At 45.2% G+C, this 106,756-nt stretch overlaps 2 protein-coding genes and 1 non-coding gene across 11 annotated transcripts; all 3 read right to left on the bottom strand.

Annotated features, from left to right (window-relative positions):
* Window positions 1-474: 474 nt before the first annotated feature.
* TUFT1 (tuftelin 1) lies at window positions 475-48,762 on the bottom strand. Of its 7 annotated transcripts, none has more exons than XM_044239234.1 (13): window positions 48,630-48,762; window positions 21,490-21,564; window positions 20,999-21,100; window positions 16,364-16,450; window positions 15,737-15,826; window positions 14,134-14,199; window positions 10,396-10,509; window positions 6,703-6,831; window positions 5,991-6,085; window positions 3,683-3,788; window positions 2,190-2,273; window positions 1,512-1,612; window positions 475-899 (listed from the first exon to the last, which is right to left on the bottom strand). In XM_044239234.1, exons 1-13 carry the CDS (start codon window positions 48,687-48,689, stop codon window positions 833-835), a joined length of 1,176 nt encoding a protein of 391 aa, XP_044095169.1. In that variant the 5' UTR covers window positions 48,690-48,762; the 3' UTR covers window positions 475-832. The 7 variants fall into 7 exon arrangements, with proteins under 7 accessions (XP_044095169.1, XP_044095170.1, XP_044095171.1 ...); XM_044239235.1 differs by lacking the exon at window positions 48,630-48,762 and adding an exon at window positions 47,642-47,695; XM_044239236.1 differs by lacking the exon at window positions 48,630-48,762 and adding an exon at window positions 40,910-40,942.
* On the bottom strand, window positions 45,493-45,597 carry LOC122901556. The gene has a single exon (XR_006383564.1). It is a non-coding gene; the product is annotated as a U6 spliceosomal RNA (small nuclear RNA).
* Window positions 48,763-49,990: 1,228 nt separating the features above from the next.
* CGN (cingulin) lies at window positions 49,991-74,531 on the bottom strand. Of its 3 annotated transcripts, none has more exons than XM_044239230.1 (21): window positions 74,499-74,531; window positions 67,476-68,357; window positions 66,424-66,524; window positions 66,201-66,270; window positions 66,007-66,102; window positions 63,902-64,029; window positions 62,852-62,984; window positions 62,339-62,551; window positions 61,741-61,889; window positions 61,402-61,534; window positions 58,129-58,329; window positions 57,606-57,812; window positions 56,867-57,124; window positions 55,705-55,875; window positions 54,586-54,747; window positions 53,443-53,532; window positions 52,928-53,011; window positions 52,699-52,817; window positions 52,299-52,407; window positions 51,769-51,932; window positions 49,991-51,474 (listed from the first exon to the last, which is right to left on the bottom strand). In XM_044239230.1, the coding sequence occupies exons 2-21, from the start codon at window positions 68,340-68,342 to the stop codon at window positions 51,336-51,338; spliced, it is 3,594 nt and encodes a 1,197-aa protein (XP_044095165.1). In that variant the 5' UTR covers window positions 68,343-68,357; window positions 74,499-74,531; the 3' UTR covers window positions 49,991-51,335. The 3 variants fall into 3 exon arrangements, with proteins under 3 accessions (XP_044095165.1, XP_044095167.1, XP_044095166.1); XM_044239232.1 differs by lacking the exon at window positions 74,499-74,531 and adding an exon at window positions 74,354-74,459; XM_044239231.1 differs by lacking the exon at window positions 74,499-74,531 and adding an exon at window positions 74,354-74,407 and having other exon boundaries at window positions 66,013-66,102.
* Between the last annotated feature and the right edge of the window lie 32,225 nt (window positions 74,532-106,756).

The following is a 106,756-nucleotide window of genomic DNA, read 5'->3' as shown; positions in this document are numbered from 1 at the left end:
CAATAACTTAGCAAAATAAATACAATGAGAGTTTCACTGAGATCAATGTAACCCAGTGAAAACAGTTTTTAGCTCTTGAGTCAAAAAGACTGAGGTGTACCTTGCACTGCATCTTAGGGGAAAACCCTAAGAGATGCTGGGAGTCTCCCCAGCAGAGAGAAGTCACACATTACTCCCGGTGGCCCCACAGAACCTTTCCACTAAAAGCTACTCCCGGAATGTACATTTCCTTCTCCCAGGAAGACAAGGCTGGCCAGTCAAAGCTGCAGCTCACTGACTCTGCCCCAGGCCATGACAGGTCGCTCTGGGTCTATCTGTAGGAGGCCCGGGTAGGCAGGGGCTGAGGGCAGAGTGAGTGGAAAAACAAACAACGAGTTGCCAAGAACAGAGCTGTGTTTGTGGAGGGAACTTCATTCCCCTTCCCCGGATACCCTCCCCTCGCTGTAGACCTTGGTACCTCCAGCTTCTCTGGGTGAGGGAAATCTTGCCACCTCTCCCGACCCAGTGAGGGCCTGGATCCTGGGGCAGCTGAACTCCAGCCTACAAGAGAAGGGCGGCTCTACTACAGAGAAAACTAGTAACTATAGGAATAAAGATACTGCCCTGGCTCTTGCTGGTGGGTGAACGTCCTCCAAGGGCTGCAGTGTCCAGAAGGGGTGTGCATCCTCTGTCTGCCCAGCACACAGGGGGCAGGAGCTTGGAAACAGTGGGACACATGGACCCCCAGCCCAGGAATCAGTCATGAAGTCAAAGTCGGGGCGAGCAGCCTACAGGGGCGGCGGCTTCTCCACAGGTGAGGAGCAGCGGCAACAGCAGCATCCAGCTCTTCTGCTCATGTTTCCACCACTCGAATAAGAGGCATGGGCTTATTAGGGCTGGGGGGCTTGGATATCCTCACGCTGAAAGAAAGTGGCAAACACTGAGTGCTGCTTGTCGCCTGCCCCACACGCAGCCACCTCCCGTGTCTGACCCCCCCACCCGGCCCCAGGTTCCACACGTCAGTGCCAGCTGAGTTCTTGGTTCTCAGACTTCGGAACTGTAACTGTCAGCAGTGTCTAAGAGAAGAGAAGGCGGGGGGGGGTGGTGCTGCTATCTGAGGAATAGGGGTGGCGGAAAAACAGGGAGCAGTTCAACAGCTGAGAAGTGGGTCTAGCTGTGATTCTTGATGTTTTTCAAAATCTGGGACCTTTCTGTGAGTCTCTTGGGAAAAAAAGGGCCTCTCTCTAGAAATACACACTTTGCTACACCTTGATTGTTGCAAACAATTTCAGGGGGTCCATCTGCATCCAGAGGCTGTCTTGTGAGCCTCCCTGGGGCTGTGCTACCAGGCTCTACTCCAACCTGGTTAGAAAATGGTTCAGGTGGAAAACAGGTCGGATTAGACACTGAGAGCAGAAACAGGATTTAAAAGAGCCTTGTCCTTGGCCTCAACACTAAAGCTTTCCTTCCCACAGCTCTGTCCCTCCTCCCATACTCCTCACCCGGGCCCCACCATGGGCACTCCCACTCACTTGCCCAGGTTTTCGGTCTTGGTCCAGGTCTGGGTGCTAAAATGGCCATGACTGATCTGCTTTTCTATCAGGTGTTCCATCCGGTCATGCATCTCTAAATTCTGTAATACAGGTTGTGGGGTCAGAGTCAGCCAGCGGTGACATTGTCTCTGCACCTCTGTCTGTGCTGCGGTCCCCACTACCCCTGCCATGCATGCCACCACCAGGGTACCCTCTCCCCTCTTCCCTCATCTTCACCACGCCTGACCACCCTCTTCCTCTAGCGTTCACTCCTGCTTCCTCCCTTCGAGAATTCTGTGCAACACTGATGGTTCCCTGCTGTCCTCCCCAGCTCTCAGGAAAGGGGGGAATTAGACTAAGAACTCATGAGCTGATTGAGGCCACCACCTTAGCCGTGGAGAACACAAGACCCCCTCCTAAGGAATGCCTCCCCCTTCACAGCCCAGCTCGTGGTCTCCTCTTTTGCTAAACTCATGACATGGGATGATGGGCCCCCTTAGAGTGGGGACAGGTTTCACCACCGTAACTCCCTGAAGGGTTCCAGAAAGCACTGACTCCACAACAATGATCCCAGATGCTCATTTCAGAGCAGCAGCCAGGCAGAATCTCTCTCCCTCCCTATGTACGGTCCTGTCTTCAAGAGCCTGCTCCCTTCCCAGGGCTGCCCAGTACACACACCTCTGCTTCTAGGTAGGCGATTTTCTCCTTAAGCTCCTGGATAGTGCTGTCCTTTGACTGGACCACAGTTTTTGAATTCTGGAGCTGCAAAGATGTGGGAGACAACAGGGTTCATTTTAAAATGACTCAGTATATGTTTGTCAAACCTCCCCCTGCTGTTGGGGAGCCAGCAGAAGCAAAAGGCAGACTTTTGTACCTCTTACATGACTTCCTTAGCTTTTGAGAAAAGCCTCCTTTCAGTCCATATTGAGCTCTTGATTATCCCAGGTGTGAGGGGAGGGGTGGTGAGAACACCACCCTGACGATCCAAAATCAGGGATGGCTTAAAACCCATTCCGTTTAATGTTGAGAAATACACATTGTTCATTCATTCATTCAGGAAGTAACTGTCGGGGGTTGCCTGGGTGGCTCAGTGGGTTAAAGCCTCTGCCTTCAGATCAGGTCATGATCCCAGGGTCCTGGGATCGAGCCCCTCATTGGGCTATCTGCTCAACAGGGAGCCTGCTTCCCTTCTTCTCCCTCTGCCTGTCTCTCTTTCAAATAAATAAATAAAATCTTAAAAAAAAAAAAAGGAAGTAACCCTTGGGGCACCTGGGTGGCTCAGTTGGTTAGGCATCTGCCTTTGGGTCCTGGGATACAGCCCCACATAGAACTCCCTTCTCAGCAGGGACCCTGTTTCTCCCTCTCCCTCTATCCATCCCCTCCACTTGTGCTCCCTCTCTCTAAAATAAATAAAAATCTAAAAAAAAAAAAAAAAATTTCTTGAGTGCTTACTATGAGATAGGCTCTGTTCTAGACACCAGGAAACAGCAGGGAACAAAACAGAAAAATCCTAGTCCTTGTGGAGCTGACAGGCAGCAAATATGCCCTTCCAGTTAGTGTGTTCTAAATTCTGAAGACTATTCTGCAACACACCATATCCTGAGTTTGGTAGAGGAAGGCAGAAAATCTGCTGTGAGGGTCAAAGGTTGATAATCTGCACCCAGATAAGTGACTTTATTGTGACTTCATTATTCATTTACCAGTGTTCTTCAACATTTAAGAGAGACTAACCTTTTCCTTCCTTCCCAGCGGAAGGCAAATGACTAAAGTCAAAGGGGAAAGACGGGAGAAAAGCAAATACAAATCACTCGAATCTAGTAACTGGTAGCCATAAATGTTTTTCTTGTTTTTTTTTTCCTTTGTTCTTTATTTTAATTTTTATTTATTTGAGAGAGAGCAAGAGAAATTCAGAGAATGAGTCAGGGGGAACAGGGAGCCTAACTTGTGACTCCATTCCCGGACCCTGGAATCAAGACCTGTGCTGAAGGCAGACGCATAACCAACTGAGCCACCCAGGTGCCGCATAAATGTGTTAATATAAGGACTATAAAGCCAAGCTCCCCAGGAGCATGAACAGCAAAGGCACAGACTTGACAGGAAAACAGGGCCGGGCCCCACGTGGCGACTTCCTGAGGGGGTGGGTGGCATGGAGTGACGTGGGCACAGCTTACCTGCTCTATCATTTGCCGCACTTTCCGCTGCTGGCTCTTCAGCATGTCATCCAAGTGGTGGATCTTCTCCCGCAGCCCGGCCACTTCCTTTTCCAAGTTGGCAGCCCTGGGGAGGAAGAACAGAAAGCTGAGGCGAGCGGGGGAAAGATGCACTTCTCTACCCAGTCACAGAAAGAACCTGGGGCTTGGGGGGTATCCATGACCATGATCCCCTCTGCCTGATGCCCCAGTGGTCTGCCACAAGGAGGAGCTGCTTGGGACACCTTGGAACAGTGTGGTGGAAGCCTCGCTAGAGGTCAGCTAGGCCGAACAAGGGAACTGCCGCTCAGAGAGGTAAGAATGGATGTCATTCTGGAAAGTTCTAGAAGGTACAACTAGATCCGACAGGTTGATGTCCAGGGAAGCAGTCCTCATGCTAACACAGGACAGCATTCAAACTGTCAGAACATGCCCTGCCTCAGGTGTGATGAGCTCCTCATTCCTGGAAAGATTTGAGTGGGAGCTGGGAGTATGATACCCAATGCCATCAAGCTGTTGGAGAGGACTCTGTGTCAAGAGGGAGATAAGATTCAAGTGTGTTCCTAAATCTCCTGATTTCCAGAGACTGCTATATTCTCTGCATCTTCTCAACTGGGCCAAGATCCCCAGAGGTCCAGTGACCAGGCAGGATGTCCAGGAGTTCAGACTGCTAGTACCCATCTCTCTCCGCTCCTGCCTGAGGCAGCAGGAGGGCAGGGCTCCTGGTGAGGTTGGGGATGGAGTATAATGCACTCTGAACCCTGACATCCTCCCTAAGCCTCACAGTCTGAGTGTCCACCATCAACTCTCCAGTGCCCTACTGACCAGTCTCCTTTTACTAAGAAGACTAACATTTTTGGTGCATAGCCATTTGGTGCCATTCCCAAGCCTCAGTTTTGGATTATCTGGGTCTTTTCTGTTTCTCCTGATGCTTCCTCTCAGTCACCTGCCCATAAGCACCACTGCTGGGAAAGAAGGAGTGCTGAGTAATTTAAAACAATTCTGTGATGACGTTGAGCCCAAAAGGAGGCTACGATACAATGTCTGCATTTCCCATGCCAAGACTGAGGTTATCCCGAAGGAGGGAAGATACTCCCCACTGACTGTGGGGTCCAAGCGGGCAAGGATCATGTCTGTAGGGGCGCCTGGGTGGCTCAGTTCATTAAGCATCTATCTGCCTTTGGCTCAGGTCATGATCCTAGGACCATAGGATGGAGCCCCACATCGGGCTCCCTGCTGTTTAGGAGGCTGCCATCTTGGGGGAATTCATTTTCCATGGAGTAGGAGGTTTCTGTGTGCTCTTTGGCAGCACACAGAAACTTCCCAGCCTCACCCAGCTACCTGGACAGAGAGCTTGGCCCTGCATTATCCAGGCCCACCTGGCGGCTATGGCTGCTGTTCATGCTCCTGGGGAGTCAGCTTCTCCCACTCCCCGTTTGTGCTGCTCTCTCATGCGATATCTCTGTCAAATACATAAATAAAATCTTTAAAACAAAAAAGAAAAAATATCATGTCTGTTCATCTTGAAATGCCTTAGAAGGCCCTCCAGGTGATGTCTGTTGAATTTAAAAAGATCCAACTCACACTATTGAGAGCAGGCCCAAGATGCTGATGTTAACTTTGATTTACCATTTGAGGTCTTACTTATTAATTGCCAGCAGCATAAAAAATTTCCAAATCCTTAAAGGTCCAAAATGGCCCATTCTTTGCTCCATAGGTTTCACTGGTAGGGCCTGGGATCTCTGATCAGAGGGAATCTGTGAACATCTTGGAGCAGAAAGGATCCCAGCGACCCCTGGTTCTCAGCTGGAGTAGCTTCAAGGGACAGGAAGTTCTGAATCTCTTCATGAAGATGCTTATTGTATTTTTTGAAGCATGACTTGTGAGGAAGTTTTTGATTTACCCTCAAATAATTTCCAGTCGGCCTTTGTTTTGAGGGGCGGAAACTGTGGTGCAATACTACCACACGCGCATCCCGTATGACAGCCTGTAGAATGATGTGCCAGAACAGCAGGAACTTCACCAGCTCCCACTTGACCTTGGCGCCATGGAAGCCCTTTTCTTTAGGCTCCTACTCCGTGGAACATGAACTCCCCCAAGATGGCAGCCTCCCAAACAGTATCTCCCTGGGCAGGGCCCCACCCAGAGGAGCCACATTGTGAGTCAGAGCTGGAAGATCTGACATCAGCTCCAGCTTCCTCCCCAGGCTGGGCTGCCACAGAGCTGCAGGCTGCATGGCGCGCCCTCCCCTCCCTGCACCCCAGCTTCCCCGGGGAACACGGGCCCTTACTTTTCTCGCTCTGTTTGACAGTCAGTGTTCTTGCTCCGAAGTTCCTCCAGGGCTGTTTCTCCCTCCCTGACCTTCACCAATAAGGCCTGATGCTCCTGGATGGGCCAAAGGGAAGAAAACCTAGGATAAGGAGGTAGCAATGGTTTCTGTGTTTGGGGTTATAGGGGCCTGAGGGCTGGGGCTCAGCCCCTATTGGGTCTGGGATAGCTGCCAAAGAGCAGCAGGCCAAGCTGGTTTGCTGAGGCACCCTCCCCTGTCAGGGATAACTCTTCCCACTCTCAGCACACAGAAACTTCCCAGCCTCACCCAGCTACCTGGACAGAGAGCTTGGCCCTGTGTTATCCAGGCCCACCTGGTGGCTATGGCTGCCGGTCCCTGGGAAACCAAGCCCTGTGGCTCCTTAAGAGCAGTCCCGTCTTTTCTTTTTTTCTTTTCTTTTCACAAGCCCATAAAGGGCAGCTCTATAAGAACCCAACTGAAATGGAAATGGGTTCAACTCTAGTTAGCAAGGGCTGAGCTTAGCAGAGAGAAAGACCTCTTGTTCCTTAAAGGCTAAAAGGTTCTCGAAAGTATTTGCTGAGGAAGCAGTGAAGTGTGTTTTACTGGTACTGTTCATAAAAGCAGACTACAGTGGTCTCAGTTATTCCCAGGACCACCCCCTCCTTCCCCCAGCGCAGGAGTTAGGCCCTGAAGGCAGGACTCCAACTATTACCGCCTGCATGCCTAGCAGGCGCTTCTGGAGCTCGCCGACATCAGCCTCCTTCTGCTCCACTAGGTCCTCTGCTCTCTGAAGGGCCACTTGACTCTGTTCTGCTTCTCTCTGGTACCGGCTGAGTGTGACCTAAGACAGGATGCAGATGGGTGAAGGGAATGGAGGGGAAAGAGCAAACGTGGATAAAAACCTTAGGAGAGAACCCAGGATCCAGGGCCCAGGGCGCAGCGATGGGGGAAGGGAGGCACCCCCCTCTTTCCCATTCATGGTTCTAGGATGACTTGGGAAACCAGCAGGTATCTCCACTTCCAGGGTTCACTGGCACATACTTGATCAAGCTGTTATTTTTAAAAAAATTTTTAAAGATTTATTTATCTATTTGAGAGAGAACATGCAAGGGGTGGGGGTGTGGGGAGGGGCAGAAGGAGAGGGAGAGAGAGTCTTAAGCAGACTTTACACTGAGTATAGTGCTGGACACCAGGCTCGATCTCATGACCCTGAGATCACAACCTGAGCTGAAACCAAGTCAGACACTTAACTGACTGCCCCACCCAGGCCCCCTGATCCAGCTCTACTTTAGAGTGACATTTGGAACCCATTAGCACTTTCCAGATGGTGGACTTTGTCAATATCTCCTCTGCCCCAGTCCCCAGTTGGCCAGTGCCACCCAAGATTAACCCAGGGCTGTGACTTTCCTATAAATGCAAACACAAAGAATCCAGGGGAGCATATCTCCACGTCCTTCCTTCTGTGTTCCCACTCTTCCTCACCCTCACATCAAGCAATACCGCAGCCTGCATAACAAGGTCAAAATAGCACCTAGAAGGGCCCCAGGAAGAACTGTTCCATTTCCAAGATGACAGCCAATTTGGGAGAGAAAGAAGCAGAATTTTAGAATGAAAAATTAAGGAAGAACTTGCCTCCCTTCCTCCCGCATGCCAACTTCAGGTCTCAGCTTAGATATCCTTTCTTCCAGAAGCCTCCATGCCCAGTGAGTAGTCCCTCCATTGTGTGGCCTTCCTTCTTAGAGCACTGAGGGGATTTTGCCCAGTCACTTGTGTGCACGCCCCAGTGGGCCATCGGCAAGAACCATTATATTTCCAGAGCTCAGCCCAGTACCTAGCACACAGTTACTGCTCACTAATGTCATGAGAAGAATTGGTACTCATCTAGTCTAATCCTCTCCTTTTGCAACTAAAGGTCAACTGATTTACCCAAGGTACAAAGCTAGGGAATAACAGAGCCAATGCTAGAACACAATGACTTCATTATTCATCTCAGTTCTTCCCAGATACCCAACACTGACTCCCCAGTCAGTTGCTACAGAAGAATCCATACAACCACTCAAAAGTCCATGCAGCCCTGGGAAAACAGAACACCAAAGTCACCAGTTTGTCTGACCCCTCCCAAAGTCAGACTCAGGGAAGAGAAAGCAAAGCCCAGGAGGACGTGTGATGAGACACATCCATGCTGCACACTAGCCCTGTGCAGAGCCAACTCTCTGCGAACCCCTCCTGACAGCAGGCTGCTGCTGGTGGAACAGAAAACCCATGCCCACTGCCAGGTTGTTTTCACGGTAACTGACAATCTTGCCCTTGCTACCGCCTTTATAGAAACGTAGATCAGAGAGTTTCGTTCACTAGAAAGACGGAGAAAAGCCTCTAAAGGTCCCTTTTTAGCCTGAAACAGGCTAGCCCCATGGACAGGAACATAAAAACAAAAGCTCTCACTTCTGTACCTAACACTGCACGCAGGTTGGTGTGTCCTCAGAGCACAGCGTTAATGGGTCATGGGCTGATCCTCACACTCTGCTGCGGGATCACAAAGGAAAAAAACATACTCCTCTACCACATTTATCCCTGTTGCTCCAGTCAGCAATGCCCCGAAGGAGCCTCTTAATCCTGAGAGGGTGTGCCAACCTACCCCAACAGCGGAAACAGCACCTCTGACTGCAGACAGTGGCTGCTTATTAAGGCCAGCCCCTTCTGGGAAACTGGGGGCAGGTGGCTACAGCGGTCTGGGACCTTCTGGCCTTAGGGTTTCACTCTGGACCCTTTTGGTCAAGCACTGAAACCCAGAGCTAGCAGACCCCCTGCCCCCACAGATGGCCCAAACCAACAAGTGCTTCATAACACCCCTCAATGTAGAAATTTCTTCCCAGGGCACCTGGGTGGCTCAGTGGTGTAAGCATCTGCCTTCAGCTCAGGTCATGATCCCAGGGGTCTGGAATCGAGCACTGCATTGGGCTCCTTGCTTGGCAAAAAGCCTGCTTCTCCCTCTCCCACTCCCCTTGCTTGTGTCCCCTCTCTTATTGTGTGTCTCTCTGTCATTAAATAAATAAAATCTTTACAAAAAAAAAAAATTCTTTCCAAAATTCAGAGTCTGGTCAGTGCTACAGCCTCAGCATCCCTTCCTCCTGGTGTGTACCAAGAAGGTAGGGAACAGCTGATCACCAAAATGATCCATTGTCAACCCACTTATCCAAATTGTGGGTTCTGAAACAGATGTGGTGAACTCCTTTACTGCACAACTACTTTGTTCCAAGAACAAACTCGTCACAGTATCATGTGAAGTCCAAACTATTTAGGATAGCAAAACCCGCTTAACTAAATTGATCACTAAGAAAAATACAGGGTTATCTTATGTTTCTAAAATCCTTCGGAGCAATATATATATGTACGTGTCTTACCTCTCAATTTACAGACCATATACTTAAAATGACCCCTTTTTACATTATTTGGAACTGATACTTAGGTTAAATTACTTGCTCAAATAACAGATCATCTCTAAAGGCAATTGATTAGCCCTGTGCCTTCTTCTGCCCCCTCAATATCCCTCTTAAAAATTCTCTCTCTTAGTCTCACAGAAGAGAAGCATTCAGTCTTCTTCCTACCACCAGCTCCTGGCATGCCTGGGCAGGGCACAGCCTATCATTACACATTTATGACACAGAAATTCTTTACATGTGGATGAACAATAGCAGATAACAGATGGTTAATCTCATGCAAAAGCCTAGTATCTTTCCAGTGTACCTCATTTTATACTCAAAGAATTTTCTGGAAAGTATGGCAGACCTCACACACTTTTAAATTGTGGGGGGCTTTCACTCTCAACAGACTTTTGTACTTTTTTAATCTTCCATAATAATTTAGTATTACTTTTGTAACAATAATTGAAATACTCATTCCAAATCACAAAGCTCTGCATATAAAATCAAGACTTGACTTCAAGAAGTCCTCTGACTCCATGGGCACAGATTTTTCTATAGCCATACTGTTCCACCCACTTATCCAGTCCACATTTAAGAGGTACCCACCTTACGTCAGATGTTATGCCAGACACGGGTGACCTTGACAGCAACAGTCCCTGCCTGTGAGCTGCCTAGAGCCCAGTAATTCTTACTGTGGTAAGAGTAATGGCCCCTGAGTTACCCGCTATCCCAGACCAGCACTACCACTCAACTTCAGCAGAGAAACAAGTGCCAACCTTTAAACCATGGACTCGACTTGAACAGCAAAAACTGTAAATGCCCAGGAATGCGAAAAGCAGACAGGAAAGTCCCCAGGCCTCAAAGCCTGGCCTCTCTAGGGGCTGGCACATGGCCAGAAAGACATGAAGTCCATGCTAAGTTATGGCCCCTATATTCAGCAACCCAACCCTTGGGGCACTTTCTCCTTGAACCCCGAATCTCACCTCAAAAGCCACTCGGTCTGACTGGTGCTGCCGCTCAGCCTCCTGCAGCTTGACAAGCAGGTCCCGCACGGTCTTTCTCAAGCTCTCGGCATCTTCGCTTATGTAGGCATCTACCTACAGTCAGAGCAGAGAAAAGAAGGTGAAGGCCCCGTGTTTGTGTAAGAGGAGGTCCCCTGCAACACACAGGTGGGCCCTCTTGTCCAGACCACTGAGTTATTCACACGAAAACACTCTTCATACGCTGGGGAACTCAACTAGCAAACTCACCTGATGATTTTAGGACACACCCAGATTAACAGGTAGGCTGATGCCATCCTCACCTGTAGGTCCTGCTTCCATTAGACAGTTCTCCGAGAGGGGAGACCGTGTTCCCCTTTAGACTACAGCGCCCCAAGGGCAGGGACTGGGCCACACCCACCAGGAGGGATGCACCCCAAAGGCACACGTTTTGGTCTTCTCTGCAGCTAGCACAGAGACCAGCACACAGAGGGTTACTGATGGACGGGCAGGTTTAGAGCAAAAACACCCAACCAGCTATAAGGAATCTGATTTGATACTTCATCAAGGTTACCACAAGTCTCTCCCCAGACACACCCAGTCGTGGGTTGGTGGTTAGCACTGTGCTGGCATGTGGGGTCTTGCCCCCAGTTACCAGCTCCCAGCAAGTCTGACAGAAAAATCTTTACCTGTCTTGCACTTTAGGAAGCACGGAGCTCTCAGCTGGGAGGCGGGCCACAGGGCCCTAGTCGCTGCACCATCATGAGTCCAGTGGGCCTTTGTGAAGCAGCAAGAAGATGCCTTACCATGGCCTGCCTCACAGGCTGACTCAAATATAAGATAATATCTGGCAGGGCTTAGAGCTCGTCAGGAGAAAAAGCTGAACAAATAGTACCAGGTATTATTATAACCTGTTACCAACTATGGTGATTCAGGGGAAGGGAAAAAATTCAAACTGCACATCTAGAGTGAGCAGCTAGAATCACAACATGCCAAACTCTAGCCATCAAGATGTTATCCAGTTCATGGCCCTCGATCCATACCTAAGTTGCTGAGCAGGTGAAAACAATTTAAAAGCTCCTGGAGAAAACCACTATGTGCTTATTTCAGACGGTGTTCTAATAAGGCTATTTAATGACATGGAAAATGTTCATACTATAATATGAAGAGAAAAAAGTTAGCTACAATCTGCATGTAGGAGTTAGAAACACACCATATAAGTACAGTAGTGAGGATAGATCCTAAGAACATGGTGTTGGGTAAAAAGGAAAACAAAATTCATTATGAAAATTGAAAACACAGACATATCTAAGCCATACATTGAATATATTAGAATGTATACTTTTTGGCAGGGTAGGCAGAATCAAAAACAAAAAAGGAAAAGGTCATTATGAGACCAGAGATGATAATATACCCTAATGGATGGGTAGATCTGATTCAGAACTGCACTCCAGAGCCATAAAAAAACAATCCAACAACAAAACAAAACAAAAAAGCCCACCCAGACAAAAGAAACGAACAGAAAGAAATGCTATATACAGTATAATCTCGATATTATAACACACATTTGCATTTAAAACCGTCGTTTTTCAGATGAATGGATAAAGAAGATGTGCTATATATACATATAGAGTGGAATATTATGCAGCCACCAAAAAATGAAATCTTGCCATTTGCAACGACATGGATGAAACTAGAGGGTATCATGCTAAGTGAAATAAGTCAATCAGAGAAAGAAAATTATCATATAACCTCTCTGATATGAGGAATTTGAGAAACAAGGCAGAGGATCATAGGGGAAGGGAGGGAAAAATGAAACAAGATGAAACCAGAGAGGGAGACAAACCATAAAAGACCCTTAATCTCAGGAAACTGAGGAATTGCTGGTAGGGAAGAGGGTAGGAGGGATGGGATGGCTGGATGATGGACATTGGGGAGGGCATGTGTTGTGGTGAGTGCTGTGAATTATGTAAGACTGATGAATCACAGATTTATGCCCCTGAAACAAATAATACATTATATGTTAATAAAAAAAACAAAAACTGGCTTTTCTCTGGGTACATTCAAATGACATTTTTTCTTCTTCCACGTTTGTTTCTGAATTTCCTAAATTTTCTATGATAAGCATATCTTATTACATAATCACAAAAGGTAATAACAAAGGCCCCGCCCCCTTTTTTTCCTAACAATGATAGCCATGTTTATTTCTTAATTAAACCTCAATAAAGGGGCGCCTGGGTGGCTCAGTGGGTTAAGCCGCTGCCTTCGGCTCAGGTCATGATCTCAGGGTCCTGGGATCGAGTCCCGCATCGGGCTCTCTGCTCAGCAGGGAGCCTGCTTCCTCCTCTCTCTCTGCCTGCCTCTCTGCCTACTTGTGATCTCTCTCTGTCAAATAAAAAAAAAAAAAAAAAAAAAAAAACCTCAATAAAGCTGGGGGATAATTTTTTTCAAAAAGGACAGCCAGGATGAGCATTGAGCAATACATAGGATTGTTGAGTCACTGTATTATACACATGAAATTAATGTGACACTGTATATTAACTATACTGGAATTTTAATAAATAAATAAACAAGGGCAGCCATGGAAAGAAATACCACCACTATGTCATTATTCAAAAGGAGGAGGTAGATCTACATGTACTAAAATAGAGAGAAGGCTATAAATTTAATAAACTTTAAGTTGATGGAAGCTACAGTTTTAAAAAAATTGAAAAGAAAGCAAGGAATAATGTATTTATCATGACCCTGAATCTGTGCAAAGTATGTGTATATTATACACACGTATTTATACATGTGTCAATGGTATGTATGTATATATTAATATGTATACAAACAAATAGGCATATGTTATTTAGATAAGGTGGTCTATGTATAGAAAAATACACTAGAGGGGTGCCTGGCTGGCTCAGTCAGAAGAGCATGAGACTCTTGATCTTGGAGTTGCAAATTTGAGCCCTACATTGGATGTAGAGATTACCAAAAGAAAGAAAGAAAGAAAGAAAGAAAAGAAAAACATACTCAGCTTTAGCTAAACATTAGAATCCCCTAAAGAAATATATTCTCTTTTTTTCTAAGATTTTATTCTTAAGTAATCTCCATACCCCACATGGGGCTCAAACTCACAACCCCAAGATCAAAAGTTGCATGCTCAGAGTGCCTCAGGGGCTCAATCGGTTAAGCCTCCAACTCTTGATTTCTGATCAGGTCATGATCTCAGGGTTGTGAGATCGAGCCCCAAGTCAGGCTCCACGTTGACTGTGGTGCCTACTTAAGATTCTCTCTCCCACTCCCTCTCTCCACAGCCCCCCTCAATAGATAGATAGATAAACAAAGAAAATTAAATAAAATTAAAGTTGCATGCTCTACCCTCTGAGCCAGCAAGGCTCCCCCTGAAGAGCTTTTTCAAGTCCCAATGCCCAGTCCATGTCTCAGACCAATTAAATTACAATCTCTGGGGCTGACACCAGGCTTGTCTCCTGAAAGCTCCCAGGGCCATTTTAATCAGCAGCAAAGGCCAAGAGCACTCAAGGATCCACCCACTTCAATCAGTTAACAGTGGATCCTTCAAAGGAGTGGAACTGGGCAAGGAGAATTTCCAGTTTGTATTGTTTCTCTGTTTGAATTTTCATAGAAACTTTACTCTTACCTTTAGTGAGAGAGGAAGAGTGATAACAAGGGGATCAGAGAGGAAGCTATCCTGCCTCTTGGCAGTGAAGTTTTCCATTTTCCCTGTTAACGTACCTCAGGTGGACTGCTATACTGGGTTGTGGAGCTTGGATTTAATCCATTTGGCTTTTCTAACACCACCTATTCAAAGGAAAATAAAATAAGTAAATAAAACAGCCCAAACAACCAACTTTGAAACATTTAATATCTGAAGAATTCAAATCTCAGAATAAAAGAAAGAGGTGGAGAAGAGAAAGAAGAGGAAGGGGAATTGAAGGAGGAAGAGAAAGAAGAAAAGGAAGGAAGGCGAGTAGGAGGGCAGGCAAGAAGAGAAAAAAGATATTGAGCACTCTGTGGAAAATGGAGAGGACAGGCAGTGGAGAAACATGTGTGGCCTTGGAAGGGAATACTCTATCTAGCCTTGTGGGGAGGATAAGGGGAACCCCAGGCTAAAACCTTTCAGCACACAGAACAACATGCAGGCTAACTCCTGGAAGCCCAGGGAATACATGCAGCTGCCTGCCACCAACAAAGAGCTTCCATTGCCCCTCAGGGATCCTGACAAGGTTTGATGAAGCATAAAGCGGAAGGCGAAGCGGCCTTTGCTGTAATTCCTTCCAGCCCAAAGCCTGATTATTCATCATATGACTCCTGGTCTGTGCAAGCAAGGGCCCAGGACTTTCGGGCCTGTCTCTGGGCACATCAGGCTCTTCAGTCACCTCACAAAGCACCCCCCAGCCGCCAGATGTGAGCTTGGGCAGTGGAAGTCCTACCTTCCATCACAGCAAAATGAATTAGAGGGAAACACCACACAAGCCTCGTCCACGCTTACGCCAGAGAGGAACCTTGCTGCCATTAGCTTCCAGGTCACTGTTTCCCTCAGGAGAATGAGGGCAGGGGCTGCTGGAGAAAGACTAGCCCCCACTACTCCCCAAACAAAACACAGATGAAGGAGATACAACTCAACATCTAAAGGAGGGTGAGAGTGAAATGGAAGAGACAGGTCTGTTCTCCTGAGCACCCTTCTAGCCTCCAATTTTAGAAAAGCCAAAAAGCAAGATCCCAGGGTTACTCATTCATCTCAAGAAGACCTCTCCGATAGGTTCAGTATGACATTTACTGATGACCTTCTGCATCGTTGACCCTGTGCTGAGTGTGGGGCTACAGAGACATGGGGTGGGATGAACCCTAACCTCAGGGAGCTTCTGGTGCCTGGGTAGAGACAGCTACACACACAAATAACACACAAGGGCCAAGACCTCCAATTCACATCATGGTGCCATCCCAGTTAAGCAAGATTGACTTATGAGAAGTTTACATTTATAGGCAAGTGTCTGCTTCATGAGACTCCATGCCGCAAAAAGACCGATCACAGAATCCTTGCAGGGAAGAGGTTTTCACCAATAACTTAATGGTAATTTTATTTACCTAGGTTCTGTTTTTACACACTGCTTTGGGAACATGTATACTTCTTATAGGCTGATAGGTGTAAACACCAGTGCCCGCCAGCTGGAGAGCACTACGAAGGTTGTGAGTGCTCGGAGAAAGCCAACATTGCCTGTATTTGCGCCTTTCCTGGCAGTGGTGGGAGACTCCACACCCATGATTCGACTGGCAAAAGGGACTGCCCGGAACAACGTCTTCCATGAGGATCCGACCATCAACCATTTCCTATTACCTGTATCTCCTGTCCACGGAGAGAATCTCCCGGATCTCTGTCAAGCTTGCTACTTATGTCCTCCCGGAGCTTCTGCAGGCAGTTCCGGGCCTGGGAGGGGAGGGCAAGAAGCCTGAGCTTTGGGAGAAGGAAAGAGAACGTACCACCTCACCCAGCTTTGTGTCCATCCCCACCCCTTCCTCCTGTGAGCCAGGTCCTGCCTTCAGCACTGGCTGGGGGCAAGTCCTTCCTACACAAACAGGAAGCCCTGCCTGCCAGAGCGAACATTTTTGTTGCAGAAACACACAAAGCGAAAGGCAAACACATGAAACATGTAATATGTTATTACATGATGACAAGGGCCAAGGAGCCAACAAGAGCTATAGGGCAGGGTCAGGAAAAGCGGGGGAAAAAAGACCGGCAGTCTTAGAGATGATGTCTGGGGTAGTACAGTGCTGTGCACACGGTAGTGGGTAACTACTGTTGGTGAATGGATTGGTTGACTGATGGAAGGGCAGGAAATGATACCTGACACCAGGGGCCCTGGTGGCACTTTGGGGATGAAGGGAGCAGATGGGAGAGAACCAAACCCTACAAAAGAAGGGAGTCAAAAACATAGGAGGTTCCCACAGAGGGATGGGGGCCCACCTCCTGGATGTATTGCACCTCACTCTTCAGCTGTTTGATATTCTTCTCATGGATCATCTTATCCCCAGACCGCCCCTTCAGGTACACCTGCAATAAGGAAAACAGCACCACTCAGTTACAGAACACCCTGGTGAGTTCATGGCACACGGGCAGGCTCGTACACTGCTGCTGGGAAGGTAAACTGACTGCCTTTCTGCATGCCAATTCGACCACTGAAATCAGAAGGCTGAGAACAATACTGACTCTTTGACCTACCCAATCTACTTCCGGAAATTTATCCTAAGGAAATAAACTTAGCCAAACTGGCATAAACACTCAAATATAAATATAAATATATATATATGTAAATTTATGCAAAGGAAGTTGTAAAAAGAGATTTACACATTTTTCTCTATACATGCTTGACTCTTTCACAATAAAGAAAATATTTATTTCCTTTATTATAAAAGACATCCACAGTGTAGTAACATGTTCAGCAAAATATTGTTTATGACTACAAAAATGGAAACAGGCATAATGTCCCACAATGGGGGATTACTTAAATTGTGGTATGTCTATAATAGCATACTATGCAGCCATTAGACTACCAGACATTTACATTTATGGACACAGAAGATGTTACAAACCGACATTTAAAGCATTACATTGTTGGGGGATAAGCAAATTGTAGGACAGAATATATACGATACAATTTAACTTCTGAAAAAATACACACACGCGTGCGCACAAAGGAAAATGTCCACGCGCGAAGTCCACGCGCGAAGGAAAATGTCTACAAGGATACACCACACAGTAATAACAACAATGACTACATTGATAGAATTATGGGGTGGTTTGGCTTTCTCTAAGGGCCATACAATGACTTTGAATAAGAAAGAGAAATTAGGGGCACCTAGGTGGCTCAGTGGGTTAAGCCGCTGCCTTCGGCTCAGGTCATGATCCCAGGGTCCTGGGATCGAGTCCCACATCGGGCTCTCCGCTGAGCGGAGAGCCTGCTTTCCTCTCTCTCTCTCTCTCTCTGCCTGCCTCTCTGCCTACTTGTGATCTCTCTCTGTCAAATAAATAAATAAAATCTTAAAAAAAAAAAAGAAAGAAAGAAAGAGAAATTAATTAAAGGCATTCAGATTGAAAAGAAAGAGGAAAAACTATCTCCATCTGCAGATGAAGTGTTCATTTATATAGAATACACCAAGGAGGGGTGCCTGGGTGACTCAGTGGGTTAAAGCCTCTGCCTTTGGCTCAGGTTATGATCCCAGGGTCCTGGGATCGAGCCTGTCATCAGGCTCTCTGCTCAGGGGGGAGCCTGCTTCCTCCTCTCTCTGCGCCTGCCTTTCTGCCTGCTTGTGATCTCTCTCTGTCAAATTTAAAAAAAAAAAAAAAATTGAAAAACAAAAATGTTAAAAAAAAAAAAAAAAAAAGAGAGAGAGAGAGAGAATACACCAAGGAATCCACTCCAAAACTATTAGAGGTTGTAGCAAGGTTGTAGGATATAAGACCAACATACAAAAAAAAAAAGAAAAAAAAATTTCTAGACACTAGCAAGGGACAATCTGAAATGAAATTTAAAAACAATTCTATTTACAATCGCAACAAAAAGAAAAAATACTACGTGGATGGAACTAGAGGGTATTATGCTAAGTGAGATAAGTCAACTGGAGAAAGACAAATAGCATACAATTTTATTTATATGTGGAATTAAAAAAAAAAAACAGATGAATACTCCCCAAATTGATCTATATTTTCAACATAATTCTTATCAAAATCCAAGCTGGCTTCTTTGCAGAAACTGACAAACTGATCCTAAAATTCATATGGAAATACAAAGGACTCTGAATAGCTAAAATAATCCTGAAAAATAGCAAAATTACAAATACTAATAAATATTAACAATTTTTTTAAAAGATTATATTTATTTGTCAGAGAGAGAAAGAGAGAGTGAGCACAAGCAGGGGGAGCATCAGGCAGAGGGAGAAGCAGACTCTCTGCTAAGCAGGGAGCCCAATGCGGAGTTCGATCCCAGTACCCTGAGATTAAGACCTGAGCTGAAGGCAGACGCTTAATGGACTGAGCCACCCAGGTGCCCCAGTATTAACAAAATGTTAACAAAAATAACAAAGGTACAGTAATCAAGTCAGTGTGGAATTGGCATTAGGAGACCCATAAAATCAATGGAATACAACTGAGAGTCCAGAAACAATAATAACACAATAAAAATACCCTAAACTGATTTTTGACAGGATGCCAAGATAATTCAATGGGGAAAGAACAGTCTTTCCAACAAATGATGTTTGTATAAATGGAGATTCACTTGGAAAAGAATGAAATTGGACCTCTTCCTTACGCCATACACAAAAATTAACCCAAAATGGATTATAGGCCTATTCAAAGGGCTAAAACTATAATTCTTTGAGGAAAATATAGGAATAAATCCTTGTGACTTTGGGTTGGGTTGTGACCTTCTTAGATATGTCAGCAAAAACCCAACACAAGAAAAAAAATACATAAATTGGATTTCATCAAATTAAAAACTTTTGTTTCAAAGGACATCATTATGAAAGTAAAAAAACAACGGGCGCCTGGGTGGCTCAGAGGGTTAAGCCTCTGCCTTCAGTTCAGGTCATGATCTCAGGGTCCTGGGATCGAGCTCTGCTCAGCAGGAAGCCTGCTTCCCCCTCTCTCTGCCTTCCTGTTTGTCTACTTGTGATCTCTCTCTCTGTCAAATAAATAAAATCTTAAAAAAAAAAAAAAAAGAAAGAAAGAAAGTAAAAAACAAAACAAAGAATGGGAAAATTTTTTTAGATATTTCCAAGTCATATATATCATAAGGGTCTAGTTAGTATCCAGAATATATAAGGAACCCTTATATCTAGAAAATTAAAACACAATTGACTTCTTTTAACAAATATGACAAGGTTTTATTTATAATATTCATATATCCAAACCCTTTTTGGCCAATTTAATTACTCATCATTACAAGTCTTTTGGACTATGCACTGCTATTTAAAAATTCAAATATAGCAAAGATAAGACCATGGAGAAAGTGTGGCCACATCATCACTTGTACCTACATATAAACTCTTTAAACACAACTGAATTTGTATTTATTTAATTTTTAAAAATATTTTATTTATTTATTTGACAGAGAGAGACACACAGCGAGATAGACAACACAAGCCGGTGAGTAGGAGAGGGAGAAGCAGGCCTCCCATTAGCAGGGAACCTGATGCGGGGCTCCATCCCAGGAGCCTGGGACCATGACCAGACCCAAAAGTGGACCCTTAATGACTGAGCCAACCAAGCATCCCTACAATTAATTTTTTTTAAGATTATTTATTTATTTGACAGAGACAGTGAGAGAAAGAGAACACAAGCAGGGGGAGTAGCAGGCTTCCCGCTGAACGCGGAGCCTGAAGTGGGGCTTGATCCCAGGATCCCAGAATCACAACCTAAGCCAAAGGCAGACACTTAACAACTGAGCCACCCAGGTGCCTCCTAGTTGAATTTTTAAATGGGCAAACGATTTGGATAAATATTTCTCTGGAGAAGATACACAAATAGGAAATCAGCATATGGAAGCATGCCATCAGAGAAATGCAAATGAAAACCACAAGACGTGGCTTCACGTGCAATAGGATGGCTATAATCAAAAAGACAGATAATAACAAGTATCAGTAAGGATACAAAGAAACTGGAACCCTCCTACCTTGCTGGTGGGAGTACAAAATGGAATAAATGTTTTGAGAAAAAGTCTGGTAGGTCCTCAAAAGATTAAATACAGAGTTACCAAATGACCTAGCAATTCCACTCCTAGGTGTGTACCAAGAAAACTGAAAATATCCACAAAAAACCTGCTCTTGAATATTCACAGCAGCATTATTCATAACAGCCAGACAGTGGAAACAACCCAAATGTTCATCAACTGATGAGTGGGTAACAAAATGTGATATATCCATTCAGGGGAATGTTATTGAACCATGAGAAGGATTAAGTACTGATATATGTTACAACATGACTGGATCTTGAAACTATTATGCTAAGTGAAAGAAGGCAGACACAAAGGCCCCATGTTCTAGGATTCCATTTACGTGAGCTGCCTGGAAGAGGCAAATCCACAGAGACAGAGAAAATAGATTGGTGACAGCAAGAAGCAGAAAGGAGTGACCGAAAATGTTCTGGAATTAAGAGTGGTGATGATCGCACAATTCTGTGAACATACTAAAAACCTGAATTGTACACTTTAACTGAATTGATTGTATGGTATATGAATTATACCTCAAAGAGCTGCTTTTTAAAAAGAAAAAACAAAAATTGCTTTATTTAAAAAAAAAATAGTAAGTTCCCTAAACACACCTCCCACCTATCTTCACAACCTCCAGAAGCTAAATATGGATAGTGAGATAGGCACCTGGAAAGGTCCTCTCATCCATTCTCTTGCCTGGGGCTGGGTTGCACCAAAGTTACCACACACTGACTGTGGTCTCCTGGTGTTAATTAAGATCTTTACAGGGAAATGCCCAGGAACTAGCATTCCTGGTTCCTCCTAGTCAAACCCTGTGGCAAAGTCAGCTACTCCCTCTTGCAGGCCTATAAGGAGAGAGAGGAGAGAGAGAAAGAGTACAGGTGAACTAAGCTTACCTTAATAATCTCCTCATGTCCATCATTGGACTCCACCAGTTCTGAGGCCAAGGAATGACTGATCGAGCGGCCAGACACCATGGCATAGGTCTTCCTGCCCGCCTGCCAGAAAGAGAGAGAGAAAAATGGCTCAGAAATCATGACAAGCCCGGAACATGTGCCCCTTGCCCAATGCAGAATACCTGCTCCTTAGAAGATGTAAAGGGTTAGTCTGATTTCCCCTATAAAATTCACTTCAGAACCCCTACCAGAAGCCACACAGCAGCAACACCAGACGGGGAAAATTAGCAGAAATTGCAGGTTAGTTTCACTTTCAGTGGCGTCTCCCCTTGTCTCAAAGCCGTGCGCAATGCCGCGATCAGGTGGTGTGTCTGAAAGGTGATCCTGAGCAGCAGCGGAGTTGGCTCCCGGCAGCACTGGCATGGGAAGTCAGCAGCAAGGAAGGAGAACTGGCTGAGGGAGAGGCCTCACCCCACCAGAAACCTCCCTACCTTCTGGGCTAAGTGTTCAAGTTCATCTCCTGTCAGTTCTCTCTGTAGAGTCAGCCTGAGAATGTCCACGCTGCCCTAATAATGACAATGACAGCAACAAGAACCCCTTACCTTCACCATCCGGAACTGGCCCAGGGACGCTTTTGCCAGCCCTGTGGAGTGGGCCTTCTCAGCACCACTGGATAGAAAAGCTGAGGTCTGGAAAGGGGACATTAGCTTGCCTAAGAGCAGTCACTCCTGGGTGGCAGGATGTCCCTGGGGCCTCTGACCATGCTCTTGATGCCACGCCAGAGACTGTCCAGCATGCTGCTCCACGGAGCCCCAGAGGGGCTAGCCACCCTGATCCTCAGATTATAGCACATTGCACGCATGGCCGTTTTCCCAGCCTCGAAGACACACCCAATCCAAGGTTCCCGCACCTGAAACCAACCAGGAAGCCACTGTGCACTTTACAAGCCTAGGATACCCTTCCTGAACCAAACTATGGGACAGAAGCTGAATTCAAACCCTCCCCCTCCTTTTTTTTTTTAAGATTTACTTATTTATTTGAGAGAAAGTTGGAGGGCAGAGGGTAAGGGAGAAAGGAACCTAAACAAACTCAGCACTAAGCGCGGAGCCCAATGTGGGGCTCAATCTCACCACCTGATCACAACGTGAGCCAAAACCAAGAGTGGCTTAACTGACGTGCCACCCAGGCGCCCCCAAGCCCCTGCTTTTTTTTTCTTTTTTTGAAAGATTTTATTTGTTTTTTTGACAGGGAGAGAGAAATCACAAGTAGGCAGGGAGGCAAGCAGAGAGGGAGGGGGAAGCAGGCTCCCTGCTGAGCAGAGAGTCCAATGTGGGGCTTGATCCCAGGACCCTGAGATCATGACCCGAGCGGAAGGCAGAGGCTTAACCCTCCGAGCCACCTAGGCACCCTAAGCCCCTGCTTTTACAAGGCATCCAGAAATTATCCAAATGAAAGAAGGCACGACAATAGATATCTATTTATAGATGAGTCTCATTTCAAAAGAAGAAGCAGGTTTTCTTGCCTAAATCAAAGAAGGTTTAAAACATAAACTGTTGTGGCTCAGTGGGTTAAGCCGCTGCCTTTGGCTCAGGTCATGATCTCAGGATCCTGAGAACGAGTCCCGTGCCTGCTTCCTCCTCTCTCTCTCTGCCTGCCTCTCTGCCTACTTGTAATCTCTCTCTGTCAAATAAATAAATAAAATCTTTAAAAAAAATAAAATAAAATAAAACACAAACTGTGGGTCAAATAGAACACATGGAGAGGGAAACACATGTAATAGGAAAAAGCAGGTGGTGGAGATCTGTGGAAATAACATTAAAGAGAGGGTCAGCAAGGCAGAGAGGACCCAACCCTGCCAGTCTTCTGCATTCTGTGTAGAGCTGGATGGAAGATGTAGCCTTGCTGGGCCTCTGGCTTGCACCAGAAAAATCAGGAGTTGGACTATGTATCTCTAAGTTTCCTCCCAGCTTTGATACCATGAGAGCATGAAAAGAGAGTATATGCTTCCCCCAGGCAATGATGGGAAGATGGATGCTGAGCTACCCAAGGACAACAGTGACCTTGAGGTCCAGGAGTATGAATGCCATCTTGCCCTTAACATGGTTTTAAGGGGGGCGCCTGGGTGGCTCAGTGGGTTAAGCCGCTGCCTTCGGCTCAGGTCATGATCTCAGGGTCCTGGGATCGAGTCCCGCATCAGGGGCTCTGCTCCCTGCTTCCCTCTCTCTCTCTGCCTGCCTCTCCATCTACTTATGATTTCTCTCTGTCAAATAAATACATAAAATCTTTTAAAAAAAAAAAAACAAACATGGTTTTAAGGAACCTGCCTAACATTCCAAATGACTGGTGGAAGGAAAGGAGGAAGAAAGAATGTGCTCCATGGAGGGAGCTGGGAGAGGCTTCTCTGGGCAGGGAACAGTCCTTCCTGTGCAAGGAAAAGAACTTGGGAGAGAAGAAATCACTCTCTGTAGTCAGATACTTAATTCTCAGTGTTCTCGTTATAAAATGACAACACTACCCTCCAATACTACTAGGGGGGTTTTGCTGAAATTTAACTGAAAGTGTATGGAGGTTGTTCTTTGCCACATAAGAGAGAGGTACTCAAATATTAGCCTCCTCCTACTTCTGGAAATGAACCCAAATTTGGGACAGATGGAAGACACTCCCACATGACTCTTAGGGCTTCCCAATCCTAGCAATGTAGCTGCTTTTACAAAAACAATTCCTACCAAATACAAGTTAGATCCTTAGTGGGGACATTTCAGGCCCTCCAGAGCCTGGGTCAACTCACTTCTTCTGTTACTGCTCCTCATTCTCCCAGTCCAATACATCCCGGGCTTTTCCACCTTGGTGACTTTGCTTCCACCATTCGCCTTAAATGTCCTTTCTTCCCATCTTCACAGGAGACATCCGCAAGGCTCTCAAGAGTTCACACCGAAATGCCACATCTTCCATGACACTTCCCTACCTCCCGTGGGAAACATACCTTCCCCTCCCCGAGCTCCCTCAGCATCGCAGGGCCTCTCATGGCGCCTGCCTCTCAGTTAGTCATGTTTCAGGAGGAATTGCCCCTTCTGCTAACTCCTTGTGGGCTGCTGTCTGCCACAGTCCTTTACACAGGGAAGTATTTTCTGAATGCATACGAGTACTCCATGACATCTAGGTCAAGAGAACATTACACAAGAAAGAAGAGGAAATGATTTCAAAATAGCCAGAGTGGCTGCCAACTCTTTTTCCCCAGGACACAGACAGGCACTTTGGCTATAACATCCTCTCCATACCTGGAGGTATTTGGGGAAACCTGGGGCATCCCTCAGCCAAAATAAAGAGATCATTATTAGCTAGTGAAGATCATCAAGTCTGGTTTATTGTATGAACCCAGGCATTCTAACTGAAAGAGCACAAACAACTAGGCTAGATGGGAGCCTATGAAAAGTTACCTCACCCACACATGTTATCAGAATTCCAGGTGGACAGGAGGAAATAGGCAACTTGCAAAAGTACTCGAAGAAATAATGGCTGAAAATTTACCGAATTTTACATAAGATATAAACCCACAGATTCAGGGAGCTGAGCAAATTCCAAACAGGATGGACCCGCAAATCATGCCAAGACATATCATAATTAAACTTCTGATAACTAAAGGCAAAGAAAAAATCTTTTCAAGTCAGAGAAAAAAAAAAGATACCTTACTTATAAGGGGAAAACACCCTGAATAAAAAGCAGATTTTTCATCAGAAACCAGGAAGGCCAGGAGAAAATGGCACACTAGCTTCAAGGACTGAAAAAAATCTCTTAATCAACAATCCTATGACCAAAAAATCTTCAGGAATGAGGGGGGAAATCAAGATGTTCTCAGGTAGGGACGCCTGGGTGGCTCAGTGGGTTAAGCCCCTGCCTTCAGCTCAGGTCATGATCTCAGGGTCCTGGGATCGAGTCCCGCGTCGGGCTCTCTGCTCAGCAGGGAGCCTGCTTCCCTCTGTCTCTCTCTGCCTGCCTCTCCATCTACTTGTGATTTCTCTCTGTCAAATAAATAAATAAAATCTTTAAAAAAAAAAAAAAAGATGTTCTCAGGTAAAGGAAAACAGAGAGAACTTCTTACCAATATTTTAGCTACACTAAAAGAATGGCTGTAGAAAAGTCTGGTGGCTCAGTCAGTTAAGTGTCTGACTCATGATTTTGGCTCAGGTCATGATCTCGGCATCATGAAATCAAGTCCCACATTGGGCTCTGTGCTCTCAGCATGAAGTCTGCTTGTCCCTCTCCTTCTGTTCCCCTCCCCACCACCACTCTCATGCTCTCTCTCTGGAATGAATAAATAAATAAACAAATAGATAAAATCTTAAAAAAAAAAAAGTGGGACATCTGGGTGGCTCAGTCCGTTAAGCAGCTGACTCTTCATTTTGGCTCAGGCCATGATCTGGGGTTCTGGGATCCAGCCCTATGTGGGTTCAGCATCCTATGACAGACTCTGCACTCAGCACAGAGTCTGCTTAGGATTCTGTCCCTCTCCCCTCTGCCCTTCCCTGCCTCCAGAGCTCTCCCTCCCTTTCTCTCTCTCCAAACAAACAAACAAAAAAGAACAGTTGTAGAAGGTCTTCAAACATACAGCAAACAGTACAAAAGGAAGTTTGGAACATCAGGAAGATAAAAACAACAATGATAGCAAAAACATTGTTAAATACAATAGGTTTTCCCTCTTCTCTTGGGCTTTCTAAAATACTCATGGTTGAAGATAAAATTATGACACTGTCTGATTCAGTTCTAAATGTACTCAGAGGAGGGGCCACCTCAGTGACTCAGCTGGCTGAGCTTCCAACTCTTGATGTCAGCTTAGGTCACCGTCTCAGGGTTGGGAGAGCAAGCCCCACTCAAGCTCCACACTCAGTGGAGAATCTACTTGAGATCCTCCATCTCCCTCTCCCTCTGTCCCTTCTACACTCTCTCTCTCTCTAAATAAATAAAATCTTTTTAAAAAAAGAAAAAAGAAAAAACAGAAGTTTTTTCTTTTTTAGAAAGAAATAGAGATAATATTTAAATTAATTATATTATGACTGGGAGAAGGTAAAGGAAGGTAAGGTTTCTATACTTCACTCAACTGGTAAAACAGCACACTGGTATACTGTGAAAAGTTTTATTATATAAATTATTATATAAGAGTAATACCTTGAACCATCATTAAAAAGTCTATACAAACAGATAATATCAAAAACAACAAATGAGGGGCGCCTGGGTGGCTCAGTGGGTTAAGCCACTGCCTTCGGCTCAGGTCATGATCTCAGAGTCCTGGGATCGAGCCCCGCATCGGGCTCTCTGCTCAGCAGGGAGCCTGCTTCCCTCTCTCTCTCTGCCTGCCTCTCTGCCTACTTGTGATTTCTCTCTGTCAAATAAATAAATAAATAAAATCTTTAAAAAAAAAAAACAACAACAACAACAACAAATGAATCAAAATGGAATCCTAAAAAGCTGTCAAGTAATCCACAGGAAGGCAGGGAAAATAAAACAGATAAATGAAAAATAGAGAACGAAAAACAAAAATAAAATGGCAGACTTACCATGGCAATAATTACATTAACTGTAAGTGGTCTACATACACCAATTAAAAAAGATTGGCAGAGTTGATTAAAAAACATGAATCAATACATGCTGTCTAAAAAAAAGCATTTAAACATAAACATAGGGGCGCCTGGGTGGCTCAGTGGGTTAAAGCCTCTGCCTTCGGCTCAGGTCATGATCTCAGGGTCCTGGGATCAAGCCCCGCATCGGGCTCTCTGCTCAGCGGGGAGCCTGCTTCCTCCTCTCTCTCTGCCTGCTTTTCTGCCTACTTGTGATCTCTGTCTGTTAAATAAATAAATAAAATCTTTAAAAAAAAATAAACATAAACATATAGGCAAGTTAAAAGCAAAAGGATGGGAATAGATATATCATGCAAACACTAATCAAAGGAAAGCAAGAGTGGCTATATCAATATCAGATATAGTAAATGTCAGAGCAAAGAGAATTATCAGAGACAGAGAGGGTCATATAATATAAAAGAGTCAATACACAAAGAAAACATAGCAATCCCAAATGGATAAGCACCAAACAACAAAGCTGAAAAATATGTGAAGAAAAAAACTAAAGAACTAAAAGGAGAAACACACAAACCCACAATTATAGTTGGAGACTTCAAAATGCATCTCTGAGCAATTAATAGAACTAGGCCAAAATGAGCAAAGACACATAAGAGTTCAACATCACCAACCAACACCATTTGATCAACAGTTATGGAACACTCCCCTCAGTAGCAGAGTAACACATTCTTTGTATGTACCTATAGAACATACAGTAAGATATACAATAATTTGGCCATAAAACAAACCAACAAACTTGAAAGAACTGAAATAATATAGAGCATGTTATCTGACCACAGTGAAATCAAACTAGAAGTAACAGAAAGAGACAATGAAAATTTTAAATACTGGGAAACTAAACAACATACTCCTAAATAATTCTTTGGTCAAAAAGGAAGTCTCAAGGGCACGTGAGTGGAGACCACTCATTTAAGAGTGGTTGAGTGTCTGACTGCAGCTCAGGTTATTATATTGGGGTCCTGGGATTGACCCCTATATCCAGGGACACAATCAATAGGCAGTCTGCTTCTTCTTTCTCTCCCTCTTCCTTTGTTCCTCCCCCCACTTGTGTTCACTCACTCTCTCACTCTCAAATAAATAAAATAAAAATAGGGCACCTGGGTGCTCAGTGGATTAAGCCTCTGCTTTCAGCTCAGGTCGTGATCTCAGGGTCCTGGAACTGAGTCCCACATCGGCCTCTCTGCTCGGCGGAGAGCCTGCTTCCCCCTCTCTCTCTCTGCCTGCCTCTCTGCCTACTTGGGATCTCTCTCTGTGTCAAATAAATAAATAAAATCTTTTAAAAAAAAAAAAATAAATATTTTAAAAAAACAGTACATACTTACTAATGTAAAAAAAAGGGTACATACTTACTAATGTAAAAAAAAAAGGAAATCTCAAGAGAAATTTTAAAAATCACTGAACTTAAGAAAAATGAAAACACAAAATGTCAAACTTTGTGGGACATATCTATTTTTTTTAATTTTATTTATTTATTTGACAGAGAAGATCACAAGTAGGCAGAGAGGCAGGCAGAGAGAGAGGAGGAAGCAGGCTCCCCGCCGAGCAGAGAGCCCGATGCGGGACTCGATCCCAAGACCCTGAGATCATGACCTGAGCCGAAGGCAGCGGCTCAACCCACTGAGCCACCCATGCGCCCCTGTGGGAACATATCTAAAGCAGTTCTGTTGCTCGTTCAGTTAAGCATCTGCCTTTGGCTTGGGTCATAATCCCAGGGGCCTGGGATTGAGCCCCGCATTGGGCTCCCTACTCAGTGGGGAGTCTACTTCTCCCTCTCTCTCGGCCCCTCACACTCACGCTGCTCTCGCTTTCATAAATAAATAAATAATCTTTAAAAAAATAAGTAAAGCAGTCTGAGAGGGAAATTCCTAACACTAAATGCATACATAAAAGGGGCACCTAGCTGGATCAATCAGTAGAGCATGAAACTTTCTCTCTCCTTTTTTTTTAAGATTTATTTATTTATTTTAGAGAGAGAGAGAGAAAGAGAAGAGAGCACAGGAGTAGGGGGAGGGACAGAGGGAAATAATCTCAAACAGACTCCCTGCTGAGCAGGAGTCCCATGATGGACTTGATCTCACTACCAAGAGATCATGACTCAGGTGGAAATCAAGAGTTGAATGCTCAATTGACTGAGGCACCTAGGTGCACTGAGCACGCAACTCTTGATCGGTCAAGGTCATAAGTCTGAGCCCTACACTGGCCATATAGATTACTCTAAAAAATAAATAAATGCATATTATATTAGAAAAGAAAAAAATCTCAAATCAACAATGTAGGCTTCTCACTTTTATTTTTTTTTAATTTTATTTATTTTACAGAGAGAGATCACAAATAGAGAGGCAGACAGAGAGAGAGAGGGAAGCAGGCTCCCTGCTGAGCAGAGAGCCCAATGCGGGACTCGATCCCAGGACCCTGAGATCATGACCTGAGCCGAAGGCAGCGGCTTAACCCACTGAGCCACCCAGGCATCCTAGGCTTCTCACTTTTAGATAAAGAGCAACAAATTAAACCCAAAACAGGCAGGAGGAAGGAAATAATACAGATAAGAGAAGAAACGAATAAATTTAACACAGAAAAGATCAAAGACAATTTTTTAAAAAGAAAGGAAAGTAGGGGCGCCTGGGTGGCTCAGCTGGTTAGGCAATTGCCTTCGGCTCAGGTCATAATCCTGTCCCAGGATCGGGTCTCGCATCCAGCTTCCTGCTCAGCATGGAGTCTGCTTCTCCCTCTGGCCCTCTCCCTTCTCATGCTCTCTCTCTCTCAAATAAATAAATAAAATCTTTAAAAAAAAATAATAGAGAAAAAATAAAAAAGAAAGAAAAACATTACGGACCAGTATCTCTCATGAACATAAAGTTCTGTTTCTTATTATTTTGTTAGAATATGGCTAAAAGACACAAAAATACATTTCACTTTAGAAGATATATAGATGTGAATAAGCATATAAAAAGATGTTCACTGTCACTGAGGTGATACAAATCAAAACCACAGTGAGATACCATTATACACCTATCAGAATGGCCAAAACAAAAAACAGTGACACCACCGAATACTGTGGAGAATAATGTGGAGAAATTGGATCCCTCACACACTGCAGGTGGGAATGTAAAGTGACAGACACTTTGGGGCAGAACAAAAAGGCTGGCAGTCTCTTTAAAAACCATACAAATACCGGGGCGCCTGGTGGCTCAGTGGGTTAAAGTCTCTGCCTTCGGCTCAGGCCATGATCCCAGGGTTCTGGGATGGAGCCCCACATCGGGCTCTCTGCTCCATGGGGAGCCTGCTTCCTCCTCTCTCTCTGCCTGCCTCTCTGCCTACTTGCAATCTCCATCTGTCAAATAAGTAAATAAAATCTTAAAAAAAAAATTTTTTTAAACCATACAAATACCATATGACCTAGCAGTTGTACTCCTGGACATCTATCCAGGAGAAATGAAGACTTACATTAACACTAAAACATGTACGCTAGTGTTTATAGCAGTTTTGTCTGTAATACTACAAAACTAGAAACAAACCAGGTACCCTTCAATGCAGACAACAAACTGTGGTGTATCTATATCATGGACTACTTACTACTCAACAAGAAAAGGGAACAAATTACTGCTTGTTTCCTATTGTTGTACATCCCTATTGATGCATACATAAATTCCCAGAGAATTATGCAAGGGAAAGAAGCCAATCCCAAAAGGTTACATAGTGTATGATTCCATTCATTTAAGGTTACTGAAATGAAAAAATTATAGAAATGAAGAACTGACTAGTAGTTGCCAGGAGATAAAGAGAAGATGGGTGAAAAGGAAGTATGTGTGAGTTTCAACGTGAAGTGTCTTTGTGGTGATGGACATATGCTGTATCTTGACTGTATGAAGTACATTCTGGTTGTAATAGCATGCTGCAGTTTTGCAAGATGGGATGGGGAATCTCTATTATTGCTTATAGCTGCATGTGAATCTACAATTATCTAATAAAAATTTAATTAATACTTTCAGGGACAAAAATTGAAGACTATAATGAAGAAAATAAGTACTTATAATCCTACTACCTCAAAATAATCACTATTAAAATGTTAGCATATTCCTTATAATTTTTCTACACAATTTTTTAAAAACATAATACTGTACAAAGTCATATACTTGCTTTTTCCCTTTCGTATTTCATCGTTAATGTCCATCATACTCAACATTCTTCAAAATTGGCTTTTAGTGGCCACGAGTATGCCACTGAAGAGAGTAAACCAAATAAACTTAGGTATTCAAACTAAACTCCTTCCCTTGCCCCCACTTTTGTAGATTACTGTCAAGTTCTTTTTATTTCTTACATATTTATTTTTTTATTTCAGAAAATATGTTTTCTTTTGACAGTTAGAACGAGATGATACACAACAGTACCTAGATCACCACCAAATTTATTGCCTGGTCCATTACTCCTCAAGCCCAGTTGGCTTTCTCTCTTCTTTGCAGAAAAAGAATCACTTTTGGAACAGTTGGACTTGTGCTCAAACACTGACACTGGCTTTCATTTGTTGTGTGTATTGATTTATTCTCCCCCTTATTAGTTGGTAAGATGGACAGTATGATGCTTAAGTGAAAACACAGTGATTAAAACACGCAGATCAGCAAAAGTTTCAGTTCCTCAAAATTTGATGTAATGCTCCTCTTCAAAATAACTGCCGCAGGGTATGTTTATCAGCTAAAGTAAAAGTGTCTCATTGGAAAAAGATGTATATTAACTTCTACTTCACACCATATCACAAATATCAATTTCAAGTGGATTGCTTATTTATTTATTTATTTTAAAGACTGTATTTATTTATTTGTCAGAGAAAGAGATGGCAAGCACAAGCAGGGGAAATGGCATGCAGAGGGAGAAGGAGGCTCCCTGCTGGGCAGGAAGCCTGATGCGGGACTCAATCCCAGGACCCCAGGATCATGACCTGAGCTGAAGACAGCCATTTACTCAACTGAGCCACCCAGGTGTCCCTGGATTGTAGAGTTAAATGTAAAAAGAAAAAAAAAAAAAATCTTCCCTATAAAAAAATTTGATAAGTTGGACTGTATTAAAGTTTTGAACTTTTGTTAATCAAAAGAGAGTACATGATAATCCACAGAGAAGGTAATCACTCTGTATTTATCTGGCAAAGAATATTCAGAATATATTAAGAATTCCTATAAAACAAAAAGACTAAGGGGCGCCTGGGGGGCTCAGAGGGTTAAAGCCTCTGCCTTCAGCTCAGGTCATGATCCCAGGGTCCTGGGATGGAGCCCCACATCAGGCTCTCTGCTCAGCAGGAAGCCTGCTTCCTCCTCTCTCTCTCTCTTCCTGCCTCTCTGCCTACTTGTGATCTCTGTCTGTCAAATAAATAAATAAAATCTTTAAAAAAAAAAAAAAGACTAAATACAACATGGCATCCTGGACTGGATCTAGATCAGAAAAAGTATATTAGTAGAAAAACCAGAAAAGTCCAAATAAAGCCTGTACTTTGTTGTATCAACATTACAGTGTTATGTGTGTATACATATATAACATTATGTTATATATGTTACATATATAACATTTCATGTTACAATGTATACATATAATGATACAACAATGTTGTATCAACATTAATTTTCTTTTTTTGTTTTTTGTTTTTTGTTTTGTTTTTGTTTCAACATTAATTTTCTTAATTATGACAAAGGGCACCATGGTTATGTAAGGTGTTAACACTGGAGGAAACTGAGCAAAGACTGTATGAGAATCTCTGTAATATCTTTGCAACTTTCCTAAAAACAATATTCCAGAATAAGAAGTATATTTAAAGAAAAAGAGAAAGGGCAAGGAGGGAAAGAAAGGGAGAGAAAACAGGTGCACAACAGAAAAATGGGCAAAAGACTTCAAAAGACACATCACGTAAGAGTTTATCCAAATGGTCAATAAACATCTAAAAAGGGTTCAGTTTCATTAGTCATCATCATCAAAGAGCTAGACACTAACCGAAAGACAATACTACAAAATACCCATCAGAATGACTACAAATGAAAACAAAAAAACAAGCGTTGGGGGCTATGGAACAATCAGAACTCTCCTATACTGATGGTGAGACTGCTCATTACCATAATCTCCTTGGAAACATCTACCAAAGATGAACATTTGCAAACCCTGTAACATAGTAATTCTACTCCCATTTATCTCCTCAACAGAAATGTATACCTATGTTCCGCCTAAAAACACAAAAATTCTACCCATAAAAAATGATACTAGATTGTTCACAGTAGCATTTCTCCTAATAGCCAAAAATTAGAATTTATCCAAATGTTCCAGAATATAAAGGATAGGGGCACCTGGCTGGCTAAATTGGAAGAGCATGTGACTCTTAATCTCAGGGTCAAAAGTTTGATGTATAGATTATTTAAATACATACATACATACATACATACATAAAACCAAAAAAAAAAAAATTTAAGACTTTATTTATTTGAGAGAGAGAGAGAGAAGCAGACTCCCTGCTAAGCAGGAAACTCAATGCAGGACTCAATCCCAGGACCCAGAGATCATGACCTGAGCTGAAAGTAGACGATTAACTGACTGAGCTACCCAGATGCCTCTTTATTTTTATTTATTTTTCTTCTTTTTTTAAAGATTTTTTCCAGACTTATGTATTTTTAGAAAGAACAAGCACGTGGGGGAGGGACAGAGAGAGTATTAAGCAGACTCTGTGTTGAGCACAGAATCCAACATGGGGCTCCTTCTCACAACCCCGAGATCACAACCTGAGTCAAAAACCAAGAGTCAGCCCCTTAACCGACTGCATCCCCCAGGCACCACCTAAAGATTTTATTTTACTTTTTAAAGATTTTATTTATTTGAGAGAGAGCGAGAGAGCAGGGAGAGAAGAGAATCTCAAGCAGACCCCATGCTGAGCAGAGAGCTTGACACGGGGATCAATCATGACCTGAGCTGAAACCAAGAGTCAGACACTTAACCAACTCTACTACCCAGGAGCTGCTTAACATTTTATTTTATTTTATTTTATTTTATTTTTAAAGATTATTTATTTATTTATTTGACAGAGAGAGATCACAAGTAGGCAGAGAGGCAGGCAGAGAGAGAGAGAGAGGAGGAAGCAGGCTCCCTGCTGAGCAGAGAGCCCGATGCGGGACTCGATCCTAGGACCCTGAGATCATGACCTGAGCCGAAGGCAGCGGCTTAACCCACTGAGCCACCCAGGTGCCCAACATTTTATTTTTAAGTAATCTCTACACCCCCAACCCTGGGATCAAGAGTCACATGCTCTTCCGACTAAGCCAGGTGCCCCTAAAACCCCATTTTTAAAAATTTTATTTATTCATTTGTCGGAGACAAAGACAGTGTGAGCACAACCAGGGGGAGCAGCAGACAAAGGGAGAAGCAGGCTACCTGCTGAGCAGGGAGCCCGATGTGGGATGATCCCAGGAACCTGAGACCACGACTTAAGCTGAAGGCAGACGCTTAACGACGGAGTCACCCAGGCTCCCCAAGTAAAAGAATTCTGACACAGAAGTATACTATACAATTCCACTTACATAAAAAGTATAAAAACAAGCAAAACTAATATATACTTTAAAAGTCACGATAGTGGTTACTTGTGGAAGATGGGGGAAGGTACTGACTAGAAGAGGATAATGACTAGAAGCAGGGGTTTCTGTGGTGCTAATGATTTGTTTCTTCCTCTAGATGCTGGGTCGGAAAATATGTCCAGTTTGTGAAATTAACTGACTGTACATTTATGGTACATGCACTTTTCTGTATGTAGGTCATTGTTAAATAAAATCCCCTAAAAAAATTAAAATCCCCCATGGCATTAAAGTCCCCTCAGAATTAGGCTTATCACTGTCTATACCACATAATAATGTCTTGACTCCTCCCACTACCCTATCAGGAAGCCTGATGCGGGACTCAATCCCACGACCCTACACTCTATTCCAGGACCCTACACTCTATCCCAAACTTTCCCGATCTAATAGTAGGAAGGCAACCAAACTCTTACAGTTGATGAGTCCTGCAATGCAATATGTGTCTCACCTCCCCATGAATGCACATGTTGCTTTCTCTTTCTGGGTCCCTTCCCCTCCCTTTCCTCTTTGGAGAATTCTCAGCTCAGGCATCCCTGCTCCATGGATCTCGCCCCAGCACTCCTCAGTCAGAGCCTGCTCTCTGCAATCAATGCATACATATTGTACACTGTAACAATGATCCCCCTTATAAATACTTATTTATGCATCTCCCCCAGTAAAGTCATAAGCTTATTTAGCACAGTGTCTGACCTAAGTAGGTTCTCAAAAAGTACACATTGCATCAATTCCAGATGATGAGATGGAGGATCTCCCCAATTCCCTCTCTTTTGAGAAACAAACTTCTCAGTGTAGTGAAGCAATAGGAAACACTGGAAAAAGCAAACACCAAAAGAGGGGAAACAAAAATAATGAGCAAAGTCTAAGAAAGGTAACTCTACAAAGAAATATAAGTAGTGGGACGCCTGGTTGGACGACTGCCTTCGGCTCAGGTCATGAACCCGGAGTCCCGGGATCGAGTCCCGCATTGGGCTCCCAGCTCCATGGGGAGTCTGCTTCTCCCTCTGACCTTCTCCTCGCTCATGCTCTCTCACTGTCTCTCTCTCAAATAAATAAATAAAATCTTAAAAAAAAAAAGAAAAGAAATATAAGTAGCTAATAGACTAATGAAAAGATACTCTGCATGGAGAAAGAAGGTAGCTACACTTGTGAGCACAGCATAACATATAGACTTGTTGAATTACTCTGTTGTACACTTAAAACTAATGTCACATTGTGCATCAATTATAATTCAATTAAAAATAATGATATAGGGCGCCTGGGTGGCTCAGTGGGTTAAGCCGCTGCCTTCGGCTCAGGTCATGATCTCAGGGTCCTGGGATCGAGTCCCGCATCGGGCTCTCTGCTCAGTAGGGAGCCTGCTTCCTCCTATGTCTCTCTGCCTGCCTCTCTGCCTACTTGTAATCTCTCTCTGTCAAATAAATAAATAAAATCTTTAAAAAAAAATGATATAATAAAATTTAAAGTTTAATGTAAAAATAAATCAGTTGGTAGACAGAAGGGTCATATGGATTGATAGATAAAGGATAGGTTTGGTCTGAATATAGGGAGTTGGGTCGGTTAAGTCAAGTCATTCACTATCAAAAACTATGTTGTCCAATGTGATAGCCATTAGCCACATGTGGCTATCGACCACTTGGAATGTGGCCAGTCCAAATAGAGATGCTCTGTACAAAGACATAGTACAAAAAAATTGAACAATTTCTTTTTATACTGATCACTTGGAATGATAATATTTGCATATATTGGGTTAAATAAAATCTATTATTGGAAAAAATTTTCATGTAAAAGTTAAAAATATATGAAAGATGCTCAATCTCACCAGTAATTAGGGAAATGCTATAAAAAAATAAGGAGTTATCATCTTGGGAAGAATTTCATTAAATTGTAAATTTAATAAGTGTAGGGGTGCCTGGGTGGTGCGGTCAGGTAAGCCTCTAATGCTGGGTTTCTCGGGTGATCTCAGGGTTCTGAGATGAAGCCTCTTGCCAGGCTCCGCACTCAGCCCTTGGAGTCTGCTTGGGAATCTCTCTCCCTCTCCTTCTGCCCCTCCCACTCAAGCTCTCTCTCTCCCACTCTCAAATAAATAAATAAATATTTTTTTAAAAAAAAAAAAAGAACAACAACAACAAATAGTAATAGTAGTAGTAGTAGTAGCAGCAGTGTAAAGAGGAGAGGTGCCTAGGTGGTACAGTCAGTTAAGTGTCTGTCTCTTGGTTTCCGCTCAGGTCATGATCTAGGGACTATGAGATTAAGCCCTGCATCAGGCCCTGTGCTCAGCACAGAGTCTGCTTGAGATTATCTTTCCCTCTTCCTCTGCCCTTCCTGCTCATGCTCTCTCTCCTCTCTCTCCCTCTCTCTAAAATAAATAAATAAATATTTAAATTTTTAAAAAGAAGAGGGGGTGCCTGGGTGGCTCAGTTGTTAAGTGTCTGCCTTCAGCTCAGGGCATGATCCCAGGGTCCTGGGATCAAGCCCCACATTGGGTTCCCAGCTCAGTGGGAAAGGCTGCTTCTCCCTCCCCCACTCCTCCTGCTTGTGATCCCTCTCTCACTCTGTCTCCCTCTGTGTCAAATAAATAAATAAAGTATTTTTAAAATAAATAAAAAATTAAAATTAAAAAAAAGAAGTGTAAAAAGGAAACAAGTAGATGTATGCTCACAGCAGCATCTGGGCAATAGCCCAACCTACAGCCCAGATGATCGGCTGACAACAAAATGGATGAATAAAGTCTGGCCTATTAGTACGGTGAACTAGTATTCATCTGTGAACATAACCGGATTACAGCTTCATGTATCAACATGAATGAATCTCCAAATTAGTAGTAGTAAGTTTAAAAGCAGGCTATAGAAGGGGCACCTGGCTAGCTCAATTGGGAAGACCAAGCAAGTCTCGATCTCAGGGTCATGACTTTAAGCCCCACATTTGGTGTAGACATTATTTAAATTAATTAACTAATTTTAAAAAAAACAAGTTAGAGAATATTGAGAATATCATGAATATAAAGTTCAAAACGTGCCAAACCAAGCACTATATCACTTGTCTATGTAGGATAAGTATAATAAAGAACAAAGAAATAAACACAAAATTCGAGACAGTGATCACTTCTGTGGAGGAAGCAGAGCATTATGAACTAGGAAGGAGGACCCCAGGGGCTTCAGGAAGATTGGTAATGTTCTATTTCTTAAGCTGGGTGTTCAGTGCACAGCTGTCCATTTTATTGCTTTGCTTTAAAACTTCCCATATACTCAAGCCTTCTTTCTGGCTCTCAGTAAAGCAATGGACTTTTCCTCATGTAAATCCTGCAGAAATAGCATTTGTAGACCAATAAATTGGCAAATATTAAAGATACTGGGGCACCTGGCTGGCTCAGTTGGTTAAATGCCTCCCTTCAGCTCAGGTCATGATCCTGGGGTCCTTGGATTTAGCTCCTCATCGAGCTCCCTGCTCAGCAGGGAGCCTGCTTCTCCCTCTCCCTCTCTCCCTCCTCTCTGCTTGTGCTCTCTCTCACAAAATAAATAAATAAGATCTTTTAAAAAAAATAATAAAGATACCAATAAAGTCCAGGATTGGTCTCATGTATTGTTAGAGTTTAAGTTCATACAAGGATCTTGGGAGGTTAATTTGGCAATATTAATAAAAATTATTTGCATATTTCATAAACTTTTTGACCCAGTAATTCTACTTTTAGGAAGATGCGCTATGAAAATCCCAAAGATACATGTATAAAACTGTTGACAGCAGTACTGTTTACAATAGTTACAAACTGGGAACAGCAGAACTACCTTCCAGTAGGTGCGGGTATGGTATCATCCACACTGTGGCATATTACACTGCTGGTAAATAAACTTTTATTTATTTAACAGAAAATGATCTCCAAGATAAAGCAGGAAAAAAGCAAGGCACTAAGGCATAAAAAAAATGACTTCCTATTTATTTAAGTACATATATATATATACACACACATATATGTTCATAGTAATTGCCAATTCCTATATATAACAAATACTATGTGCTGAGCCCTACTGGGCTCTGTGCTAAGTGCTTTAAATATATTAACTCATTTAATACTCATAATAATATTATATGACAAATGTTATTATCAACATGCTTATTTTATAGAGGAGAAAACCAAAGCCCAGACATTAAGTATCTTGCCCCAGGCCATATAACTAGCAAAGGTCAGAGCCAGGATTCAAACCCAGGTCCTATAGCTCTAGAGTCTGTGTTCCCAGCCACCATGCCAGAGGGCATTTCTAGAATGTAAGCAAATGAGAAAGGCACTGAATGTATACACATTAAACAAGAGGAGGACAAATGAGTAAAGGGACTTTCAGTCCGTGCTTCTACAGTGTTTTAAACTTGAGGAACAGAAAATGTGTGCGGCACTGGTCTAGTGAAACACATAAATTAAGAGAAGGCAAGAAAAAGTGCCGGAGCTGGAGGTGGGGTCTGAGTCAAACTGACACCTATTAACACTTGAGCAATCACTTTATCTCTCAGGGCCTGTTTTCTATCTGCAAAATGGTAGTGATAATAGTACCTTGCCTACATTTAAGGCAGGACAGGTAGAGATGGTAGGATAGTGTGAAAGTACTTGGCAAACCATAAATCACTTCACAAAGGCGAGACAGCATTACTTTCCCAAGGAGCTCTAGGAAGACACAGGGAGGAGGGTGGGTGAGCCAAATTGTCTAAACGAAGCCGTGAACAAATCTAGGGTTTTCTGCCACCTCAGCCTCCAGAACCAGAGAATCCAGTCTGCAAGGCCATGAACCTCAACCTACACTCCAGCCCAGAGCTAAGGAGGGAAACCCAGGCCCATCTCTGCTTGGTGCCATTAGCTATTTTCTGGAGCTGGACTCATCTCAGGGCTAGGAGAAGGTTCCAGGGACCTTTAGGAATACCCCAAAATGTCTAGCAGGGAAATCCCACTGGAGACTCCCTGAAAGGCAAGATAAGAAGTAGAACCTTCTCTAGGGAAAAAGTAGCAGCTAATCACAAGGTAAGCAGCCTCTAACCTCATAAACATTCTTGGGGAGAAGCCCAGCCACCTCCAAATTACAGCAGCCTCTCGCTTCTGTTCAAACAAATCTCCAGCTGTGAATCACTCCTGAGAGTGGGGAGGGAATAAACACATAGCTGAGGGGTTAGAGATCAAGACGCTGTGGACAAACGATAGGGAGATAAAGAGGGAGGCCCCAGAGGTTCTCACACCCTGGGCTCACGTGATAGGGGACAGATCTATGGGAAATTATGTTTCCCTGGCTCGCACTCCCCAGGCTGCTAAGGGGACCGTGAGCATGGGCGGCAGGTAAGCGTCGCGGCTCTTTCTAGGAGGTAAGGGCAATAGAGACAGTCCCTGAGCTGGAAACCAGCATCCTTAATTCTTCACTCTGTAACTCATTCCTCTAATCACTCTGTCCCTCAGTCCTATCCCCTCTCCTGCCCAAAACGTACGTGGTCTCTCAAACAGCTGCGACAGCCACCTCAAGTTTCCCCTTCTGAGAAATGGGAATAGCCAGCCCCTTGAAACACTGGCTCCCAAGAGGCCAGCACAAGGCCAGATGAGGTGGTTGGGGCTTACCCTCTCTTGGCTGCCACCCCACTCTCAGGTTTTGGACAGCCTTCGTTCTGGCCTCTCTAGGCCAGAGATGGCCCTTTGTTAAGTATGACACAAAGAATTATTCCTCTCCTCCCCACAGATTAGCCAACAAAACAGGTGTCTGCTTTTTGTCTGGCTACCTGCCCAGAGGCATGGGCTGGACAAGTACTATGCAGAGGGCTGACCGGGGTGATTGGGAGGTGAAATGAGAAAAAGGATTTGGGGTGGCACTCTAAATGGGGCAGCCTTTCTCATCACCTGGAGACCTGGCACAGGCATCCGCCAGGGTAGAAGAGGCCTAATAGTGAATGTGCACAAGGAAGAGGGGGGCTCCTGAATGCCCTCGAATGTGAAGGAGACACCCTTTTGCTGAGCTAGCCACTCTCCAGGAAACCTGCCCTGTACCCAGCCAGCCTGGGATGGAGGGGCAGTGCCCCCTCCTCCCTCTTGTCATTTTGTCATTTTTTGCTTTTGTGGCCCCAGACCCTAGAAGATCCTTTTCTTTTTCTTCCTTCATCTACCCATCTCCATCAGACCCTGTATTTTTTTCTCCTCTTCCTGCCCCTGCTGGCCAGGCTTAAATCTAGGCCACCAACTTCCCTGGTTCATACCTATTCCCCTAACTAAACCTCCCCACCCCTAAGAAACAAAAAAGGATTTCACAAGACTGCATTGTGACCCAAAGAGGCATGTACCATAATTACAGGCAGGCAGGGAAGCTCGCCTCACCTGCTCTGAGCACATGTGTCTGGAACCGAAACCATCTAAGTGAACACTCCATTCCCCACCCCAGAAAAATATGGCCAATGCTGGCGCCAAATGCCAGGTGATTGGGTAAGCCTCCTAATCCCAGATCCTCTGGCAGAGCTCAGGATTTCCCAAATCCCTGGCAGGCTTGGAGACATCAGCTGTAGTGCACTAGAAAGTAAGAATCTGGCAATGAATGGGGGAGCTGGAATGGTATGAGAAGGAATTTACGGGCTGAGCTTTGAGTGGAAGGAACAGGCAGGCAGTCACCAAACTTGAAAAGTTCCTCTGCCCAGGAGTTTCTTCCCTACTCCAGGTGTCACAGAGGCAGGGCTCTCACCATTCTGAATTCATTCATTCCTTTGGAGTAAGTATCAATGAATCCTCTTTCAAAATCCACTCCTAGGTGTGTCTCTCCAAAAGAAATTAAAGAAATTATAATATAAGTCGATGTTCACAGCAGCATTATTCATAATAGATGAAAAACAGAAACTACCCAAAGGTCCATGAACACTTATCCCTGACGAGCATATGTGATAATATATCCACACAATAAAATATCATTGAGCTTTAAAAAGAATGATGTACAGGGGCATCTGGGTGGTTCAGTCGATTAAGCATCTGCCTTCAGCTCAGGTCATGATAACCAGAGTCTTGGGAACAAGCCCCATGTCAGTCAGTCCTACTCCCTGCTCAGCAGATAGCCTGCTTATACCTCTCCCTCTGCCCCTGCCCCTCCCCCTCCACTTGTGCTCTCTCGTTCTCTTTCAAATAAAATCTTTTTTTTTTTTAAAGATTTTATTTATTTATTTGACAGAGATTACAAGTAGGCAGAGAGGCAGGCAGAGAGAGAGAGGAGGAAGCAGGCTCCCTGCTGAGCAGAGAGCCCAATGCGGGACTCGATCCCAGGACCCTGAGATCATGACCTGAGCCAAAGGCAGCGGCTTAACCCACTGAGCCACCCAGGCGCCCTCAAATAAAATCTTTAAAAAAAAAAAAAAAATAGAATAGAATAGAATGAAATCCCAATTCATGTTACAACATGGATCAACCTTAAGGACATCATGCTAATTGAAAGAAGCCAGTCACAAAGGATCACATATTATATGATTACATTTACATAAAATACCTAGAACAGGAAATCTCAGAGAAAGAAATCAGTAGTTGCCTAGGGCTGGGGATGGGGGGAGCAGTTAAGAGAAAATGGGGAGTGACTGCTAATGGATCAGCATAAATTTCTTTATAGCTAGACAAAATGTTCTACAATTGATTGTGTTGATGACTACACAACTCAGTGACGACACTAAAAGCCACTGAATTATACATTTTAAATGGGTTATTTGTGCAGTCTATGAATTATAGCTCATTAAAGTAGTTACAGAAAAATTAGGCCCAGAGTAAACCTTCAATAAATCATAGCTTTAGTTAAGAAAAATTTGGGGGGTACCTGGGTGGCTCAGCTGCCTTCAGCTCAGTGTCCTGGGATGCAGCCCTACAATGGGCTCCCTGCTGGGCAGGGGGAGGGGACCTGCTTTCCCTCTCCCACTCCCCCTGCTCATGTTCCTGCATTCGCTGTCTCTCTCTCACTGTCAAATAAATAAATAAAATCTTTAAAAAAAATTTTTTTTTAATTTTTTTAAAAGATTTTATTTATTTGCGAAAGAGAGCATGAGTGAGGGACAGGCGGGGAAAGGGAGAAGCAGGCTCCCTACCAGGGAGTCCAATGTGGGGCTCAATCCCAGGACCTAGGGATGATGGCCTGGGCGGAAGGCAGGCACTTAAATGACTGAGCCACCCAGGCACCACCTCCCCCCCATCACCAAAATTTTAAGGGAATGGAACTCAGGAAAGACTTAATATTAAACTAATTCAGCTTCTGAGATCCTAAAGGAATAACACCTATTCCAGGGTAAAGACAAAGGTTCAGGCTGTAGCTGATAAAAAAATTCCAAATCCACCCAGGTGTTGTTTAGAGAAACTCTCTGGCCAAGACTGATCAAGACAAAAAAAATTAGAGAGGCACCTGAGTGGCCCAGTTGGTTAAGCAACTGCCTTCAGCTCAGGTCATGATCTTGGAGTCCCAGGATGGAGTCCTGCGGACTACCTGCTCACTAGGGAGTCTGCTTTTCCCTCTGACCTCTCCCCTCTCATGTTCTCTCTTTCATTCTCTCTTTTTCTCTCTCAAATAAATAAATAAAATCTTCCTTTAAAATTAGAGATGAATAAAGTGTAAATATTCTGAGAAAGGGTAATGTTAATAGATTACTTAAAGGCAATCAGCTTACCAAAGAGTCCAGAGCATCATGGGACATTAGCTACTTCGGCCATGAGTCAGAAAAAGGAGGAAGAGAAAAGGGGCCTAGAGCAGGATACCAAAATATGATTCCTGACCATCACTCCTCCAAGACCCATCCTGGCTGAGCTGGTGATGGCAAAGGTTACTCTAGGCTGACTACGGACCCCTTCCCCTCCTCGAGACCCTCCACTGGCAGAGGTAAGGGGAAAGGAACAGAGAAGCATAAATGTGAACATATGAAAAGAAGCACACCTCGACCAGACCAGAGAGTTCCCAGACTCTTAATCAACCCTTTGGGCAGGTGTCTCACGAGAGGCTGAAACAGTCTCATCTAAGCCAGTAGGCAGAGCAAACAGAAAATAACAGCTAGCACCTGAGCATTTACCATGGTCCAGGCCTGGGGCTTAATGTTTCACATACTTTTTTTTTCTTTTTTTTTTAAGATTTTATTTATTTATTTTTTAAGAGATTATATAATTTTTTTTTAAGATTTTATTTATTTATTTGACAGACAGAGATCACAAGTAGGTAGAGAGGCAGGCAGAGAGAGAGGGTGAAGCAGGTTTCCTGCAGAGCAGAGAGCCCGATGCGGGGCTCGATCCCAGGACCCTGGGATCATGACCTGAGCTGAAGGCAGAGGCTTTAACCCACTGAGCCACCCAGGCGCCCCAAGATTTTATGTATTTATTGACAGAGATCACAAGTAGGCAGAGAGGCAGGCAGGGGTTGGGGGTGGTGGGGGAAACAGGCTCCCTGCTGAGCAGAGAACCGGATCCAGGACTCTATCCCAGGACCCTGGGATCACGACCTGAGCCGAAGGCTGAGGCTTTAACCCACTGAGCCACCCAGGCGCCCCTTCACATACATTATTTATTTAATACTCACAACAACCTTAGAAGGGTGCAATTATTATCCCTGTTTTACAGATGAGGAAACTGAGATGGAAAAGATTAAGTAATTTACTGAAATGATCTTGGGCAAAGCCAACTTCAAAGCCCTGACTACAACCCCACTGTAGAGTCAGAGGCTCAGGACCAGGCTCTTAACCACAATGTTATTAACAGAAATCAGAGTTTAGCCCAAAATTGTGATGTAAATACACTGGGAGGATGGGAGAAGGGAAATAGAGTATGTAAGGGGTGGGAGTATAAACTTTCCTGTAATTCCTACAGCAGGAAGTCAATAGTTGTCTGAAACTGATTAAGTCAAGAAGTATCACTCTAAGCATATTATTTAGAAACATGGGGGTAACACCTGACAAAAGTGCCAAAAGTTGAAAGTGGTCTCTCCCATGGGGCAGGGATTGGGGTAGTAAACTTCTTGCTACTTTCTCTTAAAAAGTCTTTTGATAATATTAGTCTTTTAAAAATCATGCACATAGGGGGCGCCTGGGTGGCTCAGTGGTTTAAGCCTCTGCCTTCAGCTCAGGTCATGATCTCAGGGTCCTGGGATCGAGCCCCACATCGGGCTCTCTGCTCAGCAGGGAGCCTGCTTCCCCCTCTCTCTCTGCCTGCCTCTCTGCCTACTTGTGATCTCTGTCTATCAATTAAATAAATAAAAATCTTTAAAAAAAATCATGCACATATATTTGATTAAAAAATGATTTATAATTAAAAAAGAGGGGCACCTGGGTGGCTGAGTTGGTTAAGTGTCTGACTTCGGCTCAGGTCATGATCTCAGGCTCTTGGGATCGAGCTCCACATTGGGCTCCAAGCTCACCACGGAGCCAGCTTCTCCCTCTGGCCCCCCAGCTTGCTCAGCCTCAAGTGCTCTCTCTCTCTCATATAAATAAAATCTTTAAGAAAGAAAGAGAGAAAGGAAGGTAGGAAGGAAGGGAAAAAGAGAGAGGGGCACCTGGGTGGCTCAGTCAATTAAGCATCTGACTTCGGCTCAGGTTATGCTCTCAGGGTCCTGGGATTGAGCCCCATGTTGGGCTCTGCACTAAGCATGGAGTCTGCTTGAGATTCTCTCTCCCTTTACCTCTGCCTCCACTCACTCATGCTCTCTCTCTCTCAAAATAAATAAATAAAATCTAAGGAAGGAAGGAAAGGAGGAGTACCTGTGCCTGGCTGGCTCAGCAGGTGGAACATGCAACTCTTGATCTCAGGGTCAACGAGTTCAAGCCCACGTTGTAGCCAACGTGGAGCCTACTTAATTAAAAAAAAATTTTTTTTTTTTTTAAAGAAAAAGAAACAGATCATTCAAACTTAAGTCTAACATAGTAAACTTCTGCTGCTTTTCCTACACAGCTTCCATCTTCCTCTACTAGTAATAGCACTTGGGTTTTGCTTTGCACACTCTCCCTCCTTTACAGGAGAATCTGGTGAGCCTGTCCATCAGGGAACACCATATTGCCCTGGCCAAGGGGGGCGAGGGGCCCATGAAACCCTCTCCTTAGAATCTTGGACAGAATGGCAAAAACACTGGGAACCAATTCACCCAGATGTAGAAACCCTCCATTAGTCCCTTCCACTTAGCCAGATCCAAGACCCTCCAAGTACAGCTGACACAATGTTCCATTAGTCTCAGGAATACCACTTAATGCCTTGACAACTCTGTGGTTATGCTATGCTCACCAAAAGTGTAACTACCATCTGTCACCACACACTGCTATTATAGCAGCACTGAAAAACAGGGAAGGCTTCACAACTTTGAATGTCACCCTGGCACAGGGGCCAAGCCAATCTTCTCCGTCTCCATTCAGTTTTAGTACATGTGTTGCCAATGCAAACAGCCTTGGTCCACACTTTTTAAGCTTTCCCTTAAATTCTGATTGCCCATTTCGTTCGAATAAATTCCTCTTCTGCTTAAGTTAGCTGGAGTCCCTCTATGCTGCTTATAACCAAAGGAACTTAATGGAATGTCTAATAAAAATGTTTGAGGTTACTTTGTGCGTCCATCTGTCAGTATAACTTACTACAGTAGCTTGCAGACTCCTCTGACCTAAAAGATTTACCTCAAGATCTAATAAGCACACACACGCACGCGCGCACACATACACACACACACACACACACACATATATATATACTATGTATATATATATTTAACTGAAACCACATCTTTGCTAAAAATGTCCACCCTAACACTCTGATAGTGCTAATTCTATTTCTTTTGTTTTGAAGACTTTATTTTGTTTAGAGCAGTTTTATATTTACAACAAAATCTATAGGAAGGTACAGAGATTCCTCTTATACTCCCTACCCCCACACAGGCATAGCTTCCTCCATTACCTACCTCACTCACCAGAATGGCACATTTGTTACCAAGAATGTACCTACACTGACACATCTTAATCACCCAAAGCCCCTGGATCCCCTTAGAGTTCACTCAAGTAAAGTAAATAATGTACATTTTGTGGGTTAGGGGGAAAAAAATCCTCTGCGCTCTATTTCTTTCCCCTCTACCCTCAAAACTCCTGGCAGCCACTGATCTCTTCGTTGTCCCCCCAGTTTTGCCTAGTCCAGAATGCCATGTAATCGGAATCCATTTCTTTTCTAATACTAGGGCTCGAACCCACTAAGCTGACTTCAGACCCACTGTAGTCATGATCTGCTGTATGAAAAACATTGGCTCACCCTACCTGCTGCATCTGCCTCTAACAATAAAAATAAACCAGAGAGGTATTAGCTATATTTCCACATCCAAGTGTGATGCACCAAGGCACTCAGCCTGCCTGGTAGGGAAACACCAACAGAGTTCCAGAATCCTCACTCCCACTAGGATGCAGGAGCGGGTTAAATTGTCTATACTCCTGACACCAAGGAGGAACATCTGTTCATCTACATATCCATTCACTCGCTTTGAGCATGCACTGAGCATTCATTCAATGGTGTGAATATTCTACAGCTTCCTGGGGACTGTCTAGAGCCATAAAGTCTATCTTCAGGCTGGCTCAGAGGAGAGAGGAATCCAGGGACAAATCCTATCTCCTGACTGATTGATTGTTTTTCATTTTCTCCCCGCTCCTGAACTGCTCAGGATTGTGTCCAAGAACAGATTCCAGCAATGCTTATTTCATTCACAGCTTTGAAGTAAAATACCTCTAAAGTCTAGCCTATGAAGAAGGAATAAAAGGAATTTCTATTTCCCCTTGTTCTAGAGATCTCTGATTAGGTTTAAACTAATCCATGGCTGTATACTGACTGAATTCCTTGCTCACTATTCTACGGACTCTTTCTCCCTCATGAGGCAAGCAACAAAATATCAAGAGACAGAAGAGTGTGTCAAATCATTCTCAACAGTACCAATACACTGGTCTTAAGATCTTTCCGGATCTCTTTTTTACAGCAAACAAAAAGAAGCCCAACACTCCTCTCCTTTATTTTCCTCATACCCTTTTCCCTGCCTCAACCATTCCAAGACAGTGAGTAAGAGCACATAGTAGGTCTTAGGGCTGACATAATGGAGGATGGATTTCTTTATTATCTTCAGAGTTGCATTGCTGGGGGAGTGGAGGGTTGGGCAGTAACAAGACCTGTAATGTGGGCAGAAAGACTCACAGGACAGAAATGGAGAAGGGACTGTGAACAAATTAAGTGATTATCTGTACCCTAAACTTGAAATGAGAAACTATTCTACGAGTTATTTTGAAGAGCCATAATCCAGGTGCAGCTGGCTTAGCTCCCCCAGGGAACATGCTGAGACTGGAACCCAGAAAGGGAATCAGATACAGAGTGGAGGGAGGGGAAATGGAGGGATACAAACTCCCCATCATCCTGACTCCCATTTCACTCTCATCCACAACAGCTTGAAAATCCATAAAACAGTACACACCCTTTCTGGGTCAAGTTCCCCAGCAAAGCCTAGAAACATTCAGTCACAAGTTACCTTCCTCCGCCTCTGGAGAGAAAAAATCATATGGTCGGTCACCTGCGGTGGGGAGAACAAGGACAGGGAGCCGGGGAGTGAGGGAAGCAGCAGATGTATTAGCGCTGGAGAACGCCCCTACCTCCCCCAACCTCACTTCGTCCGGAAGCTCTCGCGTGGGTCACTTCCTTCCCTTTCCAGCCTAGGTTCTGGCATCTCCTTCATCCACTGGCCCAGGGCTTGGTAGCTGGACCCGGAAACGAAGTGAAGAAACCGTCCCAAGAAACTACCGGCTGGCCGATGGGGGAAGGGGAGGCAGGAGGACTGCAAGGGGAAGGAGAAATCCGAGCAGAGAGGTGTCCCCCAAGCAGACAGCCTTGTCCCTCCCAGCGAAAGGCGGATTTCCTGGCCAGTGTCGGCGTACCTAGAGTCCGACGGCCCCACCCTTTGGTCCAAGCCCTGGGATTTGACTCTCTACCCAGTCTTCTTACCGATCACCCAGGGCACCATTAAATTACCTGAAGGGCCTCTGAGAACACCAGGACCCACAGAAAAGGCTAATCTCCCCCCGTCGGGGACTCAAAGTACAAAGAGCGCGAAGACCCCGTTCCAGGAGCTCGTTTATCCCACGACGCAATCTACTGCCCACAGGACGCCTGAGTAGCGCGCACCGGATATTCGCGGGGGTCCCGGGCAGGAGACGCAATGTCCTTCCAGAGGGCAGGGACGCCCCGAGTCCCGGAACAGCCTTCCTGCCGCGACTCCTCAAGACCCCCACTGCCAGCCACGCGGCGGTAGAAAAAGAGAAAGAGAAGTGCGGCGAGGAGCCCGCGGCACCGAGCCGGCCCCAAGCCGCCGCCAGGTGATGTCAGCGAACTCGGCGCGGGGCATGGGAGGGACCGAACGGGAAACCGAGAATACCGGGCGGGGGAGGCGGTGGGCCACTCTCTCTTACCGCGGCCTGCCCCTCCGGGTGCACGTCCACCAAGGTACACCAGTTCTGTGTCCCGTTCATCTTATTTCCGCGGGGGGTCGCAGCGCGGAGGACTAACCTCCGCCCTGCCGGCCTGCGCCTACTAAGCAGGCGCGCGGGGAACCGCCCCCTTGTTATAGGCGCGTCTTGGGGCGGTGACTGCCGATTAAACACGCCCCAAAGATTCCGTTCGCCAATGTGAGCGAAAGAGCAGGATGGGCGTGACCGAGAACCAGCAGGACACGTCCATCTGCGCTAGCTCAGATTTACCTAAAGGTGGGGCTCGGAGGCTATCTGAGGCTGCTTAACCCAAATTTTGTCCGGTGTGTGTTGTTGCAGCTCAAACATTCTTCGTTAATCTTGCTGTTGTTCCCTTTTCAACTCCAAGGTCAGTATGGGTGGAAGAGAATCACCCTACCTTCCCCTTAGAGGATGAGTTGGAAAAAAGCTTCCATACGTTCTCCTCTCCCTATGTAGGCCACCTTTGTGAACTGAGCATGGTAGAAATGCAGGCACCAGAAGCCAACTCACTCAGACTGGCCTAAGCCAGTCTGGCAGGTGCCCTGCCCTGGCAGGAAGCCCAGGCCAAAGTCAAAGCCAGCTTGGATCTGGGTGGGGTTTGTTTTGTAGAAACTATTATACCAAAGCTACCCTTATATGGTTGGGAGAGGCGGGACACGTTGCCTTAAATGGATTTTGTATTCTTGAGGAAGGATGAACCTCAACTTCTCCAATGGCATCTGCTCCCCAAACCCAGATTACCATTTTAAGGGCACTCAGGAGAGGATCACCCAAGGATGGAGTCTAACAGCCTGGCTTTTCGCTGCAAGTTGGGGACTCCATGGGGCTGTGGTCCACCTGGAAAGCAGGCAGGAAGTCTGGTCCACTCTTGAGTGGGCAGTGTCCCTGAATCTGACAATGGTTCTGATGAACAGCGAGCTCCCTCAAGGCAAAACAAGAGCAGGAATGCCAGAAATTTTTCTACTTCCCCAGGTAGGGACTGGGTCCCATACCAGTTGGGAATGAAATGTCTTTGTACATGGGAGGTGAATGCTGGGGACATCCCTGTGCCCCAAAGGAATAAAACCCAGTTCTGGTTTGTCTCCTTTAACCCTCAGATACAGCATTTACTGGCTTTTCTATTCCCAGAAGGTTGTCTAGGAGAGAATGCAAGTGCTATAAACACACGTCATTCCCCAGGGTCTATCTAATCTGCTGTAAAGAGCCTCTAAAAAGTGAGATAAAGAAAACCCCAGTTTCAGCCTCTAAGTGTTCTAGTTAAAATGGTTTCTGCATAAAACAGACCTCCAAATAAGCCAGGAAAAAGAATGAGAAGTCAAGGATTTCAGTATAGATATATAATTTTAATATTTAATTTAAAATAAAATCAAGGCTGGGTTGGCTTGGGAGAAAATCTCTAACTTGCAGAATAGAAGATTTAAAAAAAATATCATGAAATTATAAGTCATTGGTGAAAACAGCTTTCTTCCTCCCCTACACTCCTTACAGAACCTGCTCAGGAAATAAGCAGGTTTACCTCCTCCCTACCAGGGCTTGGCTCTTCCCAAAACCCAAGAGGGGAATAAATCTTCCATTGCCTCTACCCATTTTTACAAAGAGTCCATCTTTAGCCCTAGGCAGGAAGCCCTGTGTCAGGTCCAAGCTCCTGAGATAATGAGGATCCCCTGATTCCCTACTGAGGTTGGGCACATCTGGGTCAGAGAAGCCACAAGAAAGACCTCTGCTTTTCAAACTCATGCAGACAGTTATCAGGGTTCCTAGATGCAACTCCCTTATAAACACATCCATAGTCACAGAAAGACAGGAGGAAACATCGAAACCCTGAGCAGAACCAAGCCCCACAACCTTATCACAGTCCTACCAAAGTCCCTCCCGCAAGGGCTCATCAGTAAATGAGCCAAAAGCTCTCTAGACTGGGGCAGCTGGGGAAGCTGAGGGCCCTGGTGGGGGAAAGGCTGGTCCTTGGAGAGGTATGAATGTGCAGGTATAGAAGGCAAGAAGAACATCCTTATCTCCTCACCCTGTCTAAGGCACCAAAAAGAAAGGAAGGTAGTAATGATGAAGACAGAAGAGGAGAACAGATCCCTTGGATCCACTGGCTTGAGGAAGACAAACTATAAAGGAGTGGAGAGGGGTGGGGACTACCATATGGGTCCCATGACTGTGCAAAGAGGAGCATCCAAGAGCTGGATAGAGCCACCCCAGTGTGTCTATTATTCATAATGTTCCTTTCACCCTGCTCCAGAGTGGGAGGAAAACATACTACAGGAGTCAAGGGAGCAAAAATCACAAAAGTATTTCCCTGAGCCTGAGGGTTAAGGGCTAAAGAAATAAAGCTTTATATACGTAGCAATGTCTGTCCCTTCCTAACATGCTCAATCCCCCTCAGCCTCTATGGTGACCATCCTATTGCTGTGAGGGAAGAAAAAGACTTAAGGGAAGGGCTCAGTTGGCCTAAAATACTCACTCCTCCAGAGGAAAGGGAAAGCCTGTTCACCAGCTTAGTGCCAATGCCTTTTTTATCACCATCACACATACCCTTCCCATTCTTAGGACTTAATAATTGGGATCCCCCTCCAGGAATGAGGAATTCGAGGCTTGGCAGGGCAGTGCAGGCCTGGCCAGGGCAGGCTGCAAGTGTGGTCTTTGGTCCCTCGTGGACCCAAGCTAACAAGAGCTGGTCTGCAGGTTGCTTTCCGTAAGCAGTGATGCAATGGAAGAAGGGTCATAGACGCTGTCATATTCCTCATCTGAGCTCAGCCCTTCATGCTGGGTTGACTCAGCAGCTGAGCGGGAAGCTTTGCGCCTAAGAGAGAGGAATACTTGTGAGGGAAGGAGACAGACTGAGACAACCATGCTTTTCATGCTAAGGAAACTCCCAGCTTTTCTAAGGCCTTAAGGTACAAGCTCCCCCACCTATGTGAGATCTGGGGAGATGGGGTATATATAGACAGTGGGCTGAGCTAAAGAGTAACCATAAAGGCTTTCAGCCAGAAAGGAGTGACTGCAGAGGTCCCATCTTAGAGATCCTCCTCCCTATTCAGTTCAGGAGAACCCATTCCCGGGGTTCAGAAGAGGGGGAAAGAAAAGCAGCCTATACCAGGAGTCCTTCTCTAGGGTTTTGATCCGGGCCTGGAGCTGTTCATTGACCTCATGCTGCTCTTCCAGCTCACGCTGGGCCTTCTTCCTCAGGCCATCAAGTCGTTCAATCTCCTCTTCTGCTTCGTCCACCTGCCGCTTCAAAGCCTTCACCCTCAGGCTTAGCTGGGCAGGATACAAAGTCCCCACATTAGAAAAGCATCTGTTGCGACCATGGACTGGGACCCAATTCTGACAAGGAATCGCTGCCCTAGAAAAATGTCGTGACCGTGGGCAAGTTCCCTAACTTCACAGATTTGTTTTGGGGATGAAATGAGCTCACATGTTTACAACAGAAAAAGAACCTAGCACATCACAGACACTTAATGCATGTGCTTATTACTATGACTGTTTTAATCCAAGGCCTCTAGTCTAGTCTCCATCCCTACATGAAGCTGGGAAGACCTATGAGATGGGGCCTCCCTTTGCCCTCAAGCAAACACACAGTATATGCTTACCATATGACTTCTTGTCACTGGCTCCCATCCTTACCTGGTCCTTCTGGTCATTGACATGCTGCCGCTCATCATCAATTTGGATGGACAGCTCTTTAACCCTCCGTTCCAGTTTTCGGTTGGTAGACTGCAGAACAGTCTTCTCCCTAGGAGGGTATGGTAGGGGGGTGTCTGTGGCTGTAGCCATTTCCAGAGAAAACCCTATTTGGCTCCCTCTAGCCTCCATGAACTCCTCTCAGTCATGTCACACTAGGGAGTAGATTAGGGGCAGATCCAAACAACAGGGGAGATAATAGGTCATTCACATTTCAGAAGTTCTACAGCTCCCTCTGCTCTTTACCAAGAGAAAAGTTGCCCCTGAAGATCAGGTTGGCCATGTCTGACATGCAAGACAGAGAAGAGCCCAGAGGGAAAGAGGGAGGATGGGCTCACATCACCTCTCTTCAGCCTGCAGCCGCTCCTGCAACTCCCGATTCTGGGATTCAAGCTGAGAGATGCTGGCGCTGGGCTTCTGGAAGCCTTCTGAGCTAGCCAAGCGGCTCTTCAAGTCCTTGTTCTGAGAAGGACAGAAAGTCTCCGTGGTCACTCTCCACTTCTGATCCCTCCTGTGGTCATTCTACCTGCCTCCTGGTGTCTATCCCCAAGACTCCTTACTCCCCTGCTTACCTGTCTCTCCAGGGAGATTTTGTCACACTCCAGGTCCTGTCGAGCGGACCTTTCCTGCATGAGCTCTGCCCTCAGCTGGTCCACCTAGTGGGGATGGATGAGAGGAGCCAGATTTGGGTAGGGCTAACAATGAACCAGCCAGGTGAACCATGTGAGGCAGAGAAAACTGTAGGATGCTCTCTGAATCCCCACAATTCTTAGGCAACTAAGAAATCACAGCCTTTTCAAACGGGAGGAGCCACAGAATTTAAACAGGGCTGCCTCCATCTCGCCAGGAGCCAGCATCCCCTCTGAATGGACTCAGGTCAGCCTGGACTCAGGTCAGAGAGGATCCCAGGCCATCAGGATTCCTTCTTCCACTCAGATCCCTGGCTCCTTTCCACCCATCCTAAAGGAGAGGAGACCCTGAAGTAGCACCAGCCACGCACAGATTCAACAGCCAGAATTCCCCAGATTATGAAACATGGGTGGGCAGAGGTGTTCTTGAGAGGGCTGAGAGCTAAGGAAGGGGGTACCTGGTCCCGGCCACGATTCATGCGTTCTGTCAGCAGCTCCACGGTGCTCCTCTCCTCATCTAACTCCGCTTCCAGCCGTGAGACTTTCTCCTGTAGCACAGAAGCAACAGGTTCATTCTGCCCCACATGCTGGACACCAGAATGCCAAACCCCCACCAGGACCCTCCCAAAGCCCAGCCTCCACAGACCTTGCTGTCTCCCATGTCCCCACAACCAGCTGTCTTCGCCCCTGCCCAGAGCCACCATGGAGCTAGCACCCTCTGCTGACCAGGCGTGGCATTGAGGGGAGAGGGTGGTGGCGCCTGCTCTAGTCTTGGCCCTTGGCAGGATGACAAACCCCCGAATCGATTCCTCAGTGGGGCAGCCCGATTTCCCTAATGGGATAACAGACAGAAACCAAAGCGTCCAAGCCAAAGCTGGGATGGAGTCAGATCCACCACTTCCTAGCAGAAGGGCCATGGCCAAGTTGCTTAATCTCTCTGTGGGTCTGTTTTCCTCATCTATAAAATGGAGAACCTATCCCACAGGTTTTTTCTCAGGATTAAATGAGTCTTCAGTGCCCAGCACATGGCATAATATGTGTTTGCTGCTGCTATTGTCACTGTTTGTTGTTATTGCTGTTGTTGTTGCTCCAAGGGAGCAGGAGAGGGAGCAGCAGCCTCCCCGCTGAGCAGGGAGCCAGATGCAGGACTCAATCCCAGGACCCGAGCCAAAGGCAGACGCCCAACTGACTGAGCCACCCAGGCGTCCCTTGTCTCTGTTTTTATTATTGCTGCCAAATATAGCAAACTGAAGACCACCATTCATTCTAAAGGGGAGATGCCACTGCTCAGTTCCAGCCGACTGTTGCCATGCAGACAACTCGGGATTAGAAGCTCAGGGTGACCATATTTTCCACATGTACAAAAGGAGCCAGAAATCGGTAAGATATAAGTGACATGTATAAAATTCTAAACACTGGCAATTAACTCAGTCATTTAAAACACTGCACTCAAACAAAACACATCAGCTGTGGGCCACCAGCTTTCAATACCCAGCAGAGAAAGGAGGCTTGGTGTGTCCTGGCTCCTTTCCCCCACGGAAGTCCCACCTGGGCCAGGACCTGGACACCCCTCCCCCTCCCTGTCACCCTCACACTGTCACCTCAAGACCCTTGAGTTGCCGGGTCCTATCATCCTGGGAACGCTTTTTGCTCTCTGCCTCTTGCTCCAGCCCTTGCAATCGCTGAACCAGCAGCTCTTTGTCCAGCCGGGCTGTGTCCCGGTCAGCCTGAGACGCCTGCAGGGCCTGCCGTAGCCTCTGGGTCTGGGCAGGAGGGAAAATGCAACAGCTTGGAGAAGTAAGGTGGGAGCAGAGGGGCGGGAGTAGTCCGCCCCGTGGGGAGAAATGTCACATCACTGACATTCTTTAGAATTGCCAGAGCCTGGTGGTAACAAAAAGCAGGCCGACTTTTAGTCCCTTTTCTTCTCTTTGAAGATCTAGTTAGCTTTCTTTAACAATTCAGGAATCAGGCAGCATCCTATCAATCAGGCAGAAAGGAGCTTAGTCCATTTTCTTTATTGTTTTAAAATGCCCTCCACAAATTAGTATCAGTTAAGTCATTTTTAGACAACTAATCCTGGGCCCCAGCCCTAGGAGTTGTGATTTAAGTGATATGGGACCCAGATAGGGTACTGGGATTTTTTTTTTTTTTTAACAAAACAAAAAGGGTTTAATGTAATCGCAGAACAGAAAATTATAACAAATTGTTACGGTAAAAGATTGTGAAGTATTAAAACTAGCTATCATCTTTAAAAAATAAAATAAAACTAGCTATCATATTTCAAGACATGCCTCTATTTTGATACTACGCTTCCAATAACATTGCAGTGTTAAGGTTCTTTTGGTACTGTGATTTTTTTTTTTTTTTTAGAAAGAGACTCTTTTTTTTTTTTTTAATTTTTTATTTATTTATTTGAGAGAGAGAGAGACAGTGAGAGAGAGCATGAGCGAGGAGAACGTCAGAGAACGAAGCAGACTCCCCATGGAGCTGGGAGCCTGATGTGGGACTCGATCCCGGGACTCCAGGATCACGCCCTGAGCGGAAGGCAGTCGTCCAACCAACTGCGCCACCCAGGCGTCCCTGATTTTTTTTTTTTTTTTAAAGATTTTATTTATACTCTCTCAAATAAATAAAATCTTTAAAAAAAAAAAAAAAGAGGCAATGACCTTCAAACCAAGGACATTGGGCAGGTTCCCACCCCCTGCCATTCCTCCTCCTACCTCATCCTGAAGCCGGCTCAGCCCCCCTGAGTTCTTCTCAGCCTCACTGGCCCACTCCTTGGCCTGGCGCTGGGCATCCGCCACCTCCCGCCGGGCCTTCTCCTTATAATCCTCCAGCTGGGCCTGCAGCTCCTGCAGGGCCTGCTTAGAGTCATTCCCAATCTGCTCCAACTGAGAGGAAGAGAAAAGAGCCTTTTCAGCACCATACCTCTGGCCCTCCTCCGAGCCCAGACTCCCCAGATTCTCCTTACTGCCTAAGCAGCCCTCCCTTGCTCTCCCTGGGCCTAGATCCCTATAGTATGGCTAGTAGTAATATACAGATTAGTTGGGCTCAAATCCTGGCTCTACCACTTACTAGCTGTGTGATCACTGACAAGTTACTTATCCTCTCTAGGTCTCAGGTCCCCATCTATAAAATGGGAAAATAATGGTACCTACATCACAAGGTTGTTGTGAGAATTACATTAATGATACAAAGTACTTATAAAAGTGTCTGACACCAAGTAAACCTTAAATGACCACATTTCAACAAACCCAAGATGCCAATAGATTGTAAGATATACCACCAAGAAGGAAAAACCTGCCAACTGAACCGTAACATACCATCAGTTACAAGATGCCAAGTCAACTTCAGAGATGACGCAATGTGCATTTTAGAACTGACAAAATATGTATGTTTGCTCTAGCTTTATAAAGTAAGAGGTTACAGGGATGATCTTACCTGTAAAAATGCAATTTATTTCTTTTTCCTTTCTTCTTGCCTTCCCCCAAATATAAAATTCCACCCACAAAAATTCCTATGTTTAGGTCTTAAAGTCAGCTAGGGAGAGATGATGGAACTTTCCTTTCCCTACCCCAAACAGATAATTCTACTAATGAAGATTCTTACATTCAGATCTTACAGATGTCTTAGAGAGAATCACAGGAAACATTCTCCAAGGGCCAAGACCACATGGAATGGAATGTGGAGGGATGACATGAACACTGAGGAGCGGTAGGAAGGACACTGCTCGCTCAAGATTTGGCCTTGGCCTCCCCAGCAGTGAACTTGAGGCAAGCAAATACCACACATTCTGACCCCCTCCCCGACCCCTCGCCCCCCAGGCAAGCTTCCATAAGAGCTGGGACTCTTCCTGAGAGTCCAGGACACCCCATGCCCCACCTCTTTGTTCAGCTGGCAAACAGTCTTGTCCAGCAAGCGCTTCTGCTCCTCAAGCTCAGCCTTGCCCCGCCGGAGTGCCTCCCGCTGCTTCCCCTCCTCCTCTAAAGCCCGGTTCAGTGCCTGCTGCTCCTGCCCCAAGCGGGCCAGCCCCCGCTGGGCCTCCTCCAGCCGGGCCTCCAGTGCCCGCTTGGCAGCTGCCAGGCTCCCCGACTCTTCCTGAGCTGCATTCAGGGCCTCGTCCAGTCGCTGTTTCTCAGCCTGGGAGAGCAAAGACATAGGCCATTTGGATGGGAATAGATGGGAGGGAAGAAGAGTGATTTATGAAAAAGGTGGGCAGTGAAAACAGGCTCAGGGGAAGCAGCAAAGAAATCAGGACACACATACAGCTTGCATGGAGCACTGGGTGTGGTGAAAAAATAATGAATACTGTTTTTCTGAAAATAAATAAATTGGGAAAAAAAAAAAAAAAGAAAGAAATCAGGACACAGAGAACAAGCACGAGGTGGGAGATAAGAGACAAAAGTACCAGTGCAAGGGCCAAGACATCCACAGCAAAGCATGCTCCAGGAAATAAAGCCAAGTGTAACACTGGATTGGGAAGGCCAACAGAAGCACACTCGGCATAAAATGAAACTGATAGCTGAGGATTTAGCTGAAGTATTCAGCCAGGGACAAGAGGAGAGAGGGCGGGGGGGGTGGGGGCGGACAGGGAGCCAACAACGTGGGCAGAAGCACTGACCTCTAGCCGCTGCACCTTGCCCCGAAGCCTTGCCTCCGCCACTTCCCCACCTTCCGCCAGGCCCCGGGCCTCCTTCAGCTGCTGCTCCAGACCCAGGATGCTCCGTCGGAACTCGTCATTCTCCTCCTGGGTCTCCCGAAGTGTGGTTTCCACGGCTGCCCGCCGCTGCCCCAGCACTGCCACCTCTGCCTCTGCTGCCGCCTGAGCCTGCGGCCAGTTCAGGGAGAGGTAGCTCAGACCCCAGGGCTCCAAGTCCCTAGCCACCCTCAGGAGAGCCACCCGGAAGACCATCCACGAGAACTGGACCTAAATAGTGGTAGTGCCCTGCAAATCCCACCCCTACAGAGCCATGCTGCAGCCCTGCCTCCCCCCTGCCCACTCCTAGCTACTTTTCACCACACACATAGGACCAAGGATCTGGTCTGTACATACCCATGATAGGTAACTTTCCATGCCCTCTGGCTCCTCTGCCCTCCAGACCCCTCAGCCTCCACCTCCTAAGCTCTGTGCCCACTCCCCTTGCCTTGGAAGCCTCTTCACAGTCCTGTCTCAGTTGCTGGATGGTCTTTTGCAGCTGGAGGTTCTGCTGTTCCAACCCCCGACCTCGATCAGCCTCAACCTTCAGCTGCTTCTCCAATTCCCGCTCCCGATGGTGCCCGGCCACCTCCTGGCTCTGCTGCTCTTCTCTTAGTTCCTTAAGTTCCCGCTGGGTCTGGCGCAGCTCCTGGAAGGGAAGAGGGACAGTGACAGGGCACAGGGGTGGCCTGGGATATCAGACTATGCAGCAACTGGAACTCTCATGTTTTGCGGGGGGAATGAAAGATGTTGTGGCTACTTGGGCAAGGGGTCTGATAGCTTCTCAAAAAGTTAACCACAGGATGACCATATGAATTTCATTCCGTGGTATATATTCAAGAGTACTGAAAACATGTTCCCAAAAAACATGTTCACATGAATGTTCATTACAGCATTACTCACGATGGCTAAAACACAGAAATAACCCAAACGTCCACCCATTGGTGAACAGATAAACAAAATGCAATATATCTATATAGAGTACTATTCAGCGATAAAAAGTACTGATACATGTTACAACATCAGTAAACCTACAAAAAGATTATGCTAGGTAAAAGTAACCAGACATACAAGGCCGTATATTATGACTCGAGTTATATGAAATTGTGCAGAATAGGCAAATGCATAAAGACAGAAAGTAGATTAGTGGTTACCCAGGGCTGGGGAAAGTGACTGCTAATGGATATGGGGTTCTTTTCTGGGGTGATGAAAATGTTCTCTAATTAGATAGTGATGATGGACATAAAGCTTTGTGTATATACTAAAAACCACAAAGGGATTCCTGGGGGGCTCAGCTGGTTGGGTGTCTGTCTTTGCAACAGGTCATGATCCCAGGGTCCTGGGATCTACTCCCACATTGGGCTCCTTGCTCAGTGGGGAGACTGCTTCTCCCTCTGCCTGCCGCTGATTGTGCTCTCTGTCAAATAAATGAATAAAATCTTTAAAAACAAACAAGCAAAAAACCCCACTAAATCATACACTTAGAAAGGGTAAATTCTATGGTATGTGAAATAAATCTACACACACACACACAATCAAATCACATTAAGTGAGAGTAGATGAGGGTGTGGATAAAACAGGATTGGCTATCTCAAAAATAAAATGTGTTGAAAACCAAAACATATTACACAATAAATAGTGGTGCTGCTCTTTTTCTTTTTTTTTTTAAAAATTAAAATACTGGGGGGGCACCTTGGTGGCTCAATGGGTTAAAGCCTCTGCCTTCAGATCAGGTCATGATCCTAGGGTCCTGGGATCGAGCCCCGCATTGGGCTCTCTGCTCAGCGGGGAGCCTGCTTCCCTTCCTCTCTCTCTGCCTGCCCCTCTGCCTACTTGCGATCTCTGTCTGTCAAATAAATAAATAATCTTTTTTTTTTTTTAATTAAAAAAAAAATAAAATCAAATACTGGGGAGCCTGCATGGCTCAGTAGGTAGAGCATGCAACTCTTGATCTCAGGGCTGTGAGTCTGAGCCCCACATTGAATATAAAAATAAAAATCTTTAAAGAAAAATTTGAGGGGGTGCCCAGGTGGCTTGGTTAAGCATCTGCCTTCGGCTCAGCTCATGATTCCAGGGTCATGGGATCAAGCCCCACATCGGGCTCCCTGCTCTGTGAGGAGCCTGCTTCTCCCTCTCCTTTTGCCTACTGCTCTGCCTTGTATTCTCTCTAATAAATAAATAAAATCAAAAATAAATAAAATTTTGAGATATGAGCTCTCGTGCTATCATTCTTTAGCTATCAGCTACTTCTGAAATTCAGAAAATACCATAATTAGGCTGAAAGGTTATATAATATACTTTGAGTTTTCGGTATAAAATAACAAAACTAACTGCAAAGAAAATAAAACAGCACAGTGTGTGGTCTATACTGGATGGGGTCTGTTTTCCTAATGCGTATGTTGTCTGAGTGGGTACTTGATAAAATACACTTCATATATGAGTTAAATCAAGCACTAGTTACTTCTTAGCTTTTCAGCTTTATCTCCTATGATAGTCAACTGAGATTGTCCAGAGGAATGTCCACTAATATAGCAAACAGACTTCAGACATTCTTGATAATTTGTTAACTTCATACTAACATAGTAAAAACTTAAGAGCACTTTTCATTTCACAATCACTAAAAGTACACTTGGTTAATGTTCATTATGTTTTTCTCCAAGTATTTTGTGTAAGCTCAGACTTTTGTTTATCTGGAAAATCATCACTAAGAGCTATACTTCTTTACTCATTTAATAAATATGACTGCCTTGATTATAATTAGGCAGCCTTATGGCAAAGGCATGATAAACAAGCAATGATTAATTAATACTTGTTAAATGAGCACCAACTACATATCCAGCATAGTGAATCAAAGAACTATAAACCTAGAAGGATCCTTAGGAGGCCATAAATGCCAGTTCCCTATACTAACAAAATATTTTCTAAGTTTCTAAATCATCCAAAATAATTAGATGCTTTCTTGTCCTCCAAAACCTAATACCAAGAATATGAAGAAATTGTCTGTATTCGCTTCAATCTGATGACCTTATCATTTATAAAACATCCATGCATGATAAAATCCCTGCGTCTAGATTCTATACTCTAAGCAGCCTTCACTATACCATCTGGCTTCCCCAGTACGTCAGCTGGTCATGCCAATGCAAATATTCCAGTCTGTCTGATGACACTTCACATTACAAGTTAATAAACTGCCATTCTAACTGTAAATGTTGGTTTCATAGATATAGTTAATGAGTCCATCCCCCTGCCCTATTCCCCATCACCCCACCCCCTCCAGACAGAGCAACTCTCCCTGTGCGGACCAAATTCGAAGCTTCAAAAATGACCCTGGAGTTTCACAAATCCATCTAAATGCTGCTTCCCCTGAGGTCTCTTGGGAGGCAGACAGCAGCCTCTGGCTTGAACCCAACTAGCAGTCCTTCCCACTGGAAACCTGTACACTCAATGAGAGCAACCCAACTGCATCAGAGAGTGTGTAGGGGAAAGAGCTGGCTGAGCAGGAAGGTGGATCCTGAAAACCAAGCACAGAGGAGGCAGCCACTAGTCTGGAGATCCTCATGGGTAGGTGAGGTCAGTGCCCATCACCCAACCTGCTCTTCTACACCCCAACTCCAAGTACCTTTTTTTTTTCTTTTCTTTTTTTAAGTAACCTCTTCACCCAGCATGGGGCTCAAACTCACAACCCTGAGATCGAGTCCCAGTCAGGTGCCCCTCCAAGTACCTTCTTGAGCTCCTCCATTTGGCGAGTATCTGCAGCACCAGCCCGGGCCTGCCCTAACTCCCTCTGTAAGACATCCATCTTCTCCCCAAGCTCCTCTTCCATCTCCTCCTTCTCCATCCGCAGCTGCAGGAGTCTGAGCCCAGCCAGGTGAATGCAAAGGAAAAGGGAACAAGGTCAGGCCACCTGCCAGGGAAAGGTTAGCAGGACAATGCAAACCACCTCCTCAGAAGCCAACAGGCTGGGCACCCACTCTCAGCAGAGAAAAGGGCACAGCATGGGTAGAGAAGCAGCAGGATATAGGAAACATGGATAAGCACTGCTGAGAGACAAATTCCTTACTCCTGCTTGGTGGCTCTAAGTTCCTCCTTGTTCTTTTGGAACATGCTCTGCCAATGCCCTGTCTCCTCTGAGGTCTCCTCCAGCTCCCTCTGCAGCTCCCGCACCAGGGTTGACATCTTCTGCCTCTCCACCTCTAAGGCAGCATGGTCCTAGGGAAGGAGACAATTCGGGGACAGGAGGCTCAGAGGGAAGAACTTGCTTCAGATCAAAGTCTAAGCATGTGGAAGGGGAGGCTCAGGACCAGAGGGCACCACACTGGTGACACACTGTGAGACCTCAGGGTGCCTGGTGCGATGTTAGCACAAAGTCTCCCCAGGTCAGAGTGTCCCCCACCCCCGGTGTCACTGACAGGATGCCTCCCACATTTATTTCCCCATGGGACTTTGGTCACACACCCTCATAGTACTGCTGGCCTGCATTTCCTCACTCTGCCCTTGTAGGTTTCCTGGCCAAGGTTTTCATTACATCTCACATTTGTCTTTCAGAGGGAGTTCCAGTTATGACATGGAAAGTCCCCAAATACCAAGAGACCTCAAGGCAGCCCCTTCTGGGGGTGAGGGGCTGCCTTCTTCCAGCAGTCCCTGCTCTGGTCACATGCCTGGGTGGCATCCTGCACACTCTGGCGAAGCTGCTCTGCATCTCGCTGGTACTGCTGCCGGACGCTTTCCAACTCCTGGTCACGGGAGGCCACCTCCTCCTTCAGGGCCCCCTTCAAGGCTGTCAGCTCCCGCTCCCGCAGTCTCAGCTGCTCCTCTATCCGCTGCTTCCCCTCCAACACCTCTTCCAGAAGCTGCCGGGTCTCTGACAGGTCCTGGGGAAAGGAAGACAAGTAAAGAGGTGACTCTGCCTGTCCGTTCATTTGGTCAATCAAAAATATTTCTTGAGCAGCTTAGACCTGTCAGGCTCAGTACCGGTGCTCTCTGCTCTCTAGGATGCCCAACCTTCTGGGCTCTACCCCCCATCTGACCACTGAACCTCTCTGAAAGCACACTAAGGGATACCCATAATCAGCTATCTTCTGCCCATACTGTGGGGAAACTGGAGGTGAACAGATCTGAGGGTGTTCTAGCTGAAAGGAAACAGAAGCTGCGGGAGCCATCCTCCTCCCTACCTTTCTTAGCGCCTCCTTAGCAGACTCTGATCCCTGGGCCTGTTTCAGTTTGTCCTGCAGCTCCATCACTTGGGTCTCCAGCCCATGTCTTACCCTTTCACCCTGATCCACAAGGAGCTTCATGTTCTGGAGCCTAATAATTAATAACAAATAATATCATCAAGCACTGGGTGTCAAGCAGTTTTCTAAACCCTTTACATATATTAATTCATTTAAACCTCCTTCTTTGTTCAAATCTAAATGAGGCCTCCCCTGACCACTTTGTTTCTTTTTAAAAAATTCTGTTTATTTATTTGAGAGGGAGGGAGAGAGAAGAGAGAGCACAAGCAGGGGCAGTGGGAGAAACAGGCTCTGCACTGAGCAAGGAGCCTGATATAGGGCTTGATCCCAGGACCCTGGGATCATGACCTGCGCTGAAGGCAGACACTTAACTGAACCCCAAGGTGCCCCCTGACTTTATTTAATACACAAACTGACTCCTCCACCACCAGGCCCCCCAATCTACTTTGACCTACTCCATTAATCGCCTTCTCAAATGCTACAGATTTACTTATCTAATATGCTCACTATTTACTGTCTGTGCCTTCTCAAATGCTACAGATTTACTTATCTAATTTGCTCACTATTTACTGTCTGTCTCCCCAACCCACCCCCCCCCACACACACACAAGAAGCTATGCTTCTGGACAGCAGTGCTCCTCATCTCAATGGTTCACTAGTATACCCCAGAAATCTAGATCAGTGCGTGCCAAACAGCATTCATTGCAAAGACATCTACTAAATGAACAGTCCTGTGAGGTAGCTACTATTATTAACCCATTTTACAGATTTAGAGCCTGAAGTAGAGAGACAAATCCAGGTAACCCAACTCAGGCACAATCACCATTACCGACAGAGAAAGCAAAGAGAAAGGTCCTATCTTTAAACTATTTCTGTCTGCCCCTTATAGCTTCTAGATATCTAGATTCTCCATCTCTCCCACCCAGGGGACACCTCCAACTCTGGCCTCCATCCCCAAGCAGCCCCATGTGCACCATCAGCTGCACTCACTCTTTGGTGCTCTGCTGAGCCTCCCCCTTCTTCCTCTCCAGCAGCTGCTGCAGCCGGCTGCACTCTTTTTCCTTCTCCTCCAGCTGCTGCTCCAGACTAACCCAGGATGGCTCTAGCTTTTGTCGCTTCTGGAAAAGGCAGGGAGAGTAAAGCAGCTGGAGAGAAGGGAAAGCCTCTCAGAGGACCAGGAGTAATGCAATTGTCTAACATTTACTGACTCACTACATGACAGGCACTGTACTACGGACCCTGTGTTTATTATCTGCATTTAATTCTCCTAACAAGCCTTGGGACTTGTGATGGATGGTATAAAGTATGTCCACTAATTGTCTGACATTCCTTTCAAAAGGTGAAGTTTCTCCCCTCTTTATTTTTTAATTAATTTAAATTTTTTTTCAGGATTTTATTTATTTATTTGGCAGAGAGAGAAAGACAGTGAGAGAGGGAACACAAGCAGGGGGAGTGAGAGGAGAAGCAGGGATCCCGTTGAGCAGGGAGCCTGATGCAGGGAGCCTGATGCAGGGCTCAATCCCAGGACTCTGGGATCATGACCTGAGCTGAAGGCAGACGCTTAACTAATGAGCCACCCAGACACCCTTAAGAACACTCTTCTAACAAACAGAAAAAGGATGCAATGATGTGTATCTTCTGCAACTCATCCTAAAAAGGCACTGCAGCTTCCTCCTTACCTTCTCTCTTGGATCATTGTGGGGGAAGGTAGATGCCATACTGTGCAGACACTCGAGCAGCCCCATGAAGAGGTCCACACAGCAAGGAAGTGAGTTCTCCAGTCAATAACCACTGTCTTCTCATGACTAGAGCCCCAGCCAACACCTTGACTGGAAACTCCTAATAGACCCTGAACTACCCAGCTAAGGTGCTTCCAGACTCTGGGCCCTCAAGACACCAGGAGATGACTGTTTGAAACTGTTGAGTTTTGATGTAATTTGTTACACAGCCATAGATAAATAAGATAGTACAATTATTATCCCCACTTTATAGTTAAGGAAACAGCAGCTTAGAACATGTAAAGAACATGCCCGAAGTCAGTTACGAGGCCAACAGTTACCAGGATTTGAACTCAGTTTGACTCCACAGCTGACCACTTAACCAGTATACTATACTGCTTTCCAGTAAATAAAGGAAGTTACAATCCAATGCTTACTAACTACATGCAAGGCAATACTGTTAGAGGTGCGAGCAATATTTTTTAAACTTTTTAATTTTTTTTTTTTTTTAAGAGAGAGAGAATGTGGGGTGGGGGAAAGGGCAGAGGGAGAATCCCAAGCAGGCTCCATGACCAGCACAGAGCCTGACACAGGTCTCGATCCCACAACCCTGAGATCACAACCTGAGCTGCAATCAAGAGTCTCACACTTAACCTACTGAGCCACCCAGGTGCCCCACAATATTTTTTTTTAAAGGGAGTACACAGACTTTCACATAAGGCTGCCCTGAATTTTTAAATTCCATCTCTGTTACTTAGTACCTTGAGCAATTCACTTAACCTGGCTGATCTTCAGTTTTCTTATCATGAAAATGTCCACAATATCCATTTTTATAAGATCACTATAATTATTATGTATTATCCAGGACAGTACCTATTACAAGAAGTATACTCAATAGGGGCGCCTAGGTGGCTCAGCTGGTTAAACATCAGACTTTGGTTCCAGTCACGATCTTAGGGTCCTGGGATCCAGGCTCCACACTCCACAGAAGTCTGCTTGTCCCTTTCCCTCTCTGCCCCTTCCCCCATTCATGCTTTCTCTCTCAAATATAAATATATATATATATATATATATCAAGTACACTCAATAAATGACAGCTACTCGTATTGCCATCATCATAATGACAGTGAAAAAACTGAGGTAAGTAATCCCAGTGAGCAGCAAAGCCAGGATAAGAACTTCCAAAGGAAATGAATGGAAGGTAGTCAGAGCTCTGATGACTGCGCTCTTCTCCCTAAGCTCCAGGGAAGCCCAGCACATACTCTTGTTTCCTGTGTCACAGAACATATGAGTGCTCATTTGATCACATGGAAGAGCAACCCAAGCACTGTTTCCCCCATGCCCCTTGTGCCTCCTGCACCTCTAGTCTCCCCTCACCTTCACCTCGTCATCCAGTTTTTGCTGCAGCTCCTCCACTTTTCGGGTGAGCTCACTTTGCCCAGCCAGGGCCTTAGCAGACACAGGAGAAGTCATCTGCCAGAAACAGGGCAGGAAGGAATGGGTCCACATCCAGATCCAGGCCCCACAGGCCTAACCCTGCCTCCTGGTCCCACCAGGAGGTGGTCACTCACCAACAGAGGCTGCATCTGTTCCAGCACCAAACTGACCTTCCTCCTCACAGACGTTTCACTTTCTGAGCTTCTGGAGGATAAAAGGGCAGAAGCAAAGGCTAAGAGAGGGAAGAGGTAACAGAGATGAGAGAAGGAAGAGCTAAGGACAGGGAAGATGGGGAAGGAAGCCAGAAGGAAAAGAGGGGGTGTGTGTCACTGTGCTGCTGGGAGGGCCCCCACTTACCCCTCCCTCAGGATGCTGTAGATGGTGGCCTTCACATGGTCCGCACTGCCTGGTGGCGCTGTCTCCTGCTGGTCTCGGAGAAGGTCTGGGGTTGATTTGAACTGCAAAACATAAACCCAGAGAAACAGGAAAATGAAGCCAGCGGCATGTGTGGGGTTCAGATGGTGCAGAAGCAGCAAGTGGGAGACGAGGCCCTCCCAGCATGCCCAACAGGCCTCACATGCGGAAAAGAGGCAACACTGCGGAGGCCTGAGCAGCAGGCCCAGGAGAGGTCCAAGCAGGGTACACTTCTCACTATTGCTACAAGCCAGATTCTCCTTGACAAGCAGATCTCAACTAGTTGTGAGCTCTGTGGTAAGCTGTTACTACTGACAGTTAATGTACTAGAACTTATAAATGAACAGGCTTAATGTTGTCTCCAAGAAGCTCCTGCCCCACTTATTTACACTCCTGAGTGGGACACAGAGATGGGAGTTTTGACCAGAGCACTGGAAGCTGGTCATATTACCAGGCCTGCCTTACGGATGCTGCAGACCTAGCAAATGCTAGTGACTGAGGCACAGTCCATGACCAGACAGTAACAAGTGATTCTCATGCTTGTGAAGGCTGATTTCACATCAGTTCCATTTCCATGGAAGTATCTCGTACATGTGAATATCATCTATCTAGAAGATGGGTAAAGTGGAGGACAAAAGTAGAAACCTTCTGCCTGGGGCGCCTGGGTGGCTCAGTGGGTTAAAGCCTCTGCCTTCGGCTCAGGTCATAATCTCAGGGTCCTGGGATCAAGCCCCGCATCGGGCTCTCTGCTCAGCGGGGAGCCTGCTTCCTTCTCTCTCTGTCTCTCTCTCTCTCTCTCTCTCTCTGCCTGCCTCTCTGCCTACTTGTGATCTCTCTCTGTCTATCAAATAAATAAATAAAATAAATAAAAATCTTTAAAAAAAAAAAGAAGAAGAAAAAAAAAAAGAAACCTTCTGCCTTAAGTTATTGAATCAGCAAGGGGTCCCGGGGCTGCTGGGCTGGGGATCGGAAGCTACAGAGGAGTGGGGTCTGACCTGCAGCATGCCAGGATCCTGGGCTCTCCCCCGTGGCTCCTCAAAACTCTGCAGAACCCAGTCCTGGGTCTGATGGGAATGGCTAAAGCCACCAAGAGAGCTCTGGGTCTGGGTCAACTGCCTGGAGCTGCCCATGTGGCTGTCATGCTTTGTGCTAGGAGTCCAGTGGTTGGGGGACCGACGCTCCCGTTCTTCAACGGTATCCCGTGGGAGCCGGTTGTCCAGGCTTTGGCTCCGCTTGCGTTGTTCAGGGGGCAGAGTACGCATGCGCCGACCAGTCTGCCCCCGGGCCTGCCCCCCATGGTGACCGTCAAACTTGTTGATGAGTGAGTCCACTGAAGACAGGGGAGCAGTGTCAATGGTGCTCCCTGGGGAAGCTCCCTGGGGGGCCAGCTCCAGAAGGCTAGTGCTCCTGGTACTCGGACTCACAGGGGCAGGGCCTGTCAGTGAGGCCTGGGACTGGGATCTGAGCAGCCTTCCATTCCAGTGGACCCCAGGCTCCTCATCAGACATACTGCCCTGTGAGCGGGCAGGAAATTCCTTGGCATGAGAGTAGGAGCTCTCAGGGAATTCGGAGTCAGAGCTCAGTGCTCCCGGAGCCCCTATGTTGTTGGACCCCTTGATCTGGACTCCAAAGGAGTCACCACCTTGCTCCCCACTGTTGAGCACCACAAAGGGCTGTCCAGCAATGCCCTGCACACGCACAGCAACCCCATAGGTATTGGCTCTTGCATCCTTAGCTGGACGTCGCCCACCACGACGTAGGGTGCCCATCTCTGCATCACCCACTGGCTCTGTAATGAAGCGAATCTGGACTCCATGGTCTACAGGGCCCCGGAGCTCAGCCATGGTGGATGCCTGTTCCATGAATGGGAGGGGGTCCTAGAAAATCAAGAAAACAGTTAAAGCTGAGAGACTAGAAGCAGAAACCCAAAAACCTCCACCTGTCCAGCTTTTGTGTGGCTTATTACTTTGTTGTTCCTTCTACACAGAATAGTGGTTCTCCTATCTTATCTGAAAAGTATCTACTGGACTCTGTCCCTAGAGTTTCTGATTCAGTAGGTCTGCATCTGAATTTCTACCAAGTTCCCAGGAGATACTGACACTGCTGGTCCAGATTCCAGGTTTTGAGACCCACTGACTTAGAAGAATCCATTTCCTCTAATACAGTCCTAGGGAGCATGGCTTTGTCAAGAGTTCAACAATTTTGCTTGATCTTCACACATACGCCTATAGCATGGTGTGCCTCCTCCAACCCCAATGAAGGCAGATCCTAAACCCTGCCTAACAGATACCATTATCCCAATGGAGAAAAGGGGCCCTCTACTCCCAGAGTTCATTTAAGATATACAAAACTACCCCACACACACAAGATATGCCATCTTATTTCTGGGATGATAGCAGTGAAGCCTCTGGGTTGGAGGACCTGGGGGCTGAGGATAAGGATGGGAGAGTAACTAGCTTTCTACTGAGTATCTTTTGTCCCTTTTAAGTTTGGAACCATGTAGATATATTGCTTATTCAAAAAAAAAGATTTAAGCAGGGGTCCTGGGTGGCTCAGTGGGTTAAAGCCTCTGCCTTCAGATCAGGTTATGATCCCAGGGTCCTGGGATCAAGCCCCACATCAGATTCTCTGCTCAGCAGGAAGCCTGCTTCCTCCTCTCTCTCTGCCTGCCTCTCTGTCTACTTGTGGTCTCTGTCTGTCAAATAAATAAATAAAATCTTAAAAAAAAAAAAAAAGATTTAAGTAACACTTAAGAATGTCCATTCCAAGGGCCCTAGGATAGGTAGACTTGTCCCACCTGAAGGCCAGAGCCAGGACAACCCATAGGCCAACTCCTCTGGTCCCCATCAGCCTAAAATTAGAGTCGGCAAATGGAATATATTCCAGGTGTGCTCTGGCTCCAGGAACTGAGGAGGGCAGTTTCTCCTTGAAGCAAATAAGAACTCCAGTTTCCGCAGCCCTACAATTAATCTCCACCACAGCCTAGTACCAAACTGGAGGAGTATCTGAAGAGCCAGATAGACACAAAAACATACGCAGCTCAATCTCCCAGTGGAGCTCTGGGCCAAGGAAAGCTGGCAAGGCCCCCTTCAGGGACTGTAGTCTTGCTAGGAAGCCCAGAAAACAAGGGTGAGAGGGAAAGGGAGTGGCCTAGCAGCAGGTGAGAAAGGGCTTGGTGGGAAGAACATTCCTAACATTCCCAACCCTTCCCCTCCAGGGAAAGGAACTGGAGGGAGGAGCCCTTATTGGCAATGGTTCTCAGACTCCATTTGAGAGAATGAAGTAAGGCACCCACCCACCCACCCCCCAAGAAACAGTCCACACAAGCTTTTACCACAGAATCTCAAGAGTTTCATTAAGACCTCCAAGTCCACCCTGAACTAAAGGACCCCTGCCCTTCCACCATTCCAGCATTGGGGAGGACTTTAACCAACCTCAGATACTCCAAACAAAAGGATATTAAATCAGCAGGGTCCTTTGTTAGAATTCAAGAAATGGGATCAGGAAAGAAGCTACAAGGCAAAGGTTCTTCAAACCACTCATCCAGTAAAAAAAGAACCTAGCCCTCCTCTTCATTGAATGTATATAACCTTGAGCAAATCACAACTGTTCTGAACCTCAATTTCCTCATCAGTAAACAGGTATAATGATAATACCTCCTGAGGAAATACTTGTAAAAATTAGACAATAATAATTACAAGTGTATACAGCTATAAAAATGTTACCATGTTCTACATTTCAGATTCTTGCATGTAATTTACTTAGGTTCCTTTTTTTTTTTTTTTTTTTTTAATAAAAAGAGGGAAGGGACCCTGGGTGGGTGGCTTAGTCGTTAAGCGTCTGCCTTCATCTCAGGTCATGCTCCCAAGGTCCAGGGATCGAGCCCCACATCAGGCTCCCTGTTCAGCAGGCAGCCTGCTTCTCCCACTCCCCCTGCTCATGTTCCCTCCCTGGCTGTGTCTGTCTCTGTCAAATAAATAAAATCTTAAAAAAAAAAAAAAAAAGGGAGGGAAAATAGGGGCGCCTGGGTGGCTCAGTCAGTTAAGCATCTGACTCTTGGTTTCAACTTGATCTCATGGTTGTGGGGCTCGAGCTCCATGTTGGCCTCTGTGCTCCACACGGTGTCTGCTTCAAATTCTCTCTCCCTCTCCCTCCCACTCACTCACTTTCTCGCTTACAAATAAATAAAATCTTTAAAAAAAAAAAAGAGGGAAAATGACATAAAACATGAAACCTAGCTAGCAGCACCTATGCCTGTCACAAAGCTGATAACAAATTTACCCTGCATACATGCACTCCTTCTAACAGGCCCTTTCTGGCTCCACATGCTTCACAGAAGGATGTCACTTCCTCAGAGCCCTTCCCAACCACCCCCTCCCACAAACTAGATCAGAACCATGTTATATGGGGCGCCTGGGTGGCTCAGTGGGTTAAAGCCTCTGCGTTAGGCTCAGGTTGTGATCCCAGGGTCCTGGGATTGAGCCCTGCATTGGATTCTCTGCTCAGCAGGGAGCCTGCTTCCCCCCCTCCCTCTCTCTCGGCCTGCCTCTCTGCCTACTTGTGATCTTTGTCAAATGAATAAATAAAATCTTTAAAAAAAAAAAAAGAACAATGTTATATGTTCTCTAGTTGTCCTTCAATAAATCTACCTCAGTTTATTATTTTTTTAAAGATTTCATTTTTAAGTAATCTCTACACCCAATGTGAGGCTCAAATTTATAGCCCCGAGATCGAGTTGCATGCTGTACCAACTGTACCAACTGAGCCAGCCAGACACCCCTGTTTACTTTTATATATTTATCAGAGTGATTTGCTTCCTGTCTGTCTCCCCCACTAGATGATACACTCCTGGAGGACAAAGAACATAGCTCTCAGCTGACTTCAGGCCTTCAGGACCTGGTGACACAGTATGTATCAATAAATATGTGTTAAAGGTTGAATCCTGAACTAACGCACTCTTGAATAGCAGTGGGGAGATTTACCCAATGATCCCCCTCACAGCCATTTCTCATGTGCCCTCATAACAAGACCTCTCCCTGCCCCATTCAGTCTTAATTTTGGAACCAGATGTGCCTAGACTGCCAGCTCTCAGAAGTCCCATGATTTATTCATATCACAGCTCTACTCTGTCAGTACATCAACTGATCTTCCAGATCCAGATAGAGGAGCTCCCAGACTAGGCCCAGCAGAGTGCACAGCCCCTCACCCACCCAAGAGCACCAACTTGTTCAAAGGCAGTGCTGAACGTGCCCCCAAGTCCCAATGACTCCCTAATTTCAACAGACTGTTAGTTCTGGGACAGTGAGCAAGATTGACATGATCTTTGGGGTGGTGGGTCAGAAAGCAGAGCTCTAAATGATTCAACATGGAAAACCCGAAACCTATCCGCCTTTAGTTACAGAGGACAGTGGGGCGTGGCTAGGGGAGCCAAGCAGCTCCAAGGCCTTGCGTAAACCCCAGAGGCAGGTAAACATCGATCTGGTGCCAGGAAACATGGAGTACACAGGCTTCGCTCTCACAGCCTGCCCCTGCTTTTCCCTCCTCAGCATGTGCCCAGGGCATTCCTCATCAACTGTATTCTGGGAAGAGCCCAGGCCACAGGTTGATTCAACTTCGTCTGCCTCTCCATTCCTGCCTATAAGTAGAGGGAGGATACGCTGCACCTGTACCAGACAGCCACTTCTCCCTCAGTTACTTATTAGCCTGCCCTGCCCCAATTCCGTCACCTCACCCAGCCATAAGCATCTGGCTTCCAACTCGAGAGACAGTCTCTGAACTTCTGGCAGGAAGTGGGGGTGGGGTAGTTTGGGGTGTGTAGAGGAAGAACTGACATATACAGGGCCAGGCAATATGCTAGATGCTACATAACTGGCAGATTTAGAAAATGGAAGAGAGGTATAGAAATTAGACTCCCCTCAGAGGGACAAGATAAGTAAATGGCCAAAATAGAAAAGGATAGCTCAGTGACCTTGATGGATTGGTTATTTTCTCAGAAAGAGTTACAAAGATAAGAAGGTTCCCCATGGATCAAAAAGAACTGGCCCCAAGTGGACTCCTGGCCCAGTCCACTGAAAAAGCAGAAACCTGAGAGCCAGGCTAGAGCAGTTTGGCCAGTGGGGGGAAAAAACACAATGATAAACTGGGCCCTGCAAACTGGCTGGACTGGTTTGAGAGGCAAGGGGTAGGGGAGGGCCAGAGAGACTCCACTAGCAGCTCATAAAGCAGACCAGAGAAACTCCACACCACAGAGGAGGCAGGGGGCAAAACCATGGGTATGGATTGTCCAGCCTAGATGCCAAGGCTGTGAAGGAGGCAGAGAGTGGAGAGGGAACAGGGAGAAACAGATGCACAAAGAACCTGGTGAGTGACAGGCCAGTAAGTGTTAGGAAGACTTTGTTTCCCCCACCCCTCCCTCTTAAGTTCCGGAAGCTGCATTCCTCTTCCCACACTTGCCTTGGCCAACTCATTGGCCCTTAGTTCTCCCCTCCCCTGAAACAACCAAGAGAAACAACCCTACCTTCTCCTCTCCTCCCACAGGGCTGATAGCATGCGGGTCAGCCTGGGAAATAAGAAAAGGTTCTAGGAAGCCAGAATCCTCTTAGGGTCAGGGCAAATCTCTGGATTAGCAGTCCCCTACAGCCAGCCCCCGACTCGAAATATCAAGGATAAAAGAAAAGGTGCAGAGGCACGTGTAGGCAGCCTATGGACAACATAGCGGTTGCTAATTATTTCCCAATTACAACAACTTTCCTCAGGCAGGGCATCAAAGGGGCCAAACTAAGACTGGCTCTGGTTCCCTTACCTGCCTAAGGCAAGGAAATCTGCCTCAGAAGCCTTGTCTGGTCTGCAACATGCAGCTCTCGTCCAGTGTGGAGTCCCAGAGGTGCTAATTTTCCTAGTCTTATGGTCTCCAAAGGAGTCCTGCCTATTTCCCACACCCCTGGTGCCTACTGACAGTATGACAACCATCATGGTCCTGGACTCAAGGACACCTTGTGGGGTTTCATGGAGTAATAGGGATCTTCTGGGAGGCAGCAAGGGAATGGGTTAGGCTCCTAAACTGCATCCAGTGGCCCCATCTAGAACCACAGAATAAACTATGTGTGCTTGGGGAGAGGGTCCGACATTAGCCCCAGCCAAAAGCCTCGTTAGAAAGAATTTCTACGTATTTTGTAGGCCTAGGGATCTATGCTTCCTCATACCCCTCTCTTGGCGAGCACTCTCTCAAGAGGAGGAAGGAAAAAATCTCCCAGGCATTAAAGCAAAGGCTGACAGAAACTGAAGGCTTAAATAGTTTCACACCTAGCAAAGAGATGGGGGTGCCTTCTTGTTTTGTCCCTCAGTATCTCCATCTGTAGGTGAAGGGTTAGAGCAAAACTCCACACCTCACACCTCTCAAAGCCTGAAAGGAGGTGCCAGCGCCAGCTCAGAACGGCAGCCAGGAGGAAAACCTGAGGCAAATAGCACCTCTGGACGCCTTCCCCCTTCCGTCTCTGAACCCCAGGCAGTTGTTCCCCCTGTTCAACTGACACGAACTACTCCCCCCTAACACCGCGGTCTCCAACAGAAATTCTTGCCCCTAGGACCGGCGTCTGACCTCCAGATATAACCAGACGCTGAAAACGCTTTCGTGTCCTGAGAGTAGCCTTAGCCTCAGGTGCCCCTCACCTGGCACGTTCCCACCCACTTGCCTCTGGTACCAGAGTAGGAGCCAGCTTTTAACCAGTACTCTCCACCCTAGCTTCAGCTCCCCTCCTCCTCTCTTCAGTGCAGCACCTGTACCCCGGAAAAGGGTATCTCGGATCGCCTCGCCCCTTGCCCGTCAGGCCCGCTTGCCTTTTCAGGGGCTCTTGCCCCCTCCGCATTCACTCACCCCAGCCGGGCTCGGCGCTCCCGGGCTCGGCCTCGGCCTCGGGTTCGGGCTCGGGCTCGGGCTCGGGCTCGCGCTCGGGTTAAGCTGCGCCCGCCGCTCCCCGGCCCTCCCCCTCCGTCCCTCCGCGCTCCCTCCCCCCACCAACCTGTTACTCCCCTCCGGAGCTCCACCCACAATGGCCGTCACCACCCGCCCGCCTTACCCTTCTCTGGTTGGCCCGTTTCCTTCGAGGGGCGGGGCCGTTGGCCGCAGGGAATTGGACAGGGGGTCGCGGGCCGGGAGGGGGCCGGGTCACGTGGGCCGGCGGGCGGTGGAGCGCCGCGGGCGCGGTGGCAAGGGGTAATGGTAGGCCATTTTGGGGGCGTAGTGGTTGGCAGTGTGTGACCACCCCTGCCCGGCCCCAGGAGCCGCTTGCCAGAGCATCTTCTTGCCCCTGCTGGAAAGCAGCCCTCTGCCTCCGCGACTCTCAGCGGGAATCTCTGTCTCGAACGCTTTCTCCTCTTCACCCATCTCGGCATAAATCAGATAGCTCTGATGTCCTTTCGCAGAGGGTATCTCCCTGGTTCTCAAACGCCAGAGCTCCGCGACTTCGGCTCGTGTCACTTCTCCCCAGCCTGAACCGTAGCCCCTATCTTCTGGGCTCCACAAATCCTTGTCCAGCCTGATACCTTTTTCTCTGTAGTAGTTTATCATTTTCCAAATTACCTCATCAATTTTTTAAAATCATATTCATCGTTTGTCTCTCGTCCAATGTCAAGCTCCACCGGGGAAAGGATCTCTTGTTTTGTTCGCTGCTATCCCAAACCCCTACTACAGGTACCGGCACATGTTAGGCGCTTAATTCGTTGAAGAATGGGAATTGGGTAAATGACTATGTAAGTTTACATTGAAGGGGGATGTACGTTTACAATGAATAGGAATGACCCTAGCTCTATAAACAAAAGAGGACTCAACCCTAGATTGTGAATCCACTTTAGCCTTTCAAGAGATGGAGGAATTTTTTTTTTTTAAGTTTTGTTTATTTGACAGAGATCACAAGTGGGCAGAGAGAGGCAGGCAGAGAGGAGGAAGCAGGCTCCCTGCTGAGCAGAGAGACCCTTGTGGGGCTTGATCCCAGGACCCTGAGATCATGACTTAACCCACTGAGCCACCCAGGCGCCCCGAGGTGGTGGAATTGATCCCAGGCCCCAGAAGAGTAAAGAGTCAGGGCTGCTCAGGGAACCACAGGCCCCAGCTAAACGCTAGCTGTGATTAAACAGCTTTAAAGTCGGCTTCTAGATTTTAACCGTTGAGATACGTAAAAAGGAGATAAGCTTATGTTGCTGGACTCTGAATATTGTTCTCAACAAATATTTACTGTGTATCTATTTAGGGTTGAAGAGGAATCTTAAATGCAGCTGACAGTCGGGTGTACTCACTGGCGCTCATTTCCTTACCCTCCCCTCCCCGCCCTTCAATCCATCCGAAGCTAGGTGTGGGTCCTGGAGGGTAAAGTCCACCTACCAGTTCCTTAGCTAGGAACCAAAGTCTCTGCGTTCCAAGCGAAGCACTATACCCGGATTAGAGTGATCAAACCGGCCAGTGCCTGAGGGAACAGCAGAAAGGTGTGGGGGTGGGGATCCAAAGAGGAAGTATCCCTCCAGGATGTGTCATCTCCAGACCAGTGGGAAAATTTAAACAAAAAAATTTTTTTGAAATGGGAGAATGATAATTGACCCGCTATTGGAAAAGTGGAAACACCTAAAGTTTCATGGATAACACCTTAATAATTAGGGTACTTAGTATGTTTGTAGTAAATATGAAGTTAGGATGGTAAAGAAGACTCCACACGGGAGCACTCTGGAGACAGATTACAAGAAAAACCAGGAGGCCTCAGAGTTACCATCAGTGTCATCTATTTCTCAAGGAAGCACTCAATCTCTGAAGGACACCATCATCAGGCAAAGGTAGTAAAGGTGACACCAAAAAAGTCTTTTTACAGAGTTTGTGGTCCCTTCTCCTTAAGAAATGTTACAATTTGGAAAAATTGGCCAATTTACAAGTATGGCAAAGGTAGGAAAGCAGAGCAAATACAATATTCAGAAAGAAGGAATAGGGGTGCCTGGGTGGCTCAGTGGGTTGAAGCCTCTGCCTTCCGCTCAGGTCATGATCCCAGGGTCCTGGAATGGAGCCCCAAGTCGGGCTCTCTGCTGGCCGGGGAGCCTGCTTCCCTCCCTCTCTCTCTGCCTGCCTCTCTGCCTGCTTGTGATCTCTGTCTGTCAAATAAATAAATAAAATCTTAAAAATAAAAAAAAACAGAAGGAATAAATTACATTGATATATATTTAAGTGGGTAATTATACTTTTTGTGAAATGGTATAAAAGAGTAAGTTCTAGGTAAATTAGATTAGTTTTCACTAAGTGAATTTGGTACCAAATTCCTGTCCTACAGTTCTTTCCTCTGTTCTTTCCTGAGTTTCCCAGGCCATCACCACTACCAGTAACAACTCTACTGAAATTATTGTCTTAAAGATCACGTGTTGGGGCGCCTGGGTGGCTCAGTCCGTTAAACATCTGCCTTAGGCTCAGGTCATGATCCCAGGGTCCTGGAATTGAGTCCCCCATTGGGCTCCCTTCTTGGAGGGGAGCCTGCTTATCCCTCTTATTCTGCCTGCCGCTCTGCCTGCTCATTCTCTCTCTCTCTGTCAAATAAATAAGTAAAATCTTTTTTTTAAAAAATCTACTTAGAATTAAAAAAAAAAAAAATCACCTGTTAATCTGTGGCCAGTTCATGAGGAGCTGCAGGGAAGACTGCATAGGATGAGTAACTTAAAGGTAAGTAACTGGAAGAAGGTGACACCATTGGCTGAGACTGAAAGGACAGGAGACAGAAGGGATTTGGGGAGGACCCAAAAGAGGAAGAACATAATAAATTAACTTTGGAATTTGCCCTGTTGGAGAAGTAAGCGAGACATAAACACACAAACACACACATACACACACACACACATACACACACACAAAGTAGGAAGTGAAGCTTAGAAGAGACGTAGGGCCAGAAACAGATCTAAGAATCATCCTCAGAGATATGCAAATTTGCAAAGAGGACCAAAGAACAAACCTTGAGAAATATGGGACAGAAGGGAGAAACACAAAAGTCAGATGGAGGATTTGGAGAGGTAGGTGACAAAGTCCATGGAAGAGAGGTGTTGAAGTAGGAGAAGAAATGGAAATTTGACATTTTGAATTTTTGCTGATCTTCCAGGTGTAAGTTTCAGCAGAGGTCAGACCCTCAGCTCAGACTGCAACAACAGAAGTATATATCAAGAAAAGAGAAGGAAAAGGGTAACCTGATTTAAAGAAAACCAGAGTAAAAGGGGAAGTTTTATGTTTGTTTTATTTTGTTTTTAGGGATGAGAGACTTGGTTATATTTTGAGAATAAGCCAAAAGGGTGAGCAAGATTCAAGAAATAAAGGAGAGGGGCGCCTGGGTGGCTCAGTGGGTTAAAGCCTCTGCCTTGGGCTCAGGTCATGATCCCAGGGATCCCAGGGTTCTGGGATTGAGCCCTGCATCAGGCTCTCCGCTCAGCAGGGAGCCTGCTTCCTCCTCTATCTCTGCCTGCCTCTCTGCCTACTTGTGATCTCTGTCTGTCAAATAAATAAATAAAATCTTAGAAAAAAAAAAGAAAGAAAGAAGAAAGCAAAGGAGAGAGAAAATGTGAGCAGGCAGTCAAAGCCTGGACATAGAGGAAAAGATGAAGTCTGTACTCTGAAACTTAAATTGGAAGACCAGGTAAAGAGTGGGGCATAAAGTGGAGTCAGATCACTTTAGTTCACCACATTGCACAACCTGCCAAAAAGAAGGGTGTTTCTGAGGCCTAGAGACTTTGTAAACCAGTTTTGGAACTATTCAAATTACCCAGAAACCTATGGAAGAATACAGTAAGTGCCAAATAAATGGTTCAAATGAAATGCTACCAGGAAAGCCTCCCTTTCAACTGGAAGATAGTGGTATCTAATCTGAGTGTTGAGAAAACAGGTAAGTGAAGGAAGAGGAGGAATGAGGACCAGAATTGTGCAAAGGTCCTGGGGCAGGAAAGCATAGTGTTTGTTGTAGGAGTTGGAGAGAGCCCCTACAGGCTAATCAAAGAGACCTGGACAGAGTGGGAAGTAAGACAGGAGAGGCAGATTCTGGGATAGATTGTACAAGCCTTGAATATCAGAATAAGAAATGTGGGCTTTATTTGTAATGGAGAACTGTCAAAGGGTTTGAGGGAGAAGAAGGCAGTACTTAAGAGGGTTAAGCTAGCTCAATTTGATAAATGCAGGGGCAAAGCTTGGTTGAGGTGGCATGCCCCACACTGGAGTTGTGGCAAGGGAGAAAGAAAGGGACTACTCACCCTAATGTCCCTTAGCACACTGCTCATCATTTCTTTCTGCAAGTATTTTGCCCTTCAAGAGCAATGACAACTTGCAATTTACTAACTCTTGGAGCTTTTCTTGGTTGAGTAAAATTTCTGTTATGGGAATTGTTAGGGAAGACAATAAGAACGAGTCACTTTACATACTCACTTGATACACTCTTACAGTACTTGGGTTCGGGATCTCTAAGAGTTCCCCAAAGATATTTCATTTTCCTGATCCATGTGTTCCAGTCTTTCCACAGAGATTTTATAAGTGGACATCATTGAGGCAGAGCACTGAATCAAGAGTCAGAGATCTGTATTCTCACTTTTCTTCTGGGAAATCCATACTATTAGTCAAGTCTCCTAAATCTCTGGGACTCAGTTTCCTCTGAAAAACTAAGAAAATGATCCCCGATTTCATAATTACATTGTTTCCTTAGAGCTTCTTTAGGGAAGAAGAGTCATGTTCTATCTTCCAGCCCCTCTCTTATCATGGGCTGGGAACATGAATATGTGTAACCGTATCTGATATGTAACAGAGTAACTGTTTTGGACAAAGAATTCCAAGCAACCTTTCAGTCTAATCAAAGTCACTCCCTAACAAGGGAGAGCCTCATCTCTAAACTCCTCCTGTCGTCCTATACTCACTCACCAGTTTGTGCTCCTAGCTGCCCCACCTCTAACACTCTGAGCAACCAAATTCCAGTATGTTTAAAGTTTCCAGTAGATACACAAAATAAGAGTATAATTTAAAAGAAAAAAAAAAGAGCAAGAAGGCTACATATTTCCAATTCCAAGGGAAATTAAAAGGAACAGATTTCTTCTGCATAATTTTTCTTTCTGAGTTGTTAAGATGCTGTTTGGAGGAGAGAGCCAGCTTGCCTCCACACACCCAAACAACAGCTGATTCCACCCTCCCATCTTGCTTTACTTTCCTCATCAGTGAAGAGGCAGAAGCTTGGCAGTTTAAACCTGTATACACATTTCCAAAGCCCCAGGTTCTCTCCCAGTCAGTTATGGCAAGAAGTTTCGGCGGGGTCCCACCAATTGCTGGATTTGCTTAGATTCTTTATGTGAATTTTTTTTTAATATGTATCTCAAATACAGAGAAAGGGAAGATGACATGTGGACAGAGCACTGAAATCAGAGACAAAATACCTGGTGTGGCAGCCACGGAGATTGTATGGCTCAGATTTTCCTATGAAAATCTGAGATGAATCTGCCATTCATCTACCAGCGCCCGGTTAGCTGTTGGCCTCCAGCTATATCACTTCTGGGATCTGTTACAGTGTCAGAGGTAAGGGCCCCCTCTCCCCAGGCAGCCCTTAGCCTAGGTTCAGGCATGGTATGCGGATCAGGACTTGGCCATTTCTGTCCACTATTGCATTCCTCTGTCAGACACTCTGCTCTGGAGCTTTCATTCAGTTGACTGGAGCTTGGAAGGACCTTCATCATGGCTTGCCCAATTTTGCTTCCTACATCCTTCCTTTCAGGGGTGTCAGATCTGTATTCTATCTAAAAGCTCTCCGTACCCTTTCCTGCTTCCTTCCTCTTTTTCATTCACAGGCATTAATACCCACAGAGCCTCTTGCACTTTTAATTTTGCCTCAGCATGTGCTTCCCAGGCCACCTGAATGGACTCAAGTTGGTTCCAGGAGTGGTCTGTAAAGCAGGCAATTAGATAGGGTTTGGGAACTGCAGTACTCACTGCTTGGCTGACAATAAGAACCTCTCCCAAATAGTATGTGGGCTACAGATGGTCTGAGACAAGATGGTGGCCCAGTTGCTTTCAGTAATGACAAAGTGGGAGAATGTTCCTGTGGTGTAACAATTCAGGCATACAGGGTAGGCAGAGGGGTAGTAGTGAATACAGAGACAATGGAATTGGCTGGCTGTTATTAAGTTGCATTGAGCCCTATCAAGAGATAATGAAAAGCTGAGAGCAGTTACCAAACATTGAAAATTAACTATGAAGGGCAGATAGCCTCTTTGACGGGTTACAAAGAGGACCTTATCTGTAGCAGGTAGAGAGCAAAAGAAGCTGAAGACCAAACTTGGGATTTAATAGAGTTCCAGGAGGCAGATTGGTAATCAAGGTCAGGACCCGGGTTGGGAAAACCCAGGACTCTGGTACACAGAATGGAGGTATCTAAGTGGTGCCCCGTCGCCCAAAATTTTGGCTCTCACACTTCTCTGAACCTTCAAAGCCTTAAGAAGGGAACCTCACCTCCTTATTAAGATCAAGTACTCCCTCCACGTGAAAAGACACTACGGAGGCCTCCCCACTGCCAGAATCTGCCTGTACCTCCTCTCCTGACTGCCAACACCTTATTTAAGTTTAAGTTACAGTATAGTACAGCAAGAACATGCTGGTCCTAATGAGAGAAGAAAGGGACTATTGCCCCAAGCACTGCATTTGCTGTGTAAGAACTAACCAGCAGGTACTGGTAAGATCTGAGAAGTATCTGTGACCAAGGGACTGAAATACAAGACTGGATAAGGGACAGTTTACTCATTGGGGCCTACTCTCTTGGGATAAAATTTAACTTCCTGTTAAGGACCTGCCCCAGTGGATCCTAGAAACATGGAGGAACCCTTGCTGCGTGAAGTTCATCTGCCTGGATCGCCATGGCAATTGGGAGAAGAAAGGATTACATGGCTCGGTGAAGTGGACACATGCTAGAGTCTAGAGGAACCAATTTACCAAGGCCATTAGGAATGTGCTGGTGAGGGCAGTACCAGCATTGCTATGTAGCTCAGCGTGGCTTTCTTCTGCAAGCCAGGGCCAATAAGAGGAGATGCTGTCACAGCTTGGCTCTTTTATAGCAACAGAAATAAAGGAGTCCCAAAGCAAGGAGGCCAAGTGGCAGCACTTAAACTTAACTGCCAGAGCCTGGGGGTTACAATTATCCTAATGACTGGCAAGGTCAGAGTGACAGCCCAGGGAGTTTGACACAGAGGTGTAGAGACGGTTAATAGAATGCGGCATCCCTTGGGGGAAAGCCCAGGAATTACTGAACATACGTCGTCGAAAGAAAGTAAAAATAAATAAGCAGGAACCTAAGGATGGAAGTCCCAATAAAAAAAAATCCCGATTCCTTATCTAGTTCCCAAACTCGAGCCCGTTTTCAGACCTAATGTACATTGGTTAAAAAGGTGGCAGGGTCTCCAAGACTAGCAATACCATGGTAAGTATATACGACAATAATTCCCCACCCAGTCTTTCCACAAAAGGACTTATGACTGTTTTCCTAGGTGACTGTAAACAGAGGAGAGGAGAAGAGGTCAAGCATTTTGAGGACTGTTGGATGCAGGACCTGAGTTGACATTGTTATCTGGAGACCCAAAGCATATCTTATCCTCCCACTCACGCTGAGTGGAGCTTATGAGAGCCAGGTAGTAAACAGAATCCTGAGTTTACAATGGAGTCAGCCCATCTAGTCAGAAACAATCTGGACTGTTGGACCATCCTGCAGAACATCCCTTTGATCTGTTGATGACATATGCTGATCAGTCAGGAGAAGCAAGAGCAGCTTGCATACTATAAGCTTCCATAAGCTTCTGTGGAGACACACATGCCCCAGAGTGTGAAAGATAATCCCCACGAAGATTCCAGGGCCTACTGCATCAAAACCACAGTGAAGTTTTTAGGAGTCTAGTGTTTAAGAACATGCCAGGACATCCCCTCCAAAATCAAAGAAAAATTGTTGCATCTTGCATCTCCTAGGACAAAGAAGGAATCACAGCACTTGACAGGCCTCTTCACATTGTGAAGGCAACACATGCCACTCAAGAAACACTGCTCTGGACCATATACCCGGTGACACAGAAGACAGCCCCTTCTGGAGCAGGAATGAAGTAGCCCTACTGTCTTGCTCAGTTCATGCTGCTGTAACAAAATGCCATCAACTGGGTGACTTATAAACAATAAGCACTTATTTCTGACACTTCTAGAAACTGGGAAGTCCAGGATCATGGTGCCAGTAAGTTGCATGTTTGGTAAGGGCTTCCCTGACATAGGTGGCTGTCTTGTCTTTTCTCCCTCTCCCTCTCTCTCTCTCTCTCTCTCTGTCAAATGGATGAATAAAATCTTTATAAATAAATAAATAAAAGGATTTTATTTATTTATTTATTTATTTGACAGAGAAAGTACAAGCAGGAGGAGCATCAGGCAGAGGCAGAGGGAGAAGCAGGCCGATGCAGGGCTTGATCCCAGGACCCTGGGATCATGACCCAAGCCGAAGGCAGTGGCTTAACCAACTGAGCCACCCAGGAGCCCAAAGGCTGTCTTTTCATTGTGTTCTCATATGGTAGAAGGAAGAGGGGATTTTACTTGGTTGTTGTCTTATAAGGACTTTAACTGCAGTCATGAAGGCTCTGTCTCTTGACCTAAATACCTCCCAAAGTCCCCGCCCCTAAAACCATTACATCAGGTATTATGATTTCAGCATATGAATTTTGGAGGGACGGAAACATTCAGACCAAAGCACCCACTTACCATCTCACTCTCAGTGACCTACTGGAGGTCTTTCTGCTTTCTGTTCCTTCTACTCTGGGCTTTGCAGGATTAGAACTTCTGGTCCACAAAGAGGCTAGCTCTTTCCACAGGGATCACATTAAACTACATACTATGGCTGCCCTTTGGGCATATAAGGAGCTGGGCTCCTTATATGTGTACAGGGAGTAGCAGGCAGGATACCAAACTACTGTGGTGCCAGGGGTAATGGATCCTGATCAGTTAAGAGCTAGGACTGCCCTTCCCCAAAGCTGGGGCAGGATGGAGGTCCTGGTAACTCACCAGTATCCCAGTAAAAAAGTGTGTGGTGACCTATCTAGGCACCTCATGGTCCTTCCTTGTGTAGTTGTAACCACGAATGTTTTAAAAGGTGCAGCAACCCCAACCTGCAAAGGGACCCCATACTACTCAGGAATCAGGGTTTGGGGCACTGAGAACAGGAGAGAGAATGGCTGAAAGCGAGGGAGATTTGCAGTGGAGAGGAAGGAAACAATGAGGACCCGTTGCAGCCCTGAGACTAATGGCAGCACCAGGGACAGTAGTTTATTCCATTAATCTGCCTCTGAGTTCCTCCTCAGGAAGAGAGGCCCACGGAAAACAAAAATGTTGTTGTTGCCACAGGACGCAAGAAGGGGGCTGTAGCAGCCATGGAGGGCCCCAGATGGAGTCCCTTCAAGAAAGTACCTTCTACCTGTCTCTTTCTCTCTTTCTCTCAAAATAAATGAAATCTTAAAAAAAAAAAAAAAAGTTCGGGGGAGTCGGCCATGCCTGGGTGGTTCAGTCAATTGAACTGATTAACTCTTGATTGGGGCTCAAGTCCTAATCTCGGGATCTTGGGTTCGAGCCCCGCTCATGCTCAGCATGGAGTCTGCTCAAAGATTCTCTGTCCCTCTACCTCTACCCCTACCCACATACACGCTCCCTTTCTCTCTCTCAAAATAAATCTTAAAGAAAAAGGAGAGGGGAGCCTGGGTCAGTCAAGCATCTACGTTTAGCTCAGGTCATGATCCCAGGATCCTGGGATCAAGAACCCCCAGAGGGAGTCTGCTTCTCCCTCTGCTGGTCCCCCTGCTTGTGTTCTCCCTCTCTCTCTCTCTCTCTTTCTCCCCTATCAAATAATAAACTCTTAAAAAAAAAATTACCTTCTGTTCAGCTGCCAGAAGTACAGTCATTCCCCCTCCTCCCCTTCCAGCTGCAGCACCTCCAGGATTCACTATTATGTTCCAGTTGAAAGCATGCTCTTCCCTGGCAACCGCAGCCAGTAACTGAGCATGACTGGGTACTAGGACCTGGTCATTTCTGCTCAGCGTGGGACTCCTATACTAGCGGGTTTTCCCCCAGGCCTCTCTCCTGGGTAGTCCAAGACTCTATCAGATGTGCATGGTGCTGAAGGCTCTCCTTTGCTCTCTCCTGCATCCTCCCTCTTTCACAGGTGTTAGCTTAATCAACTTATATTCCTAACTTTGTCTCAGCATCTCTTTTCCCAAAGGACCCAAACTGACACACTCAGGCAATAAAATAATGTTAAACAGAAAAATGAAAAACTACATGTTTTCATCCCCTACCCCAGGGATTTTAGTCTCTAGCCTTTCTGAATTTTCAGGTAAAGATAAAGAACCAACCTGCTCTTTAGGATTAAGAACAGCACCCAGCACTGATGCATGCATGTTGTTTGGCATAAAAGCCCTAAGATGGCAATGCAATAGCAGAGAACAATTGGGAGTAATTTTTTGTAAAGATTTTATTTATTTATTTATTTATTTATTTGAGAGACAGAGCACATGCAGAGTGAGGGGCAAAGGGAGAAGCAGACCCCCCAATGATTCTAGGATCCTGACCCGAGCCTAAGTCAACCGCTTACCCAACTGAGCCACCCAGGTGCCCCCAACTGGGAGTAAATTAAATCCTTAGCCACTTAAATTTGATTCCTCTGGCCATAATTTCCAAAACATTTTCAGAAAAGTTTAAAGTGGATGGGCCTCAGCAAGAGTTCCATTCATCACAGAGTCCTGGGGTCAGGGAAACCAGGTCTTGATCCATCCATTCAGTGAACTGTACTCACATCTCTCAAGTTCTGTAGTGCCTCAGTAGGCCTATGAAATGAGACCCTGGGACCACAGAAGGGCAGAGCAACTAGCTTCCCTAGGGAAGAAAACATCTTTCTAGGTTGTAAAAGGGAGGATTTTTCGTTGTTGTTTTTTGGTTTTTTTCTGTGACAAAATACTCTTACGCATTTTTTTCTTTCTTTATTTTTTATTTATTTTCAGCATAACAGTATTCATTATTTTTTCACCACACCCAGTGCTTCATGCAATTCGTGCCCTCTCTAATACCCACCACCTGCTTCCCCCAACCTGCCACTGCCCGCCACTTCAGAACCCTCAGATTGTTTCTAAGAGTCCATAGTCTCTCATGGTTCACCTCCCCTTCCAATTTCCTCCAACTCCCTTCTCTCCAACTCCCCTTGTCCTCCATGCTATTTGTTATGCTCCACAAATAAGTGAAACCATATGATAATTGACTCTCTCTGCTTGACTTATTTCACTCAGCATAATCTCTTCCAGTCTAAAAGGGAGGTTTTTATGTATATTGGTGGGGAGCATGGTCTCAAGGAGTTAGCCAGCTAAATAAGGAATTACAAAAAGAACACAACATTCTCACCCCAGCTAACAGAAGACTCTCTTCTTCAGTTGTTTGCCTCCCCACCCCATACTTCAGAAAATGGTTAGTTCATCCTGGTGTGTGCCTGGGGTTCCTGCAATGACACTCTTTGTAGCTTGTCTCCCTGGTTGTCCTTTTTTCCTCCAAAATAATATTTCAAAATGATTTTATCTTTGACTGCAAAGATAAGTTAGATAAATTGATATACACAAGTAAACATGCACAAATTAAATACCCTAACTCTGTGATTATAAAAATATTTTATATGAGATTCCTATTTTCCTTTTTCTAAACAGCTTTATTGAGGTATAATTGACATACAGTAAACTGCATAAATGTAAATGTACAATTTGATCCCTCTGAGATATATAGAGGTATATATCTATATCTATCTCTATATCTACATCCATGAAATCCTCACTGTAGTCAAGACAGTGGATATATCCATCCACCAGAAATTGGAGGTAGATGTGCAGGTGGGGTGAATATGTTCTCCCTGGGTTTTAATCTCTTATCAGCTCACAAATTTGTACTTCGGGTAATGAGACTAGATGAATCATTCATAAAAAATTTTTCTACAAAAGTGGGCAGAAAGAAAAACAAATTCCCATCCACATGGCAAGTGACCAGTGGTTCATTAACCTAATCATGTCACTTCACTGTCAGTTCCCTTTCTTCATTGTGCACGGGACTCAGCTAAAATGCAAAGGTCTGGGAAAGGAGCTCAGATGGTGTCCGAGGCCAGCTCTTCGCTGCGCTGGATGGAAGCAGGGGGAGATTTTTGCCCTCAGTTCCCTGACAAGCCTCAGTCCATCTCCACTGGGTACCATGTCCTTCAGCCCAGGGCTTCAGGCACGAGTTCCGTATCTACTCCCAGCTCCTTTATCTTCCTTATGGCCTAAGAGGAAGAGACACATTTAGCCTTCATTCTAAAACCAGTCTCTCTTCCTGGTATCTAGGTTTAATCATTCCTATTCTTCTCAGTTCTTTAGCAATACTGACTGAAGACCTACCAGGTACCAGGCACTGTTCTAGGCTCCTGGAATATGGTAGAAGTCAACACAGAAATCCTTGCCTTTGTGAACTTACATTCTGGTGAAGCAGGGAAACTACAAGAACCTAAGTAGCACCTAACTTCCAGCAATTTTCCTTTCCCCTCTATCATCTTCACTAACTCACTCTCAGAGTTACTTTCCTTCTGACCTCAGAGATGTATAGGAGAACCATATCCCCTTCCTTTTGCAATTTGTAGCTGCTCCCCTATCTCGTTCCTTTCCATTCACCATTGCCTGTGTCAGTTTATACTCAGTGGTTCTGAGTCCCCTTATCCCTCTACAGTTGAGCTCAGAAATTAAAGACCTCTTTTCAGTTGCTCCTTCTACTGGATGTCTCTTGTTCATCTGCTTCCTAGTCTTCCACACTCTTTTCTCCATGGGTGCCAGCCCCTCCCCTGTCTCCATCATGGGCCCTCCCTCCAGTCCCCTAACTGTAGACAAGGCTCTCTCTCCTTTGCCCTCAGCTCTTCTCCCTCATTCCCATGCTTTCTACTGCCACCTTCAAAAGCAGGAAACTCACATCTCTATGTTAAACGCTGACCTCTCGTCAGTGTACCAAATCTGTATTTCTAGCTTTCTCTAGGCCTTCTGTGCTTGCACATTTTACCTTTACTTCTGACACATACAAACCAGAGGCATTAACTTCCCCAGTTCACCAACTCTTCTTGACCTCCCTGTCTCTGCTAGCCATAGTCCTCAGTCTTTCCAGGATCTGAAGGAGAGACTCCTTGCTTAGAATGGTACCAGAAACTAGCTACCAAGAAAACCAGCCAGCTACCCTGACAAGGGGGTAAATAAACACACACACAAACAAATAAAGCAAGCTTATGGGAATATGTGGGGGCGAGCCCAACCTCTGGCAAAGAAGGCTAGAAAGCAGTGTTTTACTTAAAAGGAAGACTTACCTTCCATATGTTGAATTCAGAGGGCAAGTGAGGAATGCACAGGCACTGAAGTGAATGTACAGGGAGCTGGGAATGCCTGACAGCCTTGGGATAAAGGTACTGGAAGCAGAAGGGAGAGTAGAGATAGGGATCTAGAGTCAGCCATTCGCTGATTCTGAATGGTGAGCATGGCTGGTTCCAAGAGGGTTGTGCTTCCATTAGCCATGAACTGATGTGGGATGACAATTATAAAAAGCAGGAAACAACTGTCATGGCCAACAGGAGCCTAAATAGACATTATGAGTAAATACTAAGTGGTATCCTGGATGGGGTCTTGGAACTGAAACAGAATGTGACACTAAACACTAAGGAAATCTGCATGAAATTTAAAGTTGAAATTTAGTTAATAACAACGTAGCATTATTGACTCATTTTTTAAAACATTTTTATGTTTCTGTTGTTTTTTTTTTAAGATTTTATTTATTTATTTGACAGAGAGAGAAATTACAAGTAGATGGAGAGGCAGGCAGAGAGAGAGAGAGGGAAGCAGGCTCCCTGCTGAGCAGAGAGCCCGATGCGGGACTCGATCCCAGGACCCTGAGATCATGACCTGAGCCGAAAGCAGCGGCTTAACCCACTGAGCCACCCAGGCGCCCTATGTTTCTGTTTTTTAAGACAAAGACCTAAAGAACCATTCCAAATCAAAGAAATCTTTTTTTTTTTTTTAAGATTTTATGTATTTATTTGAGAGACAGAGAGATAGCACAAGCAGGGGGAGTGGCAGAGGGAGAAGTAGGGTCTCCACTAAGGAGGGAGCCGGATGAGGGACTCAATCGCAGGTCCCTGGGATCATGACCTGAGCCAAAGGTGGACATTTAACTGACTGAGCCACCCAGGTGCCCCTTGGCTCATTAATTGTGATAAATGTACCGTACTAATATAATATTTAATAACAGGGAAAACTGGGTGTAGGGTAGATGAGAACACTTACTCTTATGGTACTTACTATTTTTGCAACTTTTCTGTAAATCTGAAATAATTCTTAAGTTGTTTATTTAAAAATTAAAAGCAGGGTGCCCTGGCTGGCTTAGTCAGTAGAGCATGGGGCTCTTGATCTCAGGGTTATAAGTTCAAGTCCCATGTTGGGTGTAGAAACTACTTAAAAATAAAATCTTTTTTTTTTTTTAAAGATTTTATTTATTTATTTGACAGAGAGAGATCACAAGTAGGCAGAGAGGCAGGCAGAGAGAGAGAGGAGGAAGCAGGCTCCCTGCTGAGCAGAGAGCCCGATGTGGGACTCGATCCCAGGACCCTGAGATCATGACATGAGCCGAAGGCAGCGGCTTAACCCACTGAGCCACCCAGGCGCCCCAAAAATAAAATCTTTTTTAAAAAATTTTTTTTTAAAAAGGGAAAGAAGTCACACAGATAAAGACGAATATCATGATTTCACCTATATGTGGAATCTGAAAAACAAAACAAATGGAGGTGTTTGGCTGGCTCAGTCAGTGGAGCATGCGACTCATGATCCCCGGGTTGTACAGATTATTAAAAATAAAATCTTAGGGGGTCCTGGGCGGCTCAGTTATTATTATTTTTTAAAGATTTTAATCATTTGACAGAGATCACAAGTAGGCAGAGAGAGGAGGAAGCAGGCTCCCTGCCAAGCAGAGAGCCCGATGCGGGGCTGTGGGTGGCTCAGTTATTAAAGCACCTGCCTTCAGCTCTGGTCGTGATCCCGGAGTCCTGGGATCAAGCCCTGCTTTGGGTTCTGCTACGCAGGAAGCCTGCTTCTCCTTCTCCCACTCCCCCTGCTTGTGTTCCCTCTCTCGCTGTGTCTCTCTCTGTCAAATAAATAAATAAAATCTTTTAAAAAATAAAAAAATATATAAAATCTTAAATAAAAAACCAAATGAACAAACAAAACAGAAACAGACTCATAAATACAGAGAAAAACTGGTGGTTGCCAGGAGATATAGGTGAAGATTAAGAAATACCCTCCCCCCAAAATGCTGCAAATAAAATCAAAAGACTCATAAGTCAGGGATGGTATATTTGTAACTCATATAATAAGGAAAGAGCTAATTAATTTATATAAAGAAAGACTAATGGCAAACAACTTTAGTATTAGAACAAAGGATAGCAATAGGCAATTCACAAAAGAGAAAAAAATGACTAATATGTAAACATGTTCAACTTCACACATGATAACATAAATGCAAATTAAAAGAACTGCAATGATCAGATTGGCAAACGTTATAAAGTTTGGAAATTCACAGAATTAGCAAGCAGTAAGAAAATAGACATTCGAAATTATTCTTTTTTTTTTTTTAAAGATTTTATTTATTTATTTACTTGACAGATAGAGATCACAAGTAGGCAGAGAGGCAGGCAGAGAGAGAGAGAGAGGAGGAAGCAGGCTCCCTGCTGAGCAGAGAACCTGATGTGGGGCTCAATCCCAGGACCCTGGGATCATGATCTGATCTGAAGGCAGAGGCTTTAACCCACTGAGCCACCCAGGCAACCCAAAAAATATTCCTGCTAGGAGTGAAAACTAGTACAAACTTTTTAGAGAGCAACAAGGCAATCATGATCACTATCTGAAATACAAATATCCTTTAGCTTAGCAGCAATGCTACTGTGGGTATAGTGTCTGAATGTAATGTCATGGTCTGCTGAAGTGTATGTGTTTTTATACAGACATACTGAATGCAGCTTTGTGTGACTGCACAGGTCATAGGGCTGTGAAGCTGGGCTTCCCTCTAAACACAGTTCATTCTCATTACTTGTGAGTTCTATATTTGTCAGTTTGCCAAATCACTAAAAGTTACTTGTAGCCCCCCAGTCAATACTCATAACGTTTTCTTAGTCATCCACAGACATGCACAGAGCAGTAAACAATTTGAGTCACAGGACAGATTCATTCCCAGCTGAGGTCCAAAAAAGGAACGCTCAGCCTTCTTTCTTTTGGCTCTGATCCTACAAACAAGTGTTCTACTCATGGTCTATGTAGTGTCATGTTTTTCACATTTTTTTGGTGGTGTTGGTGATTTCACCATTTAAAATGGCTGTCAACTGTTGTACTGAAGGGTTGTCTAGTGCGTCCAAGCTCAAGAAGACTTCAGTGTGCCTTTTAGAGAAAATATGCATTAGATAAGCTTCCTTCAGGCATGAGTCATGGTGCTCTTCTTGGTCATGAGCTCAATGTTAATGAATCAACAATACATGTTAAATAAGGTATATTTAAACAGAAACACACAAAACCAAAGTTATGTTTGATCAGTTGAAAATGTTATGATCAGAGACTTGCAAGAACCTAACCCTGTGTTTCCCCAAGAACAATTGTTCTATATTTGCTAATTCACTGCTGGAGACAACTTTATAGAACAGAACTAGCAGGAAAACCAGAGTCAACCATTTATACACAGGTACATGCTTAAAACTTATTTACCTTGGTAAAGCCAGACTAGGGGTGGCAAAGACAAGGGAGACTTTTATTTTTCATTTTATACCATTATGTCCTATTCAATTTTTTTAAACTCTAAGCATATCTTACACCTTTACTTCCTGAAAAGAAATTTAAAACCAATCGTCTCACAAATTCCCCTCATCTTATGTTCTAGCGCAACATTAAATCAGGTCCTCACTACCTCAAGTCAGAATTATAACTATCTCCTAACTGTCCTTCCCCCTCCTGATCTTTTCTCCAGTCTTTACAGAAAACCACTGTCAAATGAATCTTCCCAAAACACCACTTTCATCATGCCATTTCCCTCTGAAAAATGCCAACAATTCTCTGTTGCCTCCTAGAGTCTTTCAGAGTCTTACGCAGTCAGGTGTCAGCCGTAGCTCGCTCTGTTCCCCAGTTACAACTCTGCTGTCCTGCCATCTCTTCTCATTCTCCACCACCTGCCCCCATACCATGCAAGTTTCTACCACCACGCCTTCATCTGGATCTGGCCATATGTCTGTCTTCCCAAATCGGCCCATTCTGAAGTTTCACTTCCTTATTGAAACCCTTCTTTGTTTCTTTTTCGCTGTAAATTTTCCCGTTTCTGTTTTTGTTCTTTTTTGTATGGTTTTTAAGTAGGCTCCATGCCCACCGTGAAGCCCAAAGGGGCTTGAATTCGCAATATGGAGATCGAGACCTGAGCTGAGATCAAGAATTGGATGCTTAACCAACTGAGCCACCCAGGCACCTGCCCCCTCTTTACTGAATTCTTATGGAACTAAGCCACATGATGAGTGTTGTTAAATGTTATCTAGAAATCTCTAATTACACATGTTTATTTATTTTAAAAGCACTGAAGCACTTATTATATGCCTGACACTATTCTAATTACTTTACAAATATTACCTCATTTAATCTTCATGTTGATCTTATGAGGTGGGTAGCATTATCACTCCTACTTAAAGTGTAGAAACTGAAGCACAGAGAAGTTAAGTTAGTTACCCAAGGTCACACAGAATGTAGCAGAGCCAGCATTCACACCCAGACTGCTAGAGTCATGCTCTTAACCATACACAATTCTGCCTGCTGATAGCTGCAATGGATGTATTACATGACAAAATCCTTCAGGGAGGGGACTACGTCTTCCATTCTTCTCTTGAGAGACCTTCACCATACTTAAGAAAGTCTTATCAGGGGCACCTGGGTGGTTGGGCATCTGCCTTCAGCTCAGGTCATGATTCCAGGGTCCTGGGATCAAGCCCTACATTGGCGGGGGGGGGGGGGTCTCTACTCAGCAGGAAGCCTGCTTCTCCCTCTCTCTCTGCCTGCCGCTCCCTTTGCTTGTGCTCTCTCCCTCTCTCTGTCAAATAAATAAAATAATTTTTAAAAAATTAAAAAAGAAAGTCGTATAAACCTCCCAAAGTTTTCTGGACCTCATTTTTATGGGAGATTGACACACTAGGTCTGGGGATGGACTTGGGACTCAGGAATTAGCTAAGCATAGCTCCCTTGAACTTGCTAACTGCTTTCCTTCTCTTTGAATACACTATTTTTCTTCCACATATTGGCAAAGCTAAGCTCTCTGCTGACTTTAGTCCTCCCCTCTGGCTTCTGCCTCACTCTTTGCCAAAGCTCAGAGTGAGTCTTGTGGCCACAAGAGGGTGAGATGGATGGTGGCTCCTTTGGGAAGTCTCAGTGAGTCACACAACAGCAAAAGGCATGATTTCATTAATCTGGCCATGAGATGAGTCCTCACAGATAGGAAGGGACTGGAATGTGAATGACCCTATGGGATTTTAATGATTAAAATCTAACCCAGGGGGGCGCCTGGCTGGCTCAGTGGGTTAAGCTGCTGCCTTCAGCTCAGGTCATGATCTCAGGGTCCTGGGATTGAGCCCATGGGCTCTCGCTCAGCAGGGGGCCTGCTTCCTCCTCTCTCTCTGCCTGCCTCTCTGCCTACTTGTAATCTCTCTCTGTCAAATAAATAAATAAAATCTTTAAAAAAAAATCTAACCCAGGTCTGTAAGTGACGGGGAATCATAGAAGAGTAACATGGCGAGGTTCACATTAGATGGGGATGAGAAATGTGGGGCTAGAGGTGAGGACCAATGTTAGGAGGCTATTTTGATAGTTTAAGAAATGATGAACTAAAGCATGGCCAGAAGAATGGAAAGAAAAGTTAGGGTGTGAGAGAAATGAGCACAGTAAGTAAAGAAAACATTTCCCCTTCTGGCCTTCACAGCCAAACCCTTTTGGATTTTAAGTAGTTCCAATGGTTGGCAATGGACGAAAGTAGGACAATATACCTCTCATTGCTCAGCCTCACCCCAAGGACTTTGTTCTCCTTCTTCTTCTTCTTTTTTTTTAAGATTTTATTTACTTATTTGAGAGAGAGAGAGCATGAGAGGGAAGAAGATCAGAGGGAGTAGCAGACTCTCCATGTAGCTGGGAGCCCGATGCGGGACTCGATCCCGGGATTCTGGGATCATGACCTGAGCTGAAGGTAGTTGCTTAACCAACTGAGCCACCCAGGCGCTCTGTTCTCTTTCTTCTAATTCACACTTTACGCTGTGTTTCTGGGTGTGCAAGCTAACTGTGCCGGAGACTTCTAGTGCTCACCAACATCTCTGTTCTCCCCCTTTCTCTTTTTTTTCCCCCCTTTCTCTTTACATACAGCTAGACCACATTTCTAACCTCCACTATGATTAGACAGGAACATGAGACTGAGTTCTAGCTGAAGACATATGAAGGGAAGTAATGTACACTCATGCTTCTAGATCATGAATTTTGTGGGGGTTTTTTTCTTTTTTTTCTTATCATTCATTGTAGACCAAAACCTTTATAAAATACACTGCTGGAGTTGCTGGAAAAAATGAAATTTTAACACAAAGATATAAATTAAGCTCCAGTTTTTAAATTCAGCAGACATAAAACGTACCAAAAATGGTTATAAAATTTTCTGAAGGCTTAGTTGCCATTTCTGTCACACCTCAGTAACTGTATCAAAATGACACAGTCCATAAAGCCCATTTTGAGGGATGTACCCTACTTCTAGGCCCACAAAAACTTCCCACTTGTGCTCCTCCATGCCTTTTGTGGGCCTTCCTTAATTTGGATTCCTAAACGTATGCATGGAGAAGGGCTGCTCTGCCACCTAAGAAGCAAGAAATAAACAACTGAGGGCATCTAGCTGGCTCAGTTGGTAGAGCATGTGATTCTTGATGATCTTGGGGTTATGGGTTCAAGCCCCACATTGAGTGTAGAGTTTACTTAGAGATAAAAATCTTAGACGCATCTGGGTGGCTCAGTCAGTTAAGCGTTTGTCTTTGGCTCAGGTCATAATCCTAGGGTCCTGGGATGGAGCACCATGTCTGGGGGGTGTCCCTGCTCAGCAGAGAGCCTGCTTCTCCCTCTCCCTCTGCCACTCCCCCTGCTTGTACTCACTTGCCCCCTCACTCATTCTTTGTCAAATAAATATATAAATAAAATCTTTTAAAAAATATATAAAAATCTGGGGCGCCTGGGTGGCTCAGTGGGTTAAGCCTCTGCCTTCAGCTCAGGTCAGGATCTCAGGGTCCTGGGATCGATCCCCGCATCGGGCTCTCTGCTCGGCAGGGAGCCTGCTTCCTCCTCTCTCTCTGTCTCTGCCTGCCTCTCTGCCTACTTGTGATCTCTCTCTGTCAAATAAATAAATAAAATCTTTTAAAAAAAATATATATATATATATAAATCTTCAGAAAGAAAGATTTGGGGGCACTTGGGTGGCTCAGTTGGTTAAGAGGCTACCTTTGGGGGCACCTGGGTAGCTCAGTGGGTTAAGTCTCTGCCTTCGGCTCAGGTCATGATCTCAGGGTCCTGGGATTGAGCCCCACATCGGACTCTCTGCTCAGCAGGGAGCCTGCTCCCCCGCCCCCACCTCTGCCTGCTGCTCTGCCTAGTTGTGATCTCTCTCTGTCAAATGAATAAATAAAATCTTTTAAAAAAGGGGCACCTGGGTGGCTCAGTGGGTTAAAGCCTCTGCCTTCGGCTCAGGTCATGATCTCAGGGTCCTGGGATAGAGCCCCACATCAGGCTCTCTGCTCAGCAGGGAGCCTGCTTCCCCCCACCCTGCCTGCCTCTGTGCCTACTTGTGATCTCTGTCAAATAAATAAATAAAATCTTAAAAAAAAAAAAATCTTAAAAAAAAAAGTGTCTACCTTTGGCCCAGGTCATGATCCCAGAGTCTCCGTGTCAAATAAATAATCATCTCAAAAAAAAAAAAAAAAAAAAGGAAGGAAGGAAGATTTGTATTGGAGCCACTTTCCTTATTTGGATCTATCTGTTATAGCAATTATCCTAATACAACATGCTTCCATTCTTTCATGAGAGTAATTCTGTTCAGAAAGATATTATCAGTACATCTTTGTAGTGAGAAGGTAAGAACAACATGCTAAGATGGAATGTGGTACACAGGGTCTGTATGTTCATGGAGCAATAGTCAAAATGTTTCAGGTTGCAGAGGTAATACCTTAATACAAAAGTATTTTGGGTGGTTTTTTTTTTTTTTTTAAGGATTTTTAAATTTTAAGTACAATCTGCCCCCGAACGTGGGGCTCGAACTCACAACCCCAAGATTGATTCACATGCTCCAGCAACGGAACCAGCCAGGTGCCCCAGTCTGGGGTTTTTTTAATTTGCAAGTAGTTGGCACATAATGAATATGAAAGTACTCCTGGGGGCGCCTGGGTGGCTCAGTGGGTTAAAGCCTCTGCCTTCAGCTCAGGTCATGATCCCAGCGTCCTGGAATAGAGCCGCATTGGGCTTTCTGCTCAGCGGGGATCCTGCGTCCCCCTTTCTCTGCCTGCCTCTCTGCCTACTTGTGATCTCTTTCTCTGTCAAATAAATAAATAAAATCTTAAAAAAAAAAAAAAACAAGAAAGAAAGAAAGTACTCCTGTAGTTCGTCCTCGCTCTGCAGGATATCATTTCAGGATGAAATTCCATTTGGGAAAAAGCTGAAGAGTTTCTCTTAGATTCAGATATTAAAATGGTATAGTAAAGGGACGCCTGGGTGGCTCAGTGAGTTAATAAGCCTCTGCCTTCAGCTTGGGTCATAATTCCAGGGTGTTGGGATAGAGCCCCACATAGGGCTCTCTACTCAGCAGGCAGCCTGCTCCCTGCCCCCATCCCGCCTGCCTCTCTGCCTACTCGTGATTTCTGTCTGTCAAATAAATAAATAAAATTTTTTAAAAATGATATAGTAGAAAGATAGATGGTATAGTAAAAAGATAGATTCAAATATTAAAATGAAAAAAAAATTCAAATGGTGTAGTGGAAAGATACCCAACAAATGTTTGCTGATTCTGACTCTGAATGCCCAAGTCTTTCAGGGGGTTCTTGATTGTACAGAAACACATCTTTTCCAGGACGAGATCCTCCCTTATTTGTTTTGTGTTGGTGACTACTATGACTTGGCAGCAGGAAGTCCTTCTTGAATTATAAGTTCCTTTCTTCCTTACGTATTTACAGGATTTCTTCTTGCTCTCACTGGAGGTAGAAAGATTGTTGGCACCTGGCAGAGCTGTCTCTATTGGAGACATAAATCCACTTTCCCAGAAGTAAAAGGGAGGCAGCCTGTATACTTGGGTAGGCTGTTCCTTCAAACAAGAGAAATGGTGCTCCACAGAAAGTGTGCAAGGCTAAGGAAACTATAAGCTCTCAGCACCCTGGTATATTTAAGTAGGGATTTCATTTATTTATTGACCTCTCCAGACACTGAATAATTAATTTGCCTCACTGCCCTACTGCCAGGAGGCAGCAGCAATCTACCTAAAAGAGGTAACCATTGTGGGCAAGCGCCTGGGTTCTTCTGACTTGTTTCAAATCACTAGATGATCCTGTGTAAGTAGCTACACCACTTTGCCCCTCTACAAAATGTGAAAGGGGATCGTTTTCCTCCCAGAAGGAGAAGGTGATATGTATTTTTCTATAGAAGTCTCATATCGGGGCACCTGGGTGGCTCTGTCAGTTAAGCGTTTGCCTTTGGTTCAGGTCATGATCCCAGGGTCCTTGGATGGAGCCCTGCATCAGGCTCCCTGCTCTGCAGAGAGCCTACTTCTCCCTCTCCGTCTGCCTGCAGCTCTGCCTATTTGTGCTCTCTCTATCAAATAAATAAATAAAATAGTAAAAAGAAGAAGGAGGAGAAGTATTCTCATATCTACAAGAAGAGTTAACTGAAGACCATGTTGCGGGAAAAAAAAAAAGCACCCAGTGCACGTGGATGGCTCAGTCAGTTAAGCGTCTGCCTTCACCACCCACCATGATCTCAGGGTTCTGGGATAGAGCCCTGCATCAAGCTCCCCAGGAAAGCCTGCTTCTCCTCCCTCTGCCCTCCCCCTGCTTGTGAGCTCTGTCTCTGTCACATAAATAAATAAACTATATTTTCAAAAAAGAAAGAAAGAAAAAAGCACTTGAATTTAATCCTGACAGAGGGCCAAGCTCTCCTGGTTTTTAAGTGAAGAACTTGAACACAGAAGTAAATAACTATAGCACAAAATTTTAACCCTACTGAAGCAGGAAGAAGACAGGTGCCTGGCTGACTCAATCCAAAAAAGCAGGGGACTATTGATCTCAGGGTGGTGAACTGAAGTCCCATATTGGGCATCAAGCCTGAGGGAAGGAAGGAAGGAGAAAATAAAGAAAGGAGAGAAGAAAATGGAAAGTAAGAAAGAAAAAGAAATTCAGATGATAGAGACCATTGGGTGATAAAAGGAGGAGGAGGGGCTGGGCCTGGAAGGCAGACAGAAAAAGGAACAAGAGAGGGAAGAAGCAAAAACAGTGAAAGGGAATGGTAGTGAACTCAGTGAGCAGAACCTGTGTGCTGGGTGCCCTTAAGTCCATCATTTCACATTTGTTCACTGTGCATTTATGTATTTAAGGTTTTAAGCAGGAGGGTGACACGATCACATGCATATGTTTAAAAGGTCACTCTAGCTGCAGAAAGGCACATGGGTGGATGCAGTTAGACAATTTGGGGGGCTACTGTGCAAGTCTGAGAAAGAGAGATGCTGGCCTGGCTTAAGAGTGGCTATGAGAAGGATGCCAAGAAGCATAGAGAATTGTGGAATCTGGGAACAGACTGAAAGGACTAAGCCCTTTGTATATGTTCATTGTTCTTTATGCTTGTCTCATGATAGCTTCTGTTACATTTTCCAGAAATTACCTGTTTACTCCTCTGTATTTCCCTTTATTTTTTTTTTAAGATTTTATTTATTTATTTGACAGAGAGAGATCACAAGTAGGCAGAGAGGCAGGCAGAGAGAGAGAGAGAGAGGAGGAAGCAGGCTCCCTGCTGAGCAGAGAGCCCGATGTGGGACTCGATCCCAGGACCCTGAGATCATGACCTGAGCCGAAGGCAGCAGCTTAACCCACTGAGCCACCCAGGCGCCCTGTATTTCCCTTTAGACCTAGGCTGCCCCATATGGTAACCACTGGTCACGTGTGGCTTTAAGTAGCTGAACTGTGGTAAGCAAAATGTGAAATGTGTTGAAAGTGTAAAATAACAAATTAGAAAAGCTGGATTCCAAAGAACATAAACTATTTCATTAATAATTTCTAAATAGGTCACAGAGTGTGAATTCTCAAGGTTGGGTGTAGAGATTACTAAAAATAAATAAATAAACTTTTTGAGGGGGGTGGAGGAGGAGAGAGAGAGGGAGAAAGAGAATCCCAAGCAGGTTCCAGGCACAGCAGGGGTCTCCATCTTATGACCCTGAGATCATGACCTGAGCCCAATCAAGAGTCAAGGCCTGGGGAGCCTGAGTGGCTCAGTGGGTTAAAGCCTCTGCCTTTGGCTCGGGTCATGATCTCGGGCTCCTGGGACCGAGCCCCACATCAGGATCTCTGCTCAGCAGGGAGTCTGCTTCTCCCTCTGCCTCTCCCCAGGGCTTGTACTCTCTGTTTTGCTCACTCACTCTCCCTCTCTCACATAAATAAAATCTTTTAAAAATTAATAATAAGCATTAGTATTATTTCTATAGGGGTCACATACCACAATAATATTTTAAATATATTCAGATAAATAAAATATAGTATTGGGACACCTGGGTGGCTCAGTTGGTTGAGCAGCTGCCTTCGGCTCAGGTCATGATCCCAGCGTCCTGGGATCGAGTCCCACATCAGGCTCCTTGCTCGGCAGGGAGCCTGCTTCTCCCTCTGCCTCTGCCTGCCTCTCTGTCTGCCTGTGCTCGCTCTCTCTCCCTCTCTCTGACAAATAAATAAAATATTAAAAATATATATATAGTATTAATTATACTGGTTTCTTTTAAATTTCTTAATATGGCCACTAGAAAAGTTTAAATTATATAGAGGGTTCAAATTATAAAAACTGAGGCATCTCCAAGATCAACCACTTAGTAAATATGTGTAGAAGGAATATGTTCTATTCAACCACAGCTTACTTGATTTCTGACTACAGGTATATATTAATGTTGAAGCCTTGCAGCTTCAGTGTTGGCTGACACTTTTGACAATGTTGACTTCACTGTTGCCTGAAAAAGAATGTACTTTCTATATCAGCTAGGTCCAAACACTGGTCAAAAATTTTAGAATACTTCTGCAGTTCACCTCCTTGTCTGGAACATTCCAGGGATATTTGTCTCCTTACATAGTTCACTTTCAGTTCAGTCAGTCACTCTGGAAACTGAGTGACACAAATCTGGCTGGGTAACTGAGGGCCAGCTTCAGGTGTGCATTCCAACAGCAATGACTAAAACATGAAATATAATACCTACTCATCAAAATCTGTGAAGCTCTTCTGAAGTGGTGACTTCGTTTTTACCAAATAGTCTAGCACCTTGCTGAAGTCTATGCTTCTCTTGAGCTCAGGTGCTTGAGCAGAAAAAAATGAGCATGGGACCCAGCTGACTCCATTGTCACGGCCAGATGGAGTTGAACACTTGCATTCTTTTTTTTTTTTTCATAAAGATTTTATTTATTTATTTGAGAGAGAGACAGGGAGAGAGAGCATGAGTGAGGAGAAGGGCAGAGAGAGAAGCAAACTCCCCGTGGAGCTGGGAGCCCGATGTGGGACTCGATCCCAGGACTCCGAGATCATGACCTGAGCCGAAGGCAGTTGTCCGACCAACTGAGCCACCCAGGCGTCCCGAACACTTGCATTCTTTGAATAATCAGTACAGCCCTTATTTAATTCCTCTGCAGCTTCACATGAACTGTGCTCAGCTGTCACATCACATCAATAGGAAAGAACAATTTTTACAAGCCAGTAGGGGTCTGGCATGTTTTATCTCTCAGAACCTTTCTAATTAATTCACTGAAGTCTTTAATCTACGGAAACAGCTCAGTAAATCTCTTCAACAAGTTTCCACCACTTAGCAGTCTGACAGCATTAAAGTAACTAGATCTCCATGTTCCGTTTTCACCTTTTCCAAATATACTGAAAACTGAATATGGCTAAGGGCAGAAACACAAAGATTCCCTCAACTCCTTCATTGAATCATGTGACCTGCAGAGCTCCTAGCTCTTCCTCTCTTAACAAGTGAGGTAATAATGGAAACCAAGGCCCACTAATCGCTTTTGACATGAATAACTTGAATAATGCTTAGAAACCCCCCCATCTGTGTCAAGTGAGCTTAGCTTTTCCATATTTAAACAAACTTCTTAAGTTCCATCCTGACAAGAGGTTAGGCCCCACTAGTTGATTAGGTACACTTTTTCCCCCCTAAAAATTTGAAGTGGTCCACATTCCGAGGTCAAGTGAACCCACTTCAGGTAAAAGGGCTCCAGGATGGAAACCTTCATACTAAACTTCAGTGATGAAATGACGTCATTGTGCTAGAGGGCTCCCATCCTAGTATTTCCCTGTGTATAGTATGGGACATGGCATATTCACTCATTCAACAATACTTATTGATTACCACATGCAAAGCACTTTGGAGGATATCCAGATAAACAATACTAACAGCTGTCATTTAATGAGTCCCTGTTACATCCTAGACCCTTTAAAATGCACAATGCTACATGGAGATTAACTCCATTTGACTGAAGAATAAAATAGAGCCCCTACATTTTAGGAGTTTACATTTCACAGATATTTCTGATATATAGCAAGGTAAAGACCATATGTAAATGAAATCCTAAATGCTATTTTTTGTAAGATTTTATTTATTTATTTGAGATAGACTGCGAACATGAGCAGGGGGAGGGGCATAGGGAGAGGGAGAATCTGAGCAGGGAGCCTGACATGGGGCTCCATCCCAGGACCCTGAGATCATGACCTGAGCCACCCAGCTGCCCTCCTAAACGCTATTTCTAATGAAATTAACAGGTATATCAGATTGTTTAATTTGTAGTACCCAGCAGCATCCTGAACTAAGTACTCCCCAAATATTTGTTGACAATGCTAACCAGGAGAGAGAGGGAAAGAATGAGACAGGCTATTTTCTATCTACACTAAGAATAACATGGCAAAAGATAGGTAAAATTCATGTAGCAATAAAGCAAAATTCCCTAAATCTGAATAAGAAACTACATAAGTTACCTACCACAGAGATTTTTTAAAAAAGAATCTTTGAATTAACCAGAGCTGACCTAGGTATAATCTTACCCACTCAAAAGAGACATGTTATTAGAAAGAAGTAAAACAAAAACTAAGTCTTCACCTATGGAAATGTTCATTACTTACCAGGGTGTGATGTTTTGGGAAGCCGACCTCCATTTGGCAAAATTACCGTTACACCAAAACCTCATTTTAAGTGTCAGGCGAGGGCAGAAGACAGAGCCTTGGAAAGCCTGACCCTGGGGGCCTTTCCAAATGTAACTTACATCTAAAATAATTTGAGAGAGGAAAAAGGAAGCAGGAGAAACTCTATTTTTTTTTTTTTTTGAAACTCTATTTTTTAAATCACATTTTAATTTTTTATCCAGGTCACCTTATTTTCTGCACTCTTAGTATGGCTCCCTTAATGCAGTCTGAGGCCAAGAGATGACGACAAAAAGAAATTATCAATAAGAAAAGGCGGCTCTAGGCGACCAGGGAGTAAACCATCCCCCGGGACCGGGGTTGGGGGCGGCGGGGCAACCTCGGCCCCATCCTCAACTCCCCGACCGCCAGCGCCCCCTCCCGGGCGGCGGGCGCTCAACAGAGGCGCGCAGGCCGATGCGGCCCTTCCCGGGACTTCAGATTTTCTTTTCCCCTCCCCGCCGGTCCGCCCCTGCCGCCTGGCCCTGCCACCCCGCTCCGCCCTCCTCTCCCCCTCGCCCCCGGCCGGTCCCGGCCCCGCGTCTCCTGCCAGCGGAGCCCACCCAACCGCCCGCACGTCCAACGCCTACTTTCCCCCTGGAAAGTTTTTAGACGGTGGGGACTATTTTCTTCTAAGGTAACCTTCCACCAAACTGGAGGGAAAAGTTAACCCGAGGCCAGAGAAGGGCTGGGGCTCCGGAGGGACCTGCGGGAGCCTGGCTTTGGGAAAGGGGTTTCTCTCGCATGGAAATGAATAGCTGGGCTCCCAAACTAGAGCTGTGTGTTGGTGTAGTTGTAAAAGGTGCACGGTGGTGCTAAATATTTAAGATGGAGATTTTTTTAAAAAACTAATAATAAAATAGATTCCACTAGACACATGGTTCTTGCCTTCGGACCTTGCAGTTCTTTGTATTGGTTCTCATGTAGTCTCTCCTATAGGGGAAACAAGATCCCCTAGGAGTGACTTAAGTCGTAGAGACAAAAGTCAAACCTTGAAACTGCCCTTAGGGGCAGTTGGCTGAATTCTGGAGAGTAAACAACCTACAGAAATATTTAATGATTGGGAAAACCCACTAGACCTGTATTTTTTTTTTTTTTTTAAGAATTTTACTTATTTATTTGACAACAGAAATCACAATGTAGGCAGAAAGGCAGGTGGTGGGGAGGGGGTGAGAAGCAGGCTTCCCGCTGAGCAGAGAGCCTATGCAGGATCCCAAGATCCTGAGATCATGACCTGAGCTGAAGGCAGAGGCTTAACCCACTGAGCCACCCAGGCGCCCCTAGACCTGTATTTTTCAAACTGAGTGGCAAATTCGTTTGACAAGAATATTAGGGAAAGAGTAAGGGGGAAGGAAGGAAGGAAAGTATTACATAGTAGGGATCAATATTCTTTCATGAAACCTGTATCGTGAGAGAATATTTTGTGTGTTTGCATGTAGCAGGTCGAAATGTGGAATAATTTCTTAGAGGTTTGCTGTCAAAAAATGTTTGAAAAACTTCTGCTCTAGAAGAAATTATTTTAGGATGATAAGATTGGAAAGGATTGAAAAGTCATCCAATTCATGCCTCTATACTTCATTTTAAAGAACACAGGCTTTAATTATCTTTCTTGCTTATTATTTTCCCATCTCAGCATCTGCTGTTAATGATTTGTAAATAATTTATCTCCTTAAAGCTATTATTTTGGTAAAGAAAGCTATAACTTCAAATGTGAAGGCACTTCTGCCAAGCTCCCTTTTTTTTTTTTTTTTAAGATTTTATTTATTTATTTGACAGAGATCACAAGTAGGCAGAGAGGCAGGCAGAGAGAGAGGAGGAAGCAGGCTCCCCGCTGAACAGAGAGCCTGATGCGGGGCTCAATCCCAGGACCCTGGGATCATGACCTGAGACGAAGCAGAGGCTTAACCCACTGAGCCACCCAGGAGCCCCAAGCTCCCTTTTTTTTCTATGGCCCCTTGCCACATTCCACATGTATCTGAAGACCCTGTCTCCTGAAAGCCTGGTTGCTGTGATATTATGTAATCATAGACTCCCCTTCTCTAGTTTATTTTAATTTATATTATTTAAAATATGTATTTTTCTTTTTTCCCTTATTGCTTATTTTAAAAGTTTTATATCCTGTGTAAATAATACAAAAGGCAGTAATGCTTGAATTTTACTTTGTTCCTTCTCAGTATAGAGAAAGCTCTGTTTTATGCTAACCTGGGGCATGGTATGTGACTGAGTTTTCTATCCTTACTACCCTATTGCTGGTGTGTCACATGCTCCATTCATTCGTTCATTCCTGCCATTTAATTCAATATTTGTATTAGAAATCCCACAGGTATGTGTGGCTAAGGGTGCTGATGGCGGGAATACTCCTAGTCAATAGTGAGACATTGACCCAGTAACAACAACAAAATAATTATTATAATAAACGTTACTCGTGTTTACACTAATAGCTGACATTGACTCCACACTTCTGTGCTAAGCATCTTACATGCATTAGGTCAGTGAATTCTCTTTAACCTGGTTTCACAGTTGAAGTCACTAAGCTCAGACAAGTTTAAGTGAGGAGCTAGCTAGTGCTTGGCCAATTCCTCAACTACTGCCAGGCTCTCCTTTCACTTTTTTTCACTGACTTTCTGAATATTGGGCCTGAACTTTTTCCCCAGGAGAGACCTCCGGCCTAATAGGCAGTTGTGACATCAATGAGATATTTATGTTCCTTGAAGTCACGCCTTGTGAACTGGTACCAGAGGTGCACCAGGCACACTGCTCAGATCTTGCCTACCAGGGAGGTGGGGAGTCATTCCAAACACAGGCTGAGGAAGAAGAGTCCCTGGGTGAAACATTCTCCAAGCTAGACACAGATGTGCGTTGGGCGAGAGGAAGAGCTAACACTGGGAACTCACTTAACTGGTTCTCTTTCCTCTCTGGTTCATCATGGGTCAGCGATGCTATTCAGCTGGTTGTTCAACATTTTGAACATCACTCCCGGCACTAAATCTCAGAATTTGACCTGTCATGGGGCAGTTGTGGGAGATCTATGAAGGAGAGGAACAGGATGGGGAGAATGTTAGTACAATTAGAAAAGTAATAGTTTAGAAAAACAGTGTGTCTTTATGAATAAATGACTTTAGCCTTAGTTGGCCCTTGGCGTCCATCTGCTTGAGGAAGATAAGGATTTGTTAGAGAAGAAATGGTGGGAGGGAGTGGAAATACTGAGCTATTCAGCTTCTGGCATTCAAAATAGAATTTTATAGCAAGACAAGAAATTTCTAAGCCAGGTTAGTGGCTTGAAAGATTTCCTAAATTCCTTTCAAGATTAAAAAAAAAAAAAATGTTTGACTCCCTGAAGATACTAGCTGGGAGGACTTAATTCAGGAGGTTCTTTCAAAGGGTATGACTGTCAAGACGTGAGGTCTGCTGCTCAGAGGTAGAAGGACACAGAGTGGAGGAAGGCAGGGAATCCTATGTTTGTTGGTCCTGGGGGATAATGGGAAAGAAAGACTAGGAGAGAGAAGGGGGAAAGGGAAAACTCTCAGATGTCCTGATTTCTCCTTTCCAGATTTCTGTCTGGAGATGACATCTGGCATCTTGATGGCTCAGTCAGTTCTGCCTTCAGCTCTGGTCATATTCCCAGGGTTCTGGGATGGAGCCCTACATGGGGCTCCCTGCTCAGCAGGGGAGTCTGTTTCTCTCCCCCACCTCCACGCCCTTGCTCATGCTTTCTCTCTCAAATGAAGAGGTACATCATGTGATTGGAGGGAATAGCAGGAACTTACTCCCATTGGGGCCCCTGAGAGGATGCTCTGTATCTTCCTCTGGCAATACACAGCCAGTAAAAGTGTACTCAGTCCAAAGGCCCTGGGGCCCGGCTTTCCTGGGATGCTGTCAGTGAGAGCCACAGTATCTGGCTGAGGAACTTATTGGAGGGGTGACCTTAGCAAGCTAGAGCAAGGTGACACAGTAGGTAAGTCTGCCAAGCAAATCCCCTGCCTCCACCACCCAGGGCCAAGGCTCATTAATGAGCCTCAGAAACAAACTCTAGTTTGTAGGATCTGGAGCCAGAGAGCTGAAGAGAGGCTGAGAGACAGCCATGAGTCCTGAGCAACCAAGGCCAGCTCACAAGTTATATCCACCTGGTCTGGCACCATATCTTTCAGCTGCAAATACCAGCAGGACAAGCAGTGGCCTGGTGGGAAGGGACAGTGTCCCAAAGGCCACATCAGTCAAAGAACATTCACACTTAGGGGTCTCGTGGATTCTGTCCTTTGTCATACAGTTGCATAAGCTATACTTGCCTCTTAAACAATTTGTGGGGAAAATGGAGAAAAGAGTAAAGGTCTGAGAAAACCAAGTGTTATTTTCTTTTCCTTCCTTTTCTTTTTTTCAAGATTTTATTTGCCAGAGAGAGAGAGAGAGAGAGTACAAGTAGGGCGACCAGCAGGCAGACAGAGAAGCAGGCTCACCCTGAGCAAGAAGCCAGACGTGGGACTCAATACTCAATCCCAGGACTCCTGGTATCATGACCTGAGCCAAGGCAGACACTTAACCGACTGAGCCACCCAGGTGTCCCCAAGTGTTATTCTCCTAAAGAGAGTGAATGTTCCCTAAAGGGATTTCTTAAATTTTTTGATAAGACTTAACTTCCTTTTTTTTTCTTCTTTAAATTATTATATTTTTCTTTAAATTATTTTAATGAGATGATTATAAAATATTTAAGAACCAC

This window comes from Neovison vison, chromosome 2, assembly GCF_020171115.1.
Source record: "Neovison vison isolate M4711 chromosome 2, ASM_NN_V1, whole genome shotgun sequence".
Taxonomy (NCBI): Eukaryota; Metazoa; Chordata; class Mammalia; order Carnivora; family Mustelidae; genus Neogale; species Neogale vison.
This window is presented reverse-complemented; position numbering and strand designations above follow the sequence as displayed.

Bases quoted from the DNA above. Each gene is read 5' to 3' on its own strand.
- CGN (XM_044239230.1), bottom strand. From the start codon at position 68,342: ATGGAACAGGCATCCACCATGGCTGAGCTCCGGGGCCCTGTAGACCAT. The intron at 61,890-62,338 runs GCATGTGACCAG...CTCCTTCCCTAG, and splicing joins GTGTGCAGGATGCCACCCAG to GACCATGCTGCCTTAGAGGT. The intron at 53,012-53,442 runs GTACCCCCTTCC...CATCCCCACTAG, and splicing joins TGAATCGTGGCCGGGACCAG to GTGGACCAGCTGAGGGCAGA.
- TUFT1 (XM_044239234.1), bottom strand. From the start codon at position 48,689: ATGAACGGGACACAGAACTGGTGTACCTTGGTGGACGTGCACCCGGAG. The intron at 6,086-6,702 runs GTAATAGTTGGA...TGGCCCATCCAG, and splicing joins GCCTGCTAGGCATGCAGGCG to GAGCATCAGGCCTTATTGGT. The intron at 2,274-3,682 runs GTAAGCTGTGCC...ACATCTTTGCAG, and splicing joins TGCGGCAAATGATAGAGCAG to CTCCAGAATTCAAAAACTGT.